Consider the following 144,179-nt stretch of genomic DNA (forward strand, 5'->3'; position numbering starts at 1 on the left):
ATTCCATCACCAACATATACCACAGTTTGTTCAGCCATTCCCCAATTGATGGGCATCCCCTCGTTTTCCAGTTTTGGGCCACCACAAAGAGCGCAGCTATGAATATTTTTGTACAAGTCTTTGTGTCCATTATCTCTTTGGGGTACAGACCCAGCAGTGCTATGGCTGGGTCAAAGGGTAGATATTCTTTTGTCGCCCTTTGGGCATAGTTCCAAATTGCCCTCCAGAATGGTTGGATCAGTTCACAGCTCCACCAGCAATGAATTAATGTCCCTACTTTGCCACATCCCCTCCAGCATTCATTACTTTCCTTTGCTGTTATGTTAGCCAATCTGCTAGGTGTGAGGTGATACCTCAGAGTTGTTTTGATTTGCATCTCTCTGATTATAAGAGATGTAGAACACTTCTTCATGTGCTTGTTAATAGTTTTGATTTCTTTATCTGAGAACTGCCTATCCATTTCCCTTGCCCATTTATCAATTGGAGAATGGCTTGATTTTTTGTACAATTGATTTAGCTCATTATAAATATGAGTAATTAAACCTTTGTCAGAGGTTTCTATGAAGATTTTTTCCCAATTTGTTGTTTCCCTTCTGATTTTAGTTATATTGGTTTTGTTTGTACAAAAGCTTTTTAGTTTGATGTAGTCAAAATTATTTATTTTACATTTTGTGATTCTTTCTATATCTTGCTTGGTTTTAAAGCCTTTCCCCTCCCAAAGGTCTGACATGTATACTATTCTGTGTTTACCCAATTTACTTATGGTTTCCTTCTTTATGTTTAAGTCACTCACCCATTTTGAATTTATCTTGGTGTAGGGTGTGAGGTGTTGATCTATTCCTAGTCTCTCCCACACTGTCTTCCAATTTTCCCAGCAGTTTTTATCAAATAGTGGATTTTTGTCCCAAAAGCTGGGATCTTTGGGTTTATCGTATACTGTCTTGCTGAGGTCGTTTTCCCCCAGTCTATTCCACTGATCTTCCTTTCTGTTTCTTAGCCAGTACCAAATTGTTTTGATGACTGCTGCTTTGTAATATAGTTTGAGGTCTGGGACTGCAAGGCCCCCATCATGTGTGTTTTTTTTCATTATTTCCCTGGATATCCTTGATCTTTTGTTCTTCCAAATGAACTTTGTTATGGTTTTTTCTAAATCAGTGAAGAAGTATTTTGGTAGTTCAATGGGTATGGCACTAAATAGATAAATAAGTTTGGGTAGGATGGTCATTTTTATTATATTGGCTCGTCCTATCCATGAGCAGTTAATGTTTTTCCAATTGTTCAAGTCTAGTTTTAGTTGTGTGGCGAGTGTTTTGTAGTTGTGTTCATATAGTTCCTGTGTTTGTCTTGGGAGATAGATTCCTAGGTATTTTATTTTGTCTAAGGTGATTTTGAATGGGATTTCTCTTTCTAGTTCTTGCTGCTGAGCTGTGTTGGAGATATATAGAAAAGCTGATGATTTATGTGGGTTTATTTTGTATCCTGCAACTTTGCTAAAGTTGTTGATTATTTCAATTAGCTTTTTGGTTGAATCTCTAGGATTCTTTAAGTAGACCATCATGTCATCCGCAAAGAGTGATAACTTGGTCTCCTCCTTGCCTATTCTGATGCCTTCAATTTCTTTATCTTTTCTAATTGCTACTGCTAGTGTTTCTAGTACAATGTCAAATAGTAGAGGTGATAATGGGCATCCTTGTTTCACTCCTGATCTTATTGGGAATGCATCTAGTTTATCCCCATTGCAGATGATATTAGCTGTTGGTTTTAGATATATACTGTTTATTATTTTTAGGAATGACCCTTCTATTCCTATGCTTTCTAGTGTTTTTAATAGGAATGGGTGTTGTATTTTATCAAAGGCTTTTTCTGCATCTATTGAGATAATCATGTGGTTCTTGCTAGTTTGCTTGTTGATGTGGTCAATTATGTGGATGGTTTTCCTAATGTTGAACCAGCCCTGCATCCCTGGTATGAATCCTACTTGATCATGGTGAATGATCCTTCTGATCACTTGCTGGAGTCTTTTTGCTAGTATCCTATTTAAAATTTTTGCATCTATATTCATTAGGGAGATTGGTCTATAGTTTTCTTTCTCTGTTTTTGACCTGCCTGGTTTTGGAATCAGTACCATGTTTGTGTCGTAAAAGGAGTTTGGTAGAACTCCCTCTTTGCTTATTATGTCAAATAGTTTGTATAGTATTGGGGTTAATTGTTCTCTGAATGTTTGATAGAATTCACAGGTGAATCCATCAGGCCCTGGGGATTTTTTCTTAGGAAGTTCTTTGATGGCTTGTTGGATTTCAATTTCTGATATGGGATTATTTAGGAATTCTATTTCCTCTTCTGTTAGTCTAGGCAGTTTGTATTTTTGTATATATTCATCCATTTCTCCTAAATTGGTGTATTTATTGCCATATAATTGGGCAAAGTAATTTCTAATGATTGCCTTAATTTCCTCCTCATTGGAGGTGCTGTCCCCCTTTTCATCTTTAATGCTGTGAATTTGCTTTTCTTCCTTCCTTTTTTTAATTAGATTGACCAGTACTTTGTCTATTTTGTTTGTTTTTTCAAAGTACCAGCTTCTTGTCTTATTTATTAAATCAATAGTTCTATCACTTTCGATTTTATTAATTTCTCCCTTAATTTTTAGGATTTCTAATTTGGTTTTCTGCTGGGGGTTTTTAATTTGATCGCTTTCGAGTTTTTTCAATTGCATTTCCAATTGATTGATCTCTGCTCTCCCTTGTTTGTTAATATGAGCTTTCAGGGATATGAATTTGCCTCTGATTACCGCTTTGGCTGCATCCCAAAAGGTTTGAAAGGATGTTTCGCCATTGTCATTTTCCTCGATGAAATTATTAATTGTTTCTATGATTTCTTCTTTAGCTAAACGGTTTTGGAGTATTATATTGTTTAATTTCCAATTGGTTTTAGATTTGGTTTTCCATGTACCATTACTAATCATTATTTTTATTGCCTTGTGATCTGAGAAGGCTGCATTCATTATTTCTGCTTTTTTGCATTTGTGTGCTATGTTTCTGTGACCTAATGTATGGTCAATTTTTGTGAATGTGCCATGTGGTGCTGAGAAGAAGGTGTATTCCTTTTTATCCCTATTTATTTTTCTCCATATGTCTATTAATTCTAATTTTTCTAAGATTTCATTCACTTCTTTTACCTCTTTCTTATTTATTTTTTGATTTGATTTATCTAAATTTGATAATGGTTGGTTTAAGTCTCCCACTAGTATGGTTTTATTGTCTATTTCTTCCTTCAATTCTCCTAGTTTCTCCATTAGAAATTTGGGTGCTATATTATTTGGTGCATACATGTTGATTAATGATATTTCCTCATTGTCTAGAGTCCCTTTTAACAAAATATAATTACCTTCCCTATCCCTTTTGATCAGGTCTATTTTTGCATTGGCTTTATCAGATATCATGATTACCACTCCTGCCTTCTTTCTATCAGTTGAGGCCCAGAAGGTCTTACTCCATCCTTTAATTCTGACCTTGTGGGTGTCAACCCGCCTCATGTGTGTTTCTTGAAGACAACATATGGTAGGGTTTTGGATTCTAATCCATTCAGCTATTCGTCTACGTTTTATGGGTGAGTTCATCCCATTCACGTTCAAAGTTATGATTGTCATTTGTGGACTCCCTGGCATTTTGATTGCCTTCCCTAATTCTAACCTTTTCTTCTTCGGCTCTACCTTTTAGTCCAGTGATTTACTTTGAATCAGTCCCCCTTGTCCCCTCCCTTGATGTTTCCCTTTTTAGTCCCTCCCTTTTTGTTCCCTCCCCCTCCCCCCTCTCTTTCCCTCCCTTTTTGTTCTCCCTCTCCCCCTCCCCCCCTTGGTTTTCCCTTCTCCTTACCCTTGTTGGGTAAGATAGAATTCAAGATCCCAATGGATCTGGATGTTTTTCCCTCTCAGAGTTGATTTCCCTGAGATTGAGGTTTAAGTACCCCCCCCCCCCTCTCTTCCTCTCCTTCTTATAGGAGTTTTCTTCCCCTCCCCTTCCCCTGTGAATCTTTGTGTGAGAACCATTGTTCTATTTGGTCTTTCTTTACCCCCTATTTATACATTACATTTTCCCCACATATTAGTATACATAGGTTGGTATAAATGTAGTCCTTATAGAAGAGAGTTTGAGTAAAAGAAGATAACATTTTTCCCCTTTTCTTAATATTTACCTTTTCAGGTATTCCTTGCTCTTTGATTTTCGGTATCAAACTTTCCACAGAGCTCTGGTCTTTTCTTTGCAAAAAGTTGGAAGTCTTCTATTTTGTTGAATGCCCATACTTTCCCTTGGAAGTATATAGTCAGTTTTGCTGGGGAGCTGATTCTTGGTTGGAGACCCAGCTCTCTTGCCTTTCTGAAGATCATGTTCCATGCCTTACGATCATTCAGCGTAGAACTTGCAAGGTCTTGTGTGACCCTGATTGGCATTCCTTTATATCTAAATTGTCTTTTTCTGGCTTCCTGTAGGATTTTTTCTTTTGTTTGATAGCTTTGGAATTTGGCAATTACATTCCTGGGAGTTGTCTTTTGGGGGTTTAGTGTAGAAGGTGTTCTGTGAGCTCTGTCAGTGGATGTATTGCCCCCTTGTTCTAGAATCTCTGGGCAATTTTCTTTGATTATATCTTGTATCACCATGTCCAGTTTGGTGTTTATTTCTGGCTTTTCTGGGAGTCCAATTATTCTTAAATTTTCTCTTCTCCCCCTGTTTTCCAGATCTATCACCTTGTCGGTGAGATATTTTATGTTCTCTTCTAATTTCTTGGTGTTTTGGCTTTGCTTTATTAGTTCTTGCCTTAAAGCCTGGTTTTCTTTTACAGTTTGGTCAAACTGGTTTTGTAGATGCGTGAATTTCTTTTGCATCATTTCCCACTTTTCCTCCCAGAGGGCTTCCATCTTTTTGGTCCTTTCTGATTCAAATTCTTCATGGGTTTGTGGAGAGTTTCTATTTCCTTTGGAAGATTTTGGAGAATTTTCTTGTATATCTTCTTCTATCTGCTCTGTATTTTGTATTTTGGCTCCATAGAATGTGTCCAAAGTCGCCCCTTTCTTCTTATTTTTCTTGGTATTTTGGGGCTTCTGTGCTTCTGTGGAATTTGTCATCTCTGAATGTGGAGGATTGGCTTTTCTTGTCTTTGTCTGGTGATCAGAGGCTTTAGTCCTGGGCAGATGTTGGTTCTATGAGCGTTCCCTGGGTTAAACTGAATATGCCTCACTGGAACTGGAATGGAAGGGTCGGACCACGAGGCCACACTCTCCCCCTGGCTCGATTTCTGGAAGTTGCCTTCAGAATCCCTGGCCGTGAGGCTGTTTCGTCGGCCTGTGGGGGGGATGGGCTGCCGCTTCCCCAAGCTCTGAGAGCACAGACTTTCACTGAGACTTGGATAGCAGGATCCAGCCCGTGAGGCTGTCTTGCCCGCCCTGAGGGTTGCTGTTGTTTTGACCAGCTCTCTGCAGCGGAGGCCCCAGGCAGTAACTTTCACCCGGACCTACAGGCTCTTTGCAGCGGAGGCCCCAGGCAGTAACTTTCACCCGGACTGGGACTTGGGTAGAAGACCCTGAGGGTTGTTGTTCCTCAGACCCTGCTCTCTGAGCCCGGCGCGGCTGCCGCTTCCGGGAGCCTTGGACTCTGCGCTCCTACCCCTGAGGTCCGAGGGATCTCGGGTTCTGGCTTTTAAGGGGAGCCGTACCTTTTGAACCGGGTCCAGGTCCAGGAGGAGGGTTCCCAGGGTCTGTGCTGTTGATCGTTTTGAATTTCGGCACCTTAGGAGCTTCTAGTTTGAGATCGGTCGGGAAGGGTTTTCCGGAGATCTGAACTTCAGCTTTCTCTAAGCCGCCATCTTAACCGGAAGTCCGAGGGGATTGATTTTTTCCCCATTTTTTATTGTGGTGGTAAACACTCTTGCATATTGTTCATTATTATTTTAAGAGCAAACTCATACATAACAAAAATCCCAGAATAAAACCATCAATATACACTGATGTGAAAGATGACTCCAACATTCCTTTCTCTGGAGGTGGAGAGCATTCCCTGTCGTAAGTCTTTCAGGATTGTTCCAGATCATTGGAGGAGATTGAGATTAATCAATTTATCAATCAGGTATTTATTAAGCACTGGCTATACTCTTAGAATATAAAGACAAAAATTAAATAGTTCCTGCTTTCAAGGAATTCATGTTTTGAAAGTGGAAATAACATGGAGACATGCATAAGTATTTAAGAGATTAATTTGTGTTGGGGAAATATTAGCAGCTGGTGTGGCTGCCAGCAAACCAAATTTGATATTGGGTTTCATTGTACAAGTACAATATCAAGGATGAGGAAGATAATAATTGCATTCTGCTCTACAATTCTCCAACAGGAGATCATGAAGTCTTTGCTTGTACCCTACCAGTAAGAGGGAACTCAATTCCCATTAAAACAGACCATACCCCCTCCTTTTTTGTAGGTCTAGTAGTGAGAAAGTTTTTCCTTATAATGAGCATTTTATACTCACCAGGTAACTTTTGGTCTTTTTTTCTGGGACCAAGCAAAACAATTATAATCTCTCTTCCTTCTCTTGTTTCTTTGCCTAAGCACAGTCCCTTGTTGATTAGTTGGGAGCTTGGTTCTTCCTGCTCTGGGACCAATGCTCTATCTACTGCACCTATCTCCTTTTGACCACTTCTTAATATAATTCACCCAGACAGAAACATCAGTAACTGGCACTGAGAAATTAAGAAACAGAAAGGACAAAGGGAGAAACCTGGCACCGGGAATACTTGGTGCTTAATAGTTGGGCAGCAAGTTATTTAATCTGTCTGAGCCTTAGTTTTCTCATTTGTAAAATGAGGGGGGTGCTTTAGGTAGCCTCAAAAGTCCTTTTCAAATCTGAATCTAGGATCCCCAGATATTTTATAGATTTTTGTAATCATTACTAATATTTATATAGTACTTTAAGTTTTGCAAAGCATTTTCTTCCCATTATTTCATTTGATCCTTACACCAATCTTGGGAGGTGGGTGCTGTTATTATTCCCATTTTACAGAGGAGGAAAATGAGGCAGATAGAACTTAAATAACCTTTCCAGGGTCACATAGCTAGTACACTAATCCCTATGCCACAGCTGCCAAACATGCCCCTGGATTTCTCATCAGCCTGAATTAGATGAAATATATTTGGGAAATATTTAACAAAATAAAAATGGAACAAAACATTGGTAATATTGCATTTTAAGTCACTACATGGCCTGCAGGGAACCTAATTTAGAGATTATTGGATATAGGGCTGGATCTGGAGTCTGGATGACCTATGCTCAAATTTAGCCTCAAACACTTACTATCTGTGAGACTTTGGACATGTCATATAACCTTTGCTTGCCTCAGTTTTCTCATCTATAAAATGGAGATAATAATAGCACCCCCCTCTGAGTGTTGTTGGGAAGATCAAATGAGATAATAATTACAAAGTGCTTAGCATAGAGCCTGCCACATAGTAAGTATTCTTTAAATGTCAGCTATTATTATTATGAGTTTCTATCAGCTTGACAGTGTTTCTCTATACCACTTTAGCTGCCTATAAGCACTATTTCTATCTGTTTGTTGAGAGTATCAAGCTCCTACTGGTTCCCTAAATCATAGTTAGGCTGCTGATGAGAGGGACTCCTGTTAGGAAAGGGCTGGGGAAGAGGTTGAGGTTAGGATTGCTCTGTCAGTTCATTCATATCTTGGTGGAGGAGGGAGGCAGCGAATTCCCAAGGAATGTTGATGATACTAAATTGCTTCAGTCAGGAGTTGTTGAGAAATTCCACTTGGACACCAGCCTGTTGGGGAACTGAGGAAAACAGTGGCAGATGAAATTTAGGTTGTGTAAATGGCAAGTAATGCAAAGAGACCAAAATAAACCAGTTCAGCCTGATTCATACCCTGTGTGAGCTTGTGGGAGTTCATCTCCTGAATTACAATGGAAATGAATCAGATGCATTCAAAGCTGTGATCAGTTCATGTGTTCAGAACTTTTCTGAGACTTGAGAATAGAATGTGATTTTGTGATGAGGAAAGCAGTTGTCTAAGCAGTGGGAATGTGAAGATGAAAAAAAGGTAGGCTCCTGTTGTGGAGAGAGAGTTGGGTTTGAAGTCAGGGAGCTCTTGATTCCGATTCTCCCTCCAACACTTTCTTGCTGTGGGGTCACTGTCTAACTTACATCTTCTTAAGTTCTCTGATCCTCAGTTTTCCATCTGTAGAATGGTTTAATAATACCCATTCTTACCTCAGAGGTTTGTGATGAGGATTAAATGATATAATGTATGTAAAGTTTTTCACATACATTGAAGTGCTATGTAAATAGCCATTATTATTGTTAAAAAACCAGACTGGCCATTTAGTCCCATTCCAATGAGTAGGCAACAACTGAGTAAACAGCAGCTTACCGTAACCAAATGTAGAGTCTCATCTCCTTCATCCACCCCAGAAAGACCTGGATATATCAAAAGAGCTGAATTTCTCAATCTGATCCCAAAACGGGATTAAGAGGGTTTGGACCTCTTGGTTTTGAATAATTCCTTAGAGAATATTTCAAGATTATAATGATGGTGTGTGCATGTGTGTAGTGGAAGGAAGAGAAGTGGGGTCTGTTTCTCTAAATATAAGTTAAACGTGCTTTGAAGCAAACTTTTTACCCATGAATGCTGTCTGAATATATTTTCTAGCATCATAGACTAACATAAGGATTCAAAACTGAGGTATCAAACATACTTCAGATTAAAATGTAACTGGGAAACACTTAATAAAATAAATATGTGATAGAACATAGATAATCATAATATGTAGCTTTCTTTCCAAGTCAATATGCAATCTGCCAGGATCCTGATGGTTTAGTGACCCTGTGTTCTCTTTGAGCTTGACACCACTATTTATTATATGGTTCCAACTTATTTTTTCAGTGTTTTGGACTTAATTCTATTTAAGGACTCTACCAGAGTTGGGAAATACTTTTGCTATTTTGAGTTTTTGTAGGGCATCTTCGAGGAGAGTGGCGAACATCATTGGAGAATATTCATCCTTCTACTCTTGATGCCAATGATCAGAGACTGTTGTTAAATCAAGTTATATTTATTGTTGCTTCTTCCAAGGAACCCTGTAATAAAGTCTTGGTAACTACTTAGGAGATATTTATTTGGAGGAACTTTTCAAGCTTTTTTGTTGTATATAGTCAAATTCTATTTTTGTAGCAAATAATAAATTGCTTTGGTGAAAGTAATGAGAACTTTGGGGTCAAATGCCTACTCCATCATAAAAGTCATAATAGAGAGGGAGGCCAGGCATAGTCTATCTAACAGATACCCAAGATTTTGAGAGAGCAGATTTGAAAGGATTCATTTAAATCATAGGAGAATCCAGTAGCTGACTGTTCTGTACCAGAAGTTAGTTCAAAAGGGAGGTTCTGAAGATGCGTGTTCTAAAGGCACAAGCAGAAATTATTCTAATGAGTAATAAAAGAGGAAGCTACATATGGAGAAAGCTATAATTGTTTTTAGAATTTGTACCCCACACTAGATTTTAAGAAGACCCTTCACAAGGTCCCAACTTCAATGCTTTATCTCAACATGAAGATGGCCCTGATTACTCAGGACTGGTCATTAAAATTAAACTTTGTGACCCTTTTGGGGTTTTCTTGGCAAAGATTCTGTAATGGTTTGTTATTTCTTTCTCCAGTTCAGTTGGCAGATGATGAAACTGAGACAAACAGGTTAAGTGACTTGTCCAGGGTCATATGGTTGCTATATGAGGCCACATGTAGACTCAGGAAGATGAATTTTTGACTTTAAATCTGTCACAGTATACATTGTGTCACCTACCTTCACTCAATAGAGTCTGACCCAATTATACCAACACAGGAAAAATCCAATCATTGCAAATTTATGACCTAGTTTATGATAATGCAGTCAAATAGACAACTCAGGACTGATGCAGTAACACATGTATCTTGGATAGATATTTCATATCATCAATTAAGTGGTTACAAAATTAAATTAAATTGGAGTGAGAAAGTCTGGATGATCATTTGTCATCAATAGCGGAGAAGTATTTGGTTCGTTTTTTTGCTTTCAGTTGAATATTGTCTTCTGAAATTCTAAGTCTTAGCTTTTGTGATTCTATGATACACAAATCGTTTTTTTTTTTAGCTGTGACAACAGATAAAATAGTCTACTATAGATAAGATTATCAATTATGAAAGTCTGCCTATTCATATTTTCATCTAGATTCCCTCAATATATATAGGAACATTCTCATATTTAAAAACCTGAGAAAGTAACTGTGTTGGGCAATTATTAGTTATTTTCAGTTTATTTTTTTTCATAATATTACACCTGATGTTTTCGTTATAATTATTTTTTCTTTTGGGACTTGAAAAACCAGTCCCCGTGTGCCTTTGAAATTGTGCCCTCTTAAAGCATGGTCTTCTTTTGTTTCCATTTTATCAGCTCCAAATTCTCTGCCTAATTTCATTTTCTTATATATAGAGGGGCCATTTCTATTTTCTTATATATAGCAGATTTTTCTACTCAGATGTTACTAAATGTGGTTTCATCACAACTGTTGCCAAGAATTAGTCACTATAGAAAATGGCAGATCTGGTTTAATGTACATCTATTTGTTGTCCTTCTTGGGTTACCTGTAATTTTGATTCTATGCAAATCATGGTTCATAATACCTAGTAGATATTCAAGCTAAGCTTCTTATAACCTCATTTTCTTCTGTTGATTTTTCTTCTTTGTGATACATCTGCTTATAAGTCTTCTTCTTCCTCTGTAATATACAATTTTTAATCAAAGCCAATATTCCTCTTGATTACCATGTTTTTTCTCTTGGAAAAGAGATTAGCCAAAGCAGTTTCTGGGCTCTTTTATCAATTTTGCTGTTGCAATATTTATCTGTTAAAGTTAGTTCTTTTAAAAAGTCATAATCAGAGTCAATATTTACTTTTAAAGATTTCCCATTTCATGGTCAAGCTAACACATATTGAAATTAGTGTTGTAACTGTGTAACTATTTTATTCTCATATTCATTTTTTTTTCTTTTTTGCTCTAACTAGTCAGCTAATTCAAAGAGTCAATCTGAAATAATTCCCATTTTGGGAATGTTGTTCTTTGTTAAACTATAGTCGATTTCATTTTTGCATGCTATTTTATTCATCACTTTTTGTACTCCTTCCTGAAGACAATTTCTATAACATACAGGCATGAGGTTTCTGAGTAATCTTCAATTTTTAAACTTTTTTTTTCTTAATTCTGATTCATGTTTTTCCTTTGTGTTCATCTTCTAGTTGATGACACTTGAATATCTGTCCCATTACATATTGGCTTGGTTTGAAGGATTTTGAAAATTTTCTTGTAGAGTTTTCCATGAATTTATTTTCTGTGACTGATTTTGGTACATAAAGTGTGGTTATGTTCAATGTGGCCACTTTGTGTACATTCATCAGTAGTGCTATAAGGAGAGGACCAAACACTCCAAGTAGTCATATTTCTTATGGATCTGTTTGTCTCCCTCAAGAGCCTGTGAGCCATCCTTCTTTATAAATTTGTCTTCTGGTTTCATTTATAGAAAATGTTAATGTGGAATTAGTAAACTGACTTGCTAGGTTGTTGGAAAAGAGAAACTTTAAAGTACCAACTGTTTATAAATGGTGTAAAAGCTGTAGATTTTATATTTTATTAAATAATTGCCATATCAGTGGTAAAAAGAGCCCAGGGATTGTCCCTCAATAATCTTTACCACTATCACTGTGGGAGTAGAATGGAGTCATATAGTATCAAAGGACATTTTTTTACTGTTTCATTGGTCACAGTGTCCATTGTATATTAGTCAACCTGTTGATGATGAATCTCTCCATATTTAAACTGGGGAGACTTTGGCTGAGACTCTACTTAAAACTTTTTCAGCTTGGTTGAACCTACTAAACCCTGCTTTTTTCTTTCCCTTCCCTTTTCTCTTCCCTTCCCCTTTTTTTGAAACATAATTTTGTCATCAGAAAGGTTGACAAAAAATGAGGGAAAATAATGCATAGCTATTCAGTTAAAGGTATTTTTATTGACACCATAGATGGAAGGACTGCTGGATGGAAATTTCAGGAAAACAGAAAGAAATCCATTATAAAGAGGAACTTCCTATTAATTAGAGCCATTCCAAATGGCTGTCTTCTATGGGAGAGAATTTCTTTTTACTATTGAAGTGTCCTAGCAGGGCATAGACTTCCATCATTACATGTTTTCAAGAGAATCCCACTACGAAGTAGGGATACTATATCTCCAAGTCCCCTCTGATTCTAAGATTTGACTATTCAATGAAGAATTAAGTTGGGTCCTGGGAAGGAGGTACAACTACTCCCATACTCCTAAGACTATAGTTCCACTTGTATATTTGTTCTTAATATTGGGGTCAATGGAGGAAATAAACATATTCAAAGTACCTTCAATATGCCAGGCACTGCGTTTAGTGTTTTTATAGATGTTTCACTTGATCCTCCCAATGACACTATGGGATAGGTGCTATTAGGATTTCTGTTTTCCAGTTGAAGAAAATGAGCCAAATAGGACAGTTTAGTTACAAAGAGTCTGAAGCAGGATTTGAAATCAAGTCTTCGAGCTCTAGGTTCAGCACACTGTCTCCTGTGCCACCAGCTGGCTCTGAATAATAGTCAACCATCAGACAAAATTGCCACAAAGGAAAGGCTTCCCCTCACCTTTAATAATGTTTCATTCTTTCCTAATTATGTGTAAACTTTTAGCATTTTTCCAACATTTTGAGTTTCACATCCTATTCTTCTCTCCCTCCTTTCCTCTTTCTTGAGATAAGCAATTTGATATTGGCTATACATTTGCTATCATACAAGACATATTTTCTTATTTGCCATGCTGTGGAAGAAGATGGAATATATATATATATATATGTATATATATATATATATATACATTAGAATTATCTACAGAGAGTGTCATTTACTTTATGAGAGTTGAAGAGAGACAAGGAAGGATTTCCTATGAATAGCTGTGTTCTTTCATTGTTAGTTTTGTTCATGGTTACTGGGGCTCTCACTCCTCAGAGAAATATTCTTCAATTTTCCTTCTAAAAAGTGTACCCTGCTTAAAAAACAAACAAACAAAAAAACCCTCACCTCTCATCTTAGAATCAACACTATGCATTGGTTCTAAAGCAGAAGAGCAGTAAGGCTAAGCAGTAGTGACTTGCTCAGTATTACACAGGAAAGAAGAATCTGAGGCCAGATTTGAGTCCATGTCCTCCTCATCCTAAGCCTGGCACTCTATCCACTATACTACTTAGCTGCCCCTTGTGCCCTGCTTTTTTATAAAAAAAATTATTTATAATATTTTCCATGGTTACATGATTCATGATCTGCCCCCTTCCTGCTTTTCCCTCCCCCCTCCCAGAGCTGACAAGCAATTCCACTGGGTTTTACATGTGTCAAAACTTATTTCCACATTATTGATATTTGCCCTGGGGTGATTGTTTACAGTCTACATCCCCAGTAATATCTGCCTTGACCCATGTGATCAAGCAGGTATTTTTCTTCTATGTTTCTGCTCCCACAGTTCTTTCTCTGGATGTGGTTAGCGTTCTTTCTCATAAGTCCCTCTGAATTGTCCTGGTTCATTGCACCACTGCTAATAGAGAAGTTCATTACATTCAATTGTGCCACAGTGTATCAGTTTCCGTGTACAATGTTCTTCTAGTTCTGATGTGCCCTGCTTTTTATTTTTATTTATTTTTTAAAAGCCCTCACCTTCTGTCTTGGAGTCAATACTGTGCATTGGTTCTAAGGCAGAAGAGTGGTAAGGGCTAGGCAATGGGGGTCAAGTGACTTGCCCAGGGTCACACAGCTGGGAAGTGTCTGAGGTCATATTTGAACCTAGGACCTCTCATCCCTGGGCCTGGCTCTCAATCCATTGAGTTACTAACCTGCCCCCTGCCTTGCTTTTTAAAGAGTTGTTGGAAGGCTGACAGTATGTAAGAAATAATATAGTATGTGGGTCCTTCTTTGAACTTTGAGACCTCAACAACTCCATGTTTCTGTTACCTGTTTATTACCTTCTTTAACCTCCATCAATTTAGCTGGGGTGAAATCAATTGACCAGGGGTGTCTTGAGCAGCTCCCCCTCCTCATACACTAACTATGACATTAGTCAAAATGATTCTCTAGACCAGGGCCCCCAAACTTTTTACCCAGGGGGCCAGTTCACTGTCCCTCAGACCGTTGGAGGATCAGACTATAAAAACAACTATGAACAAATCTATGTACTGCTGTCTGGGATAGCGGAGGCTGCAGCGCTGGCTGGGATGGACCTGTCACACCTTGCACAGGCTCATCACCGCCACCACTATACCGGGCAGCAGTATACACAGTGTGGAATCCCCTCCCCCAGATCCCCGCTCACCACGCTGACCTCTTCCATTGTGCGGCCCCATAATCCGGATTACGTCACCGGAATTACTGTAGGTGAGTGACGCCACCACATACAGGGCTTCTCTCACTGACCGCCAATGAAAGAGGTGCCCCTTCCGGAAGTGCTGGGGGGGGGGGGCGGATACATGGCCTCAGGGCGCTGCATGTGGCCCACGGGCTGTAGTTTGGGGACCCCCTGCTGTAGGGACTTCCTTAAAGTACATAGACAGGGAATGTAGAGAAAGGACTTTTTTTTTTTTAATCCCCCCAAAGTTCTTTGGAATATGCTGAGCCTGAAAGAGAGAATTTGGCTTGCTGTCATTTGGAAAGTTATATCACCTATAAATACAGGTAACATTTGTAGAGTACTTTGAAGCTCCTTTCACTGCGATCTTTCCAAAAAGGATAAACCATAGAATTCCATAGAGAAATTGGACGAGATCCCTAGGGAAGACCAGTGGCAAAGCACTCCATTATCTTTGCCAAGAAAACCTTAAACAGGGTCACAAAGAGTTGGACACGAACAATAACAACAAAGGAATAAATTGGGCCAGAGAAACAAGAGGTAGGCAGGATATACAGCTCTTCGAACCTTGACTTGGTTCTGGTTTCGGATGGAATTCTTTGCCTTCTCTTTTCTAGGCTTTTGGTTCTGTGCGTTTCCCTTCTCTGTTCTCATTATAGCTTAAGGATATAAACAAAATATAATAGTAGCAAAGAGAAAAACCTAGAAATGAGAACCTTCAGCCTCTAGTACGTATGTCAGGGTAATACTTATGGTAGTTCTTTTGGACTTTCAGTGGCTTAGAGACCTGCATTGTGCTTATCTGAAAAGTTCCTTCTAGTTCTAAGGACTCTAAGAATACAGAGGGCACGAGATGGACCTGTAGATCCATCTTAGCTTTCACATGAGGCATAGGAAAAAGTTTGCTTTTATATACTTTTATTTTGAATATGATTTTAAAAAACTGTGTAGAAAGGCCTCTTATGCAATAGTTCTGGTTTCTTTCTCTGGACTTTTGGTCTCCTCCTTATGGGTAGGATTGTCTTTTGAGTGAGGTCAGCCAAACCAAATTTTTGTGATTTACCAGAAGGCTCCTATCTCTCTCTCATTGCTGGGTGAAAGGGCAGAGTGCAGGATTGCAAGGGCAGGGTTCTCTGGGGCTGTGCTTGACTTTTAAACTGTCTGAACACACAGAGTACGGGAAATTCAATCTAAATATTATTTATAAACTCATCAAAGGGCTAAATGAGTTTACAAGCAATAATAGAAAGACACATGGGCTGCTCTTCAGGAGTAAGTCACTATGGCAGCCTCTGTTGGTAAATTGCAGCAAAATTTCTAAAAAGTTCTTTCTTGCACTGTGGTTTTGGAGGACACATATATCTTGGTTTCTCAGATGCCTGGGGCACACGTTTTTTCTTGGGTGTGGGGGTGTCATCTTTGGTTCTTCTTTTGCTATCCTCAAAATCTTGGGAAAATCTTCCCACTGGTCAGCTCAGGAGGCTTATACCAGTCCCTGCTTGCAAGGAGGCTAACTCTGAGATATCAAAAGAACATTTCATTAAAAGGAAAGATAAATCAACAAGTCATCTCTATTCAAAAGCACTGTAGTGAGAGGCACAAAAACTTGTGTCTTTTATCAGTTGTGTGACTATGACCAAGTTAGTGTCTCTAAATTTCACTTCTATCCTCTGTAGAGTGGGGATAATAATATTTATATCAATATTAATGGAAGATCTCTGTCAAATCTCTCATTTTCCTCTTTTACTGCCTGCTATCAGGTATTGGTGTCCTCTCTCCAGCACAGGAATCTGAACACCCCAGATACTACTAGAAGGAGTCAAGGCATTTCTTTCTTAATTTTGCCTGTGTTTATAGTTACTTCCTACAGAGTCCACAGAGCTCACTATATGGTGCCCTAATGAAACTTATTTACACCTTGCTAGTCTCTGTACACACATTTTTGGGATTGCTTCCAAGATTGAACACAAAAGACCCACTAAACTCATAACAATGGCCCCGAGTGTCCAAATATATGTAAAGGGATGTGGGAGGGATTGAGGAAGAGAGAGAAGAGTCAAAGATGTTTCTGATTTCTGATTTTGTCCAACTGGGAAAATAATGGTACCATTAAAAGAAATAAAATTCTCAGGAAAGAGTTGATTTTTGTGGGAAGATATTATATGTAGTTTTAGGCAGATTGAGCTGGAGGTGGCAGTAGGAAGAAGGAAATATGAATTTATTAAGTATCTCTATGTGGCAGGCAGGGTAGAGAGGTGGCACTGGGCCTGAAGTCTTGCTGAATTCAAATCTGGCCTGAGACATTTACTGTGTGCTTGTCTCAGCTTTTCATCAGTAAAATGAGTTGGAGAAGGAAATGACAAACCATTCCAGTATCTCTGCCAAGAAAATCCCAGAGTCAGACACAACTGAAGAACAAAAATATGGCAGGCACAGGGCAAAGTATTTTGTAAACATTTTGTTTGATCCTCACAACTACCCTGAGAGATAGGTGCTATTATTACCTCCATTTTATTTCTACCTGGAAACTGAACCAAATAATTTACCAAGAGTCATATACAGTTAGTGTCTCAGGCCAAGTTTGAACTCAGATTTTCATGACTGATAGACCCACTGTTATATCTATTGTACCACTTAGCTGCCTGTAAGGCAGCAAAATATTTAAATGAAAACATCTAGCAGATTAGTGGAGATTTAGAATAAAGTGTGAGAAGTCAGAGCTGGAGATAGAGATTTAAAGCCAACCACAGAGAAGTGATAGTTGAAATGGAAAGAAAGTGAAATTTTATAGGGAAAGAATTTAGAGAAGAGCAGAGGATTTAGAACTTTCAGTTTCTCCTGTGACAGTCGTGATTGATGGTGCTTCAACATAATTCTTGCTCTTGGGTTCATGTGAAGAAAAGTTTAAAGAAAACTATCACTGTTTGTGGATGACTTGATGGTGTATGGGGAAAATCCTAGAGATTCAACAGAAAAATCGGTTGAAACTATCAACAATTTTAGCAAAGTAGGAGGATATAAAATAAACCCACATAAATCATCAGTATTTTTGTATAGTATCAACAAAATAGGAAGAGAAACTACATTTAAATTAACCCCAGTAACTACATAAACATAAATATAAAACACTTTTTAAACAAATAAAGGCTGATCTAAATAATTGGAGAAATATTATTGTTCATGGATAGGCAGAGCCACTATAACCAAAATGACAATCTTATAAACTAGTCTATTTATTCAATATCAGCTAAATTATCCCCAAATACCTTACTTAACCAGAAAAAACCCAGATCAAGACTATCAAAAGAATTAATGAAATAGGTGTAAAGGAAGGTCTAGCAGTACCAGATTTTAAGCTTTATTATATAAAGCAGTAATTATCAAAACTATCTAGTACTGACTAAAAATAAAAAAGGTAGATGAGTGAAACAAAACAGACACATAACAAACAGTAGTAAAAGATTATAATAATCTTATATTTGACTGAAGTATAGATCCAGGTTATTAGGTTAAGAAAACACTACTTAGTAAAAATTGCTGGGACAACTGGAAAGTAATTTGGTAGAAACTAGGTATAGTTACACCATTCACTAAGATCCAAATGGATCTACACCTAAAAGGAGACATCACAAAAAAATTAGCAGAGCAGGGAACATTACTTATCAAATTTATGATAGGAGGGGAATTTATGAGTAAACAAGAGATGGAGAACATTGTGAGATGCAAAATGGATAATTTTGAGTACATTAAATTGAGAAAGTTTTTGTACAAATAAAATAAATGTTCCCAAGATTAGAAAGAAGGCAGAAATTTGGAAAAATATTTCATAGGCAGTCTTTTGGAGAGAGGTCTCCTGTCTTAAATAGAAAACCTTGTCAAATTGATAAGAAGATCTATCCCCCAATTAATGAATGGGCAAAAGATATGAACAGTTTTTGATGAAATCAAGCCAAATATAGGTACGTGAAAAATGCTCTAAACCACTTCTGATTAGGGAAATGCAAGCCAAAACAATTCTAAAGTATCCTCCCACAACCATCAGATTGACTAAAATGACAAAAGAGCAAAATGACAAATTTTGGAAGGAATGTGGAAAAGTAGGGATACTAATACATACATAGTTGGCTTAACTGAAATGATTCAACCAATGGAGAGCAATTTGGAATTATGTGCAGAGAGCCATAAAGCAATTTACTTCTTTTCAACTGTTTCCCAAAGGGAATAGGGAAGAAAGTAAATATTTTATGTATTCCAAAATATTTATAGCAGCTCACTTTGTGGTGGTAAAGACCTGAAAATTGAGATGTGTAAGATAGGAGGAGAGATAGTTCATTTCGATCAAAGAACAGTCTCTGACAGAGACTAGCTGAAGAGAGAGTGGAGGAGGAGCAAGAAGTAAAAAACTGAAAATTCCAAGAGAGAATCAGAAGCTGAGAGGTTCAACCAGCCACTCACTTCCAGCTGGGGGCCTAAGGGAAGAGGTAGATCTCTTAGGCTAGGAAGAAGCCTGTCCCTCTGGAGATCAACTGTCTCTTTCTGAACTCCTGGATACCTCTCACCCAATTCTCAATAATATCAATCAACAGCCATCAGTGGATTTTGTGTATCTGGACTTTGAAGAGAGCCTTCCACAGAGATCCCTTTCAAGGATCTCTCTCTCTGCCTCTTTTTTATCTGTCCCTGGACTCCTCTATTCAAGTAGTTAGCTTAGGAGTAGTGACAAAACAGGCATCTGGCAAGAAGAGGGATCAAGACTGAGAAGCCTTGAACCCCTAGACTTTGGAGGGCCAATTTGCCAGAGGGTTCAAGTTGTAGGGCTTCCTGTTCACCCATTTCCCTGCTTGATACCCTTACTACTCCTTCCCTGTTTGAACCCAAATAAATCATCTGTAACTCTAGATTTAGGTCTGGGCCACGTCCAATTATTCTTAAATTTTCTCTTCTCCCTCTATTTTCCAGATCTATCACCTTGTTGGTGAGATATTTTATGTTCTCTTCTAATTTCTTGGTGTTTTGGCTTTGCTTTATTAGTTCTTGCTTTAAAGCCTGGTTTTCTTTTACAGTTTGGTCAAACTGGTTTTGTAGATGCATGAATTTCTTTTGCATTATTTCCCACTTTTCCTCCCAGAGGGCTTCCATCTTTTTGGTCATTTCTGATTCAAATTCTTCATGGGTTTGTGGAGAGTTTCTATTTCCTTTGGAAGATTTTGGAGAATTTTCTTGTATATCTTCTTCTATCTGCTCTGTATTTTGTATTTTGGCTCCATAGAATGTGTCCAAAGTCGCCCCTTTCTTCTTATTTTTCTTGGTATTTTGGGGCTTCTGTGCTTCTGTGGAGTTTGTCATCTCTGAATGTGGAGGATTAGCTTTTCTTATCTCTGTCTGGTGATCAGAGGCTTTAGTCCTGGGCAGATGGTTCTATGAGCTTTCCCTGGGTTAAACTGAATATGCCTCACTGGAACTGGAATGGAAGGGTCGGACCACGAGGCCACACTCTCCCCCCCAGCTCGCTTTCCGGAAGTTGCCTTCAGAATCGCTGGCCATGAGGCTGTTTCGTCGGCCTGCGGGGGGGATGGGCTGCAGCTTTCCCAAGCTCCGAGGGCAAGGGCTTTCACTGAGACTTGGATAGCAGGATCCAGCCCGTGAGGCTGTCTTGCCCACCCTGAGGGTTGCTGTTGTTTAGACCAGCTCTCTGCAGCGGAAGCCCCAGGCAGTAACTTTCACTGGGACTCGGGTAGAAGGCCCTGAGGGTTCTGCTCTCTGAGCCCAGCCGGGCTGCGGCTTCCTGGAGCCTTGGACTCTGCGCTCCTACCCCTGAGGTCCGAGTGATCTCGGGTTCTGGCTTTTGAGGGGAGCCGTACCTTTTGAACCGGGTCCAGGTCCAGGAGGAGGGTTCCCAGGGTCTGTGCTGTTGATCGTTTTGAATTTCAGTGCCTTAGGAGCTTATAGTTTGAGATCGGTCGGGAAGGGTTTTCCGGAGTTCTGAGCTTTAGCTTTCTCTAAGCCGCCATCTTAACCGGAAGTCTGGGCCAGTTTCTAACAATAGCAAAGGGGATTGAAGATTTGGGGAGGGTCACACCTCTCCCCAAAAAGAGGGATTAACCTTTGGATCCCAGTGATCTGAAACTGCCAGATCTGAGGAATAGACATCTCTCCTTGGCAGTGGATTAGCCCCAACATTCTGAGGAGGACTGACAGTTGGTGTTCCTGAGGAAAACAGAGGCATAAGAATTCATCTAGCTTCTCAAGAATAGATTGGACCTCAAGGGGAACATAGTGTCATCTTACAAAGGCTTCCCCCTCTAGATTCTTGTCCTCCATCTCCCAGAAACATTTTCTGAGGAGACATACTCCCTCTTTCCAGGAGACAGGACTTGGCTATCTCCTCTCAGAAAGGAAAGGAGGCGAAGAAGAATCTCTTCATCCTCTCAATCCATTCCCCCTTTCCCTCCATCATCCTTATTCCCCTTTTAAGCCCTATATTACAGATGCCCATCAATTGGGGAATGACTGAACAAATTGTGGCAAATGATTGTAATGAAATACTACTGTACCATAAGAAATGATGAACAGGCTAATTTAAAAAATCTTGGAAAGAACTACAAGGGATAATGAAGAGTAAAATGAGTAGAACCAAGAGAAAATGATATATAGCTATGGATTTAATATTTGAAGAAAACATAAATGTTCACCTCTAGAAAATGAACTGAGAAGTGAGAACATGAAAGACACAATCTATTTATACATATGTTTGCTGGATGATGCCTTCTATGGTGTGTGGAGGGAATAGAGGAACTAAGATAGCGGGAAATAAAATTCATTAATAAACACAAATAAGCTTTACCTTGGAATATTGTTTTACATCTGAGTCCTAGACAACTATGTTCTATCAAGTTACATGTAACTTGATAGAACATAGTTATATATATATATATATATATATATATATATATATATATATATTTAAACCTTTACCTTCTATTTTAGAATTGAGGCTAAATATTGGTTCCAAGGCAGAAGAGCAATAAGGGCTAGGCAATTAGAGTTAAGTGACTTGCTCAGGGTCACACAGCTAGGAAGTGTTTGAGGTCAGAATTGAACCTAGGACCTCCTGTCTCTAGGTCTGGCTTTCCATCCACTGGATCACCTAGATGCCCCTTAAATGAGATTTTGATGGTATTTTGGTCAGTGTAGCAAGATCTCCCAATGACTAAATCATAAATCTTTGAGCTATTGAAAGACTTATGGCAAATAAAGCATGACTGTAAGACTACTTGTTAAACTACAAAGAGACATCTGGGTGCTGCCTCCAGTGGGGACAAAGATTGAAGAGGAAAAGACAATGTGTGGAGAGTGGTAATGACTTTCACTTGGGAGACTTAACAGGGTTTTCAAGAATTTGAACTTCCAGGAAACAAGAAAAAATCTGAAAAAACGTGTATGTGGGGTTGAGTATTGCTGTTATTTGGTTTTTTTTTTGGAGAGGACCAGTGATATCATAGGGTGATGTCTTGACTTGGGCAAGACAAAAGCCATGCTACAGGGTGAGTCAAAAAAGGACCCTGGAAATGAAATGCTGGGGGCACTAGAAGTCAGATTGGCATGGTGGTGCCAGAATCTGGAGAGGAGTAAGCTATCACTGTGACAAGTACCCTAGCTCTCATATGCTAGTCTTTTTTTTTGGGATATTACAAAGTTATGACGGATTGGGATGAAGACTAGAATCAGTCATATAAAAAGCCCAGCAGTTTATTTCCTGACAGTTTATGAATGGTTGCTTATCTCTCTACATCTTCTCAAAAAGGTCTGCATGGCGGCTTCGGCAGCTCTCTGGACACTGACACAGGGATCTTCCCTAAGTGCCTGGAGACCTGAAATAGAGAAAAAGAAAAGGCTAGTGAATAAGGAGGCATTTATAAAATCATAAGTGGAGGGGCAATAAAAAACCAGAACCAGCCAGTGCTGCCTTGGTGACCCCCCACCTCAGGTCCCAGGTATTAATGACAGTTAATTACATTTATATAATGCTTTTGAGTTTTGCAGAACATTTTCCTCTCAACAGTCCTATGAGGTAAGTACTGAAAGATCTCTCTTCTATGTATGAGGAAACTGAAGTACAAGCTCATTCAACTAAAGAGTACCAGAGCTGAGATTCAAACTGAAATCTTTCCTGATTCCAAGTGTAGCTCCCTCCCTTGCTCCTTCTTCCCCCCTTTCTTTCTTCCCCTCTTTCTTCCCCTCTCTCTCTTTCTTTCTTCCCCTCTTTCTTCCTCTCTCTCTTTCTCTTTCTTTCTTTCTTTCTTTCTTTCTTTCTTTCTTTCTTTCTTTCTTTCTTTCTTTCTTTCTTTCTTTCTTTCTTTCTTTCTTTCTTTCTTTCTTTCCACTTTCTCTTCTTTGACTTTCTTCTTCTTTCCTTTCCTCACTTCTTCCTCTTCCTTTTCTCCCTTTCTTCTTTTCATTCTTTCCTCCTCCCTTTCTTTCCCCCTTTCTTCCTTATTTCCTCCTTTTTGTTCCTCCTTTCCCTTCTTTCTTTTCCTTCCTTCCTCCCTCCTTCTCTCTCACACCTCATTTTCCTTCTTCTCTATGTTCCTTTTCTTTTCTCCCTTCTCTCTTTTTCCTTACCTCTCTTCCCCCTCCTTCCTTCTAATGTTTTTGTAGTAACCTGGAAATTCCCAATACTCTCTCCTCTACCAAATAGAATCCTCCTTTAGAACAAATGTACAATGTAGTAAACACACACACACACTCACAAAACCCAAGGGACTAGGAATGCTTTACATTGGGCATATCCTTCTGTGCCCATGGTCTGCCACCTCTTTGAGGAGGCAGCTGTAGCTGTATTGATCACTTTATGTATCTTGTGGAGCCAAGATTTAGCATTGTGTTGATCTGATTTCAACTATTTCAGGATTGCTTTCCTTTACATGATTGTAAAGGCAATGTTGCATCCCTAGTAGTAATAATAGCTCACACTGACATATCACTTCAAGATGTGTAAAGCAGTTTATTTGCCACTCACAGTCCTGTGGGATGAATGTTATTATCTCCATTCTAAACACAAGAAAAATGAGTTCAGAGAGATAATGTGAATTGCCTAGAATCACAAAACTACTAACTGTCCCACCTTTATTGATGATCTCACTTAACATATAGCAATTAGTTAAAAGGATCTTCTATTTATGGGTTGTGGGGAAGAGAAAATTCGGGTCCCAGATCTCAGTGGCCTTAAAGGAAATTAGAAGGTGAAAGCAGATTGGCAATGATTCCTAGGAATCGAGTTCAGCCAATGGTCTTGGGCTCTAATCTGAGTTTGGAGCTCCTGAAAAATTTTTCTTTAAGAAGATTCTCTAATTTTGATATAAGTACATCAAGTGGTGCTCTCTTTTCAAGTTTCTAGGTTCACTGAAAGCTCAAGGAAGCACAATATTGCTCCTTTGGGGAATATAGCATGGAGCCAGGCAAAGGTTAGATTTGGTACTTACATGAGTCCAGTTGTTCTCGGTCTAGCATCTCCAAGAACTGAGGTGTCACATTCTGAATAATGGCATCTAAATTCAAGAGGAGGAGGTAACTTTACTTCATTACTAGAGGTTATAAGTTATTTTTTTTCAGACAAGTTTAAGTGACTTGCCCAGGGTCACACAGCTAGTCATCACTTAGCAGCCCTGATAACAAATGTTAAAATAGGGTGGTAGGAGAAGAGGAGGAGGAAGAAATAGGATCTTAAAAAAATTAGTGATATACATGGAAGGTAAATTATCACCTTCATGATGACCTATGAGGATGATTGTTCTGGCTGGAATTCCATAAGTATATGCCCAGGACTATGCAAGGTGCTAGGGGTTGTATATATGAGTGCTCTAAAGAAGTACAGTACAGCTCTCTGAACTAAAAAAAATTCTGCTTGTTAAATGAGGGAAGATTAAACTAATATCTATGGAATAATGGATTATAAACTAAAGATAGTGGTGTTCAGTCATGACTGAATTTTTGGCACCCCATTTGGCATTCTCTCGGCAAAGATACTGGAGTGGTTGGCCATTTCCTGCTCCAACTCCTTTTACAAATGAAGAAACTAAAGCAAACAGGATTAAGTGATTTGTCCAGTGTATCACTAAGATTCTCTGGTTACTATGAATTTATAATGATTTATTAGTAAAAAAGAGATAAAGTGAGAAGAGAAGGAAGAGAGAAAGAGAAAGGGAGAGAGGGAGGGAGAGTAAGAGTGGGAGAGAGAGAGAAAACATGATCTCACTTGGCCACTAATTCCTAGCCACAAGTGCTGGCCATGAGATAAGTCAGAGAGACAAATTGGTGCCTGCCTACCATTATAAATGCTTGAGTTCAGGAAAAGAAAGCTGCTACTTGTGTCACCAGCTTATAAGAATACCATTTGAGTGAGGGAAGATTGATGATACCTATGGAACAATTAATTATTAACTGAAAATGTTGTTGTTGTTCAGTTGTGCCCAAATTTTTGGTACCCCATTTGGGGTTTTCTTGGCAGAGATACGGGAGTGGTTTGCTACTTCTTGCTCCAGCTCATTTTACAGATGAGGAAACTGATGCAAATGGGGTTAGGTGACTTGTCCAGGGTCACATAGCTGGTAAGTGTCTGAAGTCAGATTTGAATTTGGTTCTTTCTGACTGACCTAGTGCTCTATACACTGTGCCATCTTGTTGACCCAAACATTTTACAGATGAGAAAACTTAGACAAATAGGAGTCAGTGACTTGCCCAAAGTTAGTGACTAGTAAGTGACTGAGGTCAAATTTGAACTCCAGATGAGGAGCCTTCCTGACTTCAGGCCTGATGCTATCAACTGAACAACCTAGCTGCTTCAGATAAGGAAGATATCCCAGTGTGAACTGGGATAATTGGAGTAGGCTTAGTGAAAAAAGTAAAAAAAAAAAGAACTTGAACACTAGAATTTTAGAGTCAGCAGAGATCCTAAAGAAACCAGTCCTTATAATTTGTAGAGAAGGAAGCTGGGATCAAAGTGATTTAAGTCATCTGCCCAAGAACACAGAGCAAACATTATGAGATGTTAGAGAACCCAGGCCTCCTATTAGTCAATCAGTCCATAAGCATTTTTCAAGTATTTGCAATATGCCAGGCGTTGTGCTAAGTGCTGGGGGTACAGAAAAAAACCTCCTGCTCTCAAGGAGCTCCTAGTCAAATGGGGGCAACAATATGAAAAAGACATGTATAGACAAGCTGTATACAAGATGATCAACAGAGGAAAGGCACCAGGATTTAGGGGAATCAGGAAAGCTTCTCATAGAAACTGGGACATAAAGGAGCCCAAGGAAATATAGAAGCATAGAGAATTCCATGCTGGGGGGGGGGCAGTCAACAAGAATACTCAAGAATTGGGGGATGGATTGCCTTATTTGAGGAACAGTAAGGAGGCTGGTGTCCCTAGATTGCAGAGTATGTGCTGTTGAGCAAGGAATGGAAGGGGCTGGATTACGTAGAACTTTGGATGCCAAACACCAGGCTTTATTTTGGATTCTGGAGATGATAGGGAGCCACTGGTGTTTACTGAGTATGAGGGCAATAGGTCAGATCTATTCTTTTCAGAAAGATCAATTTGATTGCTGAGTGGAGGACAGACTGGAGTGGGTAAAGACAATGGCATGGAGGACAACCAGCACAATAAGTCCAGGTATGAGGTGATAGAGCCTGTATCAGGGAAGTGGCAATATCAGTAGAGAGAAGGACGTGTGTAGGAAAGATGTACCTTTTAAATCAAATTGTAAAATCAACAGGACTTGGCAATAGATTGGATATGGAGGGATGTGAGTGAAGAGTTAAGGATGACACCCAGGTACCTTCCAGATTCCCAATATAGTGTTTTTTCCTTTAACTTGAGAAGGGAGGTCTTAAGGAGGGAATTTTGGTTTGTAGGAGGGTGTGAACATGTGTAGGTAACATGAATAAAGTCAGGGAGATTGGAATGAACATAGTCTATCAGGAACAGTGAAGAGAAAGATCTAGCATGAACTTGAAGTTTGTGGTGGGGAATAAAAACTATGTAAGTTTGGGTTATTACACAGGAAACCAGTTCTTTTGAAGGAAGGCACTGTCTAACAGTGATTGGAAGGTGCATAGCTGCAGACTTAGTTTTGATGTAGGAAAACTTTCCTAATCATTGGAGCCATCCCAAAGAAGCATGGGCTCCCTCTAGGAGTTGCCCATCATTGTTGACTGGTCAATCTAGACTAGGTCACCTCCAAGATCTCTTATAGGTCTAGGATGCTGGGATTCTCTGACTTGGGAACACAAAAGGTACCTGCAAAAGGAGGCAGCCAGGATCTCTTTGTGGGGAGAGGAGATCTTGCCTATTTTTCTGGGACAAAATCTCTTTATCACACTAGAATGTCACTGGGACGGGCACCAGGAAAGGCAGGATCTAAAAGTGAGGGAAGAGAGACAAGCAAGGCATGAGACTGGGGAAAGAAATATGACCTGACCTGTGAGTTTGGCTGCACCACTTCGGATTCCTTCCCAGGAACTATTGAAGTAGGCAAATGTGTGGGTGTGAAGGATCCAGAGGAGGTCTTGGTTCTTCTTTGCCTAGAAGAAATGAATATTAAACTGGTAATATCTAGATAAGGAACTAATTGATTCTCTTCTTTTCTCAAGTTCTAAAAACAAAGATCCAAAAGGGAACGAGGGAAAAAGCAAACTCTTGTATAGCTTCTCTTTGGTTCCTTCCTATGTTTCAAGTCTTCTTACACTATATCCCCCTCCACATATACTAGGATGGGGCTACACTTGAAACATTCAGGATTTTTAGGGAATCTTCCAAGATTCTCCCTCAACTGATGGTCCCCTATACCAGTGAAATCACAGGTCTTGTCCTTATCCCTACATTTTCTAAATTCAGTAGGGGAGGCAAAGTTTGGGGAACACTAACTCCAGGTAGGGTGTATAGTGGAAGGATAGTGATAGCAAGGGTAGAGAGAAGGTACCACCATCCCTCATGACAGTTTTTGCTATGACCAGTATTCACCTGCTCCTCTTGCCTAGCTGTCATTTTCCTGAACCATTTTGGAGAAGCATATGACTTGTTGGTCTGACGGGTTCTCTTCCTTTTCTTAGAATCCAAAGCATTCATTGGCACATCTGTCCCTTACTTACCAACTTCATGCATAGATCTTTATAGAATTCCCTGTTCTTTGGCATTTCCTGGCAGTCAACAAAGCGATCCAGTAGTGCATGTAAATCTTGGACACCAAGAAATGGTATACAGGCAGCCAAGGCATCCCGACAGGCCTGGAAAACAAAGTTTCCTGCTCTACTCTCTGACTCCTGACCATTAGAATATCTCCATCCCAACCTGGAGAGGATCCAGAGGAGGAATGGAGGTCAGACATAGGAAGTACTAAGGGTACTAGGAGCCTTATTATTATTTTTTGGTGCTTCCACAAGTTGTAAAAGTGGAAGAGGAAACCCTGACAGAGATTTGGAGAGACCTTAGAGATTTCAGAAATACATTTAAGATTTGATGTCACCTCAGTATTGGACCTTCAGTCGAGCAATGTAGGGGCTATTTGTTCTCCCTGGGGGTGGGGTGGGGTGGGAAGGGAATAAGGAGGGGTGGATTTCTGTGCTATTTCACTTACCGTACCTATCTTTGGGTTGGGATCCCAGAGATGGAGAACGAATGAAATCATGCTCTTTTTAATTTCTTCAGTAAAAAACATTTTCCACCTTTTTCCTGTTAGAGATGCCAAATCTTCAAACAGTAAGAATGCAGTCAGCCTCACATCATCCTGTTCCTGTAGCCACAAACACATCCTCTAGGTCAGTGAGACTCTTAGCCCCCAGGCCCTCCACATATCCCTGACTGCACTGTGCAAAGGAGGCACTAGTTCAGGGATTGTGACCCTTTTGTGTGACATGGACTCTTCTGGAGATCTGATGAAACCTATAGACCCCTTCTCAGAACAAAAAATGTAGAATTACAAAGGAATACAATTACATTGAAATCTCTCTCTTTATCTATCTATCTATCTATCTATCTATCTATCTATCTATCTATCTATCTATCTATCTATCTCAAGTTCATTGACCACAGGTTAAGAATCTCTGAAATAAACAGGAATGTTTCCTACTTCCCTTGTCCTATGTGGATTAAAAAAAACCAACTGTCTGACCATTAGGGAAATTGTAGGAATGGAGGGAAGTGAGGTAGGAAAAGGTTACAAAGTGAAACAGAAAGCATCATTCCTAGCTCTGAAGAGCTAACTTGTCTATAGTGATGGCAATCCATTGTCACAATTGCAGCAAGATACTAAGTCTGAACTGTTGAAATCTCTGGGACATTTCTGGTATTGTGCTTGGTCTCAATTTACCTACTCTTACTGTTAGACTAGAGTCTATGGGTTCAAGTGATCTAAGCTGGCCAACAGTCATGATCCTAAATAATCTCCAAGAGATGTTTCAAAATCTCAGAGATGATTTGTAGGGACTCAGAGTGAAAGAAGGATGTACCCAATTAGACATCTATGTCTTTCTGGAATGTGATTATATGGATCTTTCTAAATTCTTTGGTCCTTTTTGCAACATCTCACCATCCAAATAATTGTAACAGCCTTTAACAGAATAAGGAAATGAAGAATAGGGGAAGGTCAGATGTCATCCAAGTTGAGATTTTTTTCCCAGAAAAATGTTTTGTAGTTAGAACTTGGGGTTCTAACACAAGGAAAGGGGAAAGTCAGAAAAATACATTTGAAAGATTTCTCCAGATTTAGAGAAGTATTTTAAACCACCCATTGGAAAGAAGAGGTGAAAATGATCAAATAGTGAGCTCTGGGTATTTAAAAAAGTATAATTAAAATGATAGCAATCTGCCTTGTTTTGTGTTTTGGGACCTAGTTTTTCTAGGTTGGTGAATCCATGGTGTGAATACCTCCACAAGCAGGAGGGGGCTGCATTCCTCCCCCTTTCTACCGTGCCTGAGGACATTTTCCACATGCCCTGCCCCTCTTCCCAGCAGCCCAATGTGAGCACTTCCTCCCTCCTCTCTCTGGGGTAATGTGAGGGTCAGGCTCAAGGGCAGCTCAAGGGTGCAGTTTGGACATGTGGTCTCTGAAAAGTTCACCATCACTGAAATAGGCAGTCTTGGTTCTAGATATGCCTCCCCCTTCCCTACCTAAATCCCTTTTCATTTCTGGAATCTGTTATGCCTGCACCCTTCCATGTTAGAAACTTCTATCTCCAGTGTAACCACTCTAATTGCCCTTCCTTGTCTATAGCATAAGAATCAGTAAGCCAGTAATGTGTAACTGTTAAAGAACCTGTCTCTCCCTATAAATAAAATCTATAACTATCTTCGATATTCCTGAGATGCTCTGATGTGTGGAGTGATGGACCCAGGAGTTCCATCCACTGAATCTGGATCTGGGCAGGTTAAGAGCTTGGTGAAACTGAGTATAAAAAGTGGCTTCTGTAACATGTTGGCTGCTCTCCTGGCGTGAGGATGAGTACTGCCCTGGTATCCTTCCCTTGCTGATCTGAAAGGTGTTGTCCATGTGTCCTTGCTGAAATCTCCAGGTTTCCACCTTTGAGTATCTCAGATTAAACCACTTTAAGGTCTTGGAGTGTGAGTCAAGATGTACTAAGTAAAGGTCAATTGCACTGAATGACAGGTCTAATTCTCCTACAATGTACCCTTTAAATTCCAGGGCTATCACATTGGACTGAAGTAATACAAAAATACCATTTGTAAAAATAATAGATCATTCATAGGAATGATTATTCCTATTCATATAAAGGAAGTTGCATCTGATCATGCAGGTATAAAATGGAATAAGAAATAGAAATCTAATCAGAAATCCAAAGGAGGAACTGGTCTTAAATGCTTTCCTTTTCCACATTTTTGTTCACCTAATTTATTTATGATTTCACTCTTTATATATGTCATTTACCCATTTTGAATCTATCTTGGTATAGGGTGTAAGCTGTTGACCTAAACCTAATTTTCCCATGCCATTTTACAATTTTCCCAGCAGTTTTTGTCAAATAGTGAATTTTTGTCCCCAAAGCTGGGATCTTTGGGTTTACTGAACACTAGCTTGCTGAGGTCATTTACTCCAAGTCTATTCAATTGATCCCTCCTTCTGTCTCTTAGCCAGTACCATATTGTTTTGATGATCACTGCTTTATAGTACAGTTTAAGATCTGGTACTGCTAGCCCACTTTCCTTCACACTTTTTTCCCATTATTTTTCTTGATATTATTGATCTTTTGTTCTTCCAGATGAACTTTGTTATAATTTTTTCTTTGTAAAGGAAGAATTGGGGATTGGACAATTTACATTTTTTAAAGGAAAAAGGCTAAAAAATTGTACCTCTTTCTAATAAAAAGAGAGAAAACTAAGATAAAATATAAGAAGAGTTTTAAACTCAATCATTTCTATAGCCTCAGAAATTACAAAAGCTTCTAGGTCAGTCTGCTGCACATAGTTTTGCTTATTGTCTTCTACTTCCACAGTCTGCTGCTCTGCTTTGCTACTTATGCCAAAACTAATTCCTGACTTAAGGTAATTTGCATAGCTACCATATTTGAGAAATTCTAGTGTAGTGATGGTGAAACTTTTAGAGACAGAGTGCCAGGCCCTGGCTCCCTCTCCTCTTCAGATCAAGTGCTGTACCCCACTCCCAGACTGAGTGCATTGCCTCTCCTTTCCACCACATGCAGTACCCTCTCCCCCATTACTCCACATAGGAGAGGGAGAAAGAACTCCCATTGGGCTGCTGGTTGGAAGGGTATGTGAAGTGAGAAATATCCTCAATGAGTGTAGAGAGGGGGAGGGGAATGGCCTGAGTGCTCTGTTCCTCTCTGGCTCTGCCACCTATAAGCCACCCACCTTACCCTCTGTGCGCTCCCATTGGACTGCTGGGCAAAGGGGTGTGTGATGTGAAAAAATGTTTCCAAGCATGGTGCAGAGGGGGAAGAGAGGAGCTCTGCCTGAATCCCTCTGCCTTTCTAGTAACTAACTCAGGGAGGGGGTTGGCCATGTACCCAGTGTGCCATCTTTGGCACCTGTGCCATAGGTTTGCCATCACTGTCCTAGCATACTGGGGCTTTGGGGATTGAATCAAGGACACAAGGCAACATATTTGGAAATTAGAAAAGAGTAATGCATTATCTATGTTTTGAAAAGAAAGGAGATGATAAAGAAAATTACAGGTCTGACCCAGAAACTTTAAGCAAGAGTGTGAAAAATACAGGACAAAAAAGTCACAGAATAAATTTTGAGTTTGAAGGAAACAGGTCACATGCATAACAAACAAAATGACTCCATTAAAGCCCAAGGCTTATCAAATGAATCTAATTTCCTCTTGTGGCAAAGGTCCAGCCCAAATAGATCTAGGGAAAATGATAGGATATAATCTTACTTGAATTCAGTCAGTTTTTAGATTTTGTCTTTGATAATGACCCTAAGAGCATACCTATTCTAGACTACATAACTGTTATTAAATATATGATTGACAGGAGAGTCAGACCCAGAGAACTGTTATCAAAAGGTCAGTGTCAAACCAGAGGGGAGAGTATAACAAACGCTTCCTTGTAAGGTCATTTCTGGGCTCTGGGTTATAGATGCATTTTCATTCATTTAGGACAAAACACTATACTGGGTGGGAAATGGACCACCTGAATTGGAAGGCAAAATTCGAATCCAAAATGAACTTGGCATATTGGATAGATTAGTTAAAAGCAAACAAAATGAAGAAATTTGTTGAGGCTAAATGCTGAATAGGACATAGAAGATAGAAAAAAGAAAACAGTGCATGGATATTGACTAGAGGCTGGACTATGTGTAAGTACATTAAACAACGATGGAGAGGTCATAGATGGTAACAACTGACCATAAATCAGGATTATAGAGCAACATCCACAAAAAATAGACAGGAAATGAGGATGAGAAGGGATCACTTCATTCTCTGGACAGCAGAGTGCCTAGAACATGGCAGGTGCTTAAGACTTGGAAAATTCAGAGAGGGTTCAGAGGAGAACAACAAAGGACTGGGCAAGTGGTAGAATGGGGAAAATGGAAGAAATATGAGACTTTTTGATTTAAGCATACTTTCTTTTCTCTCTTTTAAACCTTGACATTCTGTCAATCATTATTAAGTAATAATTCCAAAGCAGAAGAGTGGCAAGGGCTAGCATGTTGGGATTAAGTGATTTGCCTAGGGTCACACAGCTAGGATGTATGTGAGGCTAGATTTGAATCCTGGGTCTTCTATCTCCAGGCCTGGCTTGCCATCTACTTAGTCATCTTGTTACCCATTAAGTATACTTTTTAAATGCTTTAGCTCTTACATAGAAAGCTCTTAAATAGAAAACTGGCAACTAGTTGTTTTCCATATCCATTGATACCAGAATAAGAGGAAGAAACAGGATTTAGGTTGAGCAGATTTATGATTTCCTGATATTGGAGGATAAACATTGGAATGGATTCTTGAGAAAGTTACTGCATCTTCTCCTCTGGCAGACTTTAAAAATAGAATGATTCTTGCCTGCCTGGATTATTTCAGTGATACTTCCTGAAGGCAGTGACAAGGAGTAAATGAACATTGCATCAGTTCTATGATCTGATGAAAACCAAGGAGGAGGAAGAGCTAGGATAAATAAGGGCAGGAGGAATGTCATCCATCAGGCCCTTTACTCTGTATTGAGCACCTCCCTGAGCCTGGCTTAGGTCTACACACTTGTCATCTCCCTCTTCCTAGCTCTGAATTACTTACGTCTTCAAAGAAAGTTCTTGTTTGCAGTACTATTTCTTTGAAGTAGAAGCTCACATCTCTGTCTGAGAGAAGTTCTAGGATTTTTTTCAATGCCTTCAGGCTTTCACAGATGACTTCTGTTCGAGTCAGATGGTAGAGACCCCTGATGACTGTTTCTAACAACATCTGCTTATTCTTCTTCACCTGTTGAGATAAGAGGCCTCTTAATCCTAACAACTGTCCTTAGGGGCAGGGACTTCAGGAATTAGGGAGAAACAAAACCCAAAGTTCTATCTTGGGGTCAAAAGGATTTAGGAACCTCCTTTTCAGCCTTTTATTTAGCAATGTCTTTACTTAAATATTTTTTAAAGCCTTACCTTTCCATCTTGGAATCAATTCTGTGAACTGGTTCCAAGGCAGAAGGGCTAGGCAACAGTGATTAATCAACTTGATCAGGGTCACAAGTTAGTATCTGAGGTCATATTTGAACCCAGGACCTCTTGTCTCTCTCTGGGCCTGGCTTTCAAGTCTATGGAACCACCTAGTTGCCCCCCTTCACTTAAATTTCTGACAGCCAATGGATACATTTAAGAAAATTAATAAAAATTCCAGCTAAATAAGTGACAAGCTGATGTGCCTTCTCTTTAATCTTCATTAATTCTCTCACCTTTTGTGGTGACCCGAGGGCTACATTCCCAAGCCCTCTGATTGCCATTTGTCTCAAAATAGTATTGGTGTCCCAGGCACTCTGGTCTATTACAAATAGAACTTCTCTTAGATTCCCCTGTTTCCAAAGGAGTGGCTCTTTCATGACCTGAAATGAACATATTGTTAGTCTTGGAATTGGAGTTTTTCTCTCTTTTTAGAAGACAAGAAGGCAAAGGAGGCGATTGCCCTATGATCTGGAAATGGATTGTCATTACTTTGGGGTCATGGGAGAGAATAGTTGGACCTAGGCGTGATGGTCAGCAACTTGGTGGCTTTTGGCAGAGGCCAGGTTTCTGGAGAGAGATAGCACTGAGGATGAGGGTCCATATAGAATTCTTTCCAGAAACTGTGTGACGTGACATGATTTGCTATTGTTGTTGCAATCAGGAAGGAATGGTAGTTGGTTTGTGGAGCAGAAAGGCAACCACTGCTGCTAAGAGCTCTAATGAGGGAACTATTCTCCCTCTCTGAAGGTGCCTATAGGGAGCAGATAAAAGCAGAAAGCCCGGACCGATAGGTCAACTTTGGGTTTTGGAAAGTGGGAGTCAGAGAGGCAGGTGAGGCTTTCTTTTTGTGACAGAAGAGCACAACTTTGCAAAGCGTCAATACCCATCTCTGTGTGTGCACGTGCACATCTCTGGGGTATGTGCATTTCCTGCAAAAATCTTGTGCATTGGAAATGTGCAATAAGTAGTCTGGAGTTTTATATACAGACCTTGCTGAAAGGCTGGGCGGTGATATCTCTGTGCTACAAGCTCAATGACAATTTTAGACTGAACAGAATTATTTCTATCTTGTCTCCCACTGTATCCCTGTCAGAATTAATTGAATGCTGAAAGCAAGTCAAACCGGGCACACAAAAGTGGGGAAGTAGTGTGGTCAATGCCATTATTTTTGTCTCCAGCTTGGTTATAGTGTTCCGAATCTTAAAGTCTTACAATCATAAAAATAACTCAAAGCGATAAGATAGCATGCTGTGAGCTGTGCTGGGCCTTGCCTCAGAGAAGAATGCTGTGCCCGTTATTCGGAAGGCCTCGGAGGTTGAAGAAAGCGATAGGAACATGTGCTCCATGATGCCTATCATTATGTCCTGTTGCCAGACAACCACACTCCTAGAAAGGGCAAAGATCCAGTTAATATTGTCCCAGTTAACGCATTTCTGAATGGTGAGGGCAGAGTTTCTTAATTTGGGGGCCATAGACTCCCAAAAGGTTTGTGGGTAGGTTTCAGGGGATCTGTGAGGTTGGGTGGGAAAAATAGCATCTTTATTTTTCCTAACCTCTACATGAAATTTCTTCTTTCAATGTTTTAAAAACGTCATTGTGAGAAGAGGTCTATAAGTTTCATTGAAATACCAAAGGGAGTATATGGTTGAAAAAACTAAGAACCCTGAGTAAGGGGGAAACTTTAGGTACCTCGAAGCAGATAAACTTCCCATGAGATTACCTTATAGAAAAGGAATGTCAGATGTGGAATTTCTAAAAGACTTGTCTAGGAAAACAAATCAACTTTGTAAAAAATTGCACACAAGTGACACCTTTTTTCCCTGGTAGGATAGATAGGGTTTCAAAAAATTTTAACAACTCTTATCATATGTCTTAGAATTAAAAAAAAAAAAAGGTGTATTGGTTCCAAGCAGAAGAGTGGTAAGGACTAGGCAATGGAGGTTAAGTGACTTGCCCAAGGTCACATAACTAGAAAATATCTGAAAATAGATTTGAACTCAGTACCTCCCATCTCTAAGCTTGGCTCTCTATTCACTGAGTAACCTCACTGCACTTGTGCATAGGTTTTTGACTGCTGACCTTTATGCTATTCTACTTCTTTCCATTCTTTCCAATAACTTCCCTAACTCTTTTTTCCCCCTTGATCCTAGTTGAGGCAATTGATACAGTTGATTGAGAGCCCAGGTGTATTGCTTTTCCTGTTTGTTTTATTCATTCATTTTCTTAACATTCATTTAGCATCTATTATGTGTAAAATATTGTGTGTGTATATGTGTATGTGTGTGTATACAATAGGAAGCTAATAATTGCTTCTTGTTTATCCTCCGCAGGAACCCTAGAGTAGTTAGCCATTACCTGGCCAGTACACACACTCCTAAATGGTGGGAGTGGGGGCTACTCAATAGATTCCATAAATTGTCTCCCTCTTCAGACTCTTTGGCCAGACCCTCTTTTATAGCTTGGTTTTGCACACATCTCAGGGTGGTAGTCGAAAGCCTGAAAAAGAAAGCCAGAATTAGAGAAATGAGCTGGCTTACACTCAGCTCCGTAGAAAGAAGAATTTCAACTTCCCAAATATAATTTATCATCCAGGATTAGTAAGTGATATGTGGTAGTAAAAACAAGCAGACTGGCCTAGATGACCTGCTGAGATGGATGCAGGCAGTCAATGATATCATACCTTCTTGCCAGGCTGAGAAGTCAGCAATGCTGCAAGGATGGAATGAATAAAATATTTTGGAATTATTGGTTAGCAGTGAAATTTAGCTGCTCAGGAAAGGAGAAACCAAAGGAAATGCTAAGAGCTCTTCCATGAAGAAAAACTTCTGTTGAAATATTCTTTGAGTCCAAGTAAAAGAAAGGGCTGGGGGTGGACAAGGAGGAAAGGAGAGACACAAGGTGGAAGCTAGCTATGGGACAAAAATAGTAATAAGAAGGGGATGAACTATGCTCATTAAAATATAAAGGGATGGTGATGAGGGAAATCAGATGACATTACACTTGGCTACAAGGCTGCTTCAGCCCCAGGGGAGAGAAGGAAAGGAGACATTGCTCCAAAGACTGGGTCGAGGAAAAGGCCAAAGCATATTTGTGGTAAACGAGAGACTGAAATTATGTAAATTTATAAATCATGTAATCATATAGATACATGCACATAATTATAGATATAGTTATATAATTTAGCACATATGTATTTATTTAGAGGCAACTAGGTTGTACAGTGGTTAGTGCTTTGGGCATGGAATCAGAAATACCTGAATTCAAATCTGTTCTCAGATATTTATGAGCTGTTGTGACCCTCTTTTTGACTCCATCTTTTTTATTTATAAAATGCGAATTCTAATAGCACTTATCTCCCAGGGCCATTGGGAGGAATACATGAAATAATGCATATAAAGCACTATGCACATAGTAGATGCTATATAAATGTTTGCTATGTAGGCTAGTTTAACTCCAGTTAGTATTTAGTAAAGACAAATGATTGCTGGGAGCTAATCAATTAAAAGCATAAGGAGATTCTAAGCATAAGTATAAGAATGATTCAATGTCTCTATGACTCCATACCACACCAGATGACACAACAAAATGTATAGCATGGTCCTTAGGGTCTTTGAGGTGAGTACAGCAAGCTTTGCTTCTTTCTTTTTGGGAGATAAGCAAGGGATACATTGAAACTCTAAAGTAAACCCTTGCAAGGGAATTGCAGTGACAAACAAATAGCAACAGCTTCTGGGGATATGAAACAAATTTACTGGGTGATAGAATTATAGTATCATAAGTTTAGAAATGAAAAGAACCTCAGTCTAACTCCCTCATCTTAGAGATGAGAAAAATGAAGGACAGGAAATTTTAGGGACTTGTCTGAAGTCATGCAGGTGGTAAGAGGCAGAGATGGGATTTAAATTCATGTGTTCCGGTTCCAGACTATTTCCACTTCTGGCCACAAAATAAGGAGTACATCACTGCTGGGATCTGGAATCTACCTCTCTCAAAGGGTCAGACCCCACTCAATCTAGAGGGAATAGTCCTTTGATGAATGACCACTTGTGGGGGGAATGGAAGGAAGAAATAACAGCTGCTACCTAGGTTCTAACTTATTGAGAGACAACTCTGGAGAATAGATGAGAGTCCCCTGAGGAACATGTACTGTACCAGCTCATATGGACAGAGAGAGTCAGGGGCTATACACTCTTTTTCCCTCTAAAAATCTAACACTTTTTAGTCATTTCTTGAGAAGGTTTTATGTATCTGGCCAGACATATGAAGAAAAATCATAGCCCTAGATGTGAAGCCCAAGCTGATTTCACACAAATTTCTGAAGTGCCTACTATGTATAAGGCACTATGCTAGGAAGTGGGGAGATAAAGACAGAATTAAAGCCTACATACTACTTGAGCTCATGTACTGTTGGATCTGGTAGCAATTGTGTGGAAGATAGAATGGAGAGGACACAGACTGAAGCCAGAAAAAAACAACCAGTTGATGACTAGAGTAGTTTAGGCAAGAGACAAGTCCCAAATGAGATTGGTGGCTAGAGAGGGATGGATAGGAGAGATGGTATGGATATAGAATCTGTTCATAGAGAATCTGGTCCTCATGGTGAACTGCTAGGATTATGACTAATATATCTGCTAAACGTACAGGCCCTTACATTTGTTCTGTTCCATGACAGAGCCTGGGCTAGGATCTAGTACCCTGGAAAAAGAAATGTTTGTCAGCAGAAGACTTGTGTTTGAGTCCAAGCTTTGCAATTTATTGTTTTTTGACATTGGGCCAGTCATTAAGCTTCTGTTTTCTCAGTCATAAAATGAGGGAGTTGGATGAGATGGAGAATTCATCTCTAAAATCTCTTCCAACTTTTAATCTCATGGTCTTATGATGTGGTATCAGCAATTCCAAGCACCCCCACCATATCTGTAATTTACCTGCAGGGATCCCCATCTTGAGCTCTCTGTCCTTGCTGCATGATCCTCCTTCTCTCAGCCGTGTTTTGAGTTGGCATCTTGCGTCCCAGTGTGTAGCTAATGAGCTTCAATAGCAAGTAGAAAAGCTCTGCATATGAATCCCTGATAGGGATGCCAGTGTTCACCACCTCATATATAGCACAGGCGACCTGAGGGGAGAGAGAATCCCCTTGTCAAGAGGTGGGCCAATTCTCTTGGGGAATTCTGAGGGGAAAAATAACAGTAGGAATTACTGAGGTTCCAACTTATTGAGGGCTTTGGACACTTTCTTTCTGACTTATTCTTCAGATCTCCCTGTATCCTTCATGAATAGCTTGTGCTAAAAATACCTAACTAAGGTAGGATTTGGGAATTTTTGTTTTTGAAAATGGTCTAATCAATACTAGGGGTTCTTCTCATTCCTTGAAATTTCAAAAAGGGAAGCATTTTTGTTGTTACTGTTATTGTCATCATCGTTTGTTTTGTATAGGGTGATAGACAAAGCAGAAAACAGGCTTTTTTTGGTCTGATGGGGAAATTAGATTCTCAGCTTGAATTGTGACAGTGCTTTATCCAATTGAATCATCTGCTGAAAAAATTTTTGCTGTACTTGTTCCATAGATAATTGGTATTGAAATCTGATTGGCACTTGAGAAAGGGTATGAATGACATCAAACTTCCTATAGATGGGACTAGGGAGATTATTGAGTTTGGGTACTCATTCAACTTAGTGATAAGTTGTCTTACTGCAATTGTCTCTGATTCTGCTCCTTCATTATCCAGCCCACTCTCCAGTTTATCCATTAAAGCTCTTAAGAGGTGGATGTTGGGGCAACCATCCTGAGCTAGTGCTTTCCACAGTGCTTTTATGTCCCTAGAATTGTGAGGGAGTGAAAAAATCCATCAAGTAGTATTTCCTGGGTACCACAAAACCTATCACTATGTTAATAACATTTAAAAAATTAAATTTTATTTTTGAAATTATCAAGTTTTTAAAAATTTAATTTCTTCCCACTTTCCCTTGGGAAAAGGGGAAGAAAAATCACAATCTTTTAACATATAAGTACAGCCAAACAAAATTAATAACTATATAGGTCAATATGTGTCTCACTCTGTTTATTAGTTTATCAACTCTTTGTTAGGAGGTATGTAAGTATTCATCATTGGTCCTCTGGAATCATGTTTGATTACTGGATTGATCAGAATTTACAAGCCTTTTATTTTTATTTATTTATTTTTTAGGTATTTATTGAATTTTTATTTTTAATTTCAAACATTGTTCCTTGGTTACAAAAATCATTTTCTTTTCCTCTTTCCCTTTCCCCTCCCCCTCCCATAGTTTGCCTGGGTATTACATGTGTTCTTCATCAGAACCTCTTTCCATGTTGTTGGTATTTGCAATAGGATGTTCATTTAGAGTCTATTTCCCCATTCATATCCCCTTCAACCCATGTAATTAAGTAGGAGTTTTTCTTTAGTGTTTTTACTCCCACAGTTTTTCCTCTGGATGTGGATAGTGTTTTTTCTCCTGTAATTCTCTGGGTTGTTCAGGATCAATGCATTACCACCAATGAAGGAGTCCATTACATTTCATTATACCACAGTGTATCAGTCTTTGTGTACATTGTTCTCCTGGTTCTGCTCCTCTCACTCTGCATCACTTCCTGGAGGTTGTTCCAGTCTCCATGGAATTCCTCCACTTTATTATTCCTTTGAGCACAATAGTATTCCATCACCAACATGTACCACAATTTGTTCAGCCATTCCCCAATTGAAGGGCATCCCCTCATTTTCCAATTTTTTGCCACCACAAAGAGCGCAGCTATGAATATTCTTGTACATGTCCTTTTCCTTATTATCTCTTTGGGATACAGACCCAGCAATGCTATGACTGTATCAAAGAGCAGACTTTCTTTTATCACCCTTTGGGCATAGTTCCAGATTGCCCTCCAGAATGGTTGGATCAATTCACAACCCCACCAGCAATGAATTATAGTCCCCACTTTGCCACATCCCCTCCAGCATTCATTACTTTCCATTGCTGTCATGTTAGCCAGTCTGCTAGGTGTGAGGTGATACCTAAGAGTTGTTTTGATTTGCATCTCTCCGATTATAAGAGATTTAGAGCATTTTTTCATGTGCTTATTAATGGTTTTGATTTTTTTGACTGAAAATTGCCTATTCATGTCCCTTGCCCATTTATCATTTGGGGAATGGCTTGATTTTTTTGTACAATTGGTTGATCTCTTTATAAATTTGAGTTATTAGACCTTTGTCAGAGTTTTTTGTTATGAAGATTGTTTCCCAGTTTATTTTCCTTCTGATTTTGGTTACGTTGGTTTTGCTTATACAGAAACTTTTTAATTTGATGTAGTCAAAATTATTTATTTTACATTTTGTGACTTTCTAGGTCTTGCTTGGTTTTGAAGTCTTTCCCTTCCCAAAGATCTGACATGTATACTATTCTGTGTTCACCTAATTTACTTATAGTTTCCTTCTTTATGTTCAGGTCATTCACCCATTCTGAGTTTATCTTGGTGTAGGGTGTGAGATGTTGGTCCAAGCCTAATCTCTCCCACACTGTCTTCCAATTTTCCCAGCAATTTTTACCAAATAGTGGATTTTTGTCCCATTATAAGCCTTTTAAATTTTTTGATGCTATAATATAGATAGTCCTCCTGGTTCTGTCAATTTCACTGTGGATAAATCCATTTAAGACTTTCCAATTTCCTTTTTATATCTTACAGCATAATAGTATTCCATTACATGAATTACAGTCAATCCTCAACTTTTACTGAGGTAATGTTCCTTGAAAATGGCATGAAAGTAAAAAAATGTGAATGTTGACACAATGAATCTATTGGTAATAGGGGTTAAGTTTCCACAACCACACAAAACTGTTATCTTTCACTAGAGATTGCTGAAATACACTTTTGTACATGCAATTCTTTGTAACAAAACATTAATTCTGATAATGTGCCCTTTTCCTAACACAGTAACCATGAAATAAACCATAAAATGAGGTACACAAAATAAAATTGGTAACTTGCAAAACATTTTTTCTTGCTAGTAATTCCCTAGAATTCTGTGACTTTTGTATTAACGTCTCAATTAAAAAAGGAAAAAACACCTTGATTGCAGACATTATTCATTTTTCACAATACATGAAATCTATAGTACCATAAATATTGTATGGCAAATAAAATTCTTAAAACTAAAAAATTTTTAATCTAAATCTTACCTTCCACTGTGTCAGATCGTGGTATGAGGGCGTTGTACTGTATACTATACTGCTGCAAACCTCTCTACCTTGGCCGCCCTCTGAAAACCAAGGGAGAGGTTGCTGGGACTTTAATTGCTGCTGTTGAAAAATGTGGAGACTGGTGAGGTCTCATCATTACCTTAGAGCCCAAACAAAGGATTTGCAATATGCTTTGGGGGCATAATTGCACCACAAGAGCTTGACTTTTAAAAGCAAACAATGAAAATATGCAACAAATGGCCAGAGAACTTTTTTTCCCTAAAATTGTGGGGTGAACCAGACCAGCAAAGCACCTGATAGGATAATCCCTCAACCTGTGCTCATCATGCCTCTCATTCTTTTTTTCTCTACTGTACACAACCACAAATGTATGTGGTTGCCAATGGGAAAGTGAAACGAGGTTACTAATAAAATCACAGAAATGCTTGAAGTCATGGAAGTTACACAGGCAAATGTTGAGGATTGACTGTACCATGATTTATTCAACCATTCCCCAATTGATGGGCACCCCTTTGTTTTCCAGTTCTTTGCCACTACAAAAAGAGCTGTTATATATGTTTTTGTAGAAAAGAATCTTTTCTTCTTTGATATCTTTGAGGAGTAAGCCTAATTATGTTACCACACAGTCAAAGGGTATGTACAATTTATCAATGACATTTTGAGGAGGTGGTGGACCATGCTCTTCATGTAGGAGATATTGAGGATTTTTATTTAACTAGTCAGAGTACTTCCCTGGATCATTATATATTAATAAGATGAGAGATGATTCTCAGCTCTATATGTTTACCCTTAGTCTCTCTCCTGAGGTACAATTATGAATCACAACTGGCAATCTTGACCTAAAAATATCTCATGGTTGAGAAATACCCAAAATAGAATTCATTATTTTACTCCCCAAACCTCAACTTCCTGATTTTCCTCTCAGCCTCTGGGCTACCTTTAACTTTTCACCTCTTACTCACCCCATAGATCCAACATGTTTTGAATTTCATCATTTTAGCCTTTAAAACATCACTCATACATGTCCCTGTCTTTCCATTCCTATAACCACTACTGTAATCAAGGCCTCTATTAGCCTTTTATACTATTGCAATAGCTTTTTAACTTCTATCCACCTGAAATGTTTTTTTTTTTCACTCTGAATCTATCATCCACAATGTTACAATGATAATTATTTTTTAAAGTGTCATTCTGATTATGTTGCACCACTGCTCAGTGAGCTCCAGTGGCTGCCTCTCAGGGACTTCAGAATTAAATATAGACTCCTCTGTTTTGACACTTAAAGCTTTTTACAACCTGACTCCTTCCTATCTTTCTAGTCCTCTTACTCTTTCCTTAGGCACTCTGTGATACAGTTCCAGTGACCTCCCAATTTAGCTCAAAAAGCTCTCCATTTCCCATCTCCATTTTGGATTAGCTGTCTCCATTTCTTGGAACATGCTGTCCCATAATCTTTGCCTCATAGTTTCCTAGCATCCTCTCAGATTCATTTTAAATCCCTTCTTCTGCAGAAAACTTTCTCTAGTCTCTCAGCTATTAGCAGCTTCCCTTTTCTAATTATCTTCCATTTGCTCTATATCTATCTTGTATCTAGCTACCTGTTTATATACTTTCCTCCATTAGAATGTAAGCTCCTAGAGGTGAGAGACTATTCTTTTTTGCCTTTATGTCCCAAACATTTGGCATAATTACCTGGTACATAGTAAACTCTTAATAAATTATAGACTGTATTTTTGGGGTGGCAAGAATGGCAACCACAATTTGAATTATAGAAAGACAAATCCCAGCTCAAAGAACTTCTTAAAAAAACAACAACAACAACAGCATTCTGCTCCCAATTGTTCAAAAGTGGTATGATTCGCCTTGGAAGGCAGTCAGTTCTCCATAATTGGAAGTCTTCAAGAGGTCATCTGTTTGTAGATGTTGTGGAAGGCCTCAGGAAGGAGTTAGACTAGATGAATCACTGAGGTCACTCCCAAGATTTTTTTTACAAAATCTTTATCAAGCAGGGCACTCTAAGAAAGAGAAAGAATACTTCCTGCTAAAGCTCAGGATGTATTTTTATATAACATTATGTCTCATTATCTAATAAAGTATGCATGTGAATCCCTTCAGAAAAGAATAATACCTGCTACAAATAATTCAGATGAGAAAATTTTCTTCTAATGACTTAGCTGCCCCATATTTTGTATCTATTGTTATTTGCCTTTTCTCAAATAATATACTCACTTTTTATCCTGGGGAGGTAGATGTCCCTTATTAGGATAATAGAAAGAAAGCTTTCCACTAGTACCTACCTATCAAAAGGAAGAGGCTTATTCAAGAGATTGCAAACAACTTCCTCGAGGTGGAAATTTGCTATCTGAGTGATAGCCTGTAGAACAAAACTGAAGCTTTGCTCCTTAAGTCTGAGGATGGGCATGTGATGGTAAATTGAGCTCAAGATATCCAACAACTGGAAGGAAAAAATGTAAACCTAAGTATCATTTTTATAGATATAATTTTTGCATGTAAAAAGCAAAAAAACTGTTGGGCCTCTGAAGATACCATCCATTTTATGTGTCCAATAATCTACAGGTGGTTAAAGATTAGCGATTATCCATACATATGATGTTTGGTATATTTCTTGATCGTGAGCCCTCCTTCTGAATTGACACTTTGCACTGCAGACAAAGACAACTGAAACAATAGTAACTGAGATCATAACCCACAAATACCCCATAATTCTTTGCAAAGTTCTTAAATGTAAGTTCCCTTTAATGGAACATTTTTGTCAAATCATCTATACTGATTGTGCTCTACAACTAGCTTTGGAGGACAACTGTTGTGCTATTCTCATCTTTGGCACTTTTTTGGTCATTCCCATTTCAAACCTCATTTGTCTTGTACTCTGACAGTGAAGGATTTGTCTGTTCTCAAGTACCTTACCTTTTATTTGGTATTTCTTTTTTTTTGTTCTAAACAAGGGAAAAATATTTGGGCATCAACACTCAAGATAAATTTATAGATTATATCCCATTGCTGAATAATAATCTCTGCTTTATACATATATACACATACATACACACACATATATGTGTATATATAAATACATATATGTAATTGAGAATTGGGGATAGATTTTACTGTGAAGAAAAAGTTCTGTGTCTGATTATATGAACCTCTGAGAGATATGGAAATGGCACAAGTCTTAAAGAGATGATGTTGCATTCTCCTTGCCCTGGAGGATAGGATCTCATGAGAATGAGTTGTGCAGAGACACGGGGATGAGAAGAGATTTTGGACTGATGATTTGAATGAATGACTGAGAGAGATGGAGGAGGTGTCTGGCAGTCAGCTGCTACTGCTGTCATGAATCACTAGAAGGGGGTGATGGCTTCCAAATTTGCCCTCTCTTAGAATTTTTTGTCTTGTTCCAAACAAAGTTTCCAGATGAAAACAGACCTCTCTGTAGTTTCTATTAGGTCACCAAGTAGCTGCCCAAGTGTCCTTAAATAGGGAATCCCTGATCACTCTCACTCTTCTTCCTCTGCCCATTATTGGATGACCTTTCATTTGATGTTAGGGCACAAAAACTTGTATCTTCCAAGGTCTAGCTCAGTGTAAGGACTATAGTAACCTCTCCAATCTTTTCTGTATCTATTTATTTTTTTCTCTTCTTGATTTCCCCCTTGAAGCCTCAAGAAAATTAAAAACTTTCTGAAAGGGAAGCCAAGTCTCCCTGTCAGAATATGATCGACAGTAATGACTCAAAGCCCCTTTCCAACTTCCCATCTTTATTTCATTGGGAGTTTGATTAACTAGTTTCCATTTCCTTAGGGGTTCTTTCCTTTTTAACATTAGTATAAATTGACACCAGTTCTCTGTTGTAGACTCTTTGCTCCCTTCTCCCAATATCTGCAAAACCAGGTAAGAAATTCATAAAAATCCACCAGATTATTGTTTTAGGAGAGGGTGTCCAATTCTTTCAGGGAACCTAATTCCACCTAGGGCTCCATGGGATGAATCTATTTTTATCTTTCTCCTTAACTGCCCTTCATTTTGTATCTTTCCTCAATAAAATTAGCCAACCCATACTGTTGTGTGAGTTCTGTATTTCCTTGTATTGGATATTGGTATTCTGATCTTCAAGTCTGTATCAAGACACTTCCTGAAAGTAGTCTAGCAGAAGAAAGGCATAGCTCCACATCTCATAATATATACAAAATAAACTAAAAATGGTTTAGATTAGACATAATTTAGACATAAATGTTTAAATCATAAACAAATTAGTGGAGTTTGGAAGAAATTTCCTATGTGACCTATAGACAGGGGAATAATTCATAACTAGAGATGGAGAGATTCAGAAGAAATAAAATGGATAATTTTGATTACATTAAAAACAAAACCAATGCATCTGAAATCAGAAGAAAAGCAGGAGACTGGGAAAAAATCTTTGCAGCAAGTTTCTCTTTAAAAGTTTCTCTCATCTAGGGAATAGAATCAAATTTATCAGAGTAAGAGTCATTTGCTGATTGATAAATGTTGAATCATTTTATACCAAGGGTATAAATAGGAAGTTTTTAGGGGAAGAAATCACAGCTATACATAGTTATATGAAAAAGTGGTCCAAATCACTTACAATTGGAGAAATGCAAATAAAATAAACTGAGAAATACAAATTAAAATAACTCTGAGTAAAATAAGTCTGAGTTTGACACTCATCAGATTAGCAAAGAAGGAAAAAAGGAAAATGACAAGAGCAGGAGGAGAGATGTGAAAATAGATATGCTGTTGCACTGATGTTGGTGCTTGAACTAGTCTAAATATTTTGGATAGCAACTTGGAACTATGACGCAACAGGTATGAAATTGTTCATACCTTTTAACCTAGGTTCATACCCTAAAGAGAACAAAGAAAGAGGAAAAGAACTATTTATAGAAACTCATTTTGTGGTTGGCAAATAATTGGAAAATGAGGGGATGCTTATCAATTGGCATAATGGCTGAACAAGTTGAGTTGTAAGAAATGATGGTGGGGGCAGCTAGGAGGCTTAGTGGATAGAGAGCTAGGCCTGGAGACAGGGTTCAAATCTCAATTCAGATACTTCCTAGTTCTGTTACCCTGGGCAAGCCAATTAACCCCAATGGCCTAGCCCTTCCTGCTCTTCCACATTGGAACTGATAGTATTGATTCTAAGACAAAAAGTAACAGTTTTTTTATAAAATGATGAAAGTAATGGTTTCAGAAAAACCTGGGAAGATTTATATGAACTGATGCAAAATAAAGGAAGTAGAATCAGGAGAACAATTTATATAGTAACAGAAATATTGCACCCAGGCAAAGATAACAAGATCATAAATTTATTACTAGAAGAGGCCTTGGAGTTAAGTTCAGTCCTCCCATTCACAGATGGGAAAATTGAGGCACAGAGAGGTAAAGTGACTTTCTTAGGGTTATATAGTTACTATGTATCAGATGTAGGCTTTGCATTCAGGTCTTCCTGATTTCCCCATCCATTGCTGCTCTTCTTCCTTCTTCCTCCTCCTCTTCTTCTCTCTGTTTCTCTCTCCTCCTGTCTTCTCTTTCCCCCCTTTCCCTCCTCCCACTCCTCTTCTTCCTTATTGCCATCCTCTCTTGCCCTTCTCTCTTAGCTATAAGGCTTACCTCTTTTTTCAAGGTATCTCCCTGTTCCTTTAGGATAGTGATTACCCATATACTGGATGCCTTTGAACATTCAGGGTTGAGGTTCTCCATACTTTCTAGTGATTCTTCTAGGAATGCTTGAATTTCTTCATTGGGGATGAATTTTCCAACAATCTAAAATTTGAGACAGATATTAATTGGTATTATTGGTCCCTAGAAGTCTCATTAAATTTGACATTGCTTTTTTTAGTACCACAACATTTATTTGATGTTTCTAAGCTTCTTAAATACATATAGCCCATTGCACCTTAAAAAGTATTTCAATACATTAGACCCTTTGGCAGGGAATTATTATACTCATTTTAAAGATGAGAAAATTGAGGTTCAGGTTTAGGAGCATATATCTTTCAATTATAAGTGATTTTTCTTTCAGAGAGTTAGGGCTGGAAGGAAACTTAGAAGTCACTTAGTCCACCCTTTATTTTAGAGGTAGGGACAATGAAGTCCTGAGATGCTAAATAAATATGTCTAAGGTAACACAGTAGCATATGGCAGAGATGGTTGAGGTCTTCAACCTCCAAGTCCAGCATTTCTTCTATCTACTATATCATGGTCTCATATAAACTCAAATTTATTGATGAACAACAAGGCTGAGAAAGGTGGTTTCAACATTTCTATTTATTGTACATTCCTTAAAGGGAGAGAGAGATTCCATACTGGCAGGATAGGATTCTTAACAATAGGTATAATCTGGAGCAATTGGTGTTTAAAGAGAAAACTACCTTTAGGAAAATGTTATGCTTTCATGGATGACATCCTTCATCAGAAAGGGAATCAGAAATCCTGGAGGCAACTGATAGAGAGTGGGAAGGCATGGGAAGAGAGAAGAGATTTCATGGCAAACGGGAAGAAATGATCATGGGGAAGGCCATTGTGAGTCTTGAAATTTCTCAGACTTGTGAATGTTAAAACAATTCCCCATTGGGGAATTCTCCATTGGAACAATTCCCTGCTGGGACCTTTCCCCATTTGGAAAGTGAGAACTCTACTTAGATCAGAAATGGGAAGACCTCTACTCCACCTGCACTTAAGACTGCTTTAGGGGAGAAAACTCCTTGCTGAAACAATGTAAAATACTTACACCCATACTTAAGCCATGCCTATTTTTAGAATTATTACAAAGGGGTGCTAAGTACCTATAAAAGTCAGGCAACTTGTGAACTTAAAAGGAGCAAAGAGGAAAAAACTTACACAGAGATTCTAATCTACTCAGGTGTGGATTACTAAAAGGATTAATCGACTCAGGTGTGAATTCAGATGGGCAGTCCTTTGTAAAACATCTACAGTGATTGGTAGATGGAAGAACTTAGGAGAGGTAACATAGGAGAAAACCCGCTATATAAGAAAAAGGAGAGACTGTTGAAAAAGCTGTTGAGATATACAGGCTCTTGAGAGACAATCTCTAAGGAGGTCTTTCAAGGGAGGCTGACTGGCTGGAACTCCCTCTGGGGAGACTCTGCCCCCCTGAATCCTCGCTTGAACAGTCAGCTGGGAAAGGCTGCTTTGAAGGGTCTCTCTCGAGACTCTCTCGGGGACATTCAGATGGAGGATTGAGCTGGTGAAAGCAGCTGAGATGATGCTGGCCTGGTGTCACTAGAATCCTTGCTTGGACAGATCTTGTGGTGAGTGATTAAGGACTGACTGATCTTTTCTCTTAGGGCTTAGGCCTGGGTTGGCCAGTACTGGCCAGGGTCGGCTTATCCCTTTCTCATTAATTCCTTTTCTGTCTCTTTCTCTCTTTCTTTAATTCCTCATTTGTATGAATTAAAATCTCTATAAAACCCAGTTAACTTAGGTATATTTCATAATTGGGAATATTTCCCTGGCAGCCACCTTATATATTTGATTTGAAACAAGACACTGTAGTGAAAACATATTTTCTGCGGTCACAATTTACTCATCCATTCTTATAATCACTACAATTTATATCTTCCACTCTTATATCTATCGCAATTTAAGTCTTCCACTATTTTAATCTACTACATTTTATGGCCTTCAACCATTTTAATTATCATAGTTTATGGTTCCTACTCTTTTAAATGCTACACCATGAGTAGTAATGAACAGTAAAATCAGGGATACAAGAACATTTCTAACATAAGGAAATGCTTCTATCCTCTCTGTCTTCTCAAGAAGGAAAAATGGGACAAAATCTACAACATGCAAACCATTTAGAAGAGGGAACTTCAAATAAGTTCCTTGAAAAATTTAATTCTAAGCAGAATTCAGAAGCTTAAGGAATAAGTAAAATGATCATGATTAAAGAGTAAAAATATAAATTAGTCAGAAAAGGAAGAGAAATAATTAAGGGAATGAAGACAAGATGTTTTCAGAACTACCCCCCTCCCCCGAAAATTGAAAGAAAATTCAGCAGCTGAAGGAGAGGGAGTGGATTTTACTTGACAATTTAACTGTGAGGCATAAAGGTAAAGAGCTAGATAACTAGATAAGAGGAAAAATGAATAGAATTAAGATAAAAATACTGCAAAATAGGAAAAAAGAAGACAAACTAGGTGTATGGGGACATGAAGAGGAGAGAAAAAAGAGGAAGCGGAAATAGGGTTGGACTAAAATATTAAGCGAAAATAAATAGTCAAAGTATTGGATTTATGAAGGAAGGGAAAAAGAACAAAAATAAATTTGGATGTGGAAAAAATATAGAAATAAATGGAGGAAAATACAAACCTAACTTCCATAACTTAAATATGGAAGGATTGAACAATCCAATAAAATGAAAAAAAGGACTGGATGATATATATTCTATATGGACCCTAAGAATATGTTGATGGGGTTCTTTAGCATGAGATCTTGCCTTTGGTGGAAGAAAGTTGGATTCTCTGAGCCTTTCATGTGTTATTTCCAACTGGGCAATGCTAGGGATGAGACAAAAACTTCTTTAGGGGAGCTAAGGTTGCCTATTAGAATACAAGGTTTGATTACTCAAGGTTGACAAATTTAACTTTGCCCTGTCTAGTCTTAAAAATTATAGTGTTAGGGATAGTTTTCACTACAGTTTTGCATTAGCATGTATATGGTTTGAAATACATCTTGAGGGAGATCTAAGTTGAAAGTTGCCCTGAGAAATTCAGCCAGGAAAAATGTCAAGGCCCCACAGACAGATAAGCTTAGGGCTTGTGCTGGGGCCTGTCCAAGGTACCTGATAAACTTCAGCACTGAGACCCCAGGTGCAAAAAGCAACTTTCCAACAAAGGTTATTCATGAAAAAGTATTTAAACCCCAGCCTGTCAGAAGCAACTTGGAACTCTGATGGTGGAGGTTCCCACTGATGCACATATCAGTTTTTTTTTTTTTTAAATAAAGGGCCTTTCCCTGCCTGTTTGCATTGTCTGTGGTCTTCCATGGTGGTGGGTGAAATCCCGGACCTTAACAATCTCTCTTCTCATTTGATACTACAGAACTATGGGAGTGAGGTACCATTCTTTTCCTTTCCTTTTTACAAATGAGAAACCTGAGACTGAGCGAAGTTAAGTGACTGAGGCAGAGTCATACAACTAATTAAGTGTCTGAAACAAGATTTGAACCAAGTCTAGCATTTTCCCCCTCTATACTACAGAGTTTTCTCCTTTCAGTGTTTGCAATAGTTATTAATCAGCCGATCAGTCAAAGCAGTTACAATGTTAGATTGTGGGAGCAAAGAACATTGAAAGAATGCTTGTTATCCAGGCTAATTATGTGAGCATATGGTAGAGTATTTCTTGGCTAGGTTTTTAGATGAGGAGACTTTGTTTCAAAGCATTTTTTTATCTAACTCTGGGTCAGCAGTGAGGGCAGAGAGATATTATCAACATAACTCCAAAAAGAGGCTTTTCAAAGAATCATAGGTTTGGAGCTGGAAAAGACACGGTCTGATCCTTGAATTGTACAAATAGAAGAAATAGGAAATTAAGAGGGAATGATATCTACAATTGGCTTTTTGAAAGATAAAAATATTCTTTTTAGGCCTGATTGCTTCCAGACATGAAGCTGTTAACTTATTATTAAATATCCAGATGATTTCTTTATAGACTTAACCAGGAATAGTATTCCCAGTTTTAAGACTTATTCCTCAACTGATAAATGGTCAAAGGTTATGAACAGGCAGTTTTCAGATGAAGAAACCAAATCTATTAATAGTCATGTGAAAAAATACTCCAAACTACTGATAATTTGAAAAATGAAAATTAAAACAACTCTGAGGCACCACTTCCTTTCCATCAGATTGATTTAGATGTCAAAAAAGGAAAATGACAGATTCTAGGGGGGATGTGGGAAATAGGTTCATGATACACTGTAGATAGAGCTATGAATTAGTCTAAAGATTCTGGAAAGAAATTTGGAACTATGCCCTTGGAGCATTAAATTGTACATAACCTTTAATCTAGTGATATTGCTAATATGTCTATAATCTAAAGATATAAAAGAAGAAAAGGGCCTCTGTATACAAAATTATTTATAGTAACTTTTTGTTGATGGTAAAGAATTGGAAATTGAGAGGATGCCAACAATTAGAGAAAGGCTGAACAAGCTAGCAATAAATGTGATGGGATGCTTTGTGATATAAGAAATGATGAAAGTGATGGTTTCAGGAAAACTGGGAAGACATATACATTCATGCAAAGTAAAGTGATCAGAGTCAGGAGAATAGTTTGTATAGTAATAGTGATATTGTAAAGAGAACCAACTCTGACAACCTTAGCAATTCTGGTCAACAATGACCCTTTGCAATTCAAGTGACTTATTATGAAAGAAGCTATCCACATTGAGAAAGAGAGCTGATAATTTTAGAGTATAGTTTGAAGCAGGTTTTTCTTTCTTTTCCTTTTTTTTTTGGAACCTGGCTAGTGTGGAATATTGTTTTATAGGACTATATGTATTGATAATGGATTTTGTTTTTCTTGACTTTTCAATGAGTGGGGGATTTGTAGGGTAAGGGAGAGACTTGGAATTGAAAACAAAAGTGAATTTTTTAAAAAAAGAAAAATATTCTATTTCATTCAACAGTTAAGCATTATACATCCTATACTCTACCATTTTTTATGTTTATCATGATATTTGCACATTGGTCTGGACATGAGCATTGGTTTCATATAGCACATAACCTTGGGTGCCAGTTGATCTTTGTTTACCTTCCTTCTGGGCTTGTAGCTATTCTCTATACATGATATGTAATCTTCTCCCTTCCTGTTACTATATATATATGGTCCCCACTGTGCCTCACTGAATCTATAGTTTCCTCCAGTTCACAGATCATATTCTATATGAAGCCTTTCCTTGTCCCTCTAGAAATTGGGATTTTCTCCTTCTTAAAATTATTTTATCTCTATTACTTTGTCTTTATTTGGTTTTGTGTTAGCTATATCATCTATACTGGTCCCATGAGTAGAATGCAGGCTTCTGGAGGGCAGACTGTTTTGCTTTTGTCTTTATAAGCACAGAACTTAGAACTGTGTCTTGCATTCAATTAGCTCGTAATAAATATTTGTAGAATGAATGAATTTTGCGTCCACGTGGAGATGGTATCCACTGGATTATCTAGAGTTGTGGTGTGATTACTAATAAAGCTGGGCTCTAGATCACTCAGAGGCACAGGATTTAAAAGCAACTGTGGATAAAAGAAGTCTCTCATGAGCTCTGGAAGCATTACTTTGTTCTCTAGCTCTATTCTTCCCTTAAGTTACCTTAGCCATATTAGACGCAATCCAGAGCTGGACTTGGGTATCAGTAGAGTGTAGTCCTTCTTGCAGACGCCTCAGTTTCTCTATTTCCTGGGGCATATCTAAAATCACCAAAGGAAAAACTGGATCAGAATTCAGAGTCTGTTAAGTTAGAGCTAGGGTTCTAAACCATTTGTGTGTGTGTGATAGACCCCCTTGGCAGTTAGTAAAGCATATAGATAAGACTCTTTTCCAGAATCATGTTTTTAAATGCATAAGATAAAATGCCTTGAATTACAAAGGAAGCCAATTACATTGTAATATAATCAAGAGAATATCTTTTTAAAAATCCTCCCCCCAAGTTCATGGACCACACATTAACAACTCCTGGGGCTAGAAGAACAGCTCATAATATGTTTTCCCAGCATATCAGCTGTAGCAAGACTTTGGTTATCTCAGTTTATGGCTGCTTTCTGTGCATTTACTATCTATTAGACACAGAAGCACACATGAGGACTGTTTCAAAAGCATTAGATAATCAGGCAAAGGTCCTTTCTGAGACCTGGTTTCAGAGAAAATTTTAAAAAATTGGGATTCATGAAGCAAGTTAGTGTCTTCCCAGTTTATCTGAAATGAGTTGACTAAAATATTCTACTCTAGTCAAGACCAACTGAGATGTCCACTTTCCTTCTGACATCCCTCTGATGTCCATCTCTGCCATGCCGTTCACTCAGTTTGTTTCTCTTCTCTTTCATGCAAAAGTATTTCTTCAATAAATTATTTACTTCCCAAGCGAATTGTGAAACATATAAATGTATACACATATAAATTAAAATATGCAATTTAAATCTCGCACCTTTCCCTCCTCTCTCCATAGGTATGAGATTTCAATTAAATGGAAAAACTAGCATACTGGTGTTTTCCTCCAATTTCTCTCCTCTTTGTTTAAATAAGTGGTGTGATATGCACGTTCTAATGGCTATTGAGAAGGTGTAAGCAGAAGACCTTCCTCTTTAGTATGGTCAGACTCAGTAGAAAGCTTTGCTTGGCTCTTGGATTCTGCATCTGGCCTCCGACCAGCATCATACTTTTGAGTTTTTAGGTAAGAGTTTCTTTGACTATGCTTAGTGATATTCATATAAGGTCATGCTATTTAAGTAAAAAAAATCCATATAGACTTCTTTATATTCACCTTTGAAATACATTTAACCTTTGAAAAATAGTATAGCTTTCAATTAAAGAAAACCACAAGGCAGAGGAAATAAGACCAACTGAACTGTTTTCATCTGAAACTCTCAAAATACTTAATAATCATTCATAGAAATTTACAATTTTTGTTTAGAAAGAGAAAGAGGAAAATGGGAGGAGAGGAGCATCATTAACAGCAGAAGAAAGGAGAAAGTCTTTTTATCAAGTGGTTCCCTTATATCGGCCTCTCACCTTGGAGAAAAAATAGACCAATAACAGCATCGGCAGCCCACAGGCGGATGGTAGGTAGGGTATCACAACAGTGAGGTGCAAAAAGTCCAAGAAGAGGACCAATTTTAAATCTGTCTGGTGACTATAGAGAAAGAACAAAGATAACTTCAATACTTCTCACATAGGAGAAATGACATTCCATTGTATTCTGCACATCACATTGAATTTCACTCATTTCTTTCCCATAGACCCAAAGAAATAAAATGAGATTTGAATTTTCCCGTTAAAAGAGGTTAGTGATTCCCTATCATAGCAGAAACTACCTAAGATCCATTCTAGTTGCATTTGTCAGACTTAGGCTTTTGAGTTTAGAGAAATCTTTTGTGATTCAGTAAAATTTTATTTAGTTGAGGGATAGAGATTTTAAAAAATGAACAGACTAAAAAGGTAGTTTATATTTTCCTAAAGAAATCAATTCTTTTCAGATTCATTCATCTAAAAGACACTAGGATACTCACATGATAACAGTTTATCAAGACCTTTGAACAGATCTGTAATGCTCTTTCTCTTTCCCATTCTTTTGATGAAACAAGCCAGATTCGAAGAAGCTAATTGGTAATTAAGAAAAAGCGATACATTCTTTAGATTTTCTTTTTTTTTTTTTTCATCACAGTGCTGTTTCTCTGTCTTTCTGTCCATCTGTGTTTGTCTTCCTCCATCTTTCTCCTGCCCCTATCTATGACCATGGGGGGAAAGCTTAACATTGTTAAAGATTTAGTATCCTTTCTTCCCTTTTTTTTTTTGAGGAAGCAATCATCTATCTCTATCACTGGAGGGAGAGGGTTGAGGTTGATAATAATTGTTCTTTGTATGAACTATCTCCTCTTCTAGGTGGTGGGAATTGAGGACAAATACTGTGTTGTGTACTACCTCTTCATTATCATTATAGGCAGCATGCAAAATTGTGCTGGGCATAGAATATTGGCTTAATAAGTGCTTGTTGGGCAACTAAATGAGGGACAGGAGCAGTGACATGAATGGGAGGGAAATGTTATTCTTTCTTTTCTTACAAACTAGAGAAATCTGTGAAATAGGTTGCGAGGAACAGAAAGAGGTAAGAGAGAGTTGGACAGAGGGAGCCATAAGGGGAATGGAGAGTGGGTGGAGAGTTAGAAGGCAAATGAAAGAAAGTAGCCACCAACGCCAGTGGTTCCAACTCACATTAAACATTTCTTGACATTCTTCTGGGTCTAAGGTGCTCCACACTAGAGTTCTCATAAGTTTTCCAAGAGCATCCAAGGACCTTCCATAGAGAAACTGAAACCAGAAATAAGTCTTTTAGGCTCAGCTTCAGTCAAGGTCACTGTCCTATCATGATTTTTCAGAAAATGCTAAAGAAGACTATAATAATAAGATTGCTGAATTTGTAGCTAGAAGGCTTAGGTTCAAATCCCAGTTCTTCAATTTATTACTTATATAAATTTGGACAAGTTACCCAATCTCTCTGGGTTCTTTTTCCTCTTTTGTAAAAAAATGGGGCTGAGTTAGAAATTGCAGATTCTTAAACTGAGGTCCATGAAGTTTTTAGAGACAATTTTGATAACTATTTTAATATTACTTTTCTTTTTAATAACACATATTTTATTTTATGAATTGTAAAATATTATTCTGAAAAGTGGTTCAAAATTTCTTACAGATTAACAAAAAAGTTCATGACACAAAAAAGGTGAAGAACTCCTTGAATTAGATTTCTACAGACTCTTCCAGGATCAATCCTATGATGATATCCTGGTTTGGGAACCTAGACCTCCTTCCCTCATACTTGGATGTGTGCCTTGTCCTCATCAGACTGTCCATCTTCTATCATTTCAGTTAAAGGAGGAAGGAGAACAAGACTGCGAAGACTTTCTTCCAAGAGATTTAGGTTGTCATTAAGAGGTAATTGAGGTTTCAGTTTGCTAAAATGAGAAAGATTTGGGAGAATACGTGTTAGATTAGGAACTATGAAAAGCAAGAAGATGAGGCAAATGGTTCCCACAACTTGCTTCTCTTATCCTAAGAAGAGAGGACGCATTTTTTTTTTTTTGTGGTAGGGATAGGGAGAGAAGCTAAAAGGACAAGAGTAAATATACAAAACTGGATGACATTTGTGTGAGAGATCTCAGAGGACACTGAAGATAAGCTTCTACTGAATTCCTTTGTATTCCTCAATAGATTTCTGTTACAGTTGGTATTTCTTTGCTAATTTTCTCTGGTCTTTGAACATTTTTTTCTTATATATATATAATATCTATCTATCTATCTATCTATCTATCTATCTATATCATACAATCTTAGCAACAAGGATCCCTACTCATTTTGTATCACTAATTGTGCTTAGGCCAATATTATGTATACCCTAGGTAATTAATGAATGCATATAACCAATGAGTGATAAAACTTTAAACTAGTTTTCTTTTTAGGTAAACAAGGCATTGGAGCTAATCCATGGGAATGAGGATAGGGCAAATATTTTTTAATCTAGATGAGCAGACTTTGGGCAGATAGATGGCACAGTGGATAGAGTTTTGGGCTTGACGTCAGGACAGTTTTTCTTCCGGAGTTCAAATCTGGCCTCAAATGCTAGCTGTGTGACCTCAAGCAAGGTGCTTAACTCTGCTTGCCTTAGTTTCCTCAGCTGTAAAATGATCTAGTGAAGGAAATGGAAAAACCACTCCATTGTCTTTGCCAAGACAAGCTCAAACAGAATCATAAAGAGTCAAATGTGACTGAACAATAACAAAAGAAGAATTCCAGAAAATTCCTTAAAGAAGATGCATTTGTATTCTATACTTTATTAAAGCTGACTCTTTTGATTGTCTACTTGCTTCTTGATAGTTTGCCAGTACATCTAGTTTGTTACTTTTTTGGAAAGAGACAGAGTTTTTAATCCAAATCACATTTATAGGATTTTTATTTTGGCCAGGGCTAACAGGTAAACCTGCTGATTTGGGTTATAGAGGAGAGATAAGAGCAGTAATAGGATGTTCTATACCTTAGCCATCGAATAGCAATTAATGCTTTCCATCGGACAGGGCTAGCTAAGGAATCCATAGGTTCTTCTCTGATCAAATCCTGCAACACAAAGAGGAAAAATGGGCTTTAAAGATTTTTTTTTTGCAGGGGGCTTATTCCTATTGAAATTAAGCTTATTTCTATTCCAACATTCTTGATCTTCCAGGTACTGATGCTTTCCTGTAGCTTCAAGGAGGAAATGTTAGTGGGAAATGAAATATTTGCTATCTATCCAAATGAGATAAAGTTTACAAGGCTCTTAGTACAGTACCTGGTGGTACATTGTAAGTACTTAATAAGTGATGCTTATTTCCTTCCCTCTTTCCTTCCCTAGGACTGGCCAGTTTGTTTCCTAATTATTCATTTTTAAAAATCCTTACCTTCAGTCTTAGATTCAATACTGTGTATTAGTTTCAAGGCAGAAGAGCAGTAAGGGCTAGGCAAAGGGGGTTAAGTGACTTGCCCAAGGTCACACAGCTGGGAAGTGTCTGAGCCCAGATCTGAACCTAGGACCTCCCGTCTCTAGGCCTGGCTCTCAATCCACTGAGTCAACCCAGCTGCCCCACCCCCACCATTTGTTAAATTTGGAAGAAAAATTCTATTGTTGAAATGATAATAAGGGGACATGATGAAGAAATTCAGTCTCTCCCCTCTGCTAAAGGTCTGATTGTCACCTCCAGACTTCCAGGTGCAGCCCACAATCTGACTATTACTCACTCCCCATCCCAGATAGTCAGGTGTGTTATCACTCATGCTAAACCAGGCAAAAAAGTGATGTTATGTACCTAATGCCATATAATGCCTATACCACTAATGCTTGGGGCCAGTGTAAGGAGGAGAGATCCCTCTGGGTCTATGTGTAGCAAAGACCCTTTTTCCTACTCAGGAGTGGCAATTTTTCTGGCACAGTATTGTTAAAACAATAATAAGGGGACAGCTCAGTGGCTCAATGGTTAGAGAGCTTGTCTTGGAGTAGGGAAGACCTGGGGCCAATTCTGTCCTCAGCCACTTCCTAGCTGTGTGACCCTGGGCAAGTCACTTAACCCCCATTGCCTAGCCCTTACTACTCTTCTGCCTTGGAACCAATACACAGTAGTGATTCTAAGGTGGAAGGTAAGGCTTTTAAAAAAATAAACAAAAATATGAGATAATCTAGTGCACCCTTGTATACTCACCAGCATGTGTCCAAGGAGCACTTCCTTATGGGAAAAATTAAAATTTAGTAGTTCTTCGGCCTCCCGAACAGCAATACTAATTTCAGTGATGCTTTTTGTGAAGTTCATTTGTAGATCGATGTTCTAAAGGGAAATGAAAGATTACATGTGATAAATGAGTTACTAGTAATGAAGCCACTGGATGGGAGAGATATCTTTGATGTCTGTCTTAAGAAAATCCAACCCACTCCTTTCATTATTGGGTTCTTTGTTTTGCTTCTAAATAGAGGAATCTAACTTTCCAACTCTATGGAATAAAAAGGTGTGAAGTCCTTTAAATTGTTTTAGAACAGTGTTATGTTTCATGGCTTCAGAATAGAAGACACCCCTAATCTGCTGATCTACCGTTGGGAGCCATTTCAAGATGTTATATAATTTTGAATGATTTTTTACAACAGATCATAACTAGCTAGAATAACAAAGGCATTGAAACGTGACTCACCTTATTTAAAACAGTTATTCCCAAAACCTGAAAAGTCAAAAATGAAAGCAAAAACTGAATGAGTGGTTATGGAACAATCAAGTTCTCTTGAAACTAGTTCATTTGCCTGATAGGGAACATTGAAGCATGATTTCAAATTCTATCAGTGGCTTTTTTCAGTCCTCTCAAATTTGAAAGTTTTAGGGTCAAAATATCAAGGGCTCACTATGCTTCATAGAGTAATACTTAACTATCCAGCTAAATCCAGAATCTCAGAGTTCAGAATCAAATTATAAGGGTGAATCTTTGCGTTTCTGTGCCATATGATTATTTGAAAAAAGTATTTATGAAGATGGGAGAAAAAATGGAGCTCAACGTTCATGAGATATAAAGCAACTGAACCAATGAAAAAGAGAAACAAACAAAATGGAAAATACAAAATGAAAATGATCAGCATTACTCCAAAGAGGAGCTATGAAAATAGATTTCTTTCTTTCCTTGCAGAGGTGGTGGTGGGCATAATAGTCTATGACTATGAAACACTGCACATAAAGTACAACTTGGTTGATAAGTTAGTCAGTTTTGTTCATTTTTTTTCTTTGTTGTCACAAAAAATGACTTTCTAGTAGGTGAGAGGAAAATGTTGGGAAATGTGGTTGATGTAAAAACAAAAGATCAATAATATTTTAAAAGACACAGATAGGACTGTAGACAGCAGCATAGGGATAATTCCAGTAATTTTGATGGCTATAAAATTTAAGACAAAATCTTTCAGCATGTATATGGTTGGGGTTGGGGGGTGACACGATTTCTTTAGGGCTGAATTTCATATAACAAATTTTTTCTTTTCATGATTTTCAAGTAACACTTACTGTATATCTATATTTTCACTTTTTCATCATATATAAGAATCAATCCACAAATAGTGATTAAGGTAATGTACTTATGCTGTGAGGGATAAACTGTTTTTGTCTTCAAGAAGCTTACAATTGAATTGTGTGACAAGACATACATTGAAAAGTTAAGTTAAAGAAAACACAATATAAGAAATATCAGTAAAAGATATTGCTGAAGGAATTATATATACACAGTATGGTAAGCGCTGAATTCAGGGTGAGATTAGCTAAGTCTGAGCCAAATTGCTTTGGGATAGTATAATCAACCTGAGTTTTGAAGGACTTGAGGAAACCTCTGACCTTTCTTACAGAATATCTTGTCCCCCCCTCCCATTCCCTTATGTCTTTACACCAGTTTTCTAGAGGGAATGCCTGAGAACCAAAGATCCACATGGATCCTTGCACCCCACTAGGGAAAACACTGAATTAGATCACCTGAGCATCTTGATGTGGCGACTGTTACCTGACAGCTGGAAGTATAGAGAGTCAGGATTGGGGTTACGATGTCTTTTTCCACGATGGGGAGAAGTTGTCTTTTGGGAGCTTGGAGAGCCACATGTCCATATATGGCAATAAGGTCAATCTTGGACAAACTCTTATTTCCATAAAAAAGAGACTAAACATGAGGAAAGGGAAATACAAAAAACATTGCTGAGTCAATTTATTGTTTTCAGGTTATTTTCTCAATTTGAAATTCTAATTTTCTGCTAAATATAAAAGATTTCCCAAAAGAGAATTAAGGTAATAACAACATAATTTTAATAATACACTCCTCCCATTTATAGTACCTATTAAGGGTTGGGTATCTTATATACACTTAATATCTTGTAATTGATAATGATAATAATTGGGACATTTGAAACTCTTTTCACCAGAGAAACCCTGAAGGTGGTATACATATTTAAGTAAGTTTCACAGACCCTGAGAAGCTCAAAGAAAACCAGACACATAGCAATATCATTTGTTCTTTCTTTACTACTATCAGAAATGGAGATGAAGGGGAAATGTTGATATTTATTGTACAATCCCATATAACATGACTGGAGGGATATTGGTATTTGGAACACTGTGATCTAAGAAGAAGAAATCAAGACAAAAAACCCATTGGACAATAGAAAGATAAATGGTAGGTATAAGTAGGCTACAGTATATTACAACTATTTTTTATAAGGGGAAGTCTCCTCAATAATGCATTTTAAGTGAGGCGTGAGAGACTGGCCAGCAGCCCTCACACTAAAGGAAAGATAGATAGAGGTTTATCTCTGGGGGAATCAGGATCTAAAGCTGGAGGGATGGCAAGAGAGAGACCAGACATTCAATCATATATAAATCGAGCTCCACAGACTTTAGCTCCAGCCTTCCACTTCATAGATACATGAGGCAATGAGAAGACCACAACATAACATCATGGGCATCAGAAATGAGCTTAGAGATCAGGAGAGACAAAGCCCAGTCCTCAAAGCTGAGTGACTGTTACAGCTTAATGATAGGGGTTAGAGCAGTAGAGGCGAAAGACTGAGCATGGCCAGAGGCCTGCTCCATGAGAGAGAGAGAGATAGTAGTAAGGAAGAAAGATGAGTGGGTAAAGCTGGGCTGGACCTGTGGGCTCGTCTATTTATTGATTATCATATGCAAAGATACATAATGCATAGTAATTGAAGACATAGCGGATTATCATTGGTAGAAAGGTAAATTGTCATAAGATAAGGGTGGATCCTTCTTCAGCCTGGGGAGAACAAAGAAACCTACTTTCGCACCCAAACTAGTTGGGATCATAGTTCATTGCCTTATTGGCCATGGGCAGGACAGAGAATGAGCTCTTCTCAGGCCTAACTTTATGGCTTAATTATCTGTCTTGAGTAAACATAGCTGTGGGCTGCTACATTAAGTAAGACACATACGACTGCAAAAGATAGTCTCCTAATTCAAATGAAAGAATTCTATAAAATAGTTATTTATGTCAGTGGCTACAAGGCTCTAGGCAATGGATGGGATTGTAAAGCCTTTGAGGATCTTCTAGTCTGGCAGGAGAATAAGAAACATATAGAGAGAACTATAATTGGAAACTTTTTAGAAAAGTACATTAGTTTAGTGTATTGACCAAGTACAAAACAAAATGTTTTGTGAGGCCCAAGTGAGATACTCATTATCCAACAAGGATACCAAGGAAGAGTTCACAAAATGTGAAGAGTTTGAGTTGGATTTGAAAGGATAAAGAGGAATTTTAGGGAGACAAGGAAGAGAGAAGACTGTCTTGGAAATGCTGCAATAAGTCAGCATAAACCTTTAGAGAAAATCATAGAGAATAGGATAGTTTAGTTCAAGTGTAGAGTTCATGGATGGTCAAAGATGAAAAGAAAGGTCTCCAGCAGATTAGGTGGACCTGTGGAGTCTGTATGGAAGGACATAGACAAATATAGCAAAGGATGAGAAGATAAAGAAAGCTTTGATCTGCATTAGTGGAGGTAGTACCAATCCTGGGCAAATTATGGCTTTATCAAAACACTAAAGGTGCCATAATCCCCAAATTAGAAGAGATATTAGAAATTAGCCCTGTCTATTACCAGATTCATGCCTCCTCTCTCATATATGCCATTAGGTAGCCGCCTATTCTTTATTTGAATACCTTCTGAGGGAGTGAACACCCTATCACACCCGAGACTATCCATTCATTTCATAATGGCAGCACTTGAGTTTGGAAGTTCTTCTTTTTTAGTAAACCCAGGGATACCGTTCTGTATTTTAAGATGATTGATTCTTATTAATAACAGCTGACATAGGGGGAGCAAAGTAGCTCAGCTGATAGAGAGTCAGGCCAGGAGATGGGAGATTTTGGGTTCAAATCTGGCTTCAGATACTTCCTAGCTGTGTGGTCCTGAGTAAGTCACTTACCCCCAATTTACTAACTTCAATTGCCTTTCTTGAGAACTGCCTGTTTAAATTCTTGGACTATTTATTAATTCAAGAAGATCCCTGTTATAAATTTAACATAGTATCCTATATATCTTAGAATGAAACTTTATCAGAGAAATCTGAAATAAATATTTTCCTTAGTTGTTTCCTTTTTAATGATCCATTTTGGTCATGGATTTTGCTTTATCCACTGATCTTACAGGTAATATCCACCCAGGTTTCTCTAATTTGTTTGCTATATGATCTTTTATATTTAGGTCATGTATCCATATGGAGTTTATCTTGACACGTAGTCTGAGGTGTTAATATAATTCTACCTTCTTTAGTGCTGTTGTCCAATGTTCCCAGTAGTTTTTTCCAAATAGTTAAGTTATCTGAATAGCTGAAGTGTTTATGATTTTTAAACACGAGTACTAGTTATTTTTATTTCTGTATGTTATCTTTCCCTCCAAACTTTCCCATCTTCCTAATCTCCCTGTTATTGTTAAGAGTATCACCAACTTCCCAGTTACTCTCTGCTTCTCACACTCATTCTCCTTATCCAATCTGTGGTCACAGCTTGCTAATTTTATCTTCATGTCATCTCTCATATTTTCCCCCATCTCTTCCCTGATACTGTTGCTACCCTGGGGCAGGCCTTTATCAACTCATACATGGACTGCTTGCTGACTTTTTCCCATGCCACAAGGCTCTCTTCACTCCTTTCTTCACTCTGCTGTTAATCTAAGGCATATGATTGACCATCATTCTACCTTCTATTGTTTGAGTGTGGAGTTGGTGAGAGCTTAGAAAAGGGGAGGTCTTGACAAATGAGGCTGGGGGAGAGACAGGAAGAGACAGACAGACAGAGGAAGACAGAGAGAAACACCCAAGATTCTCTCCTGGTTTAAGAGAGATATTTTACTTCTAGTAGGAGAACCTATTCATTCTGTGTATTTTGGGGGTATATTATCATTTGCAGATATTCTGATTTCTGATTGTTTTCCATTTGGATATATGGGTTTGTTATTTGCTCTCTGTGATTTTTGGAATTGGCTTTTGGTGGTAAGGAGATCAAGCAGTGGATTTATAGCTTGGAGCACTCCTTCAAGTGTTAGTGATCAAATTGAATTTAAAATTTACATCCACTAGAGTAATAATCCTTAAAGAAATAGACAGATATAATTCCAGTCCAGGACTCCTCTCTGAAGAGATCAGAGTAGCTGACTTTGGGTACCAAACTCCTTCTTCCCTTCCTTGCAGGAAACAAATCCTGGAAAGGGATCATGGGCAAGAGAGTTACAAAGGTCTCTATTCATATCTCCTTAACAAGCCACCTCTAGAAAGATTGACCCATGTGAAACACATAAGCTACATGAGCAGGACACACACACACACACACACACACACACACACACACCTTCCATTACATTTTATATATAGTAAGTTTGCTAAAGTTTTTGTTTGTTACTTTTTAGTCAAATCCTTAGGGATTTTAAAAAATGTTATCATATAATCTAGAAAAGGAGATAGCATTCCTTCTTTCCTTATGCTCATTCTCTCAATTTCATTTTTGTTTGTCTTGTTGCTATTGCAGGCAATTCTAGAGCTATGTCAGAGAGGAGCAATGAAAATGGACAATATTACTTCATCCCTGATTTTATTGGAAAGGATTCTAGTTTGTTTTCTTTTTGATCAAAAAACATTATTTTCCTCCTTCCTCCTCCCCATACCCAAACTGAAAAGAAAGAAGTGAACCCATCTAGTAAATAAGCATGCTTAAGCAAAACTCAGCATTAGCTCTGCCAAGAAATGTCTTTTTTGTCTGTCCCTGAGTCTGTCCCTTCTATCTGGAATTAGGTAGGGTGTTTCCACACTGATCTCCTGGAATTGTCATAGGTTGTTGAATTGACTAGAGTTTTTAAATCTTTCAAAGATGTTTGTCTTTACAAAATGACAAATAAATTGTTTAAATAGGGACATCACTATTTTATTGGGGGGGGTGAGGCTCTTGCAGCTGGGAAGTTTGGGAAAGTTTTCCTAAAGAAGGTAATATTTGAGTGGTGCCTTGAAGAAAGCCAGGACTTCTAAGAAGTAGAATTGAGGAAGGAGAACATTCCTGATGTGGGACATGCTGTTCATTTGCAAGAAACAGTAAATAAGCCAATGTAGTTGGATCATAGTTTGTGGAGGGCAGTAAAATGTAAGAAGACTGGATATATAGGAAGGGCCCAGACTTTGATGGACTTTAAAAGCTCAAAGGAGGAGTTTATATTTGATTATAGATATAATATTGCCTTCCAGCTTGCACTGCTTCTCTAGGATACATCTGCACTTGCATTTGATTGGAGGGCAGAGGAAAAAAATATCAAAAGCCAAAACTCTTCCCTGAACTTCCCTTTAAGAAGGGCCCAGAAGCTCACCCAACTCTTTATTTCCCTCAAGCTGCATGTTTTGATTTTTACTACACCACCATCATGTTCCTGCTCTAGATACCCTCTATCCCACCTCTTTTATAGCTGTCTTTTTGGGTTGCCTTCTCCTTTTAGACTGCAAACTCCTTGAGGGGAGGATTGTCCTTCTTTTTCCTAATTGTATCTCCAGCACTTGCCATAGTGCTTTTTCCATAGTAAGCCTTTAGTAAATGTTTATTGTATTGTAATAAAGGAGTCACTAGAGTTCATTGAATAAGAGGTTAATAAGACCATATCTGTATTTTAGGAAAATCATTAATGCAACTGAGCAGAAGAGGGATTGAAAGGGGGAAGAATTGAGACAGGGAGACCAATTCGAAGGCTATCTCAGTAATCTAGGTGAGAAGTGATGATAGTTGAAACTAGGGTTATAGCTGTAGGAGAAGAGAAAAGACCAGGACACTAGTGGAATTGTGGAATCTCTGGTTTATCTTGTATACCATAAATCAATGGGCTATTGTGATCAAAGAAGCCATAGAATAGACTTGGTATAGTTTGAGTTAACTTTACTCTTAGTTGGATTGACTTGGACCAAACTGTGAATCTCTTGGACAGGGAGAAAATAAAAGTGGATTTTAGGACTTTGGTAGAGGAAATCTGGGTAATTGGGAGGATGGTGAAACCCTTGACATAATAGGTATGCATGGGAAGACCATAAGTTCTGTTCTGGACTAATTATTTGCTGGTTATTTCCACATGGATATTCCATAAACTCAAAATATCCAAAATGGAGCCCATTTTCCCAATTCCACATAAACACATTTGTGTTTCTAGTTCCCTTTTTTCTGTCAGGGGTTCTACCATACTTGCAGTCACATGGGTTTGCAATCTTGGAGATATTTTCATCTCTTCATTTTCTCTTATTTCCCATCTACTCAGTTGCCAAGCTTTGTTGAAAACATCTCTCACATCTACCTCTTCTTTCCTTATATCTACCTCTCTAGTTGAGGCTCTAATTACCTCTAGTCTGAACTGTTTAATAACCTCTTAAATAATATAATTACATCAAGGCTTCCCTCTCTAATCAACCACGCAGATGCCAAAATTATATACCTAAAGATTAGGTGTTACTACATTACTCCCCTGTTCAAGAAGCTTCAGAAACTTCCTGTTATGTCTAGAGAAAAAATAACAACTAGCATATTGGACATTTAAGCCTTCCACAATATGGTTCAAAATTGTCTTTCTAGATTAATTTAATATAAATTCTCATATATTCTACATTTCATTTCCTTCCTGCCTCTCTGCCTTTGTCCAAGCTTTCTATCAATCTGGATCCCTCTCCTGACGCTGGGAATCCTTAGTTCCTTTCAAGGCTTAAGGGCTTCTTCCTAGAAGAATGTTTCCTGATTCTGCTTCCTCCTGAGTTGCTAGTGTTCTCTCCACCCTGACATAACCTTAAATTTACTTTTTATATAATTTATATTTGTCTGGGTACTTCTTGTCCTCTTCTCTTTCACTCTTGACCAAGTACAATATAAATTCCTCAAGAATAGAGACTGTTTCATAAACCTGTTGTCCAATACCATGCCTTTTACCTAGTATGTACTTATTTAATGCTTGCTTTAAATTGAACTTCATTTGATTTTCAAATAAAACCTGTGAGGTAAGTTCTACAGGCATTATTTTATTTATTTATTTAGAAAACCTTATCTTACATCTTAGAATCAATACTAAGTAGGCAGAAGAAAATTAATGACTAGTTAATTGAGGCTGTGTCACACAGTTAGGAAGAGTCTAAAGCCAGATTTTAACCCAGGTCCTCATGAGAGAGACTCTCTCTGAGTCTCTCACCAGTAAGCCTCCTAGCCCCCCCACCTTCCCCACACCTAGGCATTATTATATTCATATTAAGGATAAAGAAATTAAATTTCAGAAAGTTCAAATAATTATTGTCAGAAGTACAACTTAAAGACAGGTATTTCCTGACTATATTAAGAGCAAAATTAATTCAAACTATACCAGGTCTACTCTAAAGCTTTGCTCACAACAGCCCCTATTTCTGGTATGGAAGATGAACCAGAGATTCCCCGATTCCATCGGTGATCTATAATACATTTTCTCTGCTTCTACAGCCACAACCCCAGTTCAGACTCTCATCACTTCTTCCTTGGATTATGGAGGTAGCCTTCTAATTAGTCTCCCTGCCTTAATTCTCTCCCCATTTCCTTCTCTCTTCTACTCAGCTGCCATAGGGATTTTATATCACATCATCTTACCTTTTTCTGCTTTATAGTTCCCTCTTTCATATAATAATCCTTCACAAATTTGAAGACACCTCTAGTTTTCCATTTAAGTGTTCTCTTCTTCAGAGTAAACATCCTCAGTTATTAGAGTTCCATGTACAGATCTGGAAAGCACTATGGAGGTTATTTAGCCCAACTGCCTCCTTTCACAGGTGAGGAAATTTGAATTCCAAGGATCTTATGTGTCATGTCCAAAATTACACCAAGAGGAAGTCTGATACAATATGTTTTTTTAGTCTGTCATCTTTGACTCTTTCCCTCTTGAAATAACAGTGCTCAAGGCTCAGAGTTAGCAGCAGCAGCAGCAGGGGCACATCAGGCCAAGATGAAGAAGAAACTCAAAGCCATCCAAACACACTCCAAATGATCATGGGAGAACAAAAATGCCTCACAATCAATCCTGGAGAAGCAGAACCAACAGAAGAAGGGGTAAAGTAGTGTTCTGGTCCAGAACAACATCAGGAGACATCAAGAAGGACTCAGAAACCAATGAAATACAGAATAAGCAACAGTGGGAGGGATTCAGCCTAACAAGGTCCTGATTGGGATGGACTGGGCAGAATACAACTAGACCCAGTTAAACTGAATAGCTGCAAAACTCCATAGAGCAGGCCAACCAGGCCACTTCTGCAGAGTGCTCAACCTGAGATTGAGGCAGCTGAGCTGATCCTAGATCCAGTACAAGTACAGCATAGCACTCCTTTAACCCCAGGAATGGTGCTACACTTCAGCATATAGATGAAATCAAGGGATAAAATAACTCCCCAAAGGAGAAAATGACAGAAAAAAGTCTGATACTAGAAAAAAATATTTCAATGAGAGAGATGACCAAAATACAGGCTCAGAATAGGACAGCAGTACAAAAATGAATATGTGTGAAGCCTCAAAGGAAAATGTGAAAGGATGTCAAGCCTTCAGTGAACTCTTGGACGAGCCCTCCAAAAGGATAGAAAAACAAGTAATAAGAAAATTTGAAGTAAAATTAGAAAAGAAAATGATAGAAAAATCAGTCGCTTAGAACAAAAATTTACTGAAGAAAGTAGTTTCCTAAAAAGGAGATGTAATAGTACAAAGCCTTAACAGAGAAAATGGCTCTTTAAAAAACAGAACTAGGCAAATGGAAACTAATAACTTCATGAGAGACAGCAGGAAATAAATTGAAAAATGAAAAAAAATTGAAGAAAATTTGAAATCTCTCATGGTAAATAGTGTTTGGTAAATGGTAAATACAGAATTGAATGCAAAACTAAACAGATACATGCTGACCAATATAGAATACAGTTGTAATATTTCTTTAATGTTAATTCATACTAGAAATCCTTTTACATGAACCCTGATATAGCCATACCTTTTCTCTTTTTTACTCACATTCTTGGTTCTTGAAGTGCAGGACTTAGGATTTCAACATCATCTTTGGCTTATCTCCCACCCCCCCCCCCCCGCCAATTATTGTGGTATTTTGGAATACTTATTCTGTCAGTCAATAAATTAAGTCTACTACCTGGTTTCACATTATCCTAAAATCTCAAATATATGTTATTTGTGCCTTTTCTCAAGGTGAAGATAAACTAAAAAAAGTGTTGACTGTCATAGGGCAAAGGACAGAGGTCTACAAGAATTCTTTAGAAGCTCCTATCCATATCAGAGAATCTCAATTTTTTGTGTGTGATAGACCCCTTTAGTACTCAAGTGAAGCCAATGGACTTCTTCTCAGAATGATTTTAAATGTGTAAAAATAAAATACATAGACTTACCAAGGAAATTAATTTTAGTGAAATATAATTATCAGAATATATATATATATATATATATATACATATATATATAATTAGTCACAAGTTCATAGAACCTTTGTTACAAACCCCTGCTCTAAGTAATAATGATTCATTGGTTAACATTCTGTTCCTCAGATCATTTAATTGGTTGCCATTCTACAGTCCCTCAAGTGTAGAAGAAGTGACACTAACAAAAAAGTACATAGCTTTTGGCTTCCTATTCTAATTTCCCAAAGACCCTGTTTCTGGCTGTGCTTGTAATATGGAAAAAAAGGTGTATTGTTTGTTTTTGTTGCTGATCAGTTATTTCAGACAGATCAAACTCTGTGACTCTATTTGGGGTTTTCTTGTGTAAAAATGGAGATTTGAACCCCAGACTTCAATCCCCAGAAGTCCTTGGCACTTCCCAGAATGCCCTATAATCTCACATGAGATTCCCCACCTGGGTGGAGAAGAAAATTTGTATTTAAACTGACTGTACCGCCTACTTGGGTCTCTCTGCTTCCGCTTCTAAGCACACGCGTCTCTCTACCTAGCAGGCAAGATGTAGCAAGTAGGTTACACGTGCTTTCTTATTTTGTATTTCTTTATCCTTAATTTCTAATAATCTTTAATGAACCTCTTTCTTTTAGTAGAGAAACTAATTTAACTGTTACACATGGCAAAGTTACAGAAATGATAAGCTATTTTCGTCTTCAGTTCATTGTTACAGTTGAGGAACTGAAGAAAACATGGTTACATGATTTGCCCAGGGTCACACAGCTAGAAAGTATCTAAGGCCATATTTGAACTCAGGAAGATGTGTTCCTGATCTGAAGCTCAGCACTCTATCCCTTGTACCACCTAGCTGTCCTATAAGGACTTTAATGTTAGCCTAACGAAGCAGTTGCTCTTGACATTACAAAATATTTTAAGGGAAAGTTGTGTCTTTTACCTTAAAGCGACTTGCAAAGGACTTCATTTCCTCTTGGTATGCTTTAAGAACTTTTAAAACAATGTCCATATGATTCTTGGCACAATATCCCAGAATAGAAACAGTTGCCTAGGAATTGAGTCATAGAATATTTATTTTAAATGAATGTACACTAGATTTTATGCTTAGAGGAAAGGAGTTGGTAGTTTTTTTTCTTACACTTGATGAGTCTTTTTAAAACTCATTTCTGAATTCCCTTGGACCCTGTTGCCTCATTTTCATCTTGGCGATTTTATGCCCAAATACTGTTTCACGCTTTAAATTGGACCTCTAAAAATAATACCAGAAGGATGCAAGACACTCAGCTCTAAACTCCCTGGCACTGTGTAGCTTCCTATATAATCTGGCCCTTTCTTTCTTGGTTGTCTCCAAAAATATAATCAAATTAATATTACCATTGCTTCTGGAAAGACCGTGTTCAATGGATTGTTCTTTTGTTTCACTCAACCTTTTCCTAGCTACCACTTGCTTCTAACTGCTCTCTAAATTATAATTCACATTCCTTCAACCATGATTCAAGAGGACTAGTGATGAAGCATATTCATTGTCTCTAGGCAGAGAGATAATGGATTCAGGGGGCAGAATAAGGCAGAAATGTTAAGATACAGTCATATGAGAATATTTTGATTGACTATGTTTGACACAAGGGTTTGCATGTTTTTGTTTTCATTGTTGTTACTGTTGTTTTATATTGGGGGCTGGAGTAGGTAGGAAAGGGGGAAAGGATATGAATTATGCTTCAAAAAAGAGTAAAGAAAGAAAAAAACTAAAAAGAAGGGGGAAGGAAAAGAAAGAAAAAAGAGTCAGTGAGACACACACATATGTATATTTACATATATATATACTTATATATATATACTTAATATATACTTACTTATATATATATACTTAAAAAGAAAAACAAGTCATACATACTAAGAAATCTGCATTCTCACATACAACTCTCATATCATTTCTTTATGTTTATTCATTATATTTATGGAAACACTCATTTTATTTGATGATTAAGTTAATAAAAACATAAGTCATCACAACAGGACCCTTTGTTTATGTTGAAAACCATGTATAATAGTGATCCCCATTATTTAAAAGAATTTCTTATATGAATATACCTTGGTACTTGATTTTCCTTTGGCCTATCTGAGCTACCAGCATCCCTACTCTTGTACTTTGGGGCCATTATTACACAAAACAATGTGAAGACTTAAATGAAAGCTTCTCAGAGAGGGAATGAGCATGATTGGGGGAACTGCTATGAGACTTTATGTGATTTGGAAAAATGGCCTGGATAATTAAAAATTTTTTATTTTCTGCATTTTCTTGCCTTTATTTTTTTCTATTACCAGTTGTGCACTCCTGAAATCTCATGTGTTGATTTCATGTAAAATGAGGTCTTACAGTACTATAAAAATGAATATAGACTTTTTGAGGATAGAAAACATTTAATTATATATTTTTAGCAAGTATAATTATTTGACCTCCCATTTCAGCAGTTGAGAAGCAATAAATTTGGTGAGGTTCTGTTGCAGACAGGTACTTTAACAGCAGTAAAAAGTAATAAGAGCTGATAGAAGAAGCAGGAAAAAAGGTCTTTTAAGAAAGCAAATACAATTCAAAAAGCACAACATGAGGGGGAACATTTCATGGAGAGGAAAAGAGTTCTCTAAATGTCACCAGTTCTTGAAGGCATCACTATATTACAGTAAAGGATAATTATTATTTTCATAAGGATCGAATGATCATAATACTGTTGATCACCATGATCTAAGAAGACAGAAACAAGTGGAATACATTCTTTAACAAAGTTTTCCATGAAAAATGTCTTACAAAGTGGTACACTTCAGTTTTTCTGGAAAATTTCCTAGTGTTCAACATATATATATTTTTTGCATATTTTTTTATTTTTTTTCAATTTTTTCAATTTTTATTTTAGTGGGAGGTTTGGAGGATATGGTTGAATGCTACAAAAATAAGGTGGAAGGGAAGTGATAGAAGATTTCCTTACCTCTCTCTGGTACCCTAACTGGGCGGCATTGACTATGATCTCTTTCAATTGTGTGCTTACAAAGTTTACATCCTGGCAGCATGATAGTGTGGTTCCCAGAGCCTTCCAAAGGAATTTCTGGGAAAAAAAGAAAGATAAACATCAGGATGTCAAATGTTTCTGCTTCTTTTAACTATTGTTCTCTTTTTATACCTTTAATTGCTCTAACTCTGCAAGCCACCTCAAATGTATTTTAGGAAGAAATAATAATTATTTTTAAGGATGAGAAAAAAGGTAGTCAGAGGAAAAGAGAAGAGTTGGAATTATCATTTGAAGAGACATCTGTGGTTTAACTTAATAAATGTTTGATAAAAGCAGAATTTTTACCAGCTGTTCTCCATCTTTAAAGAGGATTAGTAAAAATAGGAAAGTGAGCCTAATTTGAGACAGTAAAGATTTTGTTTACTCCAGCCTTGATCATCATATCTTACTATAGACAGCTCCTCATCCATCTCTACCTCACGAAGGAGAATGAGCAGCCAGAAATATTAAAAAGAGATGGTACCAGAGTCCAGCATGCCACCATATAGCAACCTCCTCTCTGCTTTCCAAACTTTCTTCCCCTTTATAATGACAAACATTGCTGAGGGAAAAGTAAGTAGCAGAGAAATAACTGAGTGTGAGGAGATGATAGGAACAATTCTTGTTGCTTCCATCCTCTTTAGAAGTGCCTACAAGTCTGAGGGTAATGGCATCATCCAACCCATCTGCTCTAGGCTCTTCCTAGTTTTTTCCCAGCTGTTTCTTCAAGTTTGTAGGGAGAGAAGCCAAGCTTTCTTTTCCTCTTCTAACAGAAGCCATGAAGTATTCAGAACTAGGGTTTAAAAAATCAAAGGAAGACTTTTTTTTTGTGAATAAGGTTTTGTCTTAGGTTAAATAATTATTTTGTTGATGAGTTTGGAGATGTAGAAGAACTTCATAGGGTCATAGATTTAGAACTGAAAGGCAACTTATAGGACAACCTCTTCATTTTACAGATGAGGAAACAAAGGCAAAGAGAAGTCAAATGACTTGATCAATATTACATAGTTAGTAAATGTCAAAAGCAGGACTTGAGCCCCAGGTGTTTCTGACTCAGTCCAATGGTCCCTTCATTACACTATGTCATTTCTCAAAAACCTGAGTAGAGAATGGTTCCTTACAGGTATACTTAACACTGTATTTAGGAGTTTGGGAAATATTCTTCAGTGAAATTATTTAGTAGACAGAGGACCTAAGATAATTTAGGTGCAGGTGTGGGCTCATCTTGATGGCTTCTTGTTTTTTCTTAGGTCTAAGGGTCTCTGGATTTTTGTAAATCACATTGGAAAATACTTTTTGTTGAAGTCAGCCCATCTAATTCTGAGAATGAGCCAAAAAAAAAACCCCAGAGGTTACCACTAAGAAGAGGTTTATTTTATGGTTTGATAGTGGATAACTGTAGGCAATAATTTTACATTTCAAATAAAAGGCCGTGTCCCATTGTAACAACTTTCTCTACTACTAGCTTGTTAATGCCAAGAGAATATTTGAAAATTTTAGTTGAAAACAGACCTTCTCAATTGAATTGTCATTATAACCTTCCATCTGGAGCATGAACTCTTGAGTCAGTTGAATACTCCAGTTTCTGTCATTGATCTTCCATAGAGATTCCCTTAGAAGCTGTTAAAGGAAGTCAGAGTTGGAAATAAAACAAAGTTAATTGCTACAGGCTATTTGCATCTTTCTATCACCTTTGGTTTTTTAAAAAAAAATTACAAAGAAATGAGAGATAAACATAATCCTGGTGAAACAAATTGTCACCTTTGAACTCTTTTCTGTTCATTCCCAGGTTCCTCCCTGCTAAGACATGATTTCCCAAAGAATAGAGAGGAAGAAAAGGAAAAAAAATGCTTCATCTTTTGAAAGTGCTTCTTTTGACACAAGTAGGCAAATGAATGAGAAACAATATCTTACTAAATTTCAAAATCAAGTTGAATTTTTTCAAAGTTGGGAATTTCTTGAGATTAATTAAACATTGACACATAAAAGAAAATTTCTGAATTGTCAAGATAGCAAACATTTAAATAGTACTCCCAGGTGAAATAACTTTGTTCACCAATCAGAGCCCTTATTACTTATTTTAACATTTATTTTTGTTAAATATTTTCCAATTATGTATAATTTTTTAAACATCCCTTACATTTTTTTTTGCGTTCTAAATACTTTTCCTTCTGCCCCTCCTTTCTCTTTTAGAAGGCAAGCCATATGATATCTAATATACATGTGAAATCACTCAAAGCATATTTCCTATTAGCTGTGTGGCAAAAGAATACACACACACACACACACACACAATCAAGAAAATAAAGTTTAGAGTCCTCTGATGCATCTAACTGCCCTGTATATTTACCATCATGGTGACTTCCCAGACCATACTAGCTTTACCTGACCACTTCTCTCCTTTGTGTGTCCTCTTCCCCATTAGATTGTTACCTCCTTAAGGGAAGAGACTGTCTTAGTTTTGTATTTTTATTCTGAGTACTTAGCAAAGTATTTGACCCATAGTAAATTATTAATAACTACTATCCATTCATTAATGGCACAGTTCAGTTCAGTGATCCAAGCATCTACCACAAACTATATTAGAAACTGAGTATAAAAAGGCAAAAACAAAACAAACCCTTACCCTTAAAGGAGATAACTTCTTATCAGAACTAGGGACAGTTTTTTTTTTTTATATTTTACAAAATCTATGATTCTTTCTTTCCTTTTTCATTCAGTCTAAACTCAGAAAAAAAGAACCTCTTATCAAATGAAAGGGAGTGGGGTTATTTCTAGATTTAAATCTTCCATTCTATGGATCTTTCAAACTGGGGAGAAGAAGGATAGTCTATAAATAGTTCGTGAATTTTAAGATAATCACTCACAGAGGAAGCCAATTATAGTTAAGGAAAAAGATCACCTAAGTGGTGCAGTGGGAAGAGTGCCAGACCTGAAGTTGGGAAAACTTGAGTTCAAATATGGCCTCAGATACTTTGTGTGACCCTGGATCACTTAGTCCTGTTTGCCTTGGTTTTCTCATCTGTAAAATGAGTTGGAGAAGGAAATGGCAAACACTTTCAGTATCTTTGCTAAAAAAATCCCAAATAGGTCATGACGAATTGGACACAAACTGAAATCAATTAAACAACAAGAGAAGGAATGTTATTTACTATGAAGATTAATAAAGGAAAATGCCTGCCAAAAATACTCCCATTATGGTAGAATATTTGTATCTACATAAAATATCAGGAATTTTGCATAAAGTAAGGAATTTGGATGGAAATGAAGGCTATATTAACTGTATGGATCATATATCTGGTCATGGAGCCTACAGAAGTATTTTCAGATGTCCCAAACTGAGTGGAAGAAGGTAAGAGGTGGGACTTCTCTCTTGACCTTACACATGAATCATCAGATCTGTTTTAAACACTGCATTCTCCTGTAGTTGGCAATCACGCATGAAGTCATGAGTCAGAAGGTAATCTTAGTTTATTATATTTTTCCAAAATACCTATTTTGAGGATTGTAATTGAAAGGGAAAGATTCTGTGAGGAGGTAATTCTCTCGGTGATTCTTAGTCTTTGGTTACAAATTAAGATTTGGTTAAAAGTAAGTATAGTTAGAGTTGAAGCTCCTTCAGGAAAAGGACTACCTCCTTTTTGTATTTGCATTCCCCATTATATATCTATCTATGAGTGTATATATATATATGTATATATACATATATATCATAAAGTTTTTAAACCTACTTCCCTTTCTTTCTGCGAATGGATGAATAATGTGTAAGGAGGAGAAACAAAATCAGAGGGAAGATATGACAACGGTATAAAGTGAAATAACATTAAACTTCAAAGTTCATACTCACTTTATCAAAGTAAAGGTTATAGGATGATGTATAAGTGGCATTATAACTAAAAGTCACCCTTACCTCCAGCAGCATGTCCTCCCACAATGCAACTTTGTAACAGTTTCCTAGAAAAAGAAGTTGTTTCAATGACTCCAAGGTAATCACAGTTAGAACATATTCACAATTTCTAATTTCCCAGCATTATGGTACATTTATATATAACAAAGATAGCTCATGCTTAGAGGGAAAGTAAATAGACATAATTTGTTGACATTAAAATAAAAGATAGAGATGAAGGATATAGATTTTGGCATGATTTGTGAATTTAACCCAAGTCTTTTGTTCTGAACATGACTTCAACACAGCACCCAGAAAGGTCTCTCTAGGATCTGGGCAGTTCTTCCAGGATTCCATCCTGAATTGGGTAACTTTTGGATGTGGAATATTATCATAATTGGGGGTTCATCTGTATTTTCCAATAGATATTTTTTTCCTCCCTCCCTCCCTTCCTTCCTTCCTTCCTTCCTTCCTTCCTTCCTTCCTTCCTTCCTTCCTTCCTTCCTTCCTTCCTTCCTTCCTTCCTTCCTTCCTTCCTTCCTTCCTCCCTCCCTTCCTTCCTTCCTTCCTTCCTTCCTCCCTTCCTTCCTCCCTTCCTCCCTTCCTCCCTTCCTCCCTTCCTCCCTCCCTTCCTCCCTTCCTCCCTCCCTTCCTCCCTTCCTTCCTCCCTTCCTCCCTTCCTCCCTTCCTTCCTCCCTTCCTCCCTTCCTCCCTTCCTTCCTCCCTTCCTCCCTTCCTTCCTCCCTTCCTCCCTTCCTTCCTTCCTTCCTTCCTTCCTTCCTTCCTTCCTTCTTCCTCCCTCCCTCCCTCCCTCCCTCCCTCCCTTCCTCCCTTCCTCCCTTCCTCCCTCCCTCCCTCCCTCCCTCCCTCCCTCCCTCCTTCCTTCCTTCCTTCCTTCCTTCCTTCCTTCCTTCCTTCCTTCCTTCCTTCCTTCCTTCCTTCCTTCCTTCCTTCCTTCCTTCCTTCCTTCCTTTTCTTTCTTTCTTCCTATTCAACCTAACTCAGAAAAGAAAATTTATTATAATAGGCAGTAAAGAGAGTAGGACTATTTCCATATCAAAATTTATGCCTTGAAGGGAAGATTCTTTTTAAATTTTTTTTAATTTTACTTAGTCAATTTAGACCATTATTCTTTGGTTACAAGAATCATATTCTTTCCCTCTCTCCCCTCCCCTACCCCTTCCCATAGCCGACGCACAGTTCCACTGGGTTTTACATGTGTCCTTGATCAGAACCTATTTCCATGTTGTTGATGTTTGCATTAGAATGATCATTTGGAGTCTACATCCCAAGTCATATCCCTGTATATCCATGTGATCAAGGAAATGTCTTTCTTCTGTGCTTCTGCTCCCACAATTTTTCCTCTGAATGTGGATAGTGTTCTTTCTCACAAGTCCCTCAGAAATGTCCTAGGTCATTACAATGATGCTAGTAGAGAAGTCCATTACATTTGATTGTACCACAATGTATCAGTCTAGAATCATCTAGAATCTTTTGAAAATGCATTATTTTAGGTAAGCAAATGTTAGAACATCTTTGGATAACCTATTGTGAGTAAGAGGTTAGTAAAATTCTTCTGGGGCCCTGGCATTATACTTAATGGAATCATGAGTCATTTTGTCTGTTTCTTTCTTTATGCTCTTGCTCTTCCCTTTGGTGGAATGGCCCTTACTTTGCCAGGCTGCTTGAACCAATGAATTCTGCAATTTCTTCTAGACCTTCTTCTTTCTTGCTTGAGAACAATTTCTCAGATAATATCAAGTTGGAAATTTTTGAAATGCTGGGCAGGAGGGAAGGGATTCTCTATCCATATCACAACCCATGGCTTCTTATTTCCTTTCTTATTTTCTTTATGACTATAAAATGACCACATTATCTGCATCATGATACAGGTGCTTTTTTTTTTGGCCATTGAAAAAATTTTTAATGAACAGAGGGAACATAAGGAAGCACAGACAAGCAGGACAGTTTTGAAAGTGATCTGAGTAATCATTATATACTTTTTTGAAATACTATGAAATAATTTTTATTTTTATATGCAAGTACCCATTTTGTATTATATTGTACCATTAGATATATTCTCTCTCTCAGTCAAGAATACATTTTTTTAATTTAGAAAAGAAATTTTGTCCACAAAATGATACAGGTGCTTTATTAAGACTATGGTTTCCATCTGTTTCCTTTAATTACCACTTCCTGGAATGCTGAAATAAAAAAATCCCTCAATCTAGAAGAAAATAGTAAAAATATAGCCCATTTCCCTCTAATGAATAGGGAAGTTGTCAGCAGAGAAAAAAGGACATGGAACCATTTGTAGAAACAATTTGATTCATTCAACTTTCATGTAAATCCAATGTTAATATTGTCTAAAAGTAATTAAATTATTTTAGAGTTCAGCATATGATGCTGAATTCCTACTGGTTCTTTTTTCTTTGTTTGCAAACCTGACCCCACTTCTTTTTTACCTTCCAATGGGAGAAGCAGCTTAGGAATGAGTTCTTTCCAAAGATCTATTAAGTTTGGATGGATGATATTGGGCATGCTCTTTAGAAGACCTACTGCTCCAGTCCCACAAGGCTGTCCCTCACTGGCCAAGACAGCAATCACCTGCAGGTTGGGAAAAGGAAATGGCAGTTGCAATGGTTCTCTTCTAGCATGCTCACTTCCCTTTCATCATAAATTTTGTTTTGGATTCTAAATCTTTTTTTTAAACCCTTACCTACTGTCTTATAATCAATACTGTATATTGGTTCTAAGGCAGATGAGTGGTAAGGGCTAAGCAATAGGGGTTAAGTGACTTGCCCAGGGTCACACAGCTGGGAAGTGTCTGAAGCCAGATTTGAACCTAGAACTTCCCATCTCTAGGCCTGGCTCTCAATCCACTGAGCTATCCAGATGCCCCCTCTCCTAATTTTTAATGTCTGATATTTTTGCTTACTAAGGAATGAATCCAAGGAAAGAATCAATCAACTCAGGATCTATTTTTCTTCTCTTCTTTTTCCTCTTGGACTATGAATATTTCCAGTAGAATATAGGCAATTTGAAGTAAGGGACCATTTTTTTTTCTATCTGTCTTTATATTTCTAGTACCTAGCACAGAGTTTTCTTTAAAAATATTGTCAAATTGCTTTACTAGGATAAAAAGGGAAAAATCCAAATGTGAATTACTCTGAGTCATCATCAGGAAGCTACATTTGAAAAATGGGCACCTGAGAGATGGATACTGGCAGTATAATGGAAAGCACATCCTTCAGTAGGAGAGTGAGACAACAGCCAACCAATAGCTTGTGCAGATACTGATTTCCTTTATTTAGAAATTTTACTTGATTTTTTAAGTTAATAATAATTTTTTTTCTCTGCTTTCTACTCTCACTTCTTCACTCCCTCTCTGGGGCTGAAGTATACCTGAATTCAAAGCTAAGTTCCAGGCATTTTTAATCTATGTGCCTCTGGAAGTCACTTATCCACTGTCTCCCTCAGTTTTCTCAACTGTGAAGTAGGAATCATAATAGCACCTATCTCATAAGGTTGTTGTGAGAATAAAATGACATATTTGTAAAGCACTTAACACAATATCTGTCAAATAGTTGATGCTTAATAAATATTTATCCCTTTCCTTTCTTACTCCCTCCTGAAAACCGCATTGAAAAAAAGCTTGCAATAAATATGTATAGTCAGGCAAATTATCACATTGGCTATATTCCAAAATGTGTCCCATTCTCCACCTCTCAGTCCAGTGGGTATCATTTGGGCACTGCACTGATTAGAGTTCTTAACTGATTCACATTTATAGTCATCCCATAACTGTTCAGTAATACTTCAACTCTTTAAGGATATGTGATTTCATTGGTGTGGATGCTCTTTCCATCAATTCAGATCAAAACCCATTTTTACATTAGGAGAAGGTCTTCATGAGTTACCATGATTGCACTCATTTATCCCTCTTGATGGCCAATCTTATAGTGATAAGCCTAGCTTAATGAGGCTTAGCTAGCTGGACAAGGGTGCCAGGTTCATGCTTTATCTCACCACCCTGACTCAAAGCCGGTGATACCTGCCAAGGTTTGCATTCCACTGACCATAGCCTTTGTGAACCCAGGTCCACCATGATGAAGCCTTGAAGTAAAACTTAGGTGAAGCAACTTAATTTATTATAGGTTAAACTAATTAAGTAGATGAGAAAAAGATATGAAGATAGAAAAGAGAAGAAGATAATAAAAAGATCTTGACTAGGCTAGAGATTTGATAATTCTTTAGTATTATTAGTACAAATGATAATTTTATTCAATGGACACTGAAAAGAACTAATTTGGTTCAGAATTGCCTATATCTATGTAGAATCACAAGATCATATATTTAAAGCTGAAGGAGATAGTAGAAATCATCTAATTCTATTCCTTTCTTTTTCAAGGGAGCAAGTGGATGTCCAGAAAGCTTAAATAAATTCCCCAAGGTCCCACACACACCATAAGCCACAGACCTGGGATTTAAACCCACTTCCTCTAACTTCAGAGCCAGTGTTCTTCCTGTATGTTCTTCCACTGCTTTGTTAAAATTCACTCACCAGAAGTCTAGCCAGCAGCTGTTGTGTTGAAGGAAGTTTCACTAGAAAGAGAAGTTAAATAGTAGGATGAGTGGGACTAGAATAGTTTTGATTGGATTCAGAGTGTGTTTTCTCTTGAATCCAGTTAGATAGCATGGAAAAACTGTGTCTTTTTGGGGAATGTTTCTATGACAAGAGAAACAGGAGGCATTTTGTTTTGTTTTGTTGTTTGTTTTCTAAGAACGAACCTGGCCCAGCAGAGATGACAAGGGCTGTTGACTCCTCCCCATTTTGCTTCTGTTCCTCTGCCATCAGCAGGATCCTAAGGATATTAAACAGATAGGGCAGAAGTCCACAATATTCCAATGGTACCACAAAAGTCAGGAGTTTTGGCCATAGTACCTATAGAAAAGACAGGGCAAGAGATCAAGACTAGGCGATATATTTCCATTTATCTCTATAATCTTCCTTTCCTGTTAGAAAGTTTCATTAGTATTCATTTTTTCCTGTCTGTCTCTTTCTGTATATTTCCTTTTGTGTTGGTCTCTCTCCATTTCTCACAACCATATAAGGAATCTGGGGCACAGAGATACAGACCAACAACCATCAGTTGTAGCCTTGGAGAATTGCCCAGGGAAAGGAGATTTGAAATGGCTTGTCATGTAGAGGTGAAACTAGAATACAGGGCTTCCTGACTCTGAGCCCAGACTACATCATACTATACATCCAGATTTTAGATATACAAATCAAATCCTGTTACCAACAAATTCCATTATAATAAAATCTCTGGATCATAAAAGAAATTTTACCGGTGATCCCTGTATGGAAGCTAAGGAGATGGAATCATTAAGAGAGGGCTCCGTGTCATTTTATTCTTAATGGCCCTGAGGGAATCTACCAGATCTACAGAATAGCAATCTTGACTGTTAGCTTAGACCCAGGTCTCTGGAAAAACTGTAATAGTCCAAATTCACATGTAATGACTCTCTTCAGACTTTCAACTTTGTATTCATTTGGCCTTTCTCTGTTTCCTGTGTTCCATGTCTGACAAATCACTATCTCAACAATTCTGTCTTTTAGCATCTCTCCAATGAATCCTTTTCTTTCTCATTTCCCCGGGGTCTTTTAATTTCATGCTTTAAGTCTTGAAATCTGGATTATTGCACCAGTCTCTTATCTGAGCTCTCTGTTTCTAGAATCTCTCTCCACCCCTCCCACTTACCAAGATAAGTCTTACTAAAACAAAGATTTGTATGAAATGAGGTAAAATTTAAGAATTGTTTTAATTTGCATTTCTCTTACTATTAATGCTTTGCAACATTTAAAAACCATGATCATTTATAATTTTCAAATATTTGGAAAACTGTTCCTAACTCTGGCTTATTTATTATTTGGGGATGGTTCTTAGTGTTTTAGAGTATATTTCCTCCATTTGCATTACTCCAAATTGAAATCCAGAATAGTTAAGCTACCACCAAGCACATTACCATGCATGATAGGCCCATATTAAATTGTTGTTTCAAGCATAAAGCATAAAAGCCAAATTTCTTGTCCTCTCAGAATTGCATCTGAAGAGGAGAGCCCTTAAGAAATGTTTCAAGGTCAGTGATAACTGTGAATGCATGTTTATTTAAAAATAATCCTCTTTGCAAATAGTTGTATTACCCTAATTGTTTAAAATTTTTTGAAGCATATTTTTCAGTATGAACCACATTGAAAGCAATAGGTGAAGATATTCACAAAATATTTTGACTTTCAATAAGAACCCCCCAAAGTGATGTTTTGGTAACAGTGTTTAAAAATAAAACACATTTGGAAAAGTTTTTTTTTTAAAGAAAAATGTGCCCAATGAAAAAAGAAAACTTAATTTGGGTTTCACAAATATTTTATTTAGTGAATTTGTGTCAGATTTTGTCAAGTACAGTTACAACAAACTCCAAGAGCATGTGAGAATGTTTACATCCTTTAGGTTGTCCTTTGGTTGGGCTCTGTGAGATATTTTAATACTCTAATTCAACACCTCATTTCATACAAATATGTGTGTTCAAAAGATTATTTCAGTAAGTGGCAGAAGTGGAGAGAGAAAGTCTAGAAGCAGAGAGCTGAGATAAGATAAGATAATGAGGCAAGATAAAGTTAATACTTGATCTCAAAACAACAGCCCATCCATACTTCCATATCTTAGAGGAGCCTTATCCACACCTTATATATACACTCTAGATACTGCTATCACTCTTGGACTATGTCCTTCACCATTCATATTATCCTTTAATTTCTTGATAGAGGTCCTTAGTAATATCTTTCATGACACATTTTTTTTGTTTTAGAGTTATTTATTTATTTGATTTAGAATATTTTTCCATGGTTACATGATTTATGATCTTTCCCTCCCCTCCTTTCCCCTCCCTCCTGTAGCCAACGAGCGATTCCATTGGGTTTTACATGTATCATTGATCAAGACCTATTTCTATATTATTGATATTTGCATTAGGGTGATTGTTTAGACCAGTGGTTCTCAACCTTTCTAATGCCGTGACCCCGCAATATAGTTCCTCATGTTGCAGTGACCCCAAACCAAAAAATTATTTTGGTGGCTACTTCCAAACTGTAATTTTGCTACAGTTATGATTTGGAATGTAAATATCTGACATGCATTATGTATTCTCATTGCTACAAACTGAGAAGTTGAGAACCGCTGGTTTAGAGTCAATATCCCCAATCATATCTCCATTGACTCAAGTGATCAAGCAGTTATTTTTCTTTTGTGTTTCTGCTCCCACAGTTCTTTCTCTGGGTGTGGATAGTGCTCTTTCTCATAAGTCCCTCAGAATTATCCTGGGTCATTGCATTGCTGCTAGTAAAGAAGTTCATTACATTTAATTATGCTAAAAGGAATAATGAACTGAAGGAATTCCATGTGAACTGGAATGACCTCCAGGAATTGATGAAGAGTTAAAGGAGCAGAACCAGGAGAATGTTGTACACAGAGACTGAGACACTGTGGCACATGCCACATTTTAAAAGAAAGTCATGACTGTAATGTGCTGCAACCTATTTATACCCAAAATACATCTCCCTCTGTCCTTTAGGGCTCTTTCAATGTCTTCTGAGATTATGGTATTCCATGATTTTAAGCCATCTAACATCATCAAAAAACATTTATATTGTAAAGGTGAATTTTGTCCCAGTTGGGATTGGGAACTATCCTTATTTACCCTTAAATCCCCCTTAAAATGAAAATTCTGTACAACCCAGTTAGAATGTATAGACATCTCTAGAGCAGTTCTGTTTATTGAGCCACTTTCTAATTTTGAAATAGTTCAGCATTTTATGTTGATTGCTTTTCTGTCCTCTTAAATTATTTGAAAGTTTGTTGTCTCCCACTTTGATAGCATGGTAATAAATTTGCATTGCTTTCTAAGCCACACTATGAGTTTATTCTATTCTGAAAAATCTTGACTTGTTTGCAGGTATATAATATATAAAGGGAGCCTTAATGAGTCTGTCTTCATAATTTAATATTTTTTCACATTTGCTCTTGTATAATTCTTTTTAAAAGAAAGTATTTCAGAAATGAGGTTGAAATACTTAGAACCAAAGTTAAGCTTCATAAAAATAAACTACATGCTTGAACTTAAAATCCCAAACAACAACTTTCTTTTATCAGTGATTGAAAACAGAGCTAAATACTCTAAGTTTTGGCAAGAGGACCCACATAACTCTGGCAGAGTTCTGGAATCACTTACCAGAATTTATGGATCAGACCCTGCTGCAGAGATATTGGCTTTCTCTTTCTCTGATATATATATATATATATATATATATATATATATATATATATATATATATATATATATATTTTTTTTTTTTTTTTTTGGTCTTCTGAGGGCTTTGAAACCTCCAAAGGCTAAGGGCCAGAACTTGACAAAATCACCACACATACTAAGGGCCAAATGAGGATCACATAAAATAAGTGCTACAGGAGTTCAGAGAAAGGAGGTAGAGTTATGGCCAGGGAGACTGGAGAAGGCTTCATAGAAAAGAAGGGACTTGGGTTTTGAAACTTGAAACCGGGCAGCTAGTTGTCTTTTATTCCTATCTCTCCCTTTTTTTCTTATCCAATTAATATATTATTCAGTCATGTCTAATTCTTCTTGATGGCATTTGAGGTTTTCTCTTCAAAGATACTGAAGTGGTTTGCCATTTCTTTCTTTAGGTCATTTGACAATAAAGAGGCTGAGGCAAATGGAATAAAGCAATTTGCCCAGGTCCAACAGCTAGTTAGTGTCTGAGGCCAGATTTGAATTCAAGAAGATGAGTTTTTTCTGTCTCTAAGTCTGGCACTCTATCTAACGCACCATCTAGCTGCCCCAGTTAATAGGATTTTATTCCTGCAATATTTCAATTTGTTCATACTTTTCTAGTTTCACTGGTTGAGTTTTGCTTTACTGTGTTTATTTTTCCTCAGAGATTCTTTTTTTTGGAGAGCATTTGAGCGACAAATGTACTAATAATATTGATGCTAAAAAGGGGGAGATTATTGAAGCATTTGAAGCCTATCCCAGATACTTCCTAGCTGTGTGACTCAGGGAAAGTCACTTAACCCCATTTGTCTCAGTTTCCTCATATGTAAAATGAACTGGAGAAAGAAATGGCAAACTACTCCGGTATCTTCATCAAGAAAAAACCAAATGGAGTCCTAAAGAGTAAGATACAACTGAAAAGACTGAACAATAATACAGACTGAAAAAAGGCTAAATGCTCAATTTTAAAAAAAGGAGGAAAGAAAATGAAACTTGTAAACTCTAAACCAGTGGGCATGAATTGGATTCCTCATAAAACTCTAGAATGTATTATTAAACAGAAGGTCAGTGAACATCTAGAAAAGGGAGCTGTGAATGAAAGGGGCCAGACTAGCTTCATTTTCTTTCTTTTTCTTTTTTTGACAAGCTTATTAGACTTGCAGAAAAATAGAATTCTTTAGTTATAATTTCAGTCAGAAATTTGAAAAAGCCTCCTGCTACTCTTGTGGACAAGATGGAGACCTGAGAGCTAGCTGATAGGGCATTTATGTAGATACTCACTGAATAATTGGACCAAAAGATCAATTATTAATGCTTTGAAGTTCACATGGAGGCAACATCTTGAGGATGTTCCCTGAGAATCAGTTCCTTCCTCTATTTAATGCTATTTAATATACTTTATTAATACTTGAATGAAGATGAGAATGTCATACATATCAAATTTGAAAATTATATGAGCTATGTATGAGAGACATTTTGGATGCCAGAGTCAGATTCTAAAAAAATCCTGACAGGCCAGAACCTTGGGCCATTTCTAATACCATTAAATTTAATAGGCATGAATATGATCCTACTCTTGGGTTCAGATTGTCAGCTTCCCAAGTTATTATAAACAGGGAGTGGCTAGACAACTGTTCATCTGAAAAAATAATCCACATAACTTTAGGAGATCAAAAGCTCATAATGTCTCCACAGTGTGATTTGGCAGTCAAAAATGCTAAAACTCTCAATGCTTCATTAAAGAAAAGTCATTGTGTCCATAATGAAGGAGTCAACTATGTTCAGCTCTATTGATAAGGGAGAGAGTATTCAGGAAAGGTTGAAGAAAGGAGAAGGGCTGTAAGAGCATGCAATATGAAAATTATTTGATGGCATTGAGGACCCTTAGCCTGGATAATAGAAGATTAGGGAAAGTCTGCCTAGTAGTCAAAATGTTGCAAAACTAGGAGCAGTGGATGAAAGTTTCAGAAAGGCAGATTAAACTTCATGTATAGAAAAAATACAACCTAGTAATGAAAGCTATTCCCAAGGAGAGTAGGGTGCTTGGGGGTGAGTGAGTTTCCCTTACTCCTGCTCTCTTGGGGAAGGCTGAATGACCACTTGATAGGGGGAGATGTGGAAGGGAGTCATGCAGGTGCAAAGAGTCATGTTTCCAAGAATATAACATTAGGGAATGTCAATGATCCAGGAGGAGGCAGAAGAGGAAGAGTGAATGAGAAACACAGTGAAACAATGGATAGAATAGTCAAAGGAGAAATTGAAGAATGCATTGTCATAGAAGCCAGAGAGGAGAGAGTTTGAAGAAGGAGGGGGTATTATACAGGGTCAAATGTTGTGGTCAGTGAAGTGGTCATTGATGATGTCATTACAAAAATAAAGCATTTATTCATTTCTTATTATGTGTCAGACATACTAAGAGCTGGGGATATGAATGCACATAAGTAAGATATTTTCTGACATCAAGGACTTTATTTTTGAAGGAAGGCAGGCAACACATGAAGGGGAGATGGAAGTGAGGTGCGCAGTATACACTCAGGAACCAAGTGGTTAGGAAATTAGATGGAGGCTTGGTTTCAGGAGTGGGGGGGGGGGAAAGATGAGAGCTCACCAATTAGAGCCCAAGGTGGTTCTAGGAGCAGAGTTCAAATTCCTCTATGGAGGAAGAGAAAATTATGTGATCTAAGTAGAGAAGGCATGATCAGAAAATAACCGAGAAGTGCTATTAGAAAGAACAGCTTAATGGAGTGTGGAGAGGGAAGGCAGATTAGAGTAGGCTGAAGAATGGTGAGGAAGTCAAGACAGTAGGCCTATACTTACTTTTTTCAAAAAATTTGAGAGTGAAAGAGAGAAGAGACTCAAAGAAGCCAGCAAAGTGTTATAGACACAAAAAGGAATGCTGAAATGTTGAATGGATAAATCATCTGCTGCCATTAATGTTTGTTTTAGGAAATGATTAACCCCATTCTGTCAAAATGTTATACCAGTTATCAATATTATGTAATGAAAAGGTTTTAGTGGAAGGAAGTAAGGGAAAGAGAAATCTTGGGAACAAGTAGGGCTTGGAGGAGGCTAACAGATCTCTTGGGACTAATGTAAATTAGGTGACTATGCTGCTTTTATTCACTTGAAAGTGAAATCCAAGATTCCAGCCTCAGATTATGGCTGATCAAATAGTGGACTTCCAGCTGGGTTGAATTGTCCATAACAACTCAGTACACACAAATGGGTATGCCCACGAAAAAAGGTTTAATTTCTAGCTCAAGGACAACAATAATAGGTTACTTACTTGAGGCATTCCATTAACTAGTGGGTCCATTCCCCGCAGGATTTCAACACTAAGTTGCAGGACAGAATTTTCTGCTATTAAGTCCTCCGGAGTGACAGGCTTTATTGGATCCAACTTTAAGAGAGACAAAACTGGTCACTTGCCAAGAATCAGATCCTTTGTCACTGTACTTTACTTTGAAAAATTCTTGATGGGAGATATGTTTGGTCAAAAACTTGGACTAGGCTTAAAGGAGTTGGAGATTTATGAATGGCATTATAGGAAAAGAATGTTCTGTTTCCAGTACTTGGTCCCCATTTTTGGTGGGGTACTTGGGTATAAAACCCTATTATTATTTGATATGTGCTATTTATGTTGATCATTTGTTTAAACTCAGGTTTTTCTGTTTCAGTAAAAAAAATGTTTTCTTGTATTCTCTGGGATCTTTTTACCATACAAACAAAAAGCCAATAAATCAATTATGCCCTTGAGTGAATAGACTGACACAGTCTTCTAGACTAGCTATGCTTGTTGAGGGGGCAACACCTACTTCCTCAGGCCTCACTACCTGAAAATTCTGTCCAGTCTGAGCATCATAGAGAATAGTGTCTATATAGTTTCTGATCTTTCTTACACTACACTAGATTTGAGAGTCATGTCAGCCAAGGTCCAATTATAATTTCAGAAAGTTTACAGTAAGCCTCATTTATTTTATTGGAGCAGTGTTTTGGTGAGGGTGATGATGGAAGAGAGTCAGATACAAATGAAGAACTAGTTACTGAAATACACTCTGGCCCATTAATAGACTGAAAATGCAGCACTCAGAATCCTACCATGTTCCTTCTGGACAACGCAAACTGGAAGAAGATGTATTCAATCAGCTGCCACCCTTCACTTGCTTCCAGGTAGCCCTTTTCACACATGCTCTGGATGAGGAGGAGAGAGGCAGTCCTCACCTAAAACAATGGGACCATGTACACAAGTTATGATATTGGACAGAAAATAACTTGATTTTTTTTCACTTTTTGAGTGACTCAAATAGGGAGTACTTTAACAGTAGAACATGCTATTTGTTATTCTTTGACCATTATACTATATATTCCATCTCAACCCCCCTTCCCCTTTTTTTGGTGCTGTCCCTCATGCTTGGACTGGTCCTCACTTCCACCTCCTGGCTACTCTGGATTCCATCAAGACCCAGCTCAAAGTATGTCTTCTATCAGAGGCTTTTCCTGGCCCCTCTGGTCACCTTTCGTATACTCTGTATATCTTGTATGCCCTGGATTATCTACATGCTTCCCTCAATTAGAATGTTTTTTGAAAGCAGAGTGTATATCCCTCAAAGCCAACTATTTTCTACCATATCATTTTGAATTCTATGACAAGAAATACATTCGTTTTAGACTAAAACATGACCTCTTCTTTACAAATGCTCAGAGTAGTAGCATGCTTATTTTTTTAAATTCAAAGATATTTTATTTTCCCAATGACATGTAATAATGATTTTCAACATACATTTTCTGAAAATATAAGATCCAAATCATCTCGTTTTCCCTTGTGGAGGTAGTAAGCAGTTTGATCTTTATTATATATGCATATGTTATCAATATGCTTAGAGCTTAATCAGTTATTTACTATATAATAGTGAATTAATTTATCTTGTGGCTTTCCTCTCAACCAACTGAAATCCAAGCTCTTCGTTGATGGATAGCAGGAGAATATTTGAGCAAAGGATGATGACAAGGGAGAGCAGAATATAAGAACACTGGACATCTGCAGAGGAACTGAGATATACCTTATAATTTTTCCTTGGATTAGCTTTGCCTTTAAAAATTCAGTGACATTTCCTTTGACCTGCCCAGGAATTCTCTTTTGATCCTTATCTCATGATAACCTGGCTACTGATTCTGCCTGATCACTCTGTATAGTCAATCAAGCCACAACTTCTTATGGAGCATTTATGATTAGTTAAAAAGCAATCACCATATACAAGGAAGAAACTAGTTAGGAAAAACTCTCAGGAGAATTTTGGTTCAAAGATAATATGGGTTTTTTTAGGCACTACTTCCAATTAACTTGACCTAGTGTAAGGTCTGTAATTTTCTTTAGTTGAGACTTTTATCCATCAAATAATTATCTGAGCACCTCCTATCTGCAAGGCATTTTGTTTTAGGAACGCAGTATACACTTGATAAAATAAAAGAATAAAAATGTCTTCATTAATTTTTAAGGAGAAATAATTAATGTCTTGTTCTTCAAGATTTCTTTAGAATTTGCTTGTGTGTCATATTCTGAACATATGTTAGGGATAGTAGTAGGCAATTTATTAACAACTGAAATGACTCAGTGGCATGATTAAGTCAAACGTATCTTATCATGTTTCCTTCTGCAATCTACTTCCTCTTTAGAATTTCAGTTTTGTGGAGTATATTTTTCTTTTGGAAAAAGAGTAAAATGAATTTTAGACCTCGAGTCTCTGACACTACCAACGTTTTGTTATTTTCATTTACAGTTCAAAGTCTCATGACCATTTAATTCATTCCTCTTCTGACAAGCAAATAAAAAATCCTATCCAAGCTCTTACTTTTATACTGAAATCATCCATGGCGATTTTGATTATCCTTTCAACCATAATAATATAATCCCTCAATCTGGGCTCTGAAAAACACAAAGACGAAGAGGTACTATTAAATAGGAACCTATACTGTTCTGAGGCTCAAGAAAACTCTTCCAACATTTGAGGATATCACAAAGTTTCCTTTCCTAAAATTGATAGTCATAGTTGTTACTTCTGCTTTCTCAATGAATTTTCCAACCCTTCACTTATTTTGGTTGTTCACTTTTGAACTCATTCTCATTGATTTTGCTTAATCCCTTTAAAGTGTGTTATCATTGATATATGTTAGTAAGTGCTGTTGGGCAATGTGACTGCTTTTATTCCTTTGAGTACCTGTTAGTGGTTAATTTTTTTTTTGTTGTTAAATTCTCTTAACTATATGTAATAATGATTTCAAATATATGATTTATGCCTAGACTAATTCAGTAGCAATAAATAGGTTGCAATGGGAAGAACATTTAGTCTCATCTTTTCAATGACTAAAGTTCATCCCCAAATCATATGTAGTTCCCCAATTCTATATTATTTAGTTGTTTTTTGGTTACTTCATTGTCTGTACATGCTGTGTTCATTTGAATATGATCCAGTTCTTATTTAATTCTTTAAACAATAAGACTGCTGTCTGACTTTGTTTGGAACTGGCTATTTGCACTCCCCAGGGTATTAAATGCTTAACGTTTTTCTTTTCTTTCCTATGTATGATTTTATCCTCTTTTGTTCTACCTACTTCTCACCAGTGTATTCTGTTCTTCTGCATTCGCGTTCTGTAAAACTCCAATGCATTACCAATTTGTCAGAAGACCTGGCTTCTAATTGTGACCCCAGGATCAAATTTCCTTTATTTGACACAAAGTTTTTCATAACCTGATCCTTCCTACCTTTCCAGATCTCACTTGATGTGGGATCTTGGGCAAGTCCCTTAAACTATCTGAGCCTCAATTTCATCATCGGAGGGACAGAGATAACAATAGCTTCATTGCTTTCCTTACAGAACAATTGTGAAGATCCATCACAATGTTCTACGTAGAAGTGCTTTGAAAATAGTTTATGTAAAAGTCATTTAATGACTTGTAATCATCCACAGCTATAGCAGTGGCAGCAATTGTTTTTTTACAGCTGATGGAGGCATGTCAACAAACAACGATAGCTCACAGACTTGAGAAAATCCCTCATGTGCTTTGAAAATTCTCCAACATGGATGGAAATATAACATTCAGACATGCTGAGGGTGGCTCTGGGTGGGTTGGTAAGCAGGTGCTAGGTTACACCTGTTTGGGGGAGGAGAGGAGCAGGCACTGCAGTCAAATCATGATGCAGGGATAGGGGGTTGAGGGGGTAGATGGAGGGTGATGCCAGGCTGGGCTTGGGTGGGAAAAAGGCATGATTTCTGGAAAATATGTCTTTAGGGAGGAAAAATTAAGCTTCTGGCTACCTATCCAGTGTAACAATTTTATATGAACATGATAGAAGAAAAAATGAAATGAAATGAAAATGTATGACTTGAAGAACCTAAGATTTCAAAGCTCAGTAATACTAGAATAAAGATAAATTCATGCCTTAATGGAGTAGAATAAAAGGGACTATGCTAGGGTTTGGGGGCAAGCTTCCGGATCTCATGGAAACCTTTAAGATTTCAGTTTTTTCTTTTACTTACCATAAGCATCAATGGCAGATTTTAAAAAAGAGAATGTTCCCACTCGGATGCACTCATCACAGGTTCTCACTTGTTCTTCAAAAAATTCTAGCAAGTCTCCTGTGTTGGAATGCACTGCAGAAGTTGAGAAATCTTGGGGTCAGTGAGGACTTAACCTTATATCAAGTTATACATGTGAAGAGAATGGCAGATTATCAAAGTAAAATCTCAGATTGTGTCATTACTATGAGCAAAAAATACAGAATCAGAGATGGAAGTCTGAGATCAAGGAATTTATAGTTGGAATGGACTTTATGCATCTCCTAGGTCATAGATTTTGAGGTGGAAGGGACATATATCTATAAAATGTCTGAAGTGGAATTTACATTCAGATCTTTAAATCCCTCAGTTTTTAGGAGGAGAAAACAAGATAAAAGAAGATAAAAGTAGTGAAAATATTAAAGAAGAAGAGTAAACAGCAGGATTGGGTCTCAAATACAGGACAACAGATTCCAAATTCAGTATTTTCTGCACTCCTCATAGCTGTCCTGTAACAGGACCCAAGGTAAAATCCTAGCTACAATGTCTCCAAGTAATGGTCATCCAGCCTCTGCTAGAAAGCTGACAGAATCTTCTAGGCAATTTACTACTACATTTCAGGAGTTTTATTAATTTTTAGGCTTATATATAATTATATATTTAATATATTAATATAGCATGCAAACATATTATATTATGTTGACATAATAGATTGTATCTTTACATTAAATTTTATATTTTATTATTTTCTAGTCATTCATTCATTAATTTTTTTATTTATTCATTTATTTATTTGTTCATTCATTCATTCATTTATTTATTAAGAGGCTTTGCTTTTTGTCCAGCCCACATTTTCCTCTAATCTTCCAACTCTTCCATTTACAAAACACAGAATAAGTATTGTTGCTTTCTCAGTAATTGTGTCTCATCGGATCACAGTTTCTTCAGTGTCATAGAATCATTGAGACAATGTTTGTTATCTATTTCAATCCCCCACCTGTGCTTAAAGGTGGTTTCAGAGAACACAATTAAAACAATACTTTGTTCATAGTTAGTATACTTTCATTCTTTCACTTACTGGTGGAAGAGCCAGAGAGGAAAGAAGGAATGTGTTGTGCCCTTCTTTCTCTGGACTGTGTATGCATGGCCCTTCACTGCAGATCATATTGGACTAATGATCAGGACTTTTCGTGAAGCTGGGTCTCAACTCCTTTCACCTGCCTGCCAATACCATTAGCCAAAGATGTAAAGACAGTTGTTAATAGTTATTTACATATTTATGAAAAACAACCACATAAAATTCACTGGTTTCTTATGGAGTCTCTGGAGAGCTTTTAAGGTCATAAGTAACATGTGTTTCAAAGAAGGATGAGGGAGCCACTTTTAAAAGTATATTTAACACATATATAGGCCCAGTCCTGCCTGGTTATATGATCATAGACATTTAATCTTTAAAATGAATTGATGGCTTTAGATTATCTCTAAAGTTTCTTTCAACTCTAAACTTGTATGATTCTATTATTTTCTATACTTAGATGTACTAGCTTCTGGAACATGGCAGTGGACCCTCAAGAAATCAATATTGGCCTTAGGAGAAAGTAATGAATCTTGGTGGCAATTCCTTCCTGAAGTAGTTTAGGATAAGAAAGGCAGAGAAGAAAATGTGCTGTTTCTAGAGAGTGTAACAAATGTGAAGAAGAACCTACCAAGGCATATGAAATCTGCCAAGACCTATATACTTTTTCTAACATATTGTAAGATCTATGATACTTACTGTTATCATTGTCATCATCATAATCACCATCATCATCCTCATTGCCACAATAGTTGACATCAGTGTAAGATCCAAATTTAATATCCAAATACTCTAAGTATTATATTTAATAAGATTTATTAATAATAATAACTTGAAGTAAAGGAAAATAAAAGCTGGATCAAAGAGTGAGTTAACCCAGCCATGGTTGCAGGAAAAGAGAGGGAGAGTGGCAGAGTTACAGAATTATATAAACAATAATATGCAAGAAGCTATGTGGACAAAGGGAAAACAATTCTGGGAGACTATAGAACATGATACTTCGTAAAACATAGAGAAACGGTATAGAGAAAATAAATTTAGAAAATCTGGGACATATATTCAATTGAATCATATCACTGAAATTGGAAGGAAGAAAAGAAACAGAAAAATGGAAAGATCTATATAGATTTTTATAACAAGGTCTGATTTTCTATCAATGATTGTAGAACATCCTCATTTGGATTCTAAAATAACTATTCACAGTGTAATACATAAGGAAGTGGAAATGACAGCAAAAAGAAAAAAATATGGGAACAACAGCTGAACCAAGCTAGACAGAGAAGATCTGTGCCAATCAATATAATTTTGAGGACACCAAGAATTGATTTTTAACTCAGTCAAGGATCTCAGGGTATGAACCAAATGCTCAAAAATATAGACCTCATTATTATTGAAAAAAATTTGAGAAAATATAAATAATCAAAAACTTATAAATTGTTCCAATTATATCCACAATGGAAAAACAAATTGGGTGAAGAATTCCTATTTTCTGAAGAGTATGTGGAATAGACAACCCATGGAGCTATTCCAATAGTAAAAATGAGCTTGAACAGATATTGCAAATGTTCAAAGTTGAACAGGAGGAGATCAGTAATTTGAATTTGAAATTGGGCATGGCTATAAAGACACCAAGGTTCTGACAAAAAAAAGTTCATTTAAAAAAAACAAACATCAATAGGACTAGCTTCCAATAACTCCACACTGGTTGCCTTGCTCCTACATGGTTGCTCTCTCTACACCATCCACACTTCCAGTTACAGACCAGATGCCTAATTCTCTGGGACAGCTTCACTTTGAGCTTAACTTTAATGACAGGTGAGGTCTTGACTGGAACTTCTATATCATGAGAAAGTCTGGCCTCACTGCTCACTCTGCTCTATTAACCTGCTCCACATCCATACCCATTCCTTTATGGATGGTGATAGTACACCAGTATTTATTCTTCAGTAATTAACATACTCCTACCCATTACACCCTATTTGTCCCAGTGATTTTGAAACCCCAGATGTCATTGTGCAAATTCCATTTAATGCCTCATTTCCCACTGCCTACTACTTCCTTCTTTGCTTCTATCCTTCTCAATCCAGCTATCCCTTCCCTCGTGATTAATCCATCCCAAATTTGCCCATTCCTTCCACTGTAGACTCATGAATGCCTGCTTTATAGGTAAAAAAAAAACTTGTTTCTGTCTTCAGACTTTTATTTTGCCACGCTTTTCCTCTTCTTGCACTCACAGAGATTCTTACTTTTTTTTTGGATAACACAGATTCTTTGGACATTCTTTCCAGGACTGTTGTACTCAGGCTCTTTTATATACACAAGTGTTCCCATTCCATTCTATCTTTTCTATCAGACAGTTTCTATTCAATAAACTGAAAATTTTCCTTGTTACCTCTATTTTATGAAAAATCCTCTCTTTGTCATTCTATAACCTTAATAACCTTCATGTATTTCAAGTTTTTGTATGCCTTATACTCCATACAAACTCTACAATGCAGAGATATTGATTTCTTTGCTATTCACAAAGGATACTCCATCTCCCAACTCCAAATTATCATTCACTGTCCTTATGCTCATCCCTACATCCTGGTTTTATTGACTCATTCCAAGTCTTAGTTAAAGTTTCTCCTTCTGCAAGAAGCCTTTCCAATTTCTCCTTAATTGTAGGGCCTTTCCTTGAAATTATCTCCAATTTATTTCATTTATACATAGTTGTTTATATCTTGTTTCCACTAGTAGACTTGGAGCACCTTGAAAGTTGGAACTATCTTTGCCTTTGTTTTGTATTCCCAGTGCTTTGCATTATGCCTGACATATAAAAGATACTTAATAATTCTTGTCTACTTGTTGATTAACAAAGCTATTAATAATGACTATGATTAAAAGAATACCAAAATTTCCAAAGAATTCAGGTTTTTTCTTTTCACCGTAAGGAGAATGGAAAAGTCAGCATGGGTATAAATAGGTTTTAATATAACAATAGTTTAATAGTATTATCAACAAAGAGTTGTGGAGGAGAGATTAATAAAGGATCTATCAGAAAAAGGTATTGAAAAAGTAGGTAAAAAGAAATTGAGGTACTAGATGGACAGTTCTTTTACTTTATATCAAGTGAATTCTCTACAAGTCAATTATGGAAATGTTATGGGATGAGAAGTTAAGTGAGTTTTGATTGTATCATTGGAGGGAGTACCTATATTGATTAGGCCACACATTCTTCAAAATATAAAAAAAACTGAAATATCTTTGAGACTTGGAGAGATAGAACTCATACCTAGAATATTTTGATGGAAAATATATATTTTTTCAAAAGCATTAGAACTTATAAAAAAGATAACAGAATAGTATTACAAACAATGAAGATTTACACTTACATAGATAACCTTAGGGTCAAATCATAATTGAAATTACATGGGTGAGGAAAAAAAGACAAACATATAGTTATGGACTAGGTGCTAGTAGATGCAAGGAAATCTGTTATTCATCCCAGAAGCAGTTCTGATTAAGCTAGTTGACAGAGCCTAGGGTGCATCATGAGATCTGGCAGCTTGAAGTCACCATTGAGGTATAGGTAAGTGGCCATATGGATAGCAAAAAGATGTGATACTGTCGTATATTTTAAATTGCCTAGTCAGATGGAGAATATAGATAAGTTTCCTACTACACCTGATAGAAAGAAAATTGCAATATTCAGAAACAACAGCCATCCCTCTTTCTACTGAAAATTTCATTTTACTAAAAGAAAGCTTCTGTTAAAGTACTGATGTACTTTATTGATCATTATACAGAACACAAGGTAGAAAAAGCAATGAGAATACCCACCATACTGAATATACATTTTATTCCCCAAAATGAACTGGGTGACAGTAAAAGTGAAGGAAACTTTGGTAAAAAAAAAAGTGACTGGGTCATCTAAGAATTAAACAAATATCCTCAGACTTTAGGAAAAGAAATTTCAAAAAGTTCAGAGAAGAGGCCTGGTTTCATGGTTTCAGACAATAAAAAAGGAAAATGGGTGAAAAAAGGTGAGAGGCTCTTTGAAACAAAATTCTTCTCCTAATGTGCTTGATAATTACTGTAAAGAGGAAGAAGAGGAAAAACTAACAAGATGTGCTTTCAAAAGGAGGCCACCAGTGAGTTCAGCTTTTAAACCAAGGACAAATAAAAAATTGAGAGATGGGCTTGTAAAACTAATTTCTGGAAGGTTAATGCCTAGAATAATCTGAGGCCTGAAAAAAGTCAAAAGATGTAGCTTGCTGAATAATTATTCAACTGCATTCAAACTGTAGCTTTAAAGGACTGATGCCAACCCAGAGGGACATCCTTAGTGGCATACTTCAGTACTCTCCTTTATTCTGTCTATTTTTTTTATCAATGATTTGGAGGAAGACATGACATACTTATCAAATTTGCATAGGACACTAAGCTGGGAGGGATAGTTAATTAAGTGGAATTCAGAATCAGGATCCCAAAAGACATCAACAGACTGGAATGAGGTGCCAAATCTAATAATATGGAATTTAATAGAGGAAGATGTAAAATCCTACATATTTTAAGAGACACTGCACAGGATGAGATGACCTGGTTTAGAGTCAGTTCATGTCAGCAAAGACTTGGAGATTTGATCTGATTGCAGGCTCAATATCAGTCAATAATATGCTAATGCAACCTTAGGGTACATTAAGAGAATTATAAAGAAGGCAATGGTTTTCGAGTACTCCCAACTAATCAGATCATATTCTGAATATTGTATTCAGGTCTGGGTGCCACATTTTAAAGTAGATGTTAACAAACTGGAATACATGCAGAGGGAAGTCAACCATGATGATTAAAGAGATTCAAAACCAGTTAAAAAGGAAAAAGGTTAACAAACCTGGAAAGTATTTACTCTGGAGAAGAATATACATAGACAAAACATAATTACTGTCCTTTAATATTTGGAGGGCTCTCTTATAGTCTTATAGAAGGGTTGACTTTTTCTATATGGTTTCAGGGGAAGAACCAGGATCAGTGAGTAGAAGTTACAGGGAATTAGATTTATGGCACACATGAGGAAAAACCTTCCAATAACTCTTGATCTTCAAAGAAGAATGAAGAGTTTTACAAAGTAGTGAATTCCATGTTGCTGAAAGTATTTAAATAAAAGAACTTTTAAAAATGGATCACTGTTTGCCAATTATATTATGGATGAGGTTCTTTTATGAAGTACAAGATTGGATCAAATGGCCTGTAATATTATTTCCTTGAGAGCCTACAAGAGTTGCTACAGAGAACAAGAAACCTAGTATGAGATAATCCAGCTTCTTAAGGATGTTATCTTTTAAATTCATTTGAAGATAAGGCATTTCTCCATATATAAGAAATGCCCAAGTCAAATGGATAAGATTATTATGCAGCCCAAAGGTAAACCATAGGGTAGAACCTATTACAATTCAGAGGAAGGCATACCAAAGTAACTGGAGTTCTGCTTCAGGCAAGACATAGGATTTCAACTTTGCTTTCAAAAGGTAGAGAAGAGAGGGCAGGGCATTTACTTAGGGTTTGGGGGATTGATATACATGTACATCATTGTTTCTGGGAACTATTCCCATCCCACACAGCTCAGCACTTTTGTAGCTTGGCTTTCCCTATGGGTTAACTCTGATTTCAGAGGTTGATTACTAAATATAGTTCATAGGTTCTCTGTGGTTTCTGACTCCTGAAATTATAGTTTACAAGCACTGACCAGGGTGCTGACCTTTAATAGTAACTAGATACAATTAACTCAAAACAGAGGTCTTCCCTAAGATGATACCTCAAATGGATACAGTTGGGAATAATGGGCACGCAAAATATCCTGGTATTTAGGCACAGATATAGGGAATAAAAGTGGTGAAAGCAAGTCATTGCTCTATCAATTCAGCATCCCAAAGTCTTTTTTATTTCTCATGGTATTCACAATTAGTTTTCTTCTCTGCTTTCGGGAGTCAATACTTTCAGGAACACACAACTCACTACTTCGTGAAACTTTTCATTCTTTTTTTAAAGACCTTTAAGTGTTGTCAAGTTTTTCCTCATATGTACCATAAATTTTCCTCTTTATATCCTCTACTCACTAGACCTGTCTTCCAGCTGGCTTCAGTGACTTTCAATTCCTGAATGAGCAGCTCTTTCACAAGACAGTGTGGCCAATGGATTGGGGGAGAAGGAGAAAAGAGTTCTCCCTCTCTCTTGATGCCTTATGATATGACCCACAAGTTTTGAACTTTATAAAGCTTCTTCCTGCTTCAACTGCTTTATTTACTTAAAAAAAAAACCCTTACCTCCTGTCTTGGAATCATTACTATATATTAGTTCCAAGGCAGAAGGATGGTAAGGGCTAGACAATGGGGGTTAAGTGATTTGCCCAGGGTCACACAGCTAGGAAGTGCCTGAGACCACATTTGAACCCAGGACCTCCCTTTCCACAGTGTGGCTCTCAATCTCCTGAGCCACCCAGCTGCCCCTTGCTTTATTTACTTTTAAGGATAGCAAGTTTAATAGTCTATCAGGCAGAGAATACAAGAAGAGAGTTTTCTTTTCTTTTTTTTTCTATAACCCTTACCTTCTAAATCAGTACTAAGTATTGGTTCTAAGCCAGAAGAGTGGTAAGGGCTAGGCAATGGAGAATTAAGTGATTTGTTCAGGGTTACACAGCTAAGAAATGTCTGAGTCCATATTTGAACCCAAGAACTCCTATCTCTAAGCGTGGCTCTCAATCTACTGAGCTACTTAGATGCCCCCAGCAAAGAGCTTTCTTAGGAAGATATCTAAGTTATCATTAGCCTCATTAAAAAATACTCCAAGTAACCCCAAATTAAAGAAATGCAAATTAAAAATTTCTGAGTTGCTATCTCATACCCATTACATTGGCAAAGTTGACCAAAAAGGAAAATAATAAATGTTAGAGGGACAGGCACATTAATTCATTGTTGGTGAAGCTATAAAAATGGTATAGACATTCATTCTGGAAAGCTATTTTGAGCCATATTTAAGAAGTTGTCAGGGGCATGGACATACTTGTGCTAGCCAGTAGCAAAGCAATTTTCCAGTTGTATCATAGAATTGCTTTTATACTTCATAGAGAAATAATAAGGTGCTTAGAGGTTAAGAGATCTATGTAGGGTCACTTAGGTAGAATCAATCCTCTTGATTTTCAAAAGGTTGAGAAAGCATTGAGGGAAACGTATAGGCCTCCTTCAGACTAATAAGTAGTTTATCAAAGCAGTAATGATGGGAACCTTGATGGGGTAGGGGAGTGGAATGTGAACATTCCATGTTGGAGTTCATTAAATATAAGAAAAAGAAAACTGGGAAAGTCAGACATAACTTCAAGATTGTAGGATAACAGATTCTTAAACATTTGGAGAAAGTATAATTAGAATTTCATAGATTAATGAGATAATGCATGTAAAATACTTCAGACTTTAAAACACTCTATAAAGTCAGCTATTAATCCAAGACAAGGCAGTCAAAGGGGAGCTTAGAGCTCTTTTCCAAAGTATTATAGAGATAAGCAATCTCTGAAGCTATTGAATTAACTCCCTTAATTTTCTAGTTGTGGAAAGTGATCCCCAGGAGGTTTGGAGGTGACATTTGAACCCAGGCCATTTGATTCCAGAATCAGTGCCCTTTCCACTCTAATACACTGTTTCCTCTGTCAAAATACCTGATGCCATAAAAATTATTTCAGTGATCTTTTTTTTAAAACCCTTACTCTCCATCTTAGAATCAATACTGTGTATTGGTTCCAAGGTAGAAGAGAGATAAGGGCTAGGCAATGGGGGATTAAGTGACTTGTTCAGGGTTCTGCAGCTAGGAAATTCCTGAGGTCAAATTTGAACCCAGGACCTCCCATCTCTAGGCTTGACTCTCAATCCATTGAGCTACCCAGCTGCCTCCTTTCAATGATCTTTTTAAAGAGATACTGAATTTTTTAAATTGCCTAAGAAGACCATGCAGAAGGAACTCATCCAAACCACTTAAACCACTTAAAGTATTTGTGTATGGAAGACAGAAGCAAATGCAGAGAACTGAGCATGATGATGATGATGATGGTGATGATGATGATGATGATGATGAGGGAAAATAAATTCAGGAGCAGAAAAGCTTAAAATGAGTTGAAGTGGGAAATGTATGTTAAAAACAACACTAAAGGCTTTTGAAAACTCTTTGGGACTGAGAATATTGAAGAAGGGCTAAGAGTGTGATTTGGGTTTAATAGATGATGGACAGAAAGTAGAAGTTCTTCAATACTAATTTGGGATTTCAAAGACACAGAATACAATCTAACCATGATCTTTTATCCACTGCAACTTTAGTCTTTATCTTTCCATTAATATTCCACAGGTGAGTCACTTAATATTAGAGGGGTTTATCGTTAATCCTTTTGGTATTGTGTATATACCAACAGAGCATGTGGGAGGTTCATCAGTTATCCCTTGCCCTCTTTATGAACTGGGTTACCTTTTTTTCTATTCATAGACCTTTTTTATGGCATCATTTATACATTTCCTATACTGTTCTTTCTTGGCAACTTATTGCAGCCTACTCATCTAATGAATTGTTCCAGTGTCTTTGTGTGGCCCTCATTTAATCTTCAGAGATTGTATTACATGATTCATAGACATTTAATGTTACTGGAGGAATATCAATATTTAAAAGAATGGGTCTTTGTTTTAGCATTTAGCTTGGGACCATTAAATTCATGCTTCCTAACTGCTGGGGTATAAATTCTGAAGGAATTCTAGATTGTTGTCCTTTCCTATTTAATTCTGAAAGGGTCCTCTATATCTAAATGTGTATATATGCATGTGTGTATGTATTATATCAGGAATGAGGGCAGCATTAGAAACAAAAGGCATCAATAAGGTTTTTTTAAAATCAAATAAAGGTCTTTTTCTCTGAGCATCGCTGGCCAGTCTGTTTTGCAAAAGTGTCCCAAGCACCCCAAATTACAATTGACTGGGATGTAGGTAGATTCAGAACTATGGAGAGAGATCTTAGTGAGGTTTTCTAGGAATGTCTCCAATGCCTTTAAAGTTAATATTTTTTTTCAGTGATTTGCATGATAGCCTGAATAATATGTTTTTCAAGGGTTCATATTGTGAGAAAATACAAAGAATTTTAACATGTACAACAGAATCAGACACTTTAATTAAGTTGGAAAGTGGGCTGATTCCAATAATATGAAATATAATTGGATTAAATATAATGACCTACTCTTTAATACAAAGAGTCATCTTTGGAAGTACAGAATGTGGGAAAGATAACTAGACAACAGTTTGTGTAAAAATGATTTGATGGTTTTAGTGGATAAAAGCCTGATAAAACTCAGTATTGATCAACAATGTTGAATAATAGCAGATAAAATTCATTTGAGAATTTAGGTGGCGTAAAAGGAATCAGAAATTTATAAAAAGAAAAACAATGGTACATTTGTACTCTGCCCTGGTCAGAATATACTTATGTTCAGTTCTTAGTGCTACGGTTTAGGAAGTACACTGACAAACCTGAGAGCCTCCAGAAAGGGTGTCTGAGATATTGAGATGATTGAGATTCATATTAAATGAGTTCTTTTGAGAGAAACTGTTTATTTAACCTGGTGAATAGAAGACATAGGGGGATTGTGTTATCAAATATTTGGAGGGCTGCCATGTGGAGGAGGTCAATATTTGTTCTACTTAGCCCCAAAGTACAGAATCAGAAACATCGCTCAGTGGCAGGTTTCTTGTTCAGATGAGCAAAAATTCTGTAACTCTTAGAATTTTTCAATGTAGAATGAGCTGATGACAATGAGCTCCCTATAAAAGAAAGTCTTCAAAGGGCAAGTAAATGGCTCAGTGGATAGAAAGGCAGGCCAGGATTTGGGAGGACCTGGATTCAAATCTGTTCTCAGAAACTTCCTAGTTATTTGACCCTGGGCAAGTGACTTAGCCTCAATTTCCTAGCCTTGGAGTCAATATTTAGTATTAGTTCTAAGACAGAATGTAAGGTTAAAAAAATCTTCAAGCAGAGGTTGGATTTGTAGGGATTTGTAGAAGACCTCCTGTTCAAGTTGGGCTCTCAGGTGGGGTCAGGTTGCTTATGAAGTCTGAAGTGAGCACTGAATAAGTGAGGAGTTTCTTTGGAGAGAGCTGTTGGTAGTACATAGTAGTATATAGGGAGAATCAGAAAGAATTCAAATGAGGAAGAACAGGATGAAGTGGAAAGAAGTCAGTAATGTGCCTGTCAGTGTTTTCTTCAACACTACCGGTCAACCTTTTTGTGGAGGATGTATCGGGGCCCCATTTATCCTGAGTTCTTGGCATCTAATAGGTTTTCTGCTTCCTCCCAGAAGTTCTTCTTACCCAGAATGAGGAAACATTGAACAGCTTCATTTTCATTTTCATTACTTCTAGTCTCTGAGATGTCACAGATCTGAGGATAGGAGAAAAACAAGTATGAAGTGGAAACAAAGGGGAAAAAAGGCAATATTGTTAGAAAAACAAAGATACTAGACTTCTTCTTACCTGTTGTTGTAAGATAGAAAAGATGCACCTTTTTGTGCCCTTTGGAATGTAGACGTCATAAAAGTCAGCTGCAGTCAATATTTGTCTTAGACTCTGAAATATAATGACTCATATTTACTTAGTACTTCTAAGTTTAAGGTGGAAGCTGCTCAGACAGGTTACCTGGTAGATATATAATGTGCCACACACTGTTTATTAATATTGTTCTGATAGGCACAGCAACACAGAACCCTCTTGGGATGAAGGTCTTGTGCTTGCTGACTTGGGTCATTGCTGTAATACTTCTCCCCTCCAGCAGTCTAGGATAGAAACCCCATGAGGGAATCGAGAATCTTTGTTATCTGGCTTCACCATTTTTCATAGTCATCTTAACTACAACTGTCTTCATTGGCTTCAGATTACTAGAACATAAGATTTTTTAAAGTGATACGGGACCTTAGAGAAATAGAGTCCAATGTCCTTAGTTTACAAGTGAGGAAATTGAAGCTTAGGTGGGGTGAATTACTTGCCTAAGGTCCCACAGTAAGGAGTGGAATCAACATTCAGGTGCAGGCTATTTGCCTTCAAATCTTATGCAACTCCCAAGATTATACCATCCCAAGAATGCCACTATTTACTCCTCAGGATGGTTTGTGGGTGGCTCTTAGACTTCAGTGACTGATTTGACCTACCTGAGTGATGTAGAAATCTGTTTCCGGATTCTTAAGTTGGGTTAAGAGCCAAGGCACATGGTGCAAGGCAAACTCTTGGAGGTCCTCCCGGTGGAGAAGGAGGCTCACTGCTGGGCCATGAGCCTTAATGATTGCTATGTTAATCTGCAAAGATAGAGAGGGATAAGCAAGATCTCCAGTGCTCAATTCTGTTTCTCTAAATGGACACAGCCTTATTTAGAACCTCTATAAGACTACATGGTCTCCAAGATTCATCTTCACTCATCCTTTCTTGACATCTGTGGCCAGGTGAAGTTAGAGGTCAGATTCCTCACCCAATCAAAGAAAAGTATATCACTTTTAAAATACTACTTAGGCTGGGTTCTTTATATGATCAGAGATAGCATGGAGATGTTAGGAAGGACAGAAAAAGTTGTTATAAGCTCCATGTATTAGTCCTATGTATAAAATAATTTATAAATGAATATTTTGATCATTATCTCTGGCATTATATAAAATCAGACTTGGGACTTTACTAGACATTTCATTTTTCTGTTTACACTTTTCAAAGTTTTTTCATGTCCCCATGGAACATAAAACCTAAAAGAATGTTTTCGTTCATTTGTAAAGAGGCCAAAATGTCCTAATGAACTTATTTGATGACTTAAAGTGTGAAAAATAGATAGAGAGACAATACTCCCATTTAAACTTCCATTATTTCTATTATAAAAGGAGAAAAATGGTAGGTGCGGCTGTAGCCAGAGGACATCACAGAATATAATTAACTGTTCTTGGAAGATATTATAGCAATTAAACCCAGTTAAGTATGTGTAGGTAGAACAGTACATCTTAAACCTGGGTTTAGATTATGTTAGTTTTCTTTAACTGTTAGATTGGTACCCTGACATTATTTCACTGGGCTATTGTTCAGATTAAATACAGCAAATACAACAGAAGAAAAAATGTAGAAATGGATATAATTAATAAGCAAACTCGATAGCTTCTGAATGGAATTGACTGCTGTTAGATAAAATTATAGAAGCACAAGAAAACTAGCTCACACTGCAGAAAAGCAGGTTCAAGCCACTGCCAGCTCTTACTCACTTCAGGGGTCATGTTTATTGTCCACTTGTCCATTATGAACCTAAAGAGCATGTAGATTTTATCAGAGAGTCGGTTGGCATTCATTTTAGGATAAGGAAAGTCTTCCCAGTGGTTGATATATTTGTAAATAGCCTTACTGAAGTTCTGAAGGGCTGCATTTCAAAGAGAATTAGAGAAGGAAAAAAAAATCAGCAAGGTATGGCCAAAAAAAAAAAGTGTGTGTGTGTGTGTAGGAGGAAGAGAATTGATCATGAAGAAGTCAGTGTAACAAATTGGTTTTAAGAAGCGCCTGGACTGCACAAGTTGCATGAGGGTAGCCAGATTTGCATCTGGCGCCATCTTTATTTACTGTTAACATTTCTTTCCAGCTATCAGCAAACACAAAAGATAGTTGATAGCTAACACATGCAATATTCACTCCCAAACATAACATTCCCATGAAATATTCAGGAAAAGAAAGAGGAGATAGAGAAAAGTATTTGCTCTGGCTGATTTTCACTCAACCCGAAGGCTAATATCTTTGAGTCCTGTTTTCTTTAGTTTTTGGTCACCTAAGCCAATGATTATTTTCATAGCACAATAATAACATTTTAGCAGTAGCAACACAGTGCAAAGTCACTTTCTTTAACACAATTCAGTCTCTTCTGGCCTTCATGATCTTCAGAAACTTATTTCATCTACAACATGCCACTCTGTAGTAAACTTATACCTCCTCAAATGATTTCCCTCTGGAGCTGCAGAATTTCATCAAATTGCAGCTCCAGGTACTTTTTCTAACCTGGCCTCCTTTTTTTAAAATAAACCCTTACCTTCCATCTTAGAATCTCCCAGGAAAATTTGTGAACTCACTGAAGGTAGGAAATGTCTCATACTTTTCTTTATATCCCCAACACTTAGCACAGAGACTTCACATAGTAGGTGCTTAATGCTTATTGATCCTGTGACTCTGACTCACCTTAGATCAGAGTTTACCCTGGAAAATTTCCTGTAGTAAAATCAATGTCTTCATGAATGACCTTATGCCATCTTAGCTTTTATAATGATGACTGAAAATAATGCCTTTTCAAATTTTAAATATCATAGGGCTGGTCATTTGACAAAAATAATTACTTGTACAGTTAGGGTACCAGGATTTTCAAGCTCCAATTCTGCTCTTTTTTTAAAAGTTGTGGCCAAAAGTGACCTTTTTGGATGCCCGAGGAGTGTAAGTGGAGCAGCATAAGGAGAATCCTAGCTATCTTCAAGGCTAGAAAAGGTAGTGAGTGAGTCATCCTCCAGCACTACTGAGAACATGACAGAAGAAATAGGCCCAAGTGTAAAAGAGAATGTGGTTAATTGAGAGAGAAGAATTTCAGGACATTTTAGTGATTTCTTAAGCATTATCATGGATTATGAAAAAAACAAACAACCTAGTGATTCTTCTTTCAACCAGCCCTTTAAATATGTATGAAATACACATCGGCTTTTCTGGAGAAGGGATAACAAGTGAGATAATTTTTAGATGTTCCAGCTCTATTTTTTTCTTCATGATTTTATGATACTTTTTCCTTAGGTGAGCGTTAAGTTATTACAAGTAAATTATTGCATTTCTGAGCTGGAACATATTAGTCCAAGTTTTGGACACCACTTGATGCCTGTGATCATGAGAACAGAATGTCAGACTAAAGCAATGAAGGTTAGCAAAAAATGCAAAAGTTGAGTAATAGAATGTAATTTTTGCTAAAAATTAGCATACATTCTTAAGTTCTTGCTATTTGGAAGAATTACAAACTTTGTACCTGGCAGAATTTTGTTAAAATCATAAGGAGGCTGAGGAAATACTCACCAATACAGAATGCTTCTTTCATCCTTTCTTCTTCAGCTAACCTGACCATGGTTTGCATAGTGAGTAAGGTCATAGTCATAAATGGTATGCTCTCCGATACTGCAGAGAAGAGGTAGAAGAGGCATTACCTTCTCCCATTGGAAGAGTCTTTCCTTTTTATTTTTTAGCCTTAACCTTTTGCCCTAGAATGAATACTAAGTATTGTCTCCAGGACAGATGAATGATAAGGACTAGGCAATTAGGGTTAAGTGACTTGCCCAGGATCACACAGCCAGGAAGTGCCTGAGACCAGATTTGAATCCAGGACCTTTCATCTCCAGGCTTTGCTCTCTACCCACTGAGCCCCATAGCTGCCCATGGAGGATTCTTCACATTATTCTCCCTGGACTTGAAACCCCTATTAATATCCAGAAGGAGTTTTCAACATAATTCCTGGTACAGGAGAGGCAAGTGGAGAGTGGGTTGGAAAAGAGGGCAGACGAGTTTAATGGCTGGGCTCTGATGGATTATTCACCTTAGCCTCTTCATGCCATGCTACAATTAGAGAATGAATCGGACCATATCTATATCTGGCACACCAGGTGCCTACTTTGTGAAGATTAAAAAAAATTCTAATTAGGGCTTCAGACTTGGGCAGATATACAAGAGAGCCACTTTTCTGCTTCTTCTTGAGTGGCCTCCTCTTGATTCTATAAAGGGAGGGTGGTTAGTTAATGGTAAATTAGTTCCATTGGTGAGTTGATCATAGTAATGAGACTTGGGTTGTAGCTCCATCGTGGTGTAATGGAATTCTATGATGGTAACAATAACTGGTATTTTGAAGTCTGAAAAGTGCTTGAGCTTCACAACAATGCTATGAGGAAGGTGTTACAAGTATCATTATCCCCATGTTACAGATGAGGAAACTGAGGTTGGGGGGAAGTAAGTGACCACACCAAGGTAACAAGGCTTAGATGTTTCAGAGGCAGTACTAGAACCCAGACCTTCCAGATTTTAGGTTTAGCACTATCCACAATGACCATGCGAGTCATCTCTGCATCCCTGCAAATACATGGCACTGGTCCTTGGCCAGATATAAAATCAATGAGTCATCTCAGAAAATATATCTCTGATACATGTCAAATGAAAATCTGCATACCTAATTGTTAATGAATCAGCACTGTTATTTTTATAAAGGATAGTGCAGAGTGTCTCTGTCATAGGATTATATTCTAACATGGAACTAGGTTTTTCTTTCTCCTTTTACATACAGCTTGCTATCCCTGCTACAGGTGTATGGAAAGATATCTGAACCTCTGGAAATTAGTTTAGCTTGGGTTATTTCCTAGAGAAAGTATCATTTCTTCTTTTTCCTCCTTAAACCCTTCTGTCTCTATTTTCAGAAGAAGAGTGGTAAAGACTAGGCAGTTGGGGTTAAGTGCCCAGGGTCACATGCTAGGAAGTGTCTGTGGTCAGATTTGAACCCAGGATCTCCTGAGTCCAGGCCTGGAGCTCTCTTCACTCTACTACCTAGCTGCTCCCATTTCTGCCAATAGCCAGATAGAAGAATGATACCATAGCTATGTGCCAGTTCAGCCAGGGCAAGGACAGTGAATTCATCGGGAAGCTCCAGGATCTTGAAATGTCTTTGGACTTCATCCATTACAGAGTTGAAATCATGTTCAGCAAGAGACACTAACACCTCACCGGCTAACATTCTGATTTCTCTTGGGTTCTGCGAAATAACAATGACAGCGAGAGTGAGAATTTCTTGTAGTTCCACAGGAACACTGTACGGTTTACTATTTATTTCTTTTTTCTCTGTGGATCCTTACAACATTCCTAGGAGGAATAGGGACCACACAGACAAAAACTTTACTTACCTCATTGTTCCTCATGTCCTTCGAGGCATGAAAAATCATTCTTTGAATAGCTGAGTTATTCAAGTTGCCATTATTCTGGATAATGATAGTGAGACTACTGTAAATATCTTCCTGTGAACACACAAGTATGAAAACAGAAACTAGTGTTGAATCAGATGATATCCAGAGGTGTGATGTCAATAATAATGCTTATTAATCTCCACCAGAAAGAATCCTTTCATGTCTCCCATTGCTTCCTGGCATTCTTAGGAACCAATAGCTTCTAGTAATATATTGATTAGAAAGCTGCATTTAGTTTAGAGAACTTTGAAAAATAATATGATTTTTTCATCCTGTTGGGATAGTTTAGACTGGAGAAAGAAAATTGGAGAAAGAACTAGATCCATTTTCGAAGTCTCTGTAGATTTGTAAAGGTCTAACATTGTTCTCATTCCTTAAGATCTAGAGGAAAGACATTAAGTACATTAACTCTTTGAGGTCTCGTCACTTTAATATTCCTAAAGGAATTCTTTTAATTGACCCAAGGTACAAATATACCTACTTGTTTAGGTATCATTTCAATTTAATTCAACCCAGCAAACACTTATTAAGTCCCCGTGAGGAATGAGTTCCTGTGTTAGGTCTTAGGAAAACAAAAGTAAAACCAAAGCAGATGCTGTCCTTTAAATGCTTACTTTCTCCTGGGGAGAAGAGCAAGCTTTCTCAGCTAAGAAATAAGAATAGGTAATGAGATTATAACATAAAAATGTTGAATGTTTTTAGTGAAGTTCATATTTATTTGTTGTTATTGTTGTTGAGTCATTTTTAGTTTTGTCTCTTTATGGCAAGGGTATTGAAGTGGTTTGCCATTTAATTCTTCACCTTGTTTGACAGATGAGGAAAATGAGGCAAACAAGATTAAGAGACTCATTCAAGGTCACATAACTATTAAGTGTCTGAGGCCAGATTTGAACTCAGGAAGATGAGTTTTTAGACCAGTACAAACTATGGAACAAAAACTGTAGGGAAGTCTTGATCTTATATGCTTTCCTTTTGTTTCTGTAATGGAGATGGAGTGGTAGAAATAGGACAGAGAGTGCTAAGAATGCTATCCATTTTAAGGGCAGCTAGGTGGTACAGTGTATAGTATAGATAGAGAGCTGGATCTAGAGTCAGGAAGACTCATCTTTCTGAGTTCAAATCTGGCCTCAGCCACTTACTAGCTGTGTGATCTTGGGTTTGGTAAATTACTTGTAAGTGATGAAATCCAGAATTGCATTTAATATTTATATTAGGTTGAAATCATTTCAATTATACAAATATTTTCTTCCCATCTTTATGCTTTCTTCTAATTTGATGCTGATGCTTACTTTTGCTCTAACCAATGATTTGACTACAATTAGTACTGATATAGCAGCTAGTGGTTAGACTGCCAGGCCTGGAGTCAAGAAGACTTATCTTCCTGAGTTCAAACATGGCCTCAGATACTTAATAGAAGTGTAATCCCAGGCAAGTCAATTAACCCTTTTTGCCTCATTTTCCTCATCTCTAAAATGAGTTAGATAAGGGAATGATAAACTACTTCAGTACCCTTGCCAAGAAAATCTCAATTGGAGTCATGAAGAGCCACAACTGAAAATAACTCAACAAAAACAAATAAATATTAACTTCATTGTTGATATTAAAAAGTTGGGATCTTTATTTAATGACCAAATAACTAACACTCTATTGAAAGGATAAATAATAACACAACAATAATAAGAAATAACAACAATGAAACAAAACCAGAAGACAAAAGATATAGCCAAATGGAAAGATAATTGACAATTTCATGTATTGACAAAGTAATTAATGAACTTGATTTAATTATTCACTAAAAACATTAAGAAATATCATTTCACGGGAAACTTGTCATCTTGTCTTGTGTGCACAAGGTGAGCATAAGTAGAAAGTTCTCCTTGAAGACAATTGAATCTTTTGTGCCAACATCTTTGTTAGAGATTTGAAAGTTAGAAAATTCTGTAAATAATGTGAAAATGTCCTCCAAATAAAGTAAAAATAGAAATTGAGGCTCAAAGTGAAGGTAAGAAAAGGGGAAGATGGTGAAAAGTACATTGGAAAATATGGTTTTGGATTAAGAAAAGAAAGTGGCCAAAGACTTGTAAGTACTCAGAAGTGTCAAACCTATGTATCACAAATATTTTCTTTAAGGAAAAAGAAAAGGAGGTGATGGACATAGCAAGTACCAAGCAATATCACAAAAAGTAAAAGTGCCTGTATCTTAATGGATAATAAACTGTTAGTTTCTACTGTTGGAATCATATCAGTATTGTTTAATCGTTTCAGTTGTGCCTGACCTTTTGTGGTTACATTTGGGGTTTTCTTGGCACAGATTTTGGAGTGGTTTGCCATTTCCTTCTCCAACTCATTTTACAGAGGTGGAAACCTGAGACAAACAGGGTTAAATGACTTGCTCAGGGTCACACAACTAGTAATTGTCTGAGGAAATATTTGAACTCAGGAAAAGGAATCTTCCCGACTCTAGATCCAGCACTATATCTACTCCATCACCTAGCTTCCCAGAAAGTTTGTCCTTCAATCATTTTAGTTATGTCAGACTCATTGTGACTCCTTTTGAGTTTTTCTTGGCAGAGGTGGTGGAGTAGTTTGTCAATCTCTTCTCCAGTTTACTTTATTGATGGGAAACTGAGGTGAACAGAATAAAGTGATATGCTCAGGGTCATATAGTTTGTAAATGTCTTAGATCAAATTTTAATTCATGAAAATGAGTCTTCTCGACTTTGGGTGCAATACTTAATCTATTGCTGCATCTAGCTGCCACATTAATACTAATTGTAGTCAAATCATCAATTAGAGTAAAAGTAATAATCAACATCAAATAAGAAGAAAGTATAAAGAGGGGGAGAAGATATTTTGTAAAGCCATGATTTAAACCTAATGTAAATACTAAATTCAATGAAAATGACAAAAGGCAAAAATAATTATCTGGATTTGAACCCTTCCTGTATGGTCACCTACATTTTGACGAATTCAACACACCAGTCCCTGATGTGCAAAATAAGGGAAAGGAAATGGAAGATGAGGTAATGAAACTGAGAAGAATTGTTGGATCAGACTAAGTACACACAGATGAATTCCATACTAGAGACAACATAAATGTAAAATCATTGAGGATTCATTTTACACATAATATCTCAGAGAGGTGAATATACCAAAGGAATGGGGGAAAATAGACCACAAATCATTACTCCAAAAACATGACTAAAGGGACTACTATGACTACTAATTCATGTGCCTGTTTTCTCATTTTAATATAATCTTCAAAAGAACAATCTACAAACGTATCTAGGATCTTGTTTATAAAAACACGAGAGAATAGGCAGGTGTTTACAAATAATTCTCTATAGCAGGTCGCACATTTATAGTCCCATAACTGACTGAGAGTTCAAAAACCCATTCCTTATTTTTAAATTACCCTCATACTTCAAAAGCTTTTGACCTGGTAGAGCTTTCCCCCAACCCTGTTTAATAATCACACTGAAATCATATGAGATTATTTAATAAATCTAACTATAAATGTAATTCCATGCAAGTGAGGCATAAGCGAGGCAGAAATATGCTTGCCAGAGTTTTTCCCATTGTCATGAAGGATATCTGACTGTCGATATCTTCTAAATGATCTTTTTTTTTTTTGGTGGACAACATTGTGATAATTTTTATCAAGCCCTGAAATGTCACAGGACCTCCATAACAAGATATGCAATTATTCAAAAGAGATACACCCAAGAACTCATATAAGAAAAACAAAATGTGTTAAGGCTCCTATTGTCAAGATTATGACATGCAAAGGAATGATCAATATATTTAGTTAATCCATCTGTATATATGCCTAGGACAGACTGAAGATGAACATGAAGTTGGCCTTAGAATTGAATGAGAGAGCAGCCTAGATAGCAGAAGTTGTGTAGTGTTTCCTCAACCCAGAAATGTATCTTTTTAAACAAAAATATTCTTCTCATGATTCTATGGATTTATGGGTCTTGTAATACCACCATCTCAGAAGAAGCAAAGTTACAGGTTACTCAAAGAACAATGGAGAAATAAATTACATAATAAATGTAAATAGGCTACAACATTTTCAACACATTTTGTATGTTTGACTCTTAAACCCTTAACTTCATTTTAGAAGCAATTTTATGTCTTGGTTCCAAAGCAGAAGCATTCTAAAGACTAGGCAATTGGGATTAAGTGACTTGCCTAGGGTCACAGAGCTAGGAAGTGTAGCCACATAGGTGCCTTCTCAACATATCTTGCACAATAAATTGTAGATACTTGGGATGTCAATGATGCAGGACTCTGTTCTTTCAGCAATTTAGAGGTTTTGTTCCTTGGAGAACTGAGAAATTATATGCCACTTCCAAGATCACATAATAAGTGTGAGAGAATAGACTTGAACTCAGTTCACACTGGCACTTGGGCGAGGCATCTATCCATCCATAATGCAATAATGTCTCAGGTATAAGAAATATCATACAGGAAACATATAGGGAAATAGAAATGGGCCCATTAGAGTTGGGGATAACGGGACTGGGGGATTCACTTATATCCATGAAATATAGAAAGACTCAGTAGAACCAGCATGTTGCTTTGTAGAAGATCTATGTAAGAACATGGACCAGAACCACTCAGGATAAGAAAACACAAATGGGTTGTAATCTGTGCTAATGGAGAAAGGGAATGCTTACATCAATGAATGAGATCATGAATTCATTAAAGGATTGAAGAAAGTTGTTTTAGAGCCTGGGCTGTCTTTGACACCCAAAGGAATGGAGGAATTTACAACAAACCCATACAGGAAGCTATTTGGGGACCTTCTCAGGAACCTCTGAAATGATATTTAAAAGGCTTCTATTTGACTTACTTGTAATCTTATTTTCCCCTTCCCTGCCATGAATGGTTTCAATGGGAGTCTTAATTATATTAAATAATTACATTTAATTATATTTGAATAATCACAGAATACAATTCTCACACACTTCAATACCTCAATGGTTCACATGTTTTCATGCCTCAAAAAGATCTGTGGTTTCTACAATATGGGTCATTTTTTCCTTCTTAGAAGACAAGAGCATTTCTGTTAATAGTTTCATGAGTTGCAAGTAAATAATAAAATAAATAGGAAGTAGTTAGGTGGCTCAGTGGATTGAAAGCCAAGCCTAGAGACGGGAGGACCTGGGTTCAAATTTGGCTTCAGAAACTTCTTAGCTGTGTGACTCCAGGCAAGCCACTTTAATCCCCATTGCCTAGCCCTTACTGCCTTGGAACCAATACCCAATACTGATTCTAACAAAGGAGGAAAAAGTTATTAAAATAAGATAACCACGATCTGATGGGCAGTTTTGTTTGTTTGCTTGTTTGTTTTTTGCTAGTGAACCTAGATCCAAACTTAGCCATTGCTGATCTTATACTCAGTATTTTCCATCTTGGCATGACATACCAGAGCTCATGTTCCACTGATATTGCTTTTGAGAATCCAAGAACACCTCAACACTACTTTATTAGTGGTTTGCAATAAGACATTAAATAATGACACTAAATAATTAATTAACTAAATTAATGCTCTTTGCATTAATTCTGAGGAAAACTGGATTCTGGGATTATTAAAATATCACTCAATTCAACCATTTAAGTATAATTAAGATTTCTATTAAAGCTGTCATTTCATGGAAAAGATAGTACTATGTGAAGTATAACTAATTCTGAGATAAATGAAGTTGGAAAGAAAGTACGATGACTAGGCAAAAAAGGAATGATATAAAATGCTACAACAGATCTGAAAACAATGAGTAAAACAAAACAATACAATGAATAAAAATAGATTTCTCTGTAAATTTCCATTTCTTTATCTATAAAATGAAGATTTTATACCAGATAATCTCCAAGTTCCCTTCTAGCTCTAAATCTATGATGGTATAATTGTATGATTTTTAAAATTTACTGTACCTTGCCTTCATTGTCCTCCTTGTCCAGCATACTAAGAGTGATGTGAATATCTCTGGAAATTTCTACAACATAACCAAAAGGAGACACTGAAATCTTTGCTGATATGTTCCCAGGAAAATAATTATGAAATTTTATTAGTCTTTTCATCTGTGGGATAGATATACCAAGAAAAATAGTTATGACAATTCTTGCCTTCAAAGAACTCATTATATAGTAAAGAATAAATATTTTGATATAGACCTATGATTTCATTAGTGCTAAGAACTCTTGGTTCTTAAACTCCCTTCAGTAATTCAAATCAGAAGCATAACTCCAAGTATAGTCATAACCTAGGAAAAGGTTAAGTATTTCCCAAGGGTCACACAACTGGTGTATGCCAAAGGCAAAACTAGAACCGAAGCCTTCTGACCTTGAGAAATGCTTCTGCTCTATTATGCCATGTGGTCTTTTGGAAACCATGCAATTCTTAAGCCAAGGTAGTCAGGATAAAATAGAAAAAAGCACTCAATTTCTATCTATTTGACAGCTCAGTAGCTTATTTGTTTGATATCCCATGGGATCTTTCCTTCTCCCATCCATAATTTTGACTCTGACAGACAATTTTGTCCTAGTCATGATTATCTTTAGGAAAAAAATGAGTAAAATCATCTCTGGCCTATCTCCTCTTCTTAATATCATTCCTTCATCCTTTCTTTTCTAGCCCCCAAGTTTTGCCCAAGTACCATTTCAGTGTCTGTTCTCAAAGCATCTTGCTTTCAGATGGCTATCAACCAGTTATTATTGATTTTAGTTAGTAGTAGTTTATGTCAAAAGAATCTATCAATACATTATTCTCAAAATATTTTTAAAGAATATTATTGTGAAAAATATGAAATCAGACAACCTTTTGTAACTTGTGTGCTGCAAATTTATTTAATTTCAATAAATGTCACCATAGGAACTTGTGAATAGAAAAAAAATCTCTCTCCAGATAATTACTATCTTAATGAGATCTCTTAGAAGACCTAACTTGCAATAACTATAGGGAAAAAATCTCTAGAGTTGGAATTTCAGGTACTAGAATGCTCATTAGACGTGTTTGGGGGGGAGGGAGGACAGCTGGGTAGCTGGGTAGCTCAGTGGATTGAGAGCCAGGTCTAGAGATGGGAGGTCCTAGGTTCAAATGTGACCTCAGACACTTCCCAGCTGTGTGACCCTGGGCAAGTCACTTAACCCCCATTGCCTAGTCCTCACCACTCTTCTGCCTTGGAGCCAATACACAGTATTAACCCCGAGACGGAAGGTAAGGATTTAAAAAAAAAAAGAAGTGTTTTGGATCAAGGAGCCCTCTCAATGGATCCATCAAAATCATAACAAATGACCTATGCTACCTGTCTTCAAGGCTGGTCCTTACTGGTTTTCAAGAAGGTTAGATTAAACAATGAACCAACAAAATTTCCCATTATGTTTCTTTCATTCAAACTTAAAATATAAATACAATATATGAATATATAATAAAAACTTTGTAGTTGCTATTGCTCAATGATATTGCTGGCCCTCCTTGTACATAACAGAAAGGTCCCTCAAGGATTCTATTAATCATATCATGGATCACATTTTATAAGGAAGCTCACTCTTTAAAGGAATATAAGTATTTGCATTCTTGAAAGCAATCATTTTTTAATTTATTTTCTGAATTTTGAATTTTCTGTATAGTGTTGGGCATCTTAAAGAGACATACAAGTAGGCTTAGCAATTACATAAAATATACAAAATTAATTTTGTCACTTGCAAACCCTGAGGGGTTGTAGAGACAAATTAATGTACTATAAGGTAGAAGTTATCATGTTACAACTTCAGTTTAAATGTGAAGAAGTGGGGTACGTAATGATGATGAAGGGCTAAAAATATGCTGAATCTTCCCTTGGGTCATTCATAGAGAAAAATTGTTCATACAATTGTTGATAAAATCTAGAGCCAGGAACTGTTTTATGGATTGAGGAAGGAGCAGAGCATGGATGGATCTTTCTTTTCTCATCATGGAGGACTGAAATTAGGAATATCTTTTTGCTTAAAATCTGATTTAAACTGTTTTATTCCACTGTCCCCAAACTAGCCCATTTCTTAGGGTATAGAGATGTTCTTTGGATAGAAAGACAGGTTTCTAATTTTTATTTAGAATTAATTTCCACATTCTACTAAAACCAGGAACACACTTTCCTCAAGGTGAACCTGGCTTGTCTCAGATTTGTTACAATGTACTGACTGCTGGGAAACTGTTTTCTCTTTCTGCACACCATTTACTTCAGAGAAACAGAATGGAAACTGACTCACTAGTTTGGAACAGTCATAATTATATTGACATTATTTCTTCTTTCAAACCTTTCTATCCTTGCTACTTGAAAAACAACCTGAAAGCTCCCTCCTTTATATATAAAAATAATTTATGCAATTATTTCCAGGATAGTCTTGAATAGTTAAAAGTAAATTAAAAAATTTCCTTTAAAAAAAGGAAAAAAAGTCTGATACTCTGGTGGGCTGCAAACCTTTAAAAAGATATTACTGGAAGGGAGCCCCTAACAGGGCCTGAGGTACCTAAGGAGGCATACAAATCAGTACCACTGTAGGTATGTTGGAGCAAGGTGGAAAGATGTGTTTTTGTCCTTTTACTACATGATCTATTAAAACATTGAAGATTCACAACCTCCTACTCTTTTCTGGCCCCCCCTCTCTTTCTCTCTTTCTTCTCTTTCTACACACACACACACACACACACACACACCACATACACACAAACACACACACACACACACACACCACATACACACACACACACACACACACCACATACACACACCACTCTCTCTCTCTCTCTCTCTCTCACTTTTTCCTCTCTATCTTTCCTTTCTCTCTCTTCTCTCTCCTTTCTCACCCTCCTCCCTCTCTCTTCTCTCTGCCTCAGAAGGTGGGGTCCCTCACCTCCAGGTTCCTCCATGATGCGGGCCATATCTGGTTGTTTCACGGTCCCCTTTTCCCCTGAATCCAGAGGCAGCTTTTTAAAACACAAATGATTAGGGTAAAGAATTAAAACAAACTGGTTTGTGAGTTTCTCACAAATTGCTCACGATATTTTCTAACTGTAAGTCCTTTCTCCACTCGATTGACACTAAGGTCTGAGAGCCATCTGGGATGTGGTAGCTGGCGAGGAGAGTGTTGCTGGATGGTGCCACTAAGACATCTTGTTTCTGAGCTGCTGCTGACCAAGAAAATGGCTGCATTTCACCTTGTATTGTCCCTTTAGTGGAGACCACAGCATCCAGAGAAGATGATAGCAGTACAGAGAGTGGGGCTCAGACCCAAGGCACAGGACAAAGGAGCTCTTCTCCTTGAGCCTGGGTCCATTAATCAATAGAGAGAGATTAGACACAATTTGGTTTGGGAATCATTTTCCGTGATTGTTTTTCCTGGCTTGAGTGTTAGAGAAGCCTCTCGGATGGTCTTGTAGTTTGTTCCACTTGGTGACTCTCACAATCTGCCTGTGCTCAGTGGGAATAGAATTTCTAGGGTGGGCAGTTGAGAGGAATGTGTAACTGACAGCACAGTGGAAAGTTCACTCTCTGAACCTCTCAGAGACTGTCCCTTGGCTTCCTTCCTGACCCTGCTACGAGAATCCCATCAATACCTCAGCCCTTTAGCCTTAATTCTACTTTTAGCCCCTTTTCCAGGTCAACCTCTTTGATGCTGCTGATCATCATTTCTGGTCTTTGTCTCTCATTTGTTAGCCCCACTTCTGGCTCCCAACACTTGTCCATCCATAATTTCCTCCAGGATTCAAGTTGTATGCCTGAGTGATAGAACTTAAAAGGAGATAGGAGGGGGCCATCTGCAGAAGTGCATTTGTAAGAAGACTTTGAAATAAGCTAATGGATGGCCTCAGTTCTTCTCATATCCTCAAGCCAGAATCACCTCCAGAAGGTCTTTTGATGGCCAAAGGGACAGTATACTTCCAGAGAAACAGCTAACTATTTGGTTTAATTAACTGCTTTAGTTCACCAGTGGACGAATGCTTCATCATAGTGATTACCCCTTCAAATGATGCAGCTTGCAATTTATCCGAATCTCATTCAGGTTTGATTCTTTTTTAAAAAAATAAATCTTTTTCCCAGACTGAATATTAATACAATTTTGAAATTAATTTTCTGACATTTTATAATACATATTCTCTCCCTCTCTCCCATTCCTCCCCTGCCAAGAAGGCAGAGAATATGACACATATATTACCATATGGCACATATTTCCATGTTCATACAATTGTGAAACAAGACACATATCACTTATATTAGGGAAAAATTTATGGAGGAAATCAAGTGAAGCACAGCATGTTTCAATCTGCATTTTGACTCTGTTTTACATATTGTATTATATTCTCTATATCTTTTTTTTTTTACTTAATTCTTCCTTATCCATAGCTGTGACAGGTAAACTATTTTGTGCTTCCATAATTTGTTTCTGGTATCACCCTTTATTTCTAATTCATATATTTATTTTGACTTTACCTTGGTATATGGTATGCCTTCAGTTTGATTCTTGATTATGTCCCTCTAAAAATCTTCCACCAAGTGTCTACTGAAAGTGCTAGGCAGACACCTTCCTCTACATCCCTCAACATGCCTCATATACCAACCAGGTTTGTTCATCCCTTACTTTTATGGCCTAATTTGTCTGCCTCTTTTCTCCAGCCCATCATGTTTATCTGAATGGTATCTCAAAGTGCCAATAATTTTTGCATACAAATCATCATTCATAAAATATTGTATCCCAATTTTGTTTACCATATGGCTTTTTATTGACTATATTTAGAAAGAAACATGTTTTTAGTTGTCCTGGTAAGTGAATTGAACATGAATTTAGATTTAACTATATTTATAATAAAATAAAGCATATTACATACATAATGTGAAATGAACATATATACCATTTCTATTGCTGTTACTATTTGGATAGAACCAGATCCTATAATTTCACTGGCTAGTGTAAAGATTAAAATTTAGGGGAGACAGGGAGACTGAGGCAGGTAGAAATTAGTTTCTCTCTGCAAGGAGTATTATATTTTTTAGAGGTTTATTAAAGGCTAAAGATTAAAGAATATACAAGTAAGAAACATGTGCCTAGGCCAGAGGCCTAGACAAAATAACCTCACATCATGCAAGAGACGAGCCTGCTCCAAAATGCAAGTCCAAAAAGAGCCCATAGCCCTCAAAAGCCTTTGAATCAGCTTAAATACCTTCTCGATCTCAGCCCAGGTGAGATTACAAGGCATTCTGGGGAAGTGGAGCAAAGTCTCATGGGGATTGTAGTCCTGTATTCGAGTCTATTTTTTACACTAGGGAAGTCTTGATAAAGAAGTTTCTCTACCAATGCAGAATGAAATTTGCTCTGTGACTTGGTCTTAAAGAGTTTTCTAGAACTTAAGAAATAAAATAACTTGTCAGGGTTACATAGTTAATAGATATCAGAGGCAGGATTGGAACACAGGTTGTCCTGACTGTGCCATTTCTCCTTCCACTATTCCACAATGCCTCTCCTTAATTATTAATATATGTATATATGTACATCATGTATAATTTATCAAGACAATTAAATAATATATCCTTTCAAAATGTTTTTATTCATCCATTTCTCTTGTCAAAATTTAACTTTGCACTTAGGTTTTTCATCTTTTCCCTTCAGAACTGTTGTTGTTGCTTATCCTTCATTTTCAAAAAGGATCAATGACATCACTGGTTGATGTCCTGACTTGTGCATGAATTGGATTTCAGTGAGGCAGAGTTGCATAAAGTTATCAGCCTTGTCCTCTCTCCCAGAGTCATTGAAGACAAGGAGCAAGACAAAAGTCAGGATGACTAGTGATGGGCCAGGAGGCAGTAGATGACTTTGGTAGTTTTGATGTCTGACTAAACTCTAAGTGCTGCACAGCTCTTGCTGCCTTCATGGCTGTTGGAACAAATTGTTTTCATTCACCCCTTCTGTTTGGGGACGTCTTCCCAGGGCTGAAGTAGACACACCACTTACTCTTTGATCAGTTTGAGTCCTGTTGGTTACATTCAACCTGGTTTGGTCCACCAGCCAGAATGGTTTACTGGGGTGAGAACACTGAGTATGCTACAGCTTTTTGGAGCCACAGGTGAGAGTTGGGTGCCAGGGGGACACCAAATAAGGATAAAGACACCTCACAAAAGAGGTACTCATCTTCCCCAAATACCCTGTAGACCCCCTTCTGAACCATAAAAATTATTAGGAAGCTATCCAACTTCCTTTGGCTTCTTTATCACATCCATTTGCTACTGTTTACTATATTACTAGGCTAAAAGAATATTTTTTATGCTGTTAGAAGAATATTTGTTGTTATTGTTTTAGTATATAGCAAGTACCCATTTTTAAGACTTAACAAAATGGAATATGCTCTATCAATGAAGTATATTTCTCAAAAGCTTTTAGTGAAGCAGACAGGTTGCAGGTTGTCTGAGAGAGAATGCAGATGGCATTTGTCAACCTTAGTACATGGTGACAATATCAATTCCTGGGGTTCTGATTTTATTCCCTTATATAGCTAACAGACATCAGATTTTTAAAAAAACAAAATAAAAATAAAAACAATCATAAACCAGTATAAGGCAGTATAAATATGACAGGACAAATTTTTGAAATCATTAGACATCTCCAAAACCTTTCACAATATATTTTTTTACATAACTTTAAAACTAGTAAATTGGCCAGAGGTTCATAAAAATGACTTTTTCTATAAATCTGTTCATGAACCCATGAGATAAAAACATAGATGGAAAAATGTTAAGACAACATAATTCAGTAAATCTTTAATGGGAACCCTCAAGTGGAAAAGATTTTTGTACCTGTCTTTGAAGAAAAAGAAACATTTTACCCAGAATTATGCTGGCATGAGGGAGTTCCATTTTTTTGAAAGTGCTGGTGGAATATGATCTAAGTAGAGGAGGTATTCTAGGCCTTATGTCCATCCATATGTGCTTTAGTCACACCTCAGTGTGAGCTTTCAGTTAAGAGCAATGAGAAATGGTCCTCAATGATAGCTCTGTTGTCCTGACCAGTTTACTCTATTTTCTAAGGCAGGAAAGTGAACTGATGCAATGGTGCATTTTAAGAATGAGACTCTAAGAAGACTGAAAGAAAAGGACTTTTTTCAAGTCATAGTTAACTCTAAAACCAAAATAAAAATTTAAAAAAGTTTTAAAAACTGCTGCCCTCTTTACCTAAGATGCATTCATTTTGTTTCTGTAGAAAGAAGTGTTTAAATTTCGTGTTATCAAGTTACCTATTGTATTTATTTTTTGGTTTGATCTATCTAGTTCTGACAGAGGGAGGTTCAGGTATTGCATCCTTGAGCTCCACTAGTTTCACCTTTAGAAATTTGGATGCTATGCCATTTTGTGCAGACACGTTGAGTACTGATATTTCCTCATTGTCTATACTGTCTTTTATCAGGATGTAATTACCTTCCCTATCTCTTTTAACTAGATTTATTTTTACTTTGGCTTTGTCAGATATCATGATTGTAACTCCTGTCTTTTTTTAAATCAGTTGATGCCCAATAGATTTGGCTCAATCCTCTTATCCTATACATGTCTACCTTCCTTGTCTGTGTTTCTTGTAGACAGTATATGGTAGGGTTTTGGATTCTAATCCACTCTGCTATTCGCTTGCTTTTTATGGGTGAGTTCATTCCATTCACATCCAGAGTTATGATTACCAGCTGTTTATTTCCCAGCATTTTGATTTCTACTCCTAGTCCTGCCTTTTCTTCTTTCACTATTTCCTTCTACAACAATGTTTTGTTTTTAATCAGTCCCCCTAATTCCCACCCTTATTTTACTTCCCTTTTTACCCCCTTCTTATTCCCCTGTTATTTTCTTTACAGTCTTTTTAAACTACCCCCCACCCTCTCCCTTCCTTGTACTGCTTCCCTCCCCACCAGTCCTTTTGTTACCCTTCTACTTCCCTATAGGGCGCAAATCAATTCTCTGCCCCAATGTATTTGATTGTTCTTCCCTCTTTGAGTCAATTTCAATGCACATAAGAGTTGAGTATTTTCTATCTCCAACCTCTTTACCCTTGCAGTGTATTGATGTTCTCCCACTTCCCACCATGAGCTTCTTTGTGACATATAAATTTACTCCCTTTTGTTTATTTTCCCATTTCTTTAGTATCAACCTCTTTTTTAACCTCTAGTTTTACATATGTATATATATATATACATATACATATATATGTATTTATGCATACATATATCTATATACATATTTATGTCTTGGTATTTCATCCTATACAGTTTGTCACTGGTCCCTCTAAGTGAAAATTTTCTATCTGCTCAGGTGATAACAATTTTTAAGAGTTACCAAAGACCTCTTTTCTTATAGGGATACATATCATTTTAACTTATTGGGACTCAAAAAAAGTTTTTTTTTGCTTTTCTTTTTTCCCTCTGTCTTAATTACTTTTTGATGATTCTCTTAAGTTCTGTGCTTGGGCATCAAATTTTCTATTCAGGTCTGGTCTTTTCTTTACAAATGCTTGGAATTCTTCTATTTTGTTAAATGACCATACTTTCCCCTCTAAGAATATAGTCACTTTTGCTGGGTAATTGATTCTTGGTTGTAGACCTAGTTCCCTTGCTTTCTGGAATATCATATTCCACACCTTTTGGTCCTTCAGTGCAGATGCAGCCAGATCCTGTGTTAACCTCACCGTGTTTCCATGGTATCTGGATGACTTCTTCTTAGCAGCTTGTAATATTTTTTTCCTTGGTCTGATAGTTCTTGAATTTGGCTATAACATTCCTGGGTGTTGTGAGTTGAGGATTAATTACAGGAGGTGATCTGTGGATTCTTTCAATCTCCACTTTTCCCTCTTGTTCTAGAATATTGGGGAAGTTTTCTTGGATACTTTCCTGGAGTATGATGTCCAAGCTTTTTATTTTGTCATGGTCTTCCAGTAGATGAATGATTCTTAAGTTGTCTCTCCTGTAATGATTTTCTAAATCTTCTCTTTTGTGAATAATGTGCTTCATATTTTACTCAATTTTTTCATTCTTTTGATTTTGTTTTATAGTGTACCGCTGCCTTGTGACATTGCTTGCTTCTAGTTGTTGTGTTCTGGATTTTAAAGACTGGATTTCTTCCCTAGATTTTTGGTCATCCTTCTCCTTCTGGTCTGATTTTCTTTTGCCTCATCTTTCATCTTCTTTGCTTCATCTTTCATCTCCTTTGCCTCATTTTCAAGCTGGTTAATTTTGGCTTTCAAGACACTATTTTCTTGTTCTAGTTCAAGTGCCTCTGTTTTCAGATGACTTACCTTACTTTTTAAGTTCTTTTCCCAGTTGTCTTCAGCCTCTCTTAATTGTGTTTTGAATTGTATTTTGAGTTCTTCTGAAGCCTGTATCCATTTCGCTGGGGTTTCTGTTTTTTTGTTTGGTGTTCCCTCATCCTTCTCTGTTCTGTTTGCTCTTTGTTCATTGCCTGTATAGAAGTTGTCAATTATAATTTCTTTTTCCTTTTTCCATTGTTTGCTCATATTTACCCCCTTCTTTATTCCCTGCAGTTGCCTGTGCTCTTGCTCCTCTCATTTTTTTTTTGGTGGTTTTGGGCTTTTCTGTCAGCCTTCACCCTTGGAGCTTTGCCTGCAAATCTCTTACTGCAGTCTGTGGGGGAGGTGTGTTGGAGTTTGAGCTTTCCTGCCCTCTGAAGGCTTTGATGGAATTAAGTTCAGCTGGGTTGAGCTGGATGTGTCCTGAGGCCAAAACCTTGGGAAGGGTGTGTGTGCAATATGGAGTGTCTCCACTGCTGCAACTATGCTGCCCATTCTGCGCTCTGCACTTCTTCTCTAACTGCTTTCCCACCACCTGTGTTTGACGCTCTGAGCCTAGCACAGTTTTGCCTGCAAGACACTCCCTCCAGACCATTACCTTTGCCCACCAAGAGGTTCTAGCTGCTCTGGAGGCTTAGTGTCCTAGGTAGGGGAAGGGTCCCAAGACCTCCCTTCTTCCTTCCCCTTAAACCCAAGTGTTCTCAAATTCCAGTTTTAGGGGGCTTACCTTTTAAGTTGAGTCCAACAGGAGGGTTCCTTGGTTCTGTCTTGTTGTTAGGTTTGATTTTCAGTCCCCTAGGAGAATTTAGTTTGTAATCCATAAGGAAGGGTTTTCAGAGGTCTGAACTTTTGCTGCCTCTATGCTGCCATCTTGACTCCTCCTTCCCAGGACCTTGAATCTTGGTGTACCCAAAGTGACTGTGCAAACCTCATGCCTGTTGCCAAGATTCTGATTCTAGATTTGGATTACTCACTCTCCAGTAAGTTTTGTCACATGTCTTTGTCTCCAATAATAATATTTACACTAAAACAATAACATTTTCCATAAAACATAGACATAGTCTATATATATGGGATAGGTAACATCGACTTAGGGATGAAATGGATCAGTGCCTGTGAGGCTGACCATGGATCTTAGATTCTTAAATCTTTTGCATAGGGTATCTCTCATCTATAGAATAAATTCTCTTCTCATCACTATTTCTTTGATTTTCTAGATTCTTTCAGGACTCATCTCAGGTTCCCTCCTCTATAGGAAGTCTTTTTGATTGTCCTGTTAGAATTTAGCGTTTTTTTTCCTTTTTCAAATTACATTGCATTTATGTATTTGTTCAAATACTATGATTCTTTCAAGTAGAATGAAAAGGTTTTTTTTGGGAGCAGAGACCATTTTAATTTTTTTTCTCTCTCTCAATGCCTACCATTGTATGTTATAGGTGCTTAATAAATAATTATTAAATTAAATGGGTATGGAAGTAAGCTATGGTCACTGTTTCATTTTCTAGCTATAATTGTCTTTGGATCATCTATATGGAGATCATATGTTTAGTATATGAAGACAAGAATATAAGAATGGGTCCATTGACCTGATTCTCATCCAGGATATTAGAGATGAGGATTTTAAATAGGAATGGGCTGGTGAAAACCCAGCTCTGTGGGAAGGAGATATATGTGGGACACACTTTAAGGTTTAATCTGAATTTTTAACATTTTCTACATTTTAAAAGTCTGGATAAGTAAGAAAACACTAAATCAAGCCCTTATTTGGAGCATTTGCCAATATCCATAGTGTATGTGCTCAAAATGAAAATTTAACAGTCAGCTCTCAGAGTTAGTTCAAGCTCCTGGTTTTAAATCTGAGTGTCCCTGATTTCATCCTTCACTATATCTCTTCCATTTATTCACACAAGCTACCCCATGCCTGAAATTTATTTCTTTTATGTCTTTTCCAACAGAGATTTGTCTCTTACTTTGAGATTTAACTCAGTTGCTGCTTTCTCTATGAGGTTTTTTCCTTAGCTAAGAATAATCTTTATCTTCCCATTTTACTCTCTTCTTGGACTCATTTTTTTGGAATATATCATTACCCATCCCCCTTTTGATTGTTATCTCTTCAAGAACATTAAACTTAGAATTTGATTATGTTAGCAAGATGAATACAAAATGGGGGTATGCATATATATGCATATATCTATGTATATAATCTATATCTACATATGTCAAAGAGGAAAAGGTTCAATAATGTAATTCCTCAAAAACATCATTCCTTGCTTCTCCCATGTAAATATATCAGGGCTGGTGAAATAATAATACATTTCATTAAGAGTATCCCAGCAGCCAGTTCCCAGCAGGGACTGAGGATTATGCTGAGATATTGCCATCCATAAAGAAAAGGATTTATTTAGAATGAGAGGATGGAAATGATGGCCACATTGACATGGTCTCAGAAGTTGAAGGACTTAGACATCAAAGCAAAAACCAACCAGTCCCAATATTTCAGATGAGGAAACTAAGGCCCAGAGAAGGAATGTCCTCTTCATGGAATGAAACCTAAGAAAGTTGATCCCAAATGCAGTGTTCATTTCCTTAGACCAAGTAGAAAACCAGATTTGAATGTCTGTGATTTTTTAAGTTATCAGAAATCGATGTTGACATTTATAGAGAACATTACAACATATCTTAGAAATACCAATAAAGGAAAACAATATAGAGCCTGAGGAGGAAAAAATTGGCCAACAATATGATAGTATTCAGTTGTAAACACTTGCCCTTGAGATATTCTATATCCAAGGTCTTTCATTCTTATATACTAGCATATATGACTTATGCTCCCAATCTTTGAGAGTCATAATTTCATCACCCATATTACTCCCTTCACTATAAATCTCAATGTAGCATCGGTTTCATTCTGTCTGACTATGCCCATTGCTTCTTCTAGGTCCTGGGTTTGTCAGGAAATCAACTAATCAAAACATTTATTAAACCCTTACTATGTCCCAGGCACTGAGCTAATAAAGAGCAAATCAATCAATTATTAAATCAGTAAATATAAGTTAAGTTCCTACTACCTACAAAGCATTATGCTAGGTATTAGTAATAAATGAAAGACAAAAAAACAGTCCTTTCCCTCAAGGTGCTTACACTCTATCAGATGAGAACAATTTTATTTTGATAGTTAATATCTGTGTATACCATTACAACTTCTAGAAATTTTCATACCATATTTCTCCTAAAATAATGATATTTAAGTCAAGAAAACAAATACAACCTACATCTATGGGATAAATATATCCGTATTCCATATTTTATTCTCAAAATACCTCTATTTATTGTGGAAGGAAGGCATTATTATCCCCATTTTACAGATAATAGCTAGTATTTATATGGTACTTTAAGATTTATAAAGCACTTTACATATATTATCTCACTAGATTTTCACAATAACCCAGGAAGGTAGGTTCTATTAATTTCTATTTTACAAATGAGAAAACAGAGACTGAGAGCAGTTAAATTACTTGATTAGAGTGAGACAGCTATTAAATGACTGAATTATGATTTAGACTCAGGTCTTCTTGATCCCAAGGCCAGTATGTCTATCTTCTGTACCATTTAGATATTTCAAGATGAGGAAATTGAATCTCAGTGAAGTAAAATGACTTGTTTAAGGTCCCACAAAGTTCATAGCAGTTACAATTACAGGCAGATCTCATTTTATTACGATTTGAAGATATTGCATTTTTGTACAAATTGAAGGTTTGTGACAACCCTGTGTCAAGTGAGTCTATTGGCTCCATTTTTCCACCAGCTTGGGCTCACATCATGCCTTTTTGTTCCATTTTAGTATATTCTCACTATATTTCAAACTTTTTCATTATTATTACATATGTTAAGGTGGTCTGTGATCTTTGATGTTGTTATTGTAATTATTTTAAGTGCCATGAACCTCACCCATACAGCAAACTAAACTGATAAATGTTGTATGTGTTCTGGCTGCTAAAATCCTTGTCTCTCTCCCTCTTTTGGGGCCTCCCTATCCTCTGATGCGCAATAAAATTGAAAAATATTATGTAAACTTAGTTGATAAAACAGTGCCAGGCTTTGGAAAGATTGACTCTAATTTTGAAGGAATCTTTACTATGGGAAAAATGCTACCAAACAGCATGGGATGCCACAGAGAAATCTTTCATGAAAGAAAGAGTCAATCCATGCAGCAAACTTCATTGCTGTCTTAGTTTGAGAAACTGATCTTCAGCAACCCCAATCTGATCAGTCAGCAGCCTTTAACACAAAGGCAAGACCTTCCACCAGCAAAAAGATAACAGCTCAAATGATAGTATTTTTTAGCAATAATGTTTTTTTTTAAGTTACAGTGTCCATCAACAAGCAAACCAACAAAAATCACATGATTATCCCAATAGATGCAGAAAAAGCCTTTGACAAAATACAATACCCATTCCTATTGAAAACACTAGAAAATATAGGAATAGAAGGGTCTTTATTAAAAATAGTAAATAAACAGTATCTTTCTAAAACCATCAGCCAACATCATCTGCAATGTGGATAAACTAGATGCATTCCCAATAAGATCAGGAGTGAAACAAGGATGCCCATTATCACCTCTACTATTTGACATTGTACTAGAAACACTAGCAGTAGCAATTAGAGAAGAAAAAGAAATTGAAGGTATTAAAATTGGCAACGAAGAGACCATGCTATCACTCTTTGCAGATGATATGATGGTCTACTTAAAGAATCCTAGAGAATCAACTAAAAAGCTAGTGGAAATAAACAACAACTTTAGCAAAGTTTCAGGATACAAAATAAACCCACATAAGTCATCAGCATTTCTATATATCTCCAACACATCTCAGCAGCAAGAATTAGAAAGAGAAATTCCATTTAAAATCACCCTAGACAATATTAAATACTTAGGAATCTATCTGCTGAGACAAACACAGGAACTATATGAACACAACTATAAAACACTTTCCACACAATTAAAACTCGATCTAAACAATTGGAAAAACATTAACCACTCATGGGTGGGACGAGCTAACATAATAAAAATGACCATCCTATCCAAATTAATCTACTTATTTAGTGCCATACCCATCGAACTACCAAAACATTTTTTTTTTACTGAATTAGAAAAAATCATAACAAAGTTCATTTGGAGGAACAAAAGATCAAGGATATCCAGGAAAATCATGAAAAAAAAATGCAAAGGAAGGAGGACTTGCAGTCCCAGATCTCAAACTATACTATAAAGCAGTGGTCATCAAAACAATTTGGTACTGGCTAAGTGACAGAAAGGAGGATCAGTGGAATAGACTTGGGGTAAGTGACCTCAACACGACAGCCTATGACAAACCCAAAGATCCCAGCTTTTGGGACAAAAATCCACTATTTGATAAAAACTTCTGGGGAAATTGGAAGACAGTGTGGGAGAGATTAGGATTAGATCAACACCTCACATCCTACACCAAGATAAACTCAGAATGGGTGAATGACTTAAACATAAAGAATGAAACTATAAGTGAATTATTTGAACAGAGAATAGTATACATGTCAGACCTTTGGGAAAGGAAAGAGTTTAAAACCAAGGAAGACTTAGAAAGAGTCACAAAATGTAAAATAAATAATTTTGACTACATCAAATCAAAAAGTTTTTGTACAAACAAAACCAATGCAACCAAAATTAGATGGGAAATAACAAATTGGGAAACAATCTTCATAACAAAAACCTCTGACAAAGGTCTAATTACTCAAATTTACAAAGAGCTAAATCAATTGTACAAAAAAAACCAAGCCATTCTCCAATTGATAAATTGGCAAGGGACATGAATAGGAAATTTTCAGTCAAAGCAATCAAAACTATTAATAAGCACATGAAAAAGTGTTCTAAATCTCTTATAATCAGAGAAATGCAAATCAAAACATCTCCGAGGTATCACCTCACACCTAGCAGATTGGCTAACATGACAGTGAAGGAAAGTAATGAATGCTGGAGGGGATGTGGCAAAGTTGGGACATTAATGCATTGCTGGTGGAGTTGTGAATTGATCCAACCATTCTGGAGGGCAATTTGGAACTATGCTCAAAAGACACTAAAAGACTGCCTACCTTTTGATCCAGCCATAGCACTGCTGGGTTTGTACCCCAAAGAGATAATAAGGAAAAAGACTTGTACAAGAATATTCATAGCTGCACTCTTTGTGGTGGCAAAAATTGGAAAATGAGGGGATGCCCATCCATTGGGGAATGGCAGAACAAATTGTGGTATGTGTTGGTGATGGAATACTATTGTGCTCAAAGGAATAATAAACTGGAGGAATTCCATGGGAACTGGAACGAACCCCAGGATTGATGCAGAGTGAGAGGAGCAGAACCAGGAGAACATTCCACACAGAGACTTATACACTGTGGTACAATCAAATATAATGGAATTCTCCATTAGTGACAATGCAGTGATCCTGAACAACCTGGAGGGATCTATGAGAAAGATGACTATTCACATTGAGAGGAAAAACTGTGGGAATAGAAACACTGAAGTAAAACAACTGCTTGATTACATGGGTCGAGGAGGATATGACTGGGGATGTAGACTCTAAATGAACATCCTAGTGCAAACATCAACAGCATGGAAATAGGTTCTGATCAAGGACACTTGTAATACCCAGTGGCATTGCACGTCGGCTATGGGAGGGGTTAGGAGAGGAGAGAGAGGAATAGAATATGATTTTTGTAACCAAGGAATGATGTTTGAAATTGACCAAATAAAAAAAATAAAATAAAATAAAGTTAGTGTCTATATTGGTTTGTTTTTTTTTTTAACCCTCACCTTCCGTCTTGGAGTCAATACTATGTATTGGCTCCAAGGCAGAAGAGTGGTAAGGGCTAGGCAATGGAGGTCAAGTGACCTGCCCAGGGTCACACAGCTGGGAAGTCCCTGTGGCCAGATTTGAACCTAGGACCTCCCATCTCTAGGCCTGACTCTCAATCCACTGAGCTACCCAGCTGCCCCCTGTCTATATTGTTTTTTAAAGAAAATACTATCGCACACTCAATATAGTGTAAACAACTTTTATATACCTTGGGAAACCAAAAAATTTGGGTGACTTGCTTTAGAATGACATTTGCTTTATTGCAGTGGTCTAAATTATTTGAGATATCTCTGAATTATGCTATTATAATGCACCTTTCCTCCAGGGATCTATCCATTACATCTTGTTGGCGACAGCAGGTAACCAACAGCCATGACACAATATGCTTTTAATTATTTATTTTATAATTAGGGTTTTCAAATACCAGTTTTAAACATTTTGGCTTATGAAGAAGAGTGGGATGCTTCTAAGGAGAAGATAAGAGGAAAACAAAGCAAGGTTTATTTAGGTGGCAAAGGGAAGAATAAAGGAAACAGCAGTCAGAAATGGATAATTTGCTGTAGGAGATGGGAAACAACAAACAACTGGATGATGAGGCCTTACTTTACTCATATGTATAACTGAACAATAAAAACATGAATAGTTAATATATTGATATATGTATATATATATATATATATATAATTTTAAACTCCTAAAAATAAATGCAAATATGAACAACACCTGCTCCCCAGAGATTTGTCTTATTTCAAGTTGAAAAGAGCTATATCATATGTAGCCTTACACCTTTACCAGGAAAACTCTGATTTTCTTTACTTATGTTTTGCCTTTTGGAAAGACAAAGGCAGTATCCCAGCCTTCTCCTTCATTCCTGCTGGGTACAGGCTGCTGGGATACTCTTAATGAAGTTTATTATTATTTCAGCAGTCCTATGAGATTTAACGTGGGAGAAGTAGGAGGCAAGGTTTTTGGAAAATCACATTATTGAGCCCTTTCCTCTTATTTATTTCTACCACTTAGCCAGTTTCATAGAGAACCCAGTTAGAGCAGAATTAATTGTTATATCATTTTGTGTCCCTAAGAGGCTGAACTCAAGTACTTAGAAACTACTTGGCAGGCTGCCTAGCTGGGAATTCTTCGGGGAATTCTCTGGTTGCACACCCAAACAGAAGAATACTGAAATCAGACCTAAAGAATTGGGAAATCACCTGAAAGAATGACAGAACAGTCAATAGAACCTTTTTGGGTACCCATTTGAGCAACACTTGAGAGGCTGACTATTCTCTTTGGAGAATATAATTTTTCCTCCAATAACCCTGGAGTGATTATGTATTAAGTATTAAGAGCACAACTTTGCAAGGAGGGCAGGGGTCATTGTGTTAAATTGTGTTAAAATAATGACATACAGATTCCATGCAATTTGAATAAATTTGAAAAATAAAAAATAAAAAAATAAATAGCCATTAAGTGCTCTCTGTATACAATGAACCAGAAGAATAAGACATGATCTTTGTCTTCAGAGTGCCTTTGGCAAGGATCTGACTTGTACTTTCATTGCTGTGGAGGTTTTTGGACTAGAAACTCTCATGCCATCCAGATGCTTTCTAGCACTATTTCCATTTTCACCCCTCTCTCACATTAGGTGGTCCTTCTTGCCAAGGCAAACTCCTCCACATGCACAAGCAATCCCATTCCAACCTCTCTTCTCTAGCAGACTGCTTTCTCTCTCACCTCTGCTCTTTCCTTGTCTAGTGGCTACTTTTCTACTATCTTCAAATATGCCCATGTCTCTTGCATCCTTAAAAAAATCTTCATTTGATTCATCCACCTCATATAGGTCTCATCTAATATCTCTCCTTACTAAAACTCCTTGAGATACCTCCACTCTCTTTTCTCATTCTCTTCTTAACTTTATGCAGTCTGGCTTCTGCTTTCATCATTCAATGGAAACTGCTTTCTCCAAAGCTACTAAATTTCTTAATTGACATTTTCTCAAGCCTCATCCTTCTTGATTTTTTTACTGACTTTTATCCTGTCAATCACTCTTTTCCTCTTGATATTCTCTAGGTTTCAATGACACTATTCTCCTTCTTTAGCACATTCCTTGGCACATAGTAAGTGCTTATATAAACGTTAGCAACTACTATCTGAGTGATCTTTCTTAGTCTTCTTTACTGGATCTTCATCTAAATCATGGTCACTAGTTATAGATGTCCTCCAGGGCTCTTTCTGGAGTGGGACCTCTTTTCTTCTTTTCCTATACTTTTTCATTTGATTATCTCATCAGCTCTCATGAATATAATTATCATCTCTAAGCTCATGATTCTCAGTTCTACCTTTCTAGCTCCAGTCTCTTTGTGGAGCCCAACTCCTGTATCTCTAACTGCTTATTGGATTTCTTAGATATGATATCCTGGAGGGATCTTGACCTTAACGTGTCGAACAATTAACTATTCCCTCTCTTCTCAAAAAATGTCCCTTCTTCCTAATTCCCTAATCCTTACTATGTATACCTTGCATCCTCCTTAGCTCTCAGGCTTGCAACCTACAGGTCATACTAGATTCCTCACTCTCTCTCCTACCACCACCAATCTTTTGCCAAGTCCTATCAATATTACCTTGGAAATATCTTATATATATGCCCCACTCTCTCCTCCGATACTGCCACCACCCTGGTGCAGGCCATAATCTCCTCATATTTAGACTCTTGAGACTGCAGTAATCTGTTGGTTGATTGCCTTTAACTCTCTCCTGACTCTAGTCTATCTTTTTCAAGTCTTTTTTCATTTTATTCCATTCTCCTCTCAGTTGTCAAAATAATTTTCCTAAAGCTTATATCTAGACAAGTCAATCTTCTACTCAATAAATTTCAGTGGCTCCTTATCACTTCTATGATCATATATAACATCCCAGGGTTGGTGTTCAAGTCATTCATCCCCCTTGCCTCTTGCTCAATCAACTCTGTGATTCAGTCCCATGGACCTCCTTGATGCTGCTTTCACAAGATGCTACAACTCCCACCTCTAGGTATTTTCCCTGGCTATCCTTCCTGCTTTGTTTACTTTCCTTACTCATCTTTTCCTTCTGACTTTCTTGGTGTCCTTCAAGTTTCAGACAAAACCCTACTTTTTACAAGAAGCCTTTCCTAATTCACTTAAATTCCAATGCTCACTCTTTGTTGAAAAATTTCAGTTTTGTGTCAGAAGAGAAAAACTAAGACCCAAAGAAGTTAAGAGGTTAAGATCAAGGATACTCAGGTGGGAAGTAACAGGGATACAGGGTTGAACCTATTGACTCCCAAAGCCAATGAATGCCCTTTCCACTGGACCATTTTGCCTCTCTTTAAGGTTCCTTTAAGGACTAGGAAGGACTCAATAATTCTAGAAGTCATCTCCAACTGAACCTATTTGTGAGTAGCTAATGTATTTTGTTATTTTAAGCAACATTGTTTCCCACAAAGTATTTAATCTATTTATTTAGATAATGCAAAGAAAGTGGGCTTTCTTCTCCCCATCTTCTTTTTTTTCATTCTTCCTATCTACTGCACTCCTAGATGAAAGGCCTTTTCTGTGTGTTATTATATTTTGAAATCCTTTTATCTCTTTGTTTTTGAAGTTGTTTGAGGGGCTTATTTGTATCTGTTTTGTTTGTGTTGGTTTGTTTTTTGAAGTCTCTTAAAGGTGAAATGATTGTTATTGACTCAGAAAATCTTTTCTTCCTGAAAACCCTGAAGGGCCTGCCCTAGACAAAACCATGAGGGTCTTTAATGTTTCGTTTTTCTTTAGGACTTCTATTTCCTTCTCTTCCCCATCTTCTTTCACCTCCAGGACCAATACAATTTAATTAATGTTTGTTGGAGCCCAGGTACTATATTAAGCACTGGGGATACAATTAATAAAAAGAAAGTCGCTACAAGGAGATTATAATCTAATGGAAGGGGATGTGGAGACAACACATAAAAGGAGGCAGAAAAGTGAGAAGAAACTAGGGGTTACCTGGAAAGGGTAGATCTTATTCCAGGGAGAGCAAACCAGGCAGAGTGGCTGATGCAGACTGGGGTAAGTTCAAGGGCCAATCCTAGATATCTATTATCATTGGCTTACTTTTTATGAATGCCTTCATAATCTTTATTGTGCATCTATTCCCTGACTACCTAGAGCTTGCTGCTGCCATAATTCCCTAATTTACCTGAACTATAGATGTACTCATTTAGTTTTTGTTTGTAATTTCCTAGCTAGAGGAAACTCTTGGTGAAGAAATTCGATCTTTGTATGTATATAGACTGGCAACTGGTCTGTATCTTAGAGGCTTCTTAGATATCTGAAAGATTAAATGTCCTTTTCAGGAAAAATATCGAGTATGTGTCAGAGATAGGATTTGAACCTGGATATTCTTGATGCTGAATGTAGCTCAGTGGACACACACGCCTGAAGTTAAGAAGACTCATTTGTCTGAGTTCAGATCTAGCCTCAGACACTTTTTAGCTGTGTGACACTGAGCAAGTTACTTAACCTTGTTTGCCTCAGTTTCCTCATTTGTAACATGATTCAGAGGTAGAAATGGCAAATCATTCCAGTATCTTTGCCAAGAAAAACTCAAAATAGGCTCACAAAGAGTTGGACATGATTGAAAATAACTGAACAAAAATTCTTGAAGCTGAGATCAACTCTATCTAACAGTCTTTCCCCCACAAAATCATCTGTCCTATTTACAAATAGGCAAGATAACACAAACCCTTTGTAATTGGGATTTCTGGAAGACAATCATCTTGATGTTATCACTGAAGCATTAATGGCTCTAACCATAGGAATTTCAGAATACAGATAGATGGAAGTTTGGGGGTAGGACACCAAATAAGTTCTTGCTTTACTGACATAGTAAACTCTTTGAGAACCTAAGAGTGAACTCCTAAATTTCTTGTTAATAGCTAGGTATAATTTATTCAGGAAAGAATGTGACTCCCTCTCCCTCTCCAACTTTTGATAGAATTATAATTTTTCCATTATACTATGATCACTATATATTAAAGAATCTTCCTCTTTATTTTGGCAGATAAGATTATATGGTCTATGAATTTACTCCTTACTTCATTGAATTGTGTCTAGTACTATATCGGGCTGATTCTTGCTTCAGTTGAAAAGTGTATAAATTTAGTTCTCAGGAGAATCACATGAGGAAAATGTTCCATACATATATGCCATGACATGCCATTATGCATTTTAATATGGCGATAGTTACTTATATTTAATTAGCACTTTTATATTTTTTCAAAAAGTTTTCTCTTCTATCCTCTCCTTTGATCCTCATGACATCTGTGAAGTCAATAGAACAGATTTTCATGTTGACATTTTCAGATGAGGAAACTGAAGTACAAGGAGATTAAGTGAATTAAAATCTTATAGCAAATTAATGGCAAAGAGAAGTGGAGAATTAAGGTCTGCAATCTCCTGTACACTAGGTCAGTGTGTCTTAACTTTTTCATGCATGTAAAACTCCTTATAACATCAAACAATTTTGCATACACCCACATGGGGGGGGGTAACCAAGTGCAGTGGATAGAGCATCAGGTGTAGAGTCAGAAAGGCTCATCTTCCTGAGTTCAAATCTGGCTTCTGACACTTTTTACCTGCTTGTCTCTGGGCAAGCCATTTAAACCCATTTGTCTCAGTTTCCTCATCTGTAAAATGAGCTGGAAAAGGAAATGGCAAACCACTCTGGTATCTTTGCCAAGAACATTCCCAAAGATGTCATGAACAATTTGAACTGACTGAAAAAAGACTAAATAGCAACATCATTTATTGCTTGAGAAAATACATAATGACTAAATGATTGTGCTTTGTGGGCACATGCATTTCTAGTTTCCTTATAACCCCAGGTCAGGTGTAGTATACTGGACAACATTGATAAATTTGTCTTCCATGATTATGTCTTCCATGATGGAATGTCTAATGTCATTCAAATGAGAGATTTTGCTTTGTTGTGTTGCCTTCAAATAATAATTAGTGGTTGAGGCATATAAATGAACATTTATCCTATTTTCATGTTTTAAACTAAAGCATAAGGGTAAGAGGAGTTTAGTAGAGTTAGCACTGAGACCTGCTTTGGAAGCAAATAAGGGACTACACAATTGAGTTAATTTAAAATCTATTTATCAAGTGTTTGATCTGTGCTAGGTATAACTGAATATGAAGGATAAAGAAGATAGTCTCTGTCCTCAATGTGATTCTACAGAATCACATGTTATTGTTGCTGTTCAGTCATGTTTACCTGATTCTTCATGATCCCATTTAGGGTTTTCTTGGCAAAGATACTGGAGTGGTTTGCCATTTCCATCTCCAACTCATTTTACTGATGAGAAAACTGAGGTCAGTAGGATTAAGTGACTTTCCCAGGGCCCCACAGCCAATAAGTGGGCAACTCTATCCACTGCCCACTTAGCTACCCCACAGAATCACATACAAGCACAAAAATACACTTAAGGATTTATTCTTCCCCCTTTTCCCACTTTCTCTCTGATCTCTTGTAAGACTTTCTTTATATTGATCTTTGTTTTATGGAGCTTTGTTTTTCTTATTTTATATATTTTAAAATTTTTATTTTATTTATTAATATAATTAGTTATATTATTACATTTTATATTGTAGAAATATTTTATATATTTTATATTGGTAATTTTCATTATCAAGCTTCTTTCTTTTTCATTAAAAAAATTGTCTCTAGGCATGTGGCAGGATGATAAGCCATGATTTATATGTACTGATATGTAGTATTTTTTTAATACCCACCTCCAAATCACACTCGCTGTGTGAAAAGGTATAGGAATTCACTTCAATTATTTGAAATTCAGTTCCCTCACCTGATAAAGAGGGATAATTATAACTTGGAGTATTTTCAGCCGGTACCTGTGGTAGCTACTTAATAGTATCATTTATGAGTATTGAATAAAGCCAAGGATAGAGAAGAACCTTTAATACATTAGAAATATCCACTACAACTACAACTTTGTTTTATGTCATACTCTACTTTTCTATCATTGCCACACGATCTTTCTTTTTATACTTTTTGATTTAAGTCACATCCGTGTATGGCCATAGAAGATAATGTCTGTTGTTTTTAGTATGGGTTGTATTTGTGTCATTGTAGGTTTGAGAAGATCCCTTCGGGTAGTGAAGATGGTAAGGGAGATGAACTTTCCCATCATACTACTATTGGTTTTTCTGGTTGTATGCTTTGCAGACTTGGCCTCAGACTCACAGTTTTCAAGAAAAGAGAATTCTGATGTGACCTAGTGATAGCCACTTGCTTCATCACTAGCCACTAGTTTCTTTAATAGAGAGAGAAAGAATCATGGGGGCAAGAGGAGAGTTGCTGGTTATCCTTGATCTATTTATTGTGTTCTTCCTTTGTGTATAATGAGAATAAATTTCTTCTCTGGAAAGTATCTTGCAGAAACATAACTATAGTAATAAAAAATTTAAAAACCAGGATTGTATTAGCCATTAAAAAGTGTGTTTCGGAAGAATCAAGGTGGTGGCGGAGAGGCAGCGAAAGTTCAGACCTCTGAAAACCCTTCCTAACCATTTACAAATTAAATGCTTTTAGGGGACTGAAAATCAAACCTAACAACAAGACAGGGCCAAGGAACCCTCCTGCCGGACACAATCCAAAAGGTACGCCCTCCAAAAGCCAGAATTCGAGAACACTCGGGTTTAAGGGGAAGGAAGAAGGAAGGTCCTGGGACCCCTTCCCCACCTATAGCACCAAACCTTCAGCAGAAGCTGAAATCTCTTGGCAGGCAAAGGCACTGGTCTGGAGGGTGTACATTGTGGGCAAAGTGGTGCTGAGCTCAGAGCATCAAACACAGGTGGTGGGAAAGCAGTAAGAGAAGAAATGCAGAGTGTAGAGAGGGCAGCCTAGTTGCAGCAGCAGAGACAATCCATATTGCCCTCCACCCCAGGGTTTTGGCCTCAGGACACATCCAGTTGAATATGATATTCTGGAAAGCAAGGGAACTAGGTCTACAACCAAGAATCAATTACCCAGCAAAACTGACTATATTCTTACAGGGAAAAGTATTATACAAACAATTTGACAGAATAAGCAAAGAAGGAGTTCTACCAAATTCCTTTTATGTCACAAATATGGTAGATTCCAAATCCAGGCATGTCAAAAACAGAGAAAGAAAACTACTGTCCAATCTCCCTAATGAACATAGATGCAAAAATCTTAAACAAAATACTAGCAAAAAGACTCCAGCAAGTGATCACGAGAGTTATTCCCTATGACCAGGTATGATTTGGGAAACAACAAAACCTCTGACAAAGGTCTAATTACTCAAATTTATAAAGAGCTAAATCAATTGTACAAAAAATCAAGCCATTCTCCAAATGATAAATGGGCAAGGGACATGAATAGGCAATTCTCAGTTAAAGAAATCAAAACTATTAGTAAGCACATGAAAAAGTGTTCTAAATCTCTTATAATTGGAAAGATTCAAATCAAAACAACTCTGAGGTATCACCTCACACCAAGCAGACTGGCTAACATGACAGCAAAGGAAAGTAATGAATGCTGGAGGGGATGTGGCAAAGTTGGGACATTAATTCATTGCTGGTGGAGTTGTGAACTGATCCAACCATTCTGGAGGGCAATTTGGAACTATGCACAAAGGGTGATAAAAGAAAGTCTACCCTTTGATCCAGCCATAGCACTGCTGGGTTTATACCCCAAGGAGATAATAAGGAAAAAGATTTGTACAAAAACATTTATAGCTATACTCTTTGTGGTTGCCAAAAATTGGAAAACGAGGGGATGCCCATCAATTGGGGAATGGCTGAGCAAATTGTGGTATATGTTGGTGATGGAATACTATTGTGCTCAAAGGAATAATAAAGTGGATACACTGTGGCACAATCGAATGTAATGGACTTCTCTACTAGCTGCAATGCAATGATCCAGAACAACTTGGAGCGATCTACGTATAATAGTAGTCTCTTGGTAACCGAGGATGACGATTGTCTTTGTGTGGTTTCATCTATGATAGATGAGTTTACACAAAGATACTTGTGCGTGAAGGAGATTTAAGTGGAAAAGTCAATGCACAGAGACAGTCCCACTTTCTTGGCATTGGAAGCCTGGGTCCAGTGGCACGAAAAATTGTTACATCTGGAGAGTTCCTCAGCTGCAGGATGGCCGTGTTGTCTTTTGTGCTCCAACAAGCCCTAAGCACTCCACAATGCCTTGCTGCATCGCCCTCTCAGCCGTTGAACCTTCTTATTGGTTTCTTCCGCCTGTTCCGCCGAAGCAGTCTTCACATGCTGGGTGAGCAAAGCCCTGGTTCACCAGGGGTCGACGACCGGATGGCTACCTTCACAAGGTTTAGCCGGCCTGTGGAAGCAATTGCCTGGGGTGTGGCCGCTGCCACATGCTAGCAGCTACTGGGAGCCACAAGTGAGAGCTGGGTGTCAGGTGAGGGTCAGAGGCTGGAGAGCTGCCCTAGGAGGGCACGACAAGCCCTCCATACCAGAGATACTACCCCTCCCTGAGCACGCCATACACCCCAGAGATCTAGGAGAAGAACACTATCCACATTCAAAGGAAAAACTGAGGGAGTAGAAACACAGAAGAAAAACAACTGCTCGATTACATGGGTCGAGGGAATATGATTGGGGATGTAGACTTTTTTTAAAACATTTTTTTAATTTTTTAAAACATTATTTTATTTGGTCATTTTCATACATTATTCATTGGAAACAGATCATTTTCTTTTCTTCCACCCCCCCACCCACCCCTTCCCTAGCTGAGGCGCGATTCGTCTGGGTATCACATGTGTCCTTGCTCTGAACCCATTTCCTTGTTGTTGGTATTTGCATTAGGGCGCTCATTTAGCATCTCTCCTCCATCATGTCCCCTCAACCCCTGTAGTCAAGCAGTTGCTTTTCCTCGGTGTTTTTACTCCCTCAGTTTGTCCTCTGCTTGAGGATAGTTTTTTTTTTTTCTCATAGATCGCTGCAGGTTGTTCAGGGACATTGTAACGACATTACTGGAGAAGTCCATTAAGTTCTCTTGTACCACAATGTATCAGTCTCTGTGTACAATGTTCTCCTGGTTCTGCTCCTCTCGCTCTGCATCACTTCCTGGAGGTTGTTCCAGTCCCCATGAAATTCCTCCACTTCATTATTCCTTTGAGCACAATAGTATTCCATCACCAACATATTCCCCAATTGAAGGGCATCCCCTCATTTTCCAATTTTTGGCCACCACAAAGAGTGCAGCTATGAATAGGGGATGTAGACTTTTAATGAACATCCTAGTGCAAACACCAACAACATGGAAATAGGTTTTGATCAAGGACACATGTATTACCCAGTGAAATCGTGCATTAGCTACGGGAATGGTGGGGATAGGAGAGGGAGGGAAATAATATGATTCTTGTAACCAAGGAAAAATGTCATAAATTGTCTAAATAAATTTATTTAAATAAAAAAGTGTGTTCCCCCTGTTTTAAATTTTTTTTTTTAAATTTTGAGTCCCACTTTTGTTAGGCCCTACAAAGCTTTTCTAATTTCAAATTTCATGAGAAGGATGGCAGGAGCTACCTGATATCTTTTAAAAAAAAAGAAAAAAATATATATATATACTTCAGGTCCCTGGAGCACAACCACACTGGGAACAGCAGAAGATTACTGAGTTGAGCAACCTATGCTTTTACTTCTGTGAAGCAGAGTAGCATGTATGACCTTCATCAGTTTGAAATAAAAGAACTCTTGAGGAAAATAGCTTGAAATTGGACTTGAAAGGTTTCCCAGGTTTCCCACTGACATGGAAAATAGTTGTTTTCAAACGTTGGGGCTCTGTGGAACCCTTTTGAAGAATCTCTTCCTTGCCTTTGATCACAGTCTCCAGCATCATATCAGGGCAAGGTATGGCACTGATGAAATGGGGTCATACTGCTGTACATTTTCAAAGGGACCTGTTTCCATGTTTTATTTTTTAAGCAACTAGTGAAGAAATTTGATCAAATTGTACAGGTATAGAACTCATGACCTCTATTGTCTTTCAAGTAAAAATAATTTCATTTAAAGTGGTCCTAGTACAGTATGAAAAGGCTAAGAGTTTTTTTTGCCCAAGTCTTTCTTCATCTTTTCTAGCTGTTATTAACCATTTTTTTTGCATAGTGGAGGTCAAGGACCTATTTGGCAGACATGGGAAGATTATGGATTCCTCAAGCCAATTGTTTTAACATAAATATAAAAATATTTTTAAAGTCAAGTTAATTGGCTCCAGTTAAAGAGCCCCGACCTACCTATAACTGATAACCCTCTTCTGCTCATTTTCTATATCATTCTGTCCCATTATGTCCCTGCCCGCTTCCTGAATTCTCTATCACAGGATCTTCTATGTCTGGAAGCGTCTAGGCTTAGATACTTCTTGTTTCCTGACTGATTTGCACCTCCATGCCCTCAAAAGTAGAAAACCAATAAACTTTCATTGAATAGGATCCTTTCATCTCCATAAAACAGCTGAGCAGTTTGATTTTGGGTTGCCCTGATACACAGAATAAAGATGAAGCTCCAGGAGTTCCAACATGGGTTTATTGTAATGAAGCATCAGATGCTAGAAGCAGCCATTTATCTACAGGGTCACGGCACATTACCTGCTCCACCATGGCTTGAGGACCATCATATCTGAGATTTAAAAAAAAATTATAACATCTCTAAGGCTGTCCCTTCCCTTCTGTCTCCACATTAGAGATATCTCATGTGTGTGTGTGTGTGTGTGTGTGTGTGTGTTGGGGTGGCTTACTTAGTACTAGTCCTTTGTTGTTTCAACCTTCTTTTCTGTGCTTCTTCAGGTTCTCCAATCATTCCTTTAAAAATGCCAAGTTAAAAAGTATTTTCATTTCAACACTGTTTGTCTCTTCTAATCTGAATTAATCACACAAATGGACAATATTTCTAGTTTGTTGTCATCGAACTCAGTAATAAATCAGTAATTGGTGAATCAGAAACTCAGAAATTGTCTCTTAGAGACTTTCTGGATGAACCAGAAGAAACTCTGTTGACTTCATATCACTCCAGAAAAAAAATTCAATTTTTCTACCAGATTTGCTTACTGACAGCCTTCTAATTTGTATATATATATTTTAGCCTGGAAATACAAGATTTTGAAAAGAACTGTGATTTTTTCCTTTTAATTTAATTTAATTTAATTTTTTTCATCAATTACCTATAATAACACATTTCCACATAAGTTTTCTGAAGTAACGTACTCCAAATTGTTTCCCTCCCTTTTCCCCTCTTTCCTCTTGGAGCTGTCAAGCAGTTCAATCTGGGCTATACATGTATTATCATGCAAAACATATTTTTATATTGAAGAATTGGGATTTCTAACAAAGGCCTGCACCTCTAAAATACTGCATGGTGTAGCTGTGTGACTCAGTGTATTGAAAA

The 144,179-nt window shown here is 37.3% G+C and overlaps 1 protein-coding gene and 1 long non-coding RNA gene across 4 annotated transcripts; one reads left to right on the top strand and one right to left on the bottom strand.

The window, feature by feature from the left end:
• Positions 1–14,434: 14,434 nt before the first annotated feature.
• LOC130458504 (uncharacterized) lies at positions 14,435–74,627 on the top strand. Of its 2 annotated transcripts, none has more exons than XR_008917869.1 (3): positions 14,435–14,810; positions 61,195–61,335; positions 74,424–74,627. It is a non-coding gene; the product is annotated as an uncharacterized LOC130458504 (long non-coding RNA). The 2 variants fall into 2 exon arrangements; XR_008917870.1 differs by lacking the exon at positions 74,424–74,627 and adding an exon at positions 68,095–69,092.
• MROH2B (maestro heat like repeat family member 2B) lies at positions 22,213–119,010 on the bottom strand. Of its 2 annotated transcripts, none has more exons than XM_056824572.1 (42): positions 118,427–119,010; positions 115,469–115,615; positions 109,466–109,576; positions 109,158–109,317; positions 107,604–107,702; positions 105,779–105,930; positions 104,696–104,839; positions 104,025–104,117; positions 103,863–103,932; positions 92,403–92,516; positions 90,716–90,789; positions 88,965–89,087; positions 88,153–88,266; positions 81,312–81,465; positions 81,085–81,125; positions 78,986–79,127; positions 76,545–76,588; positions 74,147–74,254; positions 72,575–72,691; positions 70,531–70,638; positions 60,673–60,825; positions 59,335–59,361; positions 58,854–58,976; positions 57,659–57,738; positions 56,447–56,582; positions 55,846–55,941; positions 55,143–55,232; positions 54,646–54,766; positions 53,230–53,327; positions 47,513–47,665; positions 44,164–44,321; positions 39,352–39,478; positions 38,587–38,774; positions 36,017–36,157; positions 34,933–35,047; positions 33,895–34,041; positions 33,249–33,431; positions 28,116–28,271; positions 27,631–27,765; positions 26,961–27,063; positions 23,967–24,032; positions 22,213–22,355 (listed from the first exon to the last, which is right to left on the bottom strand). In XM_056824572.1, exons 2-42 carry the CDS (start codon positions 115,613–115,615, stop codon positions 22,249–22,251), a joined length of 4,818 nt encoding a protein of 1,605 aa, XP_056680550.1. In that variant the 5' UTR covers positions 118,427–119,010; the 3' UTR covers positions 22,213–22,248. The 2 variants fall into 2 exon arrangements, with proteins under 2 accessions (XP_056680550.1, XP_056680551.1); XM_056824573.1 differs by having other exon boundaries at positions 115,469–115,530; positions 118,427–119,009.
• Between the last annotated feature and the right edge of the window lie 25,169 nt (positions 119,011–144,179).

The sequence above is a fragment of the Monodelphis domestica genome, chromosome 3 (assembly GCF_027887165.1).
Source record: "Monodelphis domestica isolate mMonDom1 chromosome 3, mMonDom1.pri, whole genome shotgun sequence".
NCBI classification, from domain to species: domain Eukaryota; kingdom Metazoa; phylum Chordata; class Mammalia; order Didelphimorphia; family Didelphidae; genus Monodelphis; species Monodelphis domestica.

Excerpts from the sequence above, each read along its gene's own strand:
- MROH2B (XM_056824572.1), bottom strand. The coding sequence starts at position 115,615 with ATGAAAAGACTAATAAAATTTCATAATTATTTTCCTGGGAACATATCA. Across the intron at positions 55,942-56,446 it reads AGGACAAGGCACACATCCAA|TTTCTCTATGGAAGGTCCTT; the intron begins GTATGAGGGAAG and ends TTCTGGTTTCAG. Across the intron at positions 28,272-33,248 it reads CAAGAACTTTCTTTGAAGAC|GAACAGGATGATGTGAGGCT; the intron begins GTAAGTAATTCA and ends TTGTGGCTACAG.